At 42.8% G+C, this 144,179-nt stretch overlaps 2 protein-coding genes and 5 pseudogenes across 2 annotated transcripts; 3 read left to right on the top strand and 4 right to left on the bottom strand.

The window, feature by feature from the left end:
* Positions 1-406: 406 nt before the first annotated feature.
* Positions 407-1,464, bottom strand: LOC124096812 (ribonuclease P protein subunit p14-like; annotated as a pseudogene).
* LOC124096811 (hydroxyacyl-thioester dehydratase type 2, mitochondrial-like) lies at positions 408-930 on the bottom strand (annotated as a pseudogene).
* A 22,926-nt stretch (positions 1,465-24,390) lies between the features above and the next one.
* LOC124096802 (eukaryotic translation initiation factor 2A-like) lies at positions 24,391-25,620 on the top strand (annotated as a pseudogene).
* Positions 25,621-53,669: 28,049 nt separating this feature from the next.
* On the top strand, positions 53,670-86,562 carry LOC124096818 (eukaryotic translation initiation factor 2A-like; annotated as a pseudogene).
* A 31,909-nt stretch (positions 86,563-118,471) lies between these two features.
* LOC124096801 (small ribosomal subunit protein uS7m-like) lies at positions 118,472-124,296 on the top strand (annotated as a pseudogene).
* Positions 124,297-124,770: 474 nt separating this feature from the next.
* On the bottom strand, positions 124,771-126,682 carry CUNH6orf15 (chromosome unknown C6orf15 homolog). Its single transcript, XM_046450804.2, has 2 exons — positions 126,062-126,682; positions 124,771-125,828 (listed from the first exon to the last, which is right to left on the bottom strand). Exons 1-2 carry the CDS (start codon positions 126,144-126,146, stop codon positions 124,921-124,923), a joined length of 993 nt encoding a protein of 330 aa, XP_046306760.2. The 5' UTR covers positions 126,147-126,682; the 3' UTR covers positions 124,771-124,920.
* Positions 126,683-129,371: 2,689 nt separating this feature from the next.
* Cdsn (corneodesmosin) lies at positions 129,372-134,340 on the bottom strand. The gene is made up of 2 exons (XM_046450801.2): positions 134,191-134,340; positions 129,372-131,718 (listed from the first exon to the last, which is right to left on the bottom strand). Exons 1-2 carry the CDS (start codon positions 134,273-134,275, stop codon positions 130,235-130,237), a joined length of 1,569 nt encoding a protein of 522 aa, XP_046306757.1. The 5' UTR covers positions 134,276-134,340; the 3' UTR covers positions 129,372-130,234.
* Positions 134,341-144,179: the final 9,839 nt, after the last annotated feature.

Here is a 144,179-nt window from a genome sequence, read left to right as displayed (position 1 = left end):
CAAGTTCAAAGCCAGCCTCAGAAACTTAGTGAGGCCCTATGCAATTTAGCAAGATCCTGTTTCAAAAAATAAAAAAATAAAAAGGGACAGGGATGTGGCTCAATGGTTAAGCACCCCTGGGTTCAATCCCCAGTACCAGAAAAACAAACCAAACACCAAAACAACAACAACAACAAAAAAATTCTTAACAGATGATGAAGTCATGCATCTACTCAGCTCTGGGTGAAGCCTGAGTTCAAAATGGAAAGTGGACACTTGCTCACTCCTCTACCTGCTCCCCTTCTCTCACATAGCTTCTGAGTCTCTCAGCCTTTCCTTGGTGATGAATAGCAAGTATCCCGTTTCCCCAGATGCTCTTTAATAACAATAACACTGGTGTTTGAACTTGTAACTTTAAACACCTATAATTAGGATTTGGGAGCTTCTGGAACCATAACCTTGACCTAGCCTTCCATAACAGTCATTTTACTTTCTATTACACAACATGATACAGCAATAAAAGCAACAAACCACTTCAGCTTTTTTACTTCTGCAGAATCTGAAGCCACTTCTCTAATATATAAAGGAACAGGAAAGTTAATTTCCTGGGAGAGAAATACACAGCTTGGTCCTGGCATTTTAGTACCCAAGAGAGCTGAGATAAGTCCATTGATCAAAACTCCATGTAAAATTGTCCTTCCAAACTTGATGTGTTTAGCAAAATCTTCATTTAAATGCAAAGGACTGACATCTCCCATTAATTCTGAGAAGGCAGCCGCGTCCCCTCTGTGTGAAGGCCCTGCTGAGTTCAGCCCGGTCCCCAACTCTCATGTGCACATGCTGCAGGAGCTATCTGCTCCACAGTGGTTGACTCAGGCAGAATCGCCTTTGAAGTCCACCCCACCAAAGGCAATAGTTGGATATTACTGGGAACATCTTCAGCATCCTCATATTTCATCCATGGGAGCTTCTAGCCTGCTTCTGTTTTCAAACTATGCAGCCACCGAAAAGTACTTTTGAGAACAGAGGGAAGTTTTTGAAATTGAAGACAATTCAATCCAATACTAGTTCCCTACTATTACCAGATAATGCGAGGAGAAATGGAGAAACCTGAATCACTCTGAAAGCACAGGTTTTGCCCTTGTAAGATCCTAACAGGGCTAAAGAACTCCACAATTTGACTAGACCACTGCTACATATTTTCAGGATGGCTGACAAGGTCTTCTCTTCACAGGTCAGGACATCCAGAGGTAAGGCAGCACCAACCTCCCCATACAGGTCCTTTAGGGTAGAAATAAGCAGCTGTTTGAACTGTGCACATTCAGAACAACTCCATGATCTTGAAATTTCAGGCAGACTTTCATGTATTGATACTCAGAGGGATTTTTGTAAACTATTCTTTCATATGTGGTAGCTAGTGCTGGCATCTTTTTCAGTGCTGATCACATCCACTGTCCATTGGACTATCTTTCCGCCTCCTCTGACTCCAGTCGGCTGCAAGGATTTGCCAAGGTTTGGTGATCCCATGCAGAAGCCAGGACCTAGGACTGGAAACTCCTGGTGTGTTTACTTTGGTTGCTCCCTAACCCCAGATGAGAGGTGGGTCCTTAATAATATCTTTGAGAAAACAAAACAAAACAAAACAAAAAGTCAAAGGCAGGAGAAGATACTGCAATACATCCATATGACAAAGAAATTATATTCTGAATATAGGAGGACTATAGATAATAAGAAAAGACTATGCAATTTAAAAATGGGTACAAGATTTGACAGAAGGATATCAAAATGGTCAGTGAACATCTGAAAAGGGACTCAATATCATTGCTTATCAGAGAAATGGAAATTCAAACCCTAAGGAAATATCACTACACACCCAGGACAATGCCTAGAATTTTAATGATTGACAATAGCAAGTACTGACGAGGATGGTGAACAACTACAACTCTTATGCATTGTTACTGGGAGGGTAAATTGATTTGCTCAATGTTTGGCAACACTAAAATTAAACACACATATACTCTGTGACTCTGCAATTCCATTCTGAGTGCATATATACCTTATATAGCAGAAATAGTAGAAATGAATACCTACATCCACCAAAAGACATGTATGATAGCAGCTTTATTTATAAGAGCATCATGTTGGAAATTTCCCAAAGTCTTAAACTTAGAATAAGTAAGTAAATTATGACACAGCCCTAAAATGGCATACTACCTAATAGTGAAAAAATAATGAACTATTGAATCATGCAAAAACATTAACAAATTTCACAGATATAATGTTGAATAAACAAAGTCAAAGCAGCAGAGCACATATTGTACAATTCCATTCACATGCAGTTTAAGAACATGTAAGTTAATCTACTGTGATAAAGGACAGAAGAGTAGCTGTCTTTGGGGAAAACACTGACTGGGAGAAAGCACAAGGGAGGATAAGAGTGTTCTATACTTTATCTGGGCAATGATTACATGGATATATACATGTGTAAAACTTCACTGAAATGTGCATGTGAGATTTGTGGATTATGTTGTGTGGAAGTTCTACTTGTTTTAAAAATGAAAAGGGAAATCTCTGTGACCTTTTTTCCCCCCCGTCATTATAATTTCCTTGGTCAGAAGATGTGGTCAGGGATACATGCTGATAAATGAAGCATTAAATACTTCCAGCGACAGCAGTGCCAGTGGAAGCTTTGTGGACAGGGAAGGCACATACCTATTTTAATGAGGACAAATCACTACTCCCTTCAGGTTGGAAGAGATTCAATGTCGTCAACCTGACACCTCTCTGGAATGGTGCCATACAGCAGGGTCAACACAGATTTCTGCTGTTAGCTAGCTAGGCACTTGGCGGTGGAAGTTTGTTTTTGGACCACCTTATTGAGTCCTATATAACCTTAGTCCCTGCCATGGAGCCTGCTTTATTTATTTTTTCTAGATGAACACATTTTACTCATTATTATATATTTTGCTTCTACTGTGTGCAGGGAAGGCAAAGAAAAAGTAAAAGCTGAAAATAAACACTAGGAATTCTGTAAGGGTCAAACTTTTGTAGGTCAAATTCTACAAAGGTCACAACCTGGAAGATCATTTGCCTGGCACAGTGCATTTTTTTTCTTTCTCATTGTTTTATTTATTTTTTATGTAAATTTTTTATTTATATATGATGGCAGAATGCATTACAATTCTATAGCACAATTTTTCATATCTCTGGTTGTATACATAGTATATTCAAACCAATTCATGTCTGCATACCTGTACTTTGGATAGTAATGATCATCACATTCCACCATCATTAATTACCCCATGCCCCCTCCCCTCCCCTCCAACCCCTCTTCCCTATCTAGAGTTCATCTATTCCTCTCATGATCCTGCTCCCTATCCCACTGTGAATCAGCCCCAGGGGCCTGCTTTATCTATGAGCCCACTGAGAAAGCACTGGAGTAGCTGGAGAAAGAGGTTGGTTGCCATCCACAGAATGGGTCACCTTGTCAAACCAACCATTAAAACCATCTCTGCTTCTCCCCATCTGTGCCCTTCCCACATTCCACTATCTCAGACTTCCATATCATCAATTCACTAATCATAGTCTTTCCAATCCTAGCCACTGCTCACTGATCAGGGTAAACTGTAATTCTGATTTTTTTTTTTTTTTTTTTTTTTTTTTTTGCCCAAGCAAAGTCAGTAAGCAGATGCACTGTTCAATGCTGTGGTCACTGGGAGGATTTCCCTCCCTGCTGTCCTTCAAGGCCACCCTGAGAGGGCAGCATCATGTTAATGTATCCTACAGACCATCCACAAACCAGAAGAAACTCAATCTTTCCTTTCCTAGTCATCTGGACAAAGGAAACTCTCCATGTGACTCTGCTTATGGAGGGAGAGGTTGAAAATGTAGCTGAGATAGATGTCATCAGAGTTTGGGTGGCCTAGATGGGCAGGTGGTGCACACCTGTAATCTTAGTGGATCAGGAAGCTGAGGCAAGAGGATGGAGTGTTCAAAGCCAGCCTCAACAACTTAGCAAGGTCATAGGCAACTCAGGGAGACCCTGTCTCTAAGTGAAATATAAAAAGGCCTGGGGTTATGGCTTAGTGGTTAAGTGGCCCTGAGTCCAATCCCCAGTAATGAGAGAGAGAGAGAGAGAGAGAGAGAGAGAGAGAGAGAGAGAGAGAGACTGATTGATTTTGTGTGCCTCTCAGCTCTTTTATTTATGTCTTGAGGACACACTTGAACACAAATTTATATATTCCACTTCCATTCAATGAGGTAGGTACTGTTAAATATGTCCAATTTTATACTTTGGTGTTACAGAAAACATCAAGTTCATAAAGGGCAATTTATGTTTCCTGAACTCTTAATTGATGAGAATGGAGTATCAAGTCAGATGCTTATCAAAGGACAAGTCTCAATTGAACTTTCTGGAAGACAAAATAAAGAATATGGAAGAAGAATGCCTTTGCTCTAAAGCTCTAAGGGTTTGTGTTTCTATATGGCTACATAGATTCCATGAAGACTCCTGATTTGTCACATTTTAAACTACATTGTTTCTTTTCAAAAGTAAATTGCAAATGGACTTACTTTTCTTGGGTTCCCACTTAAAGTATGGAATACTCAAAGTTGGGGCCTGGAGATGAATTTGGGCTAAGACTCCATGTGTTTTCTAAATTTCATAAGCCCCACTCTGACTTGTAGATCATGGTGGTGGTTTAGGTCCTCTGATGTTAACATGAATCCAGCCAGTGTCTGAGAATGCCTGAAAGGATTGGGCATTTCTCTTTCCCATTGCATTGTCACCTTCATAAATGGCCAAGATCCCTTTTGAAAGGTAGGAGGAAGATTCATGGCACATACAACGTTGTAACATTGGATCTTTCTGCCTTCCCTCTATTTCTAGGCTTATGAATAAGTGCAGGCCTGGGAGTTAGGTGAGACACTGAGACTTTCCAGTGGGGTAACTCATATTAGCTCTCTGTTTAAACAGTCAGATGGTTTCACTTATCCAAAATAAGTCAGATTTTAGTAGGCTGATTCTGTATGTCATTTTTAGTAACACCAATCAGGGTTAAAATCTCTGATTACAGTTCTGGTCATACTGCCTATGATTCACCAGGCCTACCAACATCAGGAAGCCTATTTCAAAGGTCAGATCTCCTACTACTGTATCTGGTAAAGAGCTGCTGCAGAACTTTATAAACATATTAACGTTCTCTTTTCTAATGCCTTGATGAAGAAAATATCAATTGAGTCTTCTGGAAGAAAAAAAATCAAGGAGAGAGTTGTGCATGTTAAATCAATCTCAACATAAATCTCTCCCTGAATCTTGGAATTTTTCCTTCTAATTATACCAATGCAATACTGAGATCATAACTTCATTTAATGTAGGCCACCTGTGAGTCCATATTTCCATCATCCAAGAAAACTGTTAGGGTGACTCCCAACTACTTGACCTAATGTATTGAATCTATAATGTGTAATAAATTCACCCAAGTAATCACTTTTATTTTGTTGCATAACAACTTAGTACAAATGGCAACTGAGAACAACACCCATTTACTAGCTCACCATTCTGTGAGTCAGAAGTCTGGTCAATGCATGACTGGGTATTTTGCTTAAGGTCTCACAATGCTGTGATAAGTTGTTGGCTGCCTGCATCCTCATTTGGAGCTTTTTTAAGGTCATGTGGTTGTAGCAAACTTCAGTTTTTGAGGTTGCAGAATTGAGGTCCCTGCTTCTTTGCTAAATATAAGCAATCACTTTAATACAGGCACAGTGATAGGGATAACTTGAGTCACTTGTGCCACCTTTTGGTATGGAATGCAGTATCCCATTTTATACTAGTGTGAAGTCACACTTGCCCTTAAACCTGAATTGGTCAGATGGCCAATCCCAGATTTCTATTTTTGAAGGTCACTTTTCTGAAATTTCATACAAATACTGTAATAGTCTGACTTCCCTTATGAAAACAGAAACTACTTGAGATGTTTCAAATATAAACAGATTTAGTCTAAGAAATAGGTACTTATAAAACTACTTTAAAATCTGAAGGGTTGAAAATCAGGGTGACAGCAAATAGCTTTCAGGTTTATTGCCACAGAGAACAGAAAGCTGCTGTCACTGAGGCAGGGACATATAGGCAAATGCTGCCATCTCCACAGGTCTTCCACAGTCCCCACCCCCACCCTGGTGTGTAAGGGTCAAGAAAATGCAGAGACCACTGAAAACTCCTCACCTGAGTATCCCAGGCATGCATCCAGCCATTGCTACTGAAGAACAGAGTCTCATGAGCGTTCTTCTCATGATAATGTAAAATGTGCCTGGAACCTGATGACAAGAAAGTCTAGAAATTGTGGTTCTGGGTCTAGAGGTTCCTGCCATACAGGGCAGAGCACTGAAGAATGTCAAAAAGTACCAAGTGCCAATAACAGCTGAAGCCACACACCCCACTGTGCGGGCTGCAAAGGAACTGGAGGTGACAGAGTAAAACTAGAAAGAGAAAACAGGTTTCTTGCTGAGACATCCAACAGTGACCTGAATAATGATGTGCTAAAATTAAATGACAGGGTAGAGGGAATGTGAAATTCCTGCAATTCCTAAAAGAACTTCTTTCTCCCTTACGTTGAAAAAAGAAAAATTCCAAAGTTAATTAAAAACTTATATTGTGTCTCTGTATTTTTTCTACTTATATGCAAGTGTTTGGATCCTAAAATTTCTAATACTGGGGTACATTAATCTCTCATTCTAAACAATACAAAAGTCTAAGGCTTCAGCCCCTGCATCCTTTCTCCTCATGGTTATCAGAACTGACTCTCAGAATAGGCATCCAGTTGAGATCTCATCCATGTCAGCTGTGCTCAGGAACCTGCTCCTCACTTGTTGGTTCTAATAGTATGTCCCTTCTGGTAAATATGAAGCCTTGCTTTGTTTCAGATTTAATCTTGCTGAGCCTTTGTAGATTCTGCAGAAACTCTAGAATGTCTGAGAAGAAGAGCTTAGGTGTGTCTTAGTCAGCTTTTTCAATGCAGTGACTGAAGGATCTCACTAGAGCAAGTTTAGGGGAGGAAAAGTTTATTTGAAGGCTCACAGTTTCAGAGGTCTTAGTCCATAGAAGGCCAGCTCCATTCCTTGGGGCTGGAGGTGAGGCAGAACTTCATGGCTGAAGAGTGTGGCAGGTGGAGGCAGCTCACATGAGATCAGAATGCAGAGAGAGGTCTCCACTTGCCAGATACAAATATATACCCCAAAGCCACGCCCCAATGAACTTTGTCCAGCCACACCCCACCTGCCTCCAGTTACCACTCAGTTAATCCCACGAGGAATTAATTCACTAATAGGTTAAGGCTGCAACTGATCATTTCTCCTCCAAAACTTGCATTGTCTTATGTGTGAGCATTTGGGGGATACCTCACATCCAAACCATAACAGTATGTGCAACTTGGTTAAAGGGGCTTGCTGGAACCATTCTGGAAACAATGCTTTCAACTGATATCTTTTTATAGTGATATAAATATAGGGTGGCCTAGGAGGCAGACTGCCAGGGTTGAGTCCTGAATCTGCCACTTATCATCTTCAGGAGTCTCTGTGCTCCCGTTTCCTCACTTAGAAAATGAGAATAATTTTGATACTTAAATAATGAAGTAGCTCTGAACATTAAATGACATTATCTATAAAGCACTTTGAATAACGTTTGTACCCAGAACACTCAATGAAAACTATTAGCAATCATTAGATTGTTTATTCATGGATGCCTTATGAAGGAGGTAAGAAAATAGGAAGGTTTTGTAGAAGCTGATTTTGTATCTTACTATTTTAAATTAAACTTCATGTTATTCAGTGTAGCTTTCAGGGAGCAGATGGAGATTGTGGGGAGGATAAGGCAAACACCTTATAGCCTAAAGAACTATTGTTAGAAGCACCAGATAGGTTTAGAAAGAACCTGAGCAGAGAATTAACTCAGGGTGATCTCAAGCTCCTTAGAGAAACACTCCATCCAGCATGGTGCTCCAGCTAAGCAAAATGGCACTGCCCAAGTATAGATTAGAAATGGGAAAGTTAGCAGCTGGGAGGAACAGAGGACAAACTTGAAGGACTCTAACCTCCCATTGTGGGTGAAGAAAGCTCCCAAGAAATCCCAACAAGTCAAGGAGGTGCTGAGAGAACCAGTGGGCCTGGTCTGAGTGAGGATAAAGAGGCAGCAGAGTTTAGGATCCAATGATGGAAGCCACAGTGGGTATCCTGATCATCAGCACCTCCCAAAGACCAGCTGACTCCTTTAGCTGAACCAACATAGGGTGCCCATGAGGGACACTCAGGACAGGATGTTAAGGCATGAGAGACTGTCTCATCAGGGCATGAAAGTCAGTCCAGGAGAAACCATCAAGGTCCAGAGGCAGCCTGTGGGACCAGGGTTCCTTCTCTATCATCCATACAGAAAAATGAACTGCATCGTCAGTAGGAGGCCATCTTTGGAATGAGAGAGAGAAGGGAGAGAGCCCTTGTAACTTCAAACAGGTAGAATATTTACCTAAAGAGGGGTGTTTTAACACAGAAATAAAATAACTTTAATTGTCAAGCTGAGGTCCTTCTCCCACGTCTTTCTTGCCATACCCTTTGGAATGGGCTACAAAGTAAAGTGACATAAAATATATCAAATAATGCTACATGTTTTCTCACATATGTAGATTGAAATATGTGAAATGCATGCAGGGTTTGAACTTTGGATTAGGACGTTTGCTTACTGCTTAAAAAAATCTCTTCCAAGAGTATGTCTAGGGAGACTGTAGTACCCTCAGCTATAGGATGGAAAAATTCACCCAGTACCCTCCTTGTAGTGGTGTGTTGATAAATTTTAACCAAATTCTTTTGGGGAAGAGACCCAATATGTAGCATTTTCTGATTTCTGTGACAAAATATTCTTAGCATGGCCCTTTTCAAGCTACTAACTTGATGTGACTGAAAAGAGATTTTTGAAGCAATGCACACTAGCAAACTAATATATAGTAACATATACCAAAGAGAAGAAAAGTGGTAAGTTTTGATTGTTTATTACTTAGTTTTTAATATAATTTAATTACAAGTTTATGTCATTTGATTTTATTTTTTAGAGCCTTTTAAGGTTCACAATAACATTGTGTGAACAATGTTGGCAGTGTATCAAAAAGAAATCAAGAGGAAATTAGAGTATGTTGTGAGACAAAATGAAAACAAAACCACAGCCTATTAAAACTTGTAGGATGCAGTATTAAGAGGAAAGTTTATAGCATTCTGCTTTTAGATTTAACCCATAGTTCTTCTCTTTTCCCAATGTTTTTTTTTTTGTTGTTGTTGTTCTTTTTTTTTTTTTTTTGTACCAAGGATTGAATCCAGGGGCACTTAACCCCTGAGCCACATAACCAGCCCTTTTCAAATTTTGTTTTAAAATTTACTTTGAGACAGGGTATCACTAAATTGAACTCATGATCCTCTTGCCTCAGCAAGTCACTGGGTTTACATGCATGTGCCACTGTGTTGGGCTTGTTCTGATTTTTTTAACTTTATATTTTCCTTTATAGAGAGGTACCTTAAACAATATGTGGAAGATAGCAGGGTGTAAATGATGAAAGTCACATTCCAACCATAAAACTTTCTTTACTTTTAATCTCTAAATTTCCTCCATTTGGAGGACATCACACAGATCACAGGCACTAGTTTCCCCCTAACCATGCTGTCATCTCTTAAGACCACGAGGTGATAGCAATGTGATGATAGTTAATATTGATTAAGCATTTATTTTGTGCCAGGCTCTGTGTGTGCATTTTATACATGCTGTTTCATTGTATCTCCTCAACAATACCCTGTGGGAAAAAGGATACTATCTCCATTTCACATGCAAGGACCCTGGGCGCACAAAGAAGTTAAATACCTTACTCAAGGGAACACAGCAAATTTAGAGCTCTGTCTCTTACCTGAAAGACTAAACAATAGATATTAAATGTGTGGGTCATCTATAGTTATTATTTCTGGCCCCACAAACATCTGGGATATTTACTTTAGTCTTGCTTTGCATATTACCTGAAATGTATTGGCATAGGGTAGTAAAAGCGGATACAAAGGCATATTAAATTCATTTTTCAACTTTGCTTCTTTTGTTGTTTCGTTTCTCAGAGTGAGAAATAAAGAATAACACAGTAAGAACATGAAGATAGACACAGAGAAACATAGAGAAAGAAAGGAGATTACAAAAAGAGATTTTGAAAAAACAAATTTAAAAGTGAAAATCTATGACTTTAATCAACCAGGAAGTTGTGAAATAGGAGAAAAGAACTAATCTCTCAAAACATCAGCATTTTTGTTATTTAGGGGGATATTCTTTTGCCCCTGAGAAACAGTGGGTCTTAATATACCCAGGATCCAGTCCTGGGTCCATTGTCCTGTAGCATCAATAGTGATCAGGACCATGAAGGGGCCCTTTGCCTTGGCTGTGAAGGAAGCTATAATACAGGTGCATCATCCTTGAAGAAAAGGAGGAGGGTAAGACATCATGTCTCAGCACCCCTTCAAGTTTCCAGGAAGCTGGTCAAGTCAAAGGAAGGAGCAGACCTGTGCCAGGATGTATATACAGTGGCATCCTGAAGGACACTGACTTTTTCTCCTGTGGGCCAGAAACTAGGACCAAGTCCATGTGTTCTGCAGAAAGCTGCCTTCTTGTATGCATGCCAGGAGAGTTGCTCCTTGGGATTCTGGTCATATGAGGAACAAAGCAAGCTAATGCTGTGTTGTCACTGCTTCTGTGGTCTAACTTATACAATCCCTCTCTGTACAGTGACTGTGAAGCTGAGGGCACCACAGAAAGGATTTGTGTCCTTGGCCAAACTGGCCACCACCAGACAAAGTGCTGTGAAGGAGAGGAGGTGTTCTTTTATGGTGTAGTCAAGGGGCAAAGGAGGTTTTACTTGGTGAAGTACCAGGAGGTTCAGAGGTGATCCTGTCTGGCCTTTGCCACTGGACTCTCTGGTGAAATGTCCTACCTAGTCCTATGCCACTAGGCTTTTCCCATTAGGTTTTACCAATACACCTTCTGTCTCACCCCCATCTTTGGGTGTCTTCCTTGGTTTCACAGCACCTATTCTACTGCCTTAGTCAAATGGGCATGGACAATACAGTGGGCCATGGATTAAGCCACTGTGATGAATGAGAAAATGGAATGAGTCATCAGTGTGTCCATTGAGAAGGCCATGGTTACAGAATGAATGGACATGGGTACCATTGAGGAAGCCATGGGAGAGGCCATTTCAGTGATGACCATAGGAAGGCCTCAGAGATCAGAGAAGAAGCCAAGCCATAGCCATGAGATAATGAAAGACATTCTCTACAGGGAATCATGGGGGAGGAGAATATCATGGAGAAGACAAAGAGCAATGAGGGGAGTGAATCAAGATGGGACACCAAAATATTCCAAGGGAATGACCACAGGTCACGGCTAAGGTCAAGGACAGAACCAAGGAAAGCCTCTCAAGGTTTGACCATTAAAACTGGGTCAAGCAGAGAGTTTTGAAAGACCAAATCCTCATTGGGCCTGGAAATGACCTCAAATACATAATTCCCAGGGCTGTCTCCCTAGATCAGGATCAAGGAGGTAGTGAGCCCTTCATGGGGCTGGGGTGGGCCAGTGACTGCACTCAAGGCAGTGTCATTCCCATCTCCCTGACTCCTAGTCATTCAGGTGCCCTTCAGGGTTTAACTCTTTGAAAGTCTTTTCCTTCCTCCATGTCTCCTGATGTGTGTGACTACCTTGGTACATTTTCTGCTCTTACAACAGAATACCACAGATGAGGTAATTGATGAGAACAGAAATTTATTTTTTACATTCTGGAGGCACTAGCACCAGGTTTCTGGTGATGACCTTCTTACTGCTTCCTCCCAAGAAAAGAAAAAACGATATGTCCTTACCTTCCAGAAGAAAACCCCACTCCAACAAGCCCTTTTTGTAATAGCACACATCCATTCATGATGGCAGAGCCCTCAGGACCCAAATACCTCTCTTTAGACCCATTTCCCAACACTGTTGCATTGGGGATTAAGTTTCCAGTACATGAATTCTGGAGGATACTCTCAGATATGGCAGTGACTGAGGAGAAACTTACTAAACACTAATGAAAGTCTATTAAGATAGGTATCCAGCTGGGCATGGTGGCACATCCCTGTAATCCCATCTGCTCAGGAGGCTGAGGCAGAAGGATCACAGGTTCAAAACCAGCCTCAGCAACTTAACAAGACCCTGTCCCAAACTAAAATATAAAAAAGGACTGGAGATATGGCTCAATGGTTAAGTGTCCCTAGGTTTAATCCCCAGCACAAGAAAAAAAAAAGATATATTTGGTATTCAGATAAAATCCTTTTATTTTTTAAAACTCTTGAGGCTGTATTGTTATTGTTCATCATTCCAAATGATTTCTGTCTGCCAACCATTGTGCTGGACGGTTTGTTTTGTATATTTTTTGGGGGTTTGTTTGTTTTGATACTGAGGATTGAACCCAGGGGCACTTAACTACTGAACCACATCTCCAGCCCCTTTTTGTATTTTATTTAGAGAAAGGGTCTCACTGAGTTACTTAGGTCCTCACTAAATTATTGAGGCTGGCTTTGAACTTACCATTCTCCTGCCTCAGCTCTTGAGCTGCTGGGATGACCCGGTGTGTCACCATGCCTGCCTTGGAAGCTTTTATATAAACCATTACTCAGGCTCCACAACAATCCTATTAAGTGCAGACTATAATCCCCACTAAGTAAATAGCTAAGATATGAGCAAGCAGAAACAGGTTCTTTAATTCCTGGTGATTCTAGAGAGAAAAATGCATGTAATTTTACTTAGAAATGTTATTTGGATTTTTACTCTTAGAGCAGGAACTGAGGTCCCTGCATCAACTGATTATTGGCCACAACCCTCACCCATTCCCCACATAGAACTTCCCATCAGAGACACTTGGCTGATTGACTCCCAAGCTCTTTCCCAGGGCATTGCAGAATCTGGACTCCTGCTCCCTCTCCACCCAATACCTTATTTTCTACCTTGGCCCATTTACTTCCCACTTCTAGAACTTGTTTGTTCATGGTTCTTTCATATCTTAAAATGCCAGCTCCAAAAGACCACAAATTTCTGTGTCTCGTTCACTGGAGTATAACGACCAGTGCATAGTAAGCACTCAAAATGTTTGTGTGATGAATAACTTCAGGCCTCATATACCCTGAGTATTCATTCACCAAACATCTGAATGATCTGAAATGGTTCCTTTGCCAAGAGACCTAGCCATTCTGGAGAAGATGGAAACAGCTTGTTTTGATCTTACACATTATAGAATTCAAACTCCCATAAGTCTTTTTTTTTTTTTTCAGTACTGAGGATTGAATCTAAGGGTACTCTATCACTGAGCTACATACCTAGCTCTTTTTATTTTTTTATATAATATGGTCTTGCTTAGTTGCTTCAGGCCTCACTAAGTTACTGAGACTGGCCTCAAACTTACAACCCTTCTGCCTCAGTCTCCCAATTCACTGGGATTACAGGCATGTACCACCTTGCCCAGCACCATCTTTGTTCAGCCATGCTGTTTCTGTTGCCCTCATCCAGAGTCAACCAAGAGATATGGGAAGTACTCAGTTCAGGTGAGAGATTATCAGTGCCCCAAGGGCTGCCTCAAGATCAAGTACCCTCCTTGACGGTTCAGCGTGTCTGGCATATAACACTGATGAGAGGAACCAAGTGAAGCTTCTCCCATGGAAAAGTTCCTATGAATTCTTTTAAAAATGAAAGAAAGTCTGGGGATGTAGCTCAGTGACAGAGCCCATGCCACGCTAGCATGTGTGAGACCCTGGGTTCAATCCTCAGTATCTTAAAAGAAAAATTAATTAATTAATTAAAAATAAAAATGAAAGAAGAGCACCTTTACCAAGGAGGGACGACAGAAAGGACATTCTTCTGGAGTCATCATTATGCTTGTTAGGTCCTGTCCTGGGTGTCTTGGGGAAGGTTTAATGTCTGCTCTGTTGTGCAAAAGCTCCTGCCATGGCTAACTTCATGCTGCTAGTGTGGACCATTAAATGAGGAGTTGGAAAGAGATGGCAATGCAGCTTAATATACATCCCCACCAGACAGCTGCAACTGATGTGCATGCCTTCGTGGGTGTACAGAATGTGGTAAAACTAAAAAGAGGTGATAAGTTGGAGGCATTTTTACATTGCTTTTTAAAGTATCATTTAGTTTTTTTAAGTAATCTCATTTTAATTTTTAGTGATGGCTGTTTTATGAAAATTCCTGAAAATGTAAAAGTAGGCTCTTTCAAATTGGTATGACCAGTACCACATCACTACTGGTCCTGTCCCATCAATAGCCATAGTCACCAGTTCCCATGCCTAAGAGAACCCAGAGTCTATTTCCTGACCCCTGGGTCTCTAGTCCCCCTCATGTAAGAAGTGCTTTTGGTGCCTACTGCATACTCAGCACTATCCAGAGGCACTGTTCCTAGTTCCCACTCACATGGAACCTCACTCTAAGTGTCCTGCTTCCTAAGTCCCATTCATTGAGACCTCCTTCTCACAACCCTGCTTCCCCAGTATCCCAAACACTTGGAATTCTTGTGCAGGAAACAAGGTGTTTTTACCTCCCTCTCTGCCTCAGAGGGTGGGTCCCCATCATTTGACAGCCTTGATCCCCTTAAACTGTCCAACTTCCTGCTCCTCCCAAGGACTCATCTACTGGGACTGAGCCTTTCTCCATCTTCATGTACTTCCTTTCCTGTGTCCCTTCCTCTCTGAACTCAGGTGTCCTATCACTGCTCACAGCTACAGGAATAACAGGCTCCATGTCCAGCCCTTGCCCAGCCCAGATGATGCTATAAAGGCCTTCTTTGAAAGAGGAAGAGAGAGAGGTGACACTCTGTGGAGGGAGCCTAAGGAAGCAAACATCCAGCCTTCCCATCCTGTGGCCCCAGGTCCCCCCTCCTGGTGCTTCTGTTGAGGTTGAGGACCCATTCTGTGGAGATTCGAAGGGCATCCCAGCCCTTAGATCTCCACCTTGAGACTCTGCTCTCAAGACCCTCATTTGTCTTCTTTCCCTTCTAGGCCTTGATCACATCTGGACTCAGCACCCTCCCTTCCAGCCCTACGTAGTTATACTGTCTCAAGATGAAGAGAAAAGCATTTTTCCTTCCCTGCTGGTTGTTTCACCTTCTTCTACTTTTAGTCAATGGTGAGTGATTTTGTTACCAACTTTTGGGATGCACATCTATCCTTTTAGCTTTCCTTTGAGAAGAAGTCAGAATTGTTATTTTTGCTTTGCTTTCTCCCATTCAACACAGCATCTGTCCTCTGTTTTGTTCCCAGCAACAACTCTTCTGCCCAGAAATCTAACCAATTCTCTCTATAATAAATCAATCCTAAATATAAATGCATTAAAGTTGGGAGGGATCTTAAAGTTAGTGCCTGACCACCCATAGTATACGGGAACCCTGTTCCAGCGTCCTTGGCCTCCAGTTACACATTTTATAAGCCATGTTGTTCCATACTCACATGGCTTTAATTCCTTCTAGAATTTGTACAATTAGGGTTTTAATTTATTTTTTTATGCTTCTGAACTACAGAACCAATAAATTTCTTCTGCATTCACCAGCTTTTCATCTCAACTTCTCACTTTGTTTCTCTCTTGACCCTTACCTTTACCCTAAACCTAACTGGAAGCAATTAACACAAGGTTTTGGGGAACCTAAATTTGCATTCCTTATGTTATCCCAGACAATAGCAAAAAAGGAACACATACAGAGGGTGAGGGGCTGAATACCAATATTCTAGAAGATAGGGTCATTGGTGATGTGAGGGGATATGGATATCTGGGAAGCCAAGCTCTCGGTTGTTACTGAGATGGAAAAATCAGAAGAGGGTACAAAATAGTATACATGAGGTAGAGAGGGAGTCCAGGTCTCACCTTGACTCTGACTAACCAATCAAGGAAGCTGAACCCCTTCCATGAATCCCAGATCTTATTACTTCAAGTTATACCTGGTTGGTTTTTGCTAGACCATATGCTAAGTGCATATGGGATTCATTAAACTGGTGGCTCCCAAACTTTATTGTGTATGAGAATTACTGGATAGTTTTTTCTTTAAAGTGCATTACTATTTCCCCCCCCAAATTGATTTTCCTCCCTAGAAGAAAACAATGCCATTTGGAGAGTAGCTTAATTGGCACATATGACCCCTTCAACTTTCTCTCTTATGTTCTGAATCTAGATGGTATCATGGATAGGTAAAGAAGTAATAACACAATTTCCCTGTGACCCAGGTCACTGCCTCCCCACACCTGGGATATGGAATAACATATGGATTAAGGGATGGCTCAGGGGTCAGATTCCTTGGTATAAATCCATGTATCACTACCTACTAAAGGCTTCCTAGAACCAGTTGCTTCCTTTCTCTAACCCTCAATTTCCCCATCTGTAAAATGTGGGTAATAATAATTCCTATCTTGTGGAGGTATTGTGAAGATTTGAGGCACTAATTCATATGGGGGTGGCATTTAACCAACACTTAATCAATGGCAGCTATTAGTACTATTGTTATGAGGATTAATACTAGTAGTTGCAGGACCAAACTAAATTTCCAATGGAACTAACCAGCATTCTTTCTTAATCAGCTGTAGCCACCAATGGTAACACGACAATAGCCACAGAAAGCACTGCAAGCATCCTCCCCAGGTCATCCACAGCCACCTCCTCTGCACCAACCACAACCACCTCCTCTGGAACAACCACAACCATCTCCTCTGTGTCACCTACAACCATCTCCTCTGGACAAAACACAACCATCTCCTCTGGATCAACTATACCTGGGATGAATACATCATCATCATCATCATCATCATCATCCAGCTCCAGTGGGACTAACACAATGACAACAACCTCCAATGTCACCAGTGTGAGCACTGCCTCTCCAGGGACCACGGGAAGCCTGAACAGACACTTGAGTCCCTGGGCAGTTGCTCTAATTGCACTGGCTTCTGTTGTATTGGCTGTGATTCTCTTCGTTGGGCTCACCATCTCTCTTGTGAGTGTCTGAAGTGTGAGAACCCCTTTTCCTGAGGAGGAAGTGCAAGAGAGAGAGGGAAGGAAGTGGGGCAGAGAGAGCAGAGTCACTGTAGGGCTTATGGGGAATGAGAAATCAGGAGAGAGTTGTATATAAACTGCAGCTTAGAACTAGAAGATGGAGGATAAGAAAAGCCAGGAGATACTGAGAGAACACTGAAGAGGGGAAGAAGGGGCCAAAAGAGGGACATGGAGGGGGCTGGGCAGGGTGTGGGGGATGGTGGGATTGGAGAGGCAGGAAGAGAAGTCTCATGACTTTGAAGCACTTCCTTTTGTTTTCCAGAAAAGCTCACCATGCATAAGAAATCTCTTCAGCACAGACCTCTACCACCCCCATGGCCCCCACCTTGGTTCGCGCCCTTAAGGCTATCACGGGGCCCAAAACATGCCAAGTGCAACTGGAGCTGGTTGTAGAGACCAGTGTCCTCCTGAAACCATGGAGCTTACTAGGAGACACGTGTCCCTGAGTGTCCCTAATGACAGAAGCATCACCATCCTGAGGGGGAGGGAGGCAGCTGACCAGGAAGACCAAGGCCCAAGCTCTCCTCCTGGCTCTGTTTCAGCCCCCAACAGCCTCCTTTCTCTGGTTTCCCCAGACTGCAAAAGGGAGGCTAGAGCTTTGAACGGATTTTTAAATAAATTCATCTAATATTTGTGGGAGCCAGACTCTGTGGGTGTTTATACATCACGACGGACAGGTTCCCACACCTGTGAGGCCCCCTTTCCCTGTGTACTCCCAGTTTTCAGATGCCTTGAGTGAAGTCCAGAGATCTCCTAGGTCCTGTTTTCTTCCCCACTCCTTCCCATTTCCCAGGAAGGACAGGGACAGGCAGGTGCTGGGCTTTATGAATGTGGAATTTGTGTCTCATAGTGGGAAACAGTATCTGTGTGCTCTTAGAATGTGCAGAGGGGGAAAGTGACCCTGCACTCTGCAAGGCAGAGAAGGAATTGTCATGGGGCTGCCCAGGTAGGGCCACATTTCCTCTCATCACTCTGCAGAGGTTTTCATGGGAGGCCATGTGTGTGTGCCACCCTCCCTCCCAGAGCAGATGATCTGGGCCAGGAGAACCACTCCCAAATTCTGCAAGGGCAGGCCCAACTGGCCCTGCCAGGCTCCAGGTTCTCAGAAGCCCCTGCCAACCAGGCCTCAGGCAGGGGCACAGCACTTATCCCTCCATGTGCCAGCACTATGCTTTTGCTGAAGGCTCAGCCGGGTTGGCTTCTTGGGCAATTGGCTGGTCATACACATGCATCTGCCCCCTTCTTGCTGCAAATCAACCATTTGCTTGTTTTATCAATTTAATCCTGCCAGTGTCTTCCATCTGGGAGGTTCTCAGGCTGGGTCTTTACCAGAATAAAGCTGATTTTTCAGGTACATTTGACCACAGTGTTAACAAGACAGTTTTTAAGAGCTGCATAGTGAGAGTATCACTGGGGTGAAATTCCATTGGTAGGAAATTCAAGAATAGGCAAAACTAACCTATGGCTATGAGACCAGATCTGGTCTCCTTAGAGAATGGGAATTTCTAGGAAGGAGGAACTTCCTGGGTGATAGAAGTGTTTTATGGTTGGCTAGATAGTTCACAGGAAAGAAATCGGTCAAAATTCATTTAAGTGAATGCTTAAGATCTGTGCATTTCACTATATATTTTATGTCAATAAAAATTAAAATCATGTAATAGGTTGTTACTGTTTTTTTTTTTTTTTATAGTACTAGGGATTCAACCCAGGGATGCTCTGCCACTGAGCTATACCCCCAGCCCTTTTAAATTTTTATTTTGAGATAGGATCTCACTGAGTGCCCAGGCTAGCCTCAAACTTGAGATCCTCCTGCCTTAGCCTCCCAAGTAGCTGGGATTACAGGCATGCTCCTCCAACCCTGGCTATATTTTATATATATATATATATATATATATATATATATATATATACGCATTACAATTCACATTGCATATATAGAGCACATTTTTTCACATCTCAGGTTGTATATAAAGTATATTCATATCAATTTGTGTCTTCATATATGTACTTTGGATAATGATGTTCATCACATTCCACCATCATTTCTAACACTCTGCCTCCTCCTTTCCCCTCCAACCCCTGTGCCTATCTAGAGTTCATCTATTCCTCCCATGCTCCCTCTCCCTACCCCACTATGAATCACATTCCTTATATCAGAGAAAACATTCAGCATTTGGTTTTTTGGTATGGGCTAATTTCACTTAGCACTATCTTCTCCAGTGCCACCCATTTACCTGCAAATGCCATGATTTTATTCTCTTTTATTGCTGAGTAATATTCCATTGTGTATATATGCCACATTTTTTAATAAATTCATCTACTGAAGGGCATCTAGGTTGGTTCTACAGTATAGCTATTGTGAATTGTGCTGCTATAAACACTGATGTGGCCGTGTCCCTGGAGTATGCTGTTTTTAAGTCCTTTGGGTATAGACTGAGGGGAGGGAGAGCTGGGTCAAATGGTGGTTCCATTCACAATTTTCCAAGTAATCTCCATACAGCTTAGGCTCTTATTTTTTAAAAATATTTTTAGTTGTAGCCAGGCACAATGGTGCATGCCTGTAATCACAGCAGTGTGAAAAGAAAGAAGAAGAAAGAAGGAGGATAGGAGGGGACCGAGAATTGGGGGTAAGAGAAATAGAGGAAATAAAAACATTTTTGATGGTCCACTCATGTCAGAAATTATATTTTTTTTGTGTTAATCACTGCCCACTCTGAAATCCTACAAAAGATTGTTTTTCAAACCAGAATCGATGAGTTTTATGTGCATGAATTCTCTGCACTGGAGAGGTGGCTTGTAGAAGTTCTCAAAAAGTGAACTCTCAGGCTGGGGTTAACAGGGAAGGGCTGCTCCTCTTTAGCCATCTTGACCTAAGGAGCAAGTGTGTGCTAGAATTTTAACAAGTGGTTAGTTGTGAGATTAGTTAACTCATGCAGGTCATTACAGCCTGGTTAATTCCTGTGGATCATTTATGCCATTGTATGTTGACCTCTGCCCCAAAGGCCACAGCTGTGGATCCACTTGTGAGTAAAGTGGACAGTGATGCATTATACAAATTCACATTTAATCCTAACCAAAATGACACCTTGAAATTAGAGCATTTTGAAGGAGGGTTAACAAGAGAAAAATGGGAGTGAAAGCTGCCACACTACTTGATTCACACATGAGTCACACTTAATACTTGTCATAGGGGCTGGAGGTGTGGCTCAGTGATACAGCACCTGCTGAGGATGTGTAAGGTCCAGGGTGCAAGTCCTAGCAAATAAAACCAAACAACAAAATAAAACAAAAACCTTTTCAGCAGACGGGGATCCTTCTGTGGATTTCTGATCACGTGGAACATGAAGAGACATCACCCAGCCTTGAAGACTTCCCACCACTGGCACAGAGCAGACCTGAGCATCTGCAACTTCTTTATCTCTTGTAGAGACTAAAAACAAGAGATAGCTCAAAAAGCCCGGGGAATAGGAAGTAACAGGAACACCTGTGTTCTCGAACTTTCTAAATTTTTAAGGTTTAGACTTTTAATCCAGATAGTTTTTTTTTTTTTTTTATGTTTATGGAAGTGTTTTTTTTTTAATTTTTTATTGTTGGCTGTTCAAAACATTACATAGTTCTTGATATATCATATTTCACAATTTGATTCAAGTGGGTTATGAGCTCCCATTTTTACCCCATATACAGATTGCAGAATCACATCAGTTACACATCCATTGATTTACATATTGCCATACTAGTGTCTGTTGTATTCTGCTGCCTTTCCTATCCTCTACTATCCCCCCTCCCCTCCCCTCCCCTCCCCTCTTCTCTCTCTGCCCCCTCTACTGACATTCGTTTGTCCCCCTTATATTATTTTTCCCCTTCCCCTCACTTCCTCTTGTATGTACTTTTGTATAACCCTGAGGGTCTCCTTCCATTTCCATGCATTTTCCCTTCTCTCTCCCTTTCCCTCCCACCTCTCATCCCTGTTTAATGTTAATCTTCTTCTCATGCTCTTCGACCCTACTCTGTTCTTAGTTACTCTCCTTATATCAAAGAAGACATTTGGCATTTGTTTTTTAGGGATTGGCTAGCTTCACTTAGCATAATCTGCTCTAATGCCATCCATTTCCCTGTAAATTCTATGATTTTGTCATTTTTTAATGCAGAGTGATACTCCATTGTGTATAAATGCCACATTTTTTTCCAGATAGTTTTTTGAAAGATGAGAACTATCACTAGTTCCATCCCTTCTCCTAATTCCATCAATCAAAATAATTTTTCCCCAAATGACTTCAATGTTTGTGGATATCATAAATCTCCAGTAGTAAGTGTCACTGTCTGAAGAAGATACTGAGGCAGGCAAGAGTCATAGAGCTGAAGGCATGGGCTGGACAAATCTTCATAAATCACAAACCATTAGGCAAAGAGAGGAATGATGTTAAAGCTAAACTACTTTCTTTCTTCCCAGAATGAGTGTTTGCTATATCCGTTAAAACCATCTACCAAGGTTATGCATGGTCCCCATGCCACTGACTGAGGTTCACAATCAGGAGGACCCATACCTGGCTGGGTGTGGTGGCATACACCTGTAATTCCAGCTGCTTGGGAGGTTGAGGCAGGAAGATTGTGAGTTCAAAGACAGCCTCAGCAAAAAGTAAGGCCCTAAGCAACTCAGTGAGACCCTGTCTCTAAATTAAATACAAATGAGGGATGGGGATGTGACTCAGTGGTCAAGTGCCCCTGAATTCAATCCCAGCATCCCCCTCCAAAAAAAGAGGATCCATACCTGTAATCCCAGTGACTATGGAGGCTGAGGCAGGAGGATCACAATTTCAAAGCCAGCCTCTGCAACTTAGTGAGGTCCTCAGCAACTTAGAGAGACCTTGTATCAAAATAAAAAATAAGAAGTTCTATAGATATGGCTCAATGATTAAGCACCCCCTGTTCAAACCCGAGTAGCAAAAGAAAAACAAAAACAGACCTTTCTTAGATTCTGCAGGATCAAGAAGCATGCTATATGTCCTCAGGTTCCAGGGTTGGTGGTCTCAGCCCTGTGACCACCAGATGAGGAAGAAATCTGGCCTTGGGAATAAGCATGTCAGCAACACTTGGAAGGACACTTGACCTTTCTGACAATCTCCCAGTTCTGTCTGGCCATCAATTGTTATTTCCTTGGGAAATTTTCCTATATCTATCTACCAAGTTTGGTCATGAAAATCATTTGGGTAGAAAGATACAACTCAGATATAAGAGACATTCACTGTCTGATAATATTCATAAAGTAACTGTTCCTGTCTGAGTCACATCTCTATACTAATTCAATTAACAGAACTGTTAAGTGCCTAGCACAAGCCACATACTCTATGATTTCATTCTGTCTCTCTCAGTCTCTCCTTAAGCTGAAGATGCACCTCTTTGGTCTCTAAGCCCAAGCCCTCCCAACACTCAGACCAAAGAATCCATAGGATATAGCTGGAGAGTCACTCAACAAGTATGCATTGAGCATGTACTCTGGATAGGCTGCCATAGCAAGTAGCTGAGTCTCATCTCAGTCACAATGTAAAATGAGGAACACAAAATCCAGGACTGACCTCTGACTGCGAGAAAATCTCTGCCTCTGTGAGGCACCAAGAAGTGACTTCCTTCACTGGGGAGTCCTATAAATGATGCTTAAGATGGTAACAGCTTAGACAAGTTCAGGACCTTGAATATAACAGCTCCATGGGAAGTATAGGACAAAAAGCAAATAAGCAAAGACATTTTTAATGTAAGTTTACTAATGTCTTCCAAGTAATAATTAAGGTAAATTCTTGACTTTCCTTCTGAACTCACTTTAAAACTTTCCCACTCATTTGTATATATAATCATTAGAAAAATATGAAGCTATTTGAAGCAGTTGAATCACACTCAAAACTCAGGTTCAATCATTTTAATAGTCATCTTCAGAATAAGAAAATAAATGAGGGACTTTGAATAATTATAATCATTAATATGAAGTACTAGCATAATTGTAAATATCTTGATACTTTTATCTTGATACTTTTACATTCAAAACATAAATCTTTATTTCTGCTCTTTTACCACTACTTTTAGACACTTCCTTCCTCACTCCAATCCCTGTAAAATACCCAAAGCAAAGGAATTAGGAAAGTCTTAGTGAGATGTAATAGAATACAGTTCAATAAAAGTTTAAGTGCTTGAGTGGGCTTGAGGCCTTTGCATGTTTCTCAGTTTTAAGGCTGCTTATTCCAACAGTTTTCTGTTCACAAATTTGATTCTCAAATTTGAAGTTAAAATGAAACAAATTAGCTTAAATTTTCTATATTTTGGGAAATATGAATTCCATTTAATTTCAGTTGTAAGATTACCACTATTAGCCACACCGTGAGGAATGTGATAGATGTCACAAGCTTAAGAGTTGTGGCTTTGAGTGGCTGGGTTCAACACCAAGCAGAGGGCATATTACAATACAGTGCAATTCCTCATCTTCATGTGTTGTTATAAGGTTTAGATGCAGAATTATCCCTTGAGCAAGCAAAGATATTTGATGTAGCCAGGTGTGTTGGTGTGCATCTATAGTCCAGCTACCCAGAAAGCTGAGGCACAAAGATCACTTGAGCCCACAAGTTGATGCAAGTGGATCATTGTTTGCTTACTCTGCCACTGTTAACAGTATTGCCTGTGGGAGTCCATCACGCTACATGACAAGCATTTTCCTTCCCTGATTGGTTGAGTCTCTGTCAGTCACTTCCCTTGATCTGGCCACATCAAAGTGGCCCTAGACAGCTGCCCGATCCCGGAAGTCATAAAATGTGGCAAAATGTGTCTTCATGTGTAGACGTGCCTCCTGCAGCCCCATGGATTGAGCTATTCTCATCTGTTCCTTTGTGATATTACCCCCTTGCCTCGTTGGGATAGAATATTCCATGGAAATGCCCTTTGTATGTCCCCTTCTCTTGCTCTGTCTTTGGGCGTGGCGTTCCTAGATGTCAGTCAACCTGCTGACAGCAGACATCATGAGGCTAGACTCAGCCCCCTGAAACCTGACCCCTTGTCTCATTTGAAGGCATCTCCTCAATAAAAGGGGTTAGCAAGTGCTCTCTCTCTCTCTCTCTCTGTCTCTGGACTCTTAAGGTCAGAGGGGCCATTACAGGACCCCCAAAGTCTTGTATGGTTATTTTTCATGGCCCAGTTCCCCTGGATTAACCCTGAGTGTTTTTGTTGACAGGAATGCAACAATTACCATACTGTTAACCAATGTGACTGTGGAATTATAGTATGGAGCTCTTTTTCCCCCCAAGGACAATATGGCACCTTCTACTCTGCTGTTGGCGTCTGCATCAGGACAGTATGGACCACCCTGTTTTACAGATAGCACAGGGTTTCAAGGGGAATCTAGGAAAAATTGCAAACTCTATACCTTTAGTAAGGATGGGACCTTGTTTCCCTGGGTCAAAAAAGGAAAAATAAATTGTCTCAATGTCACTAAAAAGGGACAATTATACTCCTTCAACCTTCCAAAGGCAATTTACTTTTAATTCTCACCCAAAACCACTGTCCTGGAAGCAAAGCAGCCTTATACTACTTTCTAAAGATGGTGCAGCTAGAATTACCAAACTAAACTTCTTGGTGTGAAAACTGGGATACACTTGAAATAACTTATTTGAGAAAAAAAAAACAGTGAAGTTTACTTCTTCAAAAGAAAACTTTAAACACAAGTGCAAATAAATTACATTATCAAAAAAATTAATAATTTTGTTTCATCACATGGACCCCAACCACATAAATCACCTATGTTCCAGGAAGTAAAGCTACACCTTCGTTTGTTGGATTATGCCAACACTGTAACTCTGCTGGATTCCACACAGCTCTAAAGCTGTATTCCTTTGAAAGTTTAAAGTTTTTAAAAAAGTTTCCTTAAAGCTGATCATTTTACCATGCTATGGAATAAAAAAGCTACTTTTGTGTTGGTAATAGGTAGTATAGATGTTGACAAGAGAAGGCGCTTCCTACATGGAGAACCAATCCAATGCTACACAGCAACCAAGGAAGAAAGTGAGGTAGTACAATGACTAAAACTAACCCCATACAGGATGTAGGTTGGAATTCTAGTTCTACTGAGATTTTTGCTGTTCATGGTTTTAGGCCTGCCAAAGCAACACTTTTCAACTTGAAATGTGACCCTGGGTTTGAGTTTGGAACCAGTCCTTACAATGAAGCCTACTGCAGCCCTCGTGGACATGTCTTGTACTAGTATGATTTGGAAACCTGAGGGAACAAATGGAAATGTGGAATATTAAAAACTATAATTTTATTTCTAAACTAGTGGTTTCTAATTCAATATGTTCTGTTTGGTGCCCAGATGGGGAACGTACAGCTGCATTTGGTCTCAGGTACATGTTAATAATTGGTACAAGATATGACATTACACTGACTCTATCTTGCACAAGTGTGATGTACCATCAAATGCAAACTCATGGTAGGTTTCGTGGCAGCCAGTTTTGATTGGAAAATTTCCAGCAAAAACAGTAGAATAAATCTAACATAATTTTCCTATGTACACATAGGAAAATACCTAAGTGAATCCCGACCATTGTGTCCACCCACAAGAATAGGATTCTAATTAGAATACTATATATTCCATGTTTGTATAATTGTATCAAAATGGATTCTATTGTATAACTAAGAGGAACCAATTTAAAAATGAAAATAGGAACCAGAAAGATGTAGTCATCAAAAAAAAAAAAAGGTACAGGATCCAATTGCATGACATCTATTAAGTTTCTATTTGTTTTGGTATTGGGTAATGAACTCAAGGGCACTCTACCACTGAGCCACATCTCCAGCCCTATTTTGTATTTTATTTATAGATAGTGTCTCACTGTCTCATTGAGTTGCTTAGTGCCTTACCTTTGCTGAGGCTGGTTTTGAACTTGCAAACCTCCCAAGCTGCTGGGATTACAGGCATGCACCACTGTGTCTGGCTTTTTAATAAATTTCTGATACCCATGAGTAGTCTGCTATTTCTTGTTTGATTTGTGGTAATTACTCTCTGATCTCCCATTGCATCTCTGCTTTCAGAACTTGATATTTCTTTGAACACATATTTTTCTCAAACTAGTCTTACATTTATATTTTTTTTTCTTTTCTTATAATTTGTTAGTAAGCTCACATGTAAAGAATAAAGCAGAGAATAAATAACTGGCAAGCTGAGGCCAAGTCATATTGGTCCACAAGAGACCCCTATGGACCACTGAATCTCTTTCCAACTTGATTTAATGACTTCACATTGGTAGCTTGACATATATTCTGGTAGAAGTATTTATATCATGGAAGTTAACAAACATTACAAAACAGAATTTTCCCCTTTGAATAGCCAGTTGTTAAATGATGACCAAGACACCACTGGTCAAAATGACAAATTAAAAACATATTATACAGCCGGGTGTGATGGTACATTCCTATAATCTGGCAGCTCAGGAGGCCAAAGCAGGAGGACCAGGAGTTCAAGTCAGTCTCAGCAATGGTGAGGCACTAAGCAACTCAGTGAGATCCTGCCCCTAAATAAAATACAAAATAGGAGTGGGGATGTGGCTAATGGTTGAGCACTACATCCCTGGTACCCCAAAAAACAAAAAACATATTATATCAACAAAGGGTTGGCATATGGTAGTCAATTTATGGGAATTCCCAGCCACCCTCCCTATTTAAGTTCCAAAATAAATCCCCACTATCTAGAAATGACTTCCTACATGACTTTATAATTTTACATGCCACATCAAATAGTAATGAGAACTAACAATAATTAGTTGTTTGTGTGAGGCTTGGGGCCGTTTTTGAAATGCACTGTCATTTAATCAGCTCTACAATTCGGATCTGGAGCTCCATTAGCTGCCTCAGCACAGGTACTGAGTGACAGATCTGGGACCCTAGTCGAGGCTGATTGGGTTCTGGATTTCATGCGCATGATCTGAAGATGGTATAGGGACAGTTTTCTGAAGGCCTGTCTCAGATTCTTAGCTGACAAAGTGAAAGACTGTCTTTCAGGTGGGTCTCTGTGCCTTTCACACAGGGATGTGGTTTACCTTTGTCTTGAAAGTCCAACACGTAACCTGACCATGCTGCCGAGCCAGGGCCTGAGTCTTCACATAAAGAGGGTATATTAATATAGTGTCAGGGAGATTGATTTCTCAGAGAGAATAAGAGTGAAATAACAAAAAAAGTCAGAGAGCACAGTAAGGATGATGGTAAGAAAAGACATAGTTTTGAAAAATAAAAATCTCACATTGGCGAAACAGGCTTGTATATTATAAGAGACGGTACTTAATTTTTTAATATATTTTTTTCTTTCAGAGCAACTTTTCCTCCCCTCTGAGAAACAGAGGTACTTATTACCTCTATGACCACAACCTTGGCCTTAGTCTGGACCTGGATTTAGGCCTGGACTCTGGAATATTCCACAGCCTGGGAAATGAACTGAACCCTGGAAGAAGACTTGGGATTGGACCTGCAGGAGCACATGGCGTTGGACACAGGATGGGCAATGGAGATGGCATGGAATGAACCACAGTGGGAGTCATGGCTATGGAGGAGGCCACAGCAATAGCCCTGAACACAAAGGAAGCCATGGAGGAAACCATGGAGTGGGTCATAGAAGGAATCACCCAGGAGGCCATGACAGTACAAGATGGCTGTGGCCATAGATTGGATAATGGAAAATATTGGGACACGGGGAGAAAGCTTGAGGTAGGAGGGAGTCCTGGAGAAAAAATTCTAGATTGAATTCTAACTTTGCTGTGTTCCCTTGAGTACGTTACTTAACCTCTTTGTGCCTCTAGTGTCCTAGTATGTGAAATGGAGATAGTGACACTTTCCCCACAGGGTTGTTGTTGAGGAGATACAATGGACTAGCATGTGTGAAATGCACACACAGGGCCTGGCACAAAGTAAGTGCTTAATTAATATTAACTATCATCCTTATAAATTTTATCTACCACCCCATCTCCAAGAGACAAAAGCACACCATGAATATATTAAATTATATAAACTAGCTGGTGCTAATTTATTTCCTAAGTACAGGAGATGTCAATTATGAGAACTTGGTAACACTTTATGAAATGTGTCTTATGATAGTACTTGCCTCTCTCACCCCACCTTATTTGTGGTTTTCTGGGTTTTTTTAATATTTTAGTTTTCAGTGGACACAACATCTTTATTTTATTTTTATGTGGTACTGAGGATCGAACCCAGCGCCCCACGAATGCCAGGTGAGCACACTACCGCTTGAGCCACATCCCCAGCCTGGTTTTCTGTTTTTAAGTGGCCCCATCACTGTGTTCAGTGTCTGGGTTGCAGAACTGTCTGCTTTGTGCTCCCTTGGCCCTGACCAGAATAAATTCTTTGTCTTTACTTCAAAAAGACCCAGAGTTTTATTTGGGATTTTGGAATAGTGCCTTAACAATACTTTTAAGAAAACAAAAAGAAAAGTCAAAAACAGGAAAAGATACTGCAATAAGTCCATATGACAAAGAACTTGTATACCAAATACAGGAGGACTACAGATAATAAGAAAAGAGAATGCAATTTAAAAAAGGGCACAAGATTTGACAGAAGGATATCAAAATGGTCAGTGAACATCTGAAAAGGGACTCAATATCATTGCTTATCAGAGAAATGGAAATTCAAACCCTAAGGAAATATCACTACACTACCAGGACAATGACTAGAATTTAAATGACTGTCAATAGCAAGTACTGATGAGGATGGTGAACAACTACAACTTTCATGCATTGTTATTGGGAGTGCAAATTGATTTGCTCAATGTTTGGCAACACTAAAATTAAACACACATATATTCTATGACTCTGCAATTCCATTCTGAGTGCATATATACCTTATATAGCAGAAATAGTAGAAATGAATACCTATATCCACCAAAAGACATGTATGATAGCAGCTTTATTTATAAGATCATCATGTTAGAAATTGCCCAAAGTCTTAAACTTAGAATCAGTAAGTAAATTATGACACAGCCCTAAAATGGCATACTACCTAATAGTGAAAAAATAATGAACTACTGAATTATGCAACAACATTAACAAGTTTCACGGATATAACGTTGAGTAAAAGAAGTCAAAGCAGCAGAGCACATATTGTACAATTCCATTCACATGCAGTTAAGAACATGTGAAGTTAATCTACTGTGATAAAGGACAGTGGTTGTCTTTGGAGAAAACACTGGGAGAAAGCACAAGGGAGGATAAGAGTGTTCTATACTTTATCTGGGCAATGATTACATGGATATACACATGTGTAAAACTTCACTGAAATGTGCACATGAGATTTGTGGATTTTGTTGTGTGGATGTATTACCGCTTTTGAAAATGAAAAGGGAATTCTCTGTGACTTTTTTTCCCCCCTGTCATTATGATTTCCATGGTCAGAAGATGAGGCCAGGGATATGTGATAATAAATGAAGCATTAAATACTTCCAATGACAGTGGTACCAGTGGAAGGTTTGTGGGCAGGGAAGGCAAATATCTATTTTTAATTTTTTTAAGATGTTGATGGATTTTTATTTTATTCATATATTTATATGTGGTTCTGAGAATCCAACCCAGTGCCTCACACGTGCTAGGCAAGTGCTATACCACTGAGCCACAACCCAGTCCCAGCAAATATCTATTTTAATGAGGATAAATCACAATTACCTTCAGGTTGGAAAAGATTCAATGTTGTCAAGCTGACACCAGGTCTCTCTGGAGAATGTGCCATACATCAGGATCAAAACTGATTTCTGCTGTTTGCAGGTTAGGCAATGTGGCAGAGGAAGTTTGTTTCCAGACCACCTTATTGAGTAACATATGACCTGCATCCCTGCCATGGAGCCTGCTTTATCTATGAGACAACTGAGAAAGCACTGGAGTAAAAGGAGACAGAGGTTGGTCGATATCCACAGAATGGGTCACCTTGTCAAACCAACCATTAAAACCTCCTCTGCTTCTCCCCATCTGTGCCCTTCCTACATTCCTCTATCTCAGACTTTCTTATCATCAATTCATTAATCATAGTTTTTCCAATCCTAGATTATACAGACAAATGATCAGCGTAAACTGTGATTCTGATTATTTTTTTGCCGAAACAAAGTCAGTAAGCAGATGCAGTGTTCAATGCTGTGCTCACTGGGAGGATTTCCCTCCCTGCTGTCCTTCAAGGCCACCCTGAGAGGGCAGCAGCATGCTAGTGTATCCTACAGATCATCCACAAACCAGATGAAACTCAATCTTTCCTTTCCTAGTCATCTGGACATAGGAAACTCTCCATGTGACTGCTTAAGGAGGAAGATGTCGGAAATGTAGCTGAAATAGATGTCATCAGAGTTTGGGTGGCCTAGATGGGCAGGTGGTGCACACCTGTAATCTCAGTGGCTCAGGAAGCTGAGGCAAGAGGATGGAGTATTCAAAGCCAGCCTCAACAAATTAGCGAGGTCTTAGGCAACTCAGGGAGACCCTGTCTCTATGTGAAATATACAAAGGCCTGGGGTTATGGCTCAGTGGTTAAGTGTTCCTGAGTTCAATCCTCATTAATGAGAAAGAGAGAGAGAGAGAGAGAGAGAGAGAGAGAGAGAGAGAGAGAGAGAGAGAGAGAGAATGTGTGTGTGTTTGGGTGGCCTCCTCATGTCTTGAGGACTTACTTGAACACAAATTTTTTATATATTCCACTTCCATTCAATGAGGTAGGTACTATTAAATATGCTCAATTTTATAGTTTGGTGTTGCAGAAAACATCAAGTTCTTAAAGGGCAATTTACATTTCCTGAACTCTTACCTCTGAGAATGGAGTATCAAGTCAGATGCTTATCAAAGGATAAGTATCAACTATACTTTCTGGAAGACAAAGGATATGGAAGAAGAATGCCTTTGCTCCAAAGTTCTAGGCTTTATGTTTCTATTAGGGCTACATGTAGCCTCCTGATTTGTCACATTTTAAACTACTTTGTATGTTTTCAAAAGTAAATTGCAAATGGACTTAATTTTCTTGGGTTCCCACTTAAAGTATGGAGTACTCAAAGTTGGGGCCTGGAGATGAACTTGGGCTAAGACTCCATGTGTTTTCTAAATTTCATAAGCCCCACTCTGACTTGTAGATCATGGAGATGGTTTAGATCCTCTGATGTTAACATGAATCCAGCCAGTGTCTGATAATGCCTGAAAGGATTGGGCATTTCTCTTTCCCATTGCATTGTCACCTTCATAAATGGCCAAGATCCCTTTTGAAAGGTAGGAGGAAGATTCATGGCACATACAATGTTGTAACATTGGATCTTTCTGCCTTCCCTCTATTTCTAGGCTTATGAATAAGTGCAGGCCTGGGAGTTAGGTGAGACACTGAGACTTTCCAGTGGGGTAACTCATATTAGCTCTCTGTTTAAACAGTCAGATGGTTTCACTTATCCAAAATAAGTGAGGTTTTAGTATTGTAATTATGCATGTCATTTTTAGTAACACCAATCAGGGTCAAAGATCCCTGATTAAAGTTCTGACCATACTGCCTATGACTCACCATGCCCACTGAAATCAGGAAGGCTATTTAAAGATCTCCCACCACTGTGTCTGGTAAAGAGCTGCTGTAGAACTTTATAAACATATTAGCGCTCTCTTTTCTAATGCCTTGATGAAGAAAGTACCAATTGAATCTTCTGGAAGACAAAATCAAGGAGTAAGTTGTGCATGTTAAATCTATCCCAACATAAATCTCACCCTAAATCTTGGAACTTTTCCTTCTAATTATACCAATGAAATACTGAGATCATAACTTCATTTAATGTAGGCCACCTGTGAGATCATATTTCAATCACCAAAGAAACCTGTTAGTGTGACTCTCAGCTACTTGACCTAATGTATTGAATCTAAAATGTGGGATAAATTCACCCAAGTGAATCACTTTTATTTTGTTGCATAACAACTTAGTACAAATGGCAGCTGAGAATAGCACCCATTTACTAGCTCACCATTCTGTGAGTCAGAAGTCTGGACAATGCGTGACTGGGTCTTTTGCTCAAAGTGTCTCACAATGCTGTGATAAGTTGTTGGCTGACTGCATCCTCATATGGAGCTTTTGTAAGGTCATGTGGTTGTAGCAAACTTCAGTTTTTGAGGTTGCAGAATTGAGGTCCCTGCTTCTTTTCTAAATATAAGCAATTACTTTATTACAGGCACAGCGATAGGTGATAACTTGAGTCACTTGTGCCACCTTTTAGTATGGAATGCAGTATCCCATTTTATACTAGTGTGAAGTCACACTTGCCCTCAAACCTGAATTGGTCAGATGGCCAATTCCAGATTTCTATTTTTGAAGGTCACTTTTCTGAAATCTCATTACACAAATACTGTTAATAGTCTGACTTCCGTTATGAAAACAGAAACTACTTGAGATGTTTCAAATATAAACAGATTTAGTCTAAGAAATAGGTACTTATAAAACTGCTTTAAAATCTGAAAGGTTGAAAATCAGGGTGACAGCAAATAGCTTTCAGCCTTATTGCCACAGAGAACAGAAAGCTGCTGTCACTGAGGCAGGGACATATAGGCAAATGCTGCCATCTCCACAGGTCTTCCACAGTCCCTCCCCCCCACCCTGATGTGTAAGGGTCAAGAAAATACAGAGACTACTGTAAACTCCTCACCTGAGTATCCTAGGCATGCATCCAGCCATTGCTACTGAAGAACAGAGTCTCATGAGCATTGCTCTCATGAGAATGGAAAATGTGCCTGGAACTTGATAACAAGAAAGCCTAGAAACTATGGTTCCCAGTCTGGAGGTCCCTGCCATACAGGGCAGAGCATTGAAGAATGTCAAAAGGTACCAAATGCCAATAACAGCTGCAAGCACAAACCCACAATGTGGAAAGGGCTGCAAAGGAACTGGAGGTGACAGAGTAAAACTAGAAAGAGAAAACAGGTTTCTTGCTGAGACATCTAACAGTGACTTGAATAATGATGTGCTAAAATTAAATGACAGGGTAGAGGGAATGTGAAATTCCTGCAATTCCTAAAAGAACTTTTCCCTCTATACATTGAAAAAAGAAAAATTCTAAAATTAATTACAAACTTACATTGTATCTCTGTAATTTTCTACTTATATGCAAGGCTTTGGATCCTATAATTACTAGTACTGAGGTACATTACTCTCTCATTTGTAAACAATACAAAAGTCTAAGGTCTCAGCCCATGCATCCTTTTCCCTTTGTGGTTGTCAAAACTGAGTCTCAGAATAGGCATCTAGTTAAGATCTCTTCCACGGCAGCTGTGCTCAGGGAACCTGCTCCTAACTTATTGGTTCTAATGGTATGTCCCTTATGGTAAATACGAAGCCCTGCATTGTTTCAGATTTAATTTTGCTGAGCCATTGTAGCATCTGCAAAAGCTCTAGAATGTCTGAGAAGAAGAGTTTAGATGTTTTTAGTCAGCTTTATCAATTACGTGACTAAAGGATCTGATCAGAACAAGTTTAGGGGAGGAAAAGTTTATTTGAAGGCTCACAGTTTCAGAGGTCTTAGTCCCTAGAAGGCCAGCTCCATTCCTTGAGGTGAGGCAGAACTTCATGGCTGAAGAGTGTGGCAGGTGGAGGCAGCTCACACATGATCAGGAAGAGAGAGAGAGAGAGAGAGAGAGAGAGAGAGAGAGAGAGAGAGAGAGAGAGGTCTCCACTTGCCAGTTACAAATATATACCCAAAGCCACGCCCCCAAGGAACTACTTTGTCTAGCCACACCCCACCTGCCTCCAGTTTCCACTCCTATAAGGGATTAAATCACTAATTAGGTTAAGGCTGTAACTGGATCATTTGTCCTCCAAACCTTGCATTGTCTTACATGTGAGCTTTTGGGGGACACCTCACATCCAAACCATAACAGTATGTGCAACTTGGTTAAAGGGGCTTGCTGGAACCATTCTGGAAGCAATGTTTTTAACTGATATCTTTTATTTTTCCTTTAGTTTTTAGTTGTATGTTGACACAATATCTTTTCTTCTTCTTCTTCTTCTTCTTTTTTTTTTTTTTTTTTAATGTGGTGCTGAGGATCAAACCCAGTGCCTCACACATGCTAGGCAAGTGCTCTACCTCTGAGCCACAACCCCAGCCCTCAACTGATATCTTTTTACAGTGATTAAGAGTGTGGCCTAGGAGCCAGATTGCCTGGGTTTGAGTCCTGAATCTGCCACTTATCATCTTCAGGAATCTCTGTGCTTCCATTTCCTCACTTACAAAATGAAGATGATTTTGATGCCTAAATCATGGAGTAGCTCTGAACATTAAACGACATTATCTGTAAAGCACTTTGAATGTGATCAGCAAGCAGAAAGAGAGAGAGGTCTTCACTTGCCAGATACAAATATATACCCCAAAGCCACGCCCCCCAGGAATTCTGTGTTTGCACACAGAACACTCAATGAAAATCATTAGCTATCATTAGATTGTTTATTCATGAATTCCTTATAAAGGAGGTAAGAAAATAAGGAGGTTTTGTAGAAGCTGATTTTCTATAGCAATCATACTATTTTAAATTAGGTTTCAAATTATTCAGTGTAGATTCCAGGGAGCAAATGGAGATTGTGGGGGAGGATTAGGCAAGCACCTTATAGCCTAAAGAACTATTGTTGGAAGCACCAGAAAGGTTAGAAAGAACCTGAGCAGAGAACTAACTCAGAGTGATCTCAAGCTCCTTAGAGAAATACTCCATTCAGCATGGTGCTCCAGCTAAGCAAAATGGCACTGCCCAAGCTGTAGATTACAAACGGGAAAGTTAGTGGCTGGGAGGGACAGAGGACAGACTTGAAGGACTCCAACCTCCCATTGTGGGTGAAGAAAGCTCCCAGGAAGTCCTAACAAGTCAAGGAGGTGCTGAGAGAACCAGTAGGCCTGGTATGAATAAGGATAAAGAAGCAGCAGAGTTTAGGATCCAATGCTGGAGGCCACAGTGGGTATCCTGATCATCAGCTTCTCCCAAAGACCAGCTGACTTCTTCAGCTGAACCAACTCACAGTGTTCATGAAGGACAGTCAGGATAGGCTATTAAGGCATTCGAGTCTGTCCCATCAGGGCATGAAAGTCAGTCCAGGAGAAACCATCAAGGGCCAGAGGCAGCCTGTGGGACCAGGGTACCTTCTCTACTATCCACACAGAAAAATGAACTCCATCGTCAGCAGGAGGCCATGTTTGGAATGAGAGAGAGAAGGGAGAGAGCCCTTGTAACTTCAAACAGGTAGAATATTTACCTAAAGAGGGGTATTTTAACACAGAAATAAAATAACTTTAATTGTCAAGCTGAGGTCCTTCTCCCACATCTTTCTTGCCATACCCTTCTATGCCTAAGAATGGAACTCCAAAGTAAAGTGACATAAATTATATCAAATAATGCTCCAAGTTTTCCCACACATGTAGATTGAAATATGTGAAGTGCATGCAGGGTTTGAACCTTGGATTAGGACCTTTGCTTACTGCTCAAAAAAATCTCTTCCAAGAGTATGTCTAGGGAGACTGTAGTATCCTACAGGATGGAAAAATTCACCCAGTATCCTCTTCCTAGTGGTGTGTTGATAAATGTTTAACCAACTTCTTTGGGAGAAAAGTCCCAATATGTAGCATTTTCTGATTTCTGTGACAAAATATTCTTAGCATTGCCTATTTCAAGCTATCAACTTGATGTGACTGAAAAGGAATTTTTGAAGTAATCCACACTAGCAAACTAATATAAGTAACATATAATAAAAGGAAGAAAAGTGATAAGTTTTGATCATTTATTACTCAGTTTTTAATACAAGTTTCTGACATTTGATTTTATTTTTTAGAGCCTTTTAAGGTTCACAACAACATTGTGTGAACAATGTTGGCAGTGTGTCAAAAAGAAATCAAGAGGAAATTAGATTATATTGTGAGACAAATGAAAACAAAACTATAGCATACTGAAACTTGTGGGGAGCAGTATTAAGAGGAAAGTTTATAGCATTCTGCTTTTAGATTTCACCCATACTTCTCCTTTTCCAATGTATTTTCTTTTGTTCTTCTTGGCTTTTTTTTTTTATTTGTACCAGGGATTGAACCCAGGGGCACTTAACCCCTGAACCACATAACCAGCCCTTTTAAATTATGTTTTAAGATTTATTTTGAGACAGGGTCTCACTAAGTTGAACTCATGATCCTCCTGCCTCAGCAAGTCATGGGATTACAAGCCTGTGCCATTGTGTTGGGCTTGTTCTGATTTTTTTAGCTTTATATTTTCCTTTATACAGAGGAGCCGTAAACAATGTCTGGAGGATAGCAGGATAAAAATGATAAAAGTCACAGTCCAACCATAAAACTTTCTTTACTTTTAATTTCTAAATTGCCTCCATTTGGGGGCATCACACAGATCACAGGCATTATTTTCCCCCCTAAATATGTTGTCATCTCTTAAGACCAATAGGTGATACCAATGTCATAATAGTTATATTAATTAAGCATTTATTTTGTGCCAGACCCTGTGTGTGCATTTTACACATGCTATTTCATTGTATCTCCTTAACAACTACCCTGTGGGAAAAATATGACTATTTCCTTTCACATACAAGGAGGCTCAAAGAGGTGAAGTACCTTACTCAAGAGAACACAGCAAAATTAGAGCTCAATCTAATTTTTTTTTTTAATTCAGAATCCTGTCTCTTACCTGCAAGACTGTAGAATATATTTTAAATCTGTGAGTCATCTATAGTTATTATTACAGGTCCCACAAATATTTGGGATATTTAATTTAGTCTTGCTTTACAATTTTACCTGAAATATATTGGCACAGGATAGTAAAGGAGAATACAAAGGCACATCAAGTTCATTTTTGCAAATTTTTGCTTCTTTTGTTGTTTAATTTCTCAGAGTGAGAAATATGGAATAACGTAATAAGAACAAGAAGAGAGACACAGAGAAATTCAGAGAAAGAAATGAGATTACAAAAAAGCTTTTGACTGCTACATCGATGTTCATAGCAGCACAATTCACAATAGCTAGACTGTGGAACCAACCTAGACGCCCTTCAATGGATGAATGGATAAAAAAAATGTGGCATTTATACACAATGGAGTATTACTCTGCATTAAAAAATGACAAAATCATAGAATTTACAGGGAAATGGATGGCATTAGAGCAGATTATGCTAAGTGAAGCTAGCCAATCCCTAAAAAACAAATGCCAAATGTCTTCTTTGATATAAGGAGAGTAACTAAGAACAGAGTAGGGTCGAAGAGCATGAGAAGAAGATTAACATTAAACAGGGATGAGAGGTGGGAGGGAAAGGGAGAGAGAAGGGAAAATGCATGGAAATGGAAGGAGACCCTCAGGGTTATACAAAAGTACATACAAGAGGAAGTGAGGGGAAGGGGAAAAATAATATAAGGGGGACAAACGAATGTCAGTAGAGGGAGCAGAGAGAGAAGAGGGGAGGGGAGGGGAGGGGAGGGGAGGGGGGATAGTAGAGGATAGGAAAGGCAGCAGAATACAACAGACACTAGTATGGCAATATGTAAATCAATGGATGTGTAACTGATGTGATTCTGCAATCTGTATATGGGGTAAAAATGGGAGCTCATAACCCACTTGAATCAAATTGTGAAATATGATATATCAAGAACTATGTAATGTTTTCAACAGCCAACAATAAAAAATTAAAAAAAAAAAAAGCTTTTGAAAAAACAAATTTAAAAGTGAAAAATTTATGACTTTAATCAACCAGGAATTGTGAAATGGGAGAGAATTAATCTCAAAACATCAGCATTTTTGTTATTTAGGGGGATATTCTTTTGCCCCTGAGAAACAATGGGCCTTAGTATACCCAGGACCCAGTCCTGGGTCCATTGTCCTGTAGCATCAATAGTGAACAGGACCATGAAGGGCCCTTCGCCTTGGCTGTGAAGGAAGCTATAATACAGGTGCATCATCCTTGAAGAAAAGGAGGAGGGTAAGACACCATGTCCCAGAACACCCCTTCAAGTTTCCAGGAAGCTGGTCAAGTCAAAGGAACAGAGAGCAGGCCTGTACCAGGATGTATAGACAGTGGCCTCCTGAAGGACACTGAGTTTCTCTCCTGTGGGCCAGAAACTAGGACCAAGTCCGTGTGTTCTGCAGAAAGCTGCCTTCTTGTATGCATGCCAGGAGAGCTGCTCCTTGGGATTCTGGTAATAGGAGGAACAAAGCCAGCTAATGCTGTGTTGTCACTGCTTCTGTAGCCTAATTTATACAATCCCTCTCTGTACAGTGACTGTGTGGAGGGCACCACAGAAAGGATTTGTGTCCTTGGCCAAGCTGGCCACCACCAGACAAAGTGCTGTGAAGGAGAGGAGGTATTCTTTTATGGTGTAGTCAAGGGGCAAAGGAGGTTTTACTTGGTGAAGTACCAAGAGGGACAGAGGTGATCCTGTCTGTCCTTTGCCACTGGACTCTCTGGTGAAATGTCCTACCTAGTCCTTTGGGTCTAGACTTTTCCCATAAGGTTTTACCAATACACCTTCTGTCTCACCCCATCTTTGGGTGTCTTCCTTGGTTTCACAGCACCTATTCCACTGCCCTAGTCAAATGGTAATAGACAATACAGTGGGCCATGAATTAAGCCACTGTCATTATTAGGACAATGAAATGAGTCATTAATGTGCCCATTGAGAAGGTCATAGTGAAAGAATGGACATGGGTACCACTGAGGAAGCCATAGAAGAGGCCATTTTGGTGATGACCATAAGGAAGGCCTCAGAGATCACTGAAGAAGCCAAGCCATAGCCATGAGATAATGGAAGACATTCTCTACAGGGAATCATGGGGGAGGAGAATATCATGGAGAAGGCAAAGAGCAATGAGGGGAGTGAGTCAAGATGGGACACCAAAATATTCCCAGGGAATGACCACAGGTCACGGCTAAGGTCAAGGACACAACCAAGGAAAGCCTCTCAAGGTTTGACCATTAAAACTGGGTCAAGCAGAAAGTTTTTATTTTTATTTTATTTTATTTTTGTGGTGCTGGGGATTGAATACAGGGCCTTGTGTGTGTGAGGCAAGCACTCTACCAAGTGAGCTATATCCCCAGCCCCCAAGAAGAGAGTTTTGAAAGACCAAATCCTCACTGGGCCTGGAAATGACCTCAAATAAACACATTCCCAGGGCTATCTCAGGGAAGTGTCATTCCCTTCTCCCTGACCCTGAGTCATTCAGGTGCCCTTCAGGGTTTAACTCTTTGGAAAGCCTTTTTCCTTCCTCCATGTCTCCTGATGTGTGTGTGGCTATCTTGGTACATTTTCTGCTCTTACAACAGAATACCACAGATGAGGTAATTGATAAGAACAGAAATTCAATTTTTTATAGTTCTGGAGGCACTAGCACCAGGTTTCTGGTGATGGCCTTCTTACTGCTTCCTTCCAAGAAAGGAACAAATGTTATGTCCTTACCTGCCAGAAGAAAACCCCATTCCGACAAGCCCTTTTTATAATATCACACGATTCATGGTGGCAGAGCCCTCAGGACCTAAATACCTCTCTTTAGGCCCATCTCCCAACAGTGTTCCATTGGAGAATAAGTTTCCAGTATATGAATTCTGGAGGATACTCTCAGACATGGCAGTGACTAAGGAGATACTTACTAAACACTGAGAAATAAAAGTTTATTAAGATATATATGGTATCCAGCTGTGCATTATGGCTCATCCCTATAATCCCAGAAGCTCAGGAGGCTGAGGCAAAAGGATCACAATTTCAAAAACAGCCTCAGCAAATTAACAAGACTCTATTCCCCCAAAAAAATATAAAAAGGGGCTGAGAATGTGGCTCAGGGGTTAAATGCCCCAAGTTTAATCTCCTAGAAAAGAAATATATACATACAAAAAAAAATATATATATATATATATATATATATATATATATATAGTATCCAGATAAAATTCTTTTCTTTTTTAAAACTCTGAGTCTGCATTGCTATATTTTTTCATTCCAAATGATTTTGTCTGCCAATCATTGTGCTGGAGGGTTTGTTTTGTGTTTTTTTGTGTGTTTGTTTGTTTCGATACTGGGGATGAATCCAAGGGCACATAACTACTGAGCCACATCCCCACCCCTTTTTTGTATTTTATTTAGAGACAGAGTCTCACCAAGTTACTTAGGACCTCATTAAATTGCTGAGGCTGACTTTGAATTTGTAATCCTCCTGCCTCAGCCTCCTGAGCTGTTGGGATTACCAGGTGTGCAAAACCACTCCCGGCTTAGACACTTTTATACACACCATCACTCAGTCTCCATAATAATCCTACAAAGTGCAGACCATAATCCCCACTAAGTAAATGGCTAACACATGAACAAGCAGGAACAGGTTCTTTAATTCCTGGAGTTCTAGAGAGACAAATGCTTGACATTTTACTTAGAAATGTTATTTGGATTTTTACTCTTAGAGCAGGGGCTGAGGTCCCTACATCAACTGATCATTGGCCACAACCCTCACCCATTCCCCACATAGAACTTCCCATCAGAGACACTTGGCTGATTGACTCCCCAGCTCTTTCTCAGGGTATTGTAGAATCTGAACTCCTGCTCCCTCTCCACCCAATATCTTATTTTCCACCTTGGCCCATTTTCTTCCCTCTTCTAGAATGGTTCTTTCATATCTTAAAATGCCAGCTCCAAAAGAACACAAATTTCTGTGTCTTGTTCACTGGAGTACAATGTCCAGTGCATAGTAAGCACTCAAAATGTTTGTGTGATGAATAACTTCAGGCCTCATATGCCCTGAGTTCTCATTCACCAAACATCTGAATGATCTGAAACGCCAAGAGACCTAGCCATTCTGGAGAAGATGGAATGGCTTGTTTTGATCTTATATTGCTATATTGCTATATTTTTTCATTCCAAGTGATCTTTGTCTGCCAATAAGACTTTTTTTTTCACTACTGAGGATTGAACCTAAGGGTGCTCTATCACTGAGCTATATACCTAGCCCTTTCTACTTTTTGAGACATGGTCTTGCTAAGTTGCTTTAGGCCTCACTAAGTTACTGAGACTGGCCTCAAACTTACAACCCTCCTGCCTCAGTTTCCCGATTCACTGGGATTACAGGCATGTGCCACCTTGCCCAGCACCATCTTTGTTCAGCCATGCTGTTTCTGTTGGCCTCATTTAGAGTCAACCAAGAGATATGGGAAGTACTCAGTTCAGGTGGCAGATTGTCAGTGCCCCAAGGGCTGCCTCAAGATTAAGATCCCTCCATGATGGTTCAGCGTGTCTGGGATCCCTAACACTGATGAGAGGAACCAACTGAAGCTTCTCCCATGGAAAAGTTCCTATGAATTCTATTAAAAATGAAAGAAGGGCTGGGATACACCTCACTGAAAGAGCCCATGCCTAGCTAGCATGTGTGAGACCCTGGGTTGAGTCCCCAGTACCTCAAAAGAATAATTAATTAATTAAAAATAAAAATGAACAAAGAGTAACTCTACCAAGGAGGGGGGACAGCAAGGACATACTTCTCCAGGAGTCATTATGTTTGTTAGGTCCTGTCCTGTGTGTCCTGAGGAAGGTTTAATGTGTGATCTGTTGTACAAAAGCTCCTGCCATGGCTAACTTTATGCTGCTAGTGTGGACCATGAAATGTAGAGTTGGGAAGAGATGGCAACACAGCTTAATATACCATTCCCACCAGATAGCTGCAACTGATGTGCATGCCTTCGTAGGTGTACAGAATGTGGTAAAACTAACAAGAAGTGATAAGTTGGAGACATTTTTACATTGCTTTTAAAAATATCATTTAGTTTTTTATAAGTAATCTCATTTTAATTTTTAGTGATGGCTGTGTTATGAAAATTCTTGAAAATGTAAAAGTAGGCTCTTTCAAATGAGTATGTACCAATACCACTTCACTATTGGACCTGTCTCCTCAAGAGCCACAGACCCCAGTTCCCATGCCTGAGAGACCCCAGAGTCTATTTCCTGACCCTTGAGTCTCTAGTCCCCCCTCATGTAAGAAGAACTTTTGGTGCCTACTACATACTCAGCACTATCCAGAGGCACTGTTCCTAGTTCCCACTCACATGGAACCTCACTCTAAGTGTCCTGCTTCCTAAGTCCCATTCATTGAGACCTCCTTCTCACAACCCTGCTTCCCCAGCTATCCCAAACACTTGGAATTCTTGTGCAGGAAACAAGGTGTTTTTACCTCCCTCTCTGCCTCAGAGGGTGGGTCCCCATCATTTGACAGCCTTGATCCCCTTGAACTGTCCAACTTCCTGCTCCTCCCAAGGACTCATCTACTGGGACTGAGCCTTTCTCCATCTTCATGTACTTCCTGTCCCTTCCTCTCTGAACTCAGGTGTCCTATCACTGCTCACAGCTGCAAGAATAACAGGCTCCATGGCCAGCCCTTGCCCAGCCCAGATGATGCTATAAAGGCCTTCTTTGAAAGAGGAAGAGAGAGAGGTGACACTCTGTGGAGGGAGCCTAAGGAAGCAAACATCCAGCCTTCCCATCCTGTGGCCCCAGGTCCCCCCTCCTGGTGCTTCTGTTGAGGTTGAGGACCCATTCTGTGGAGATCCGAAGGGCATCCCAGCCCTTAGATCTCCACCTTGAGACTCTGCTCTCAAGACCCTCATTTGTCTTCTTTCCCTTCTAGGCCTTGATCACATCTGGACTCAGCACCCTCCCTTCCAGCCCTACGTAGTTATACTGTCTCAAGATGAAGAGAAAAGCATTTTTCCTTCCCTGCTGGTTGTTTCACCTTCTTCTACTTTTAGTCAATGATGAGTGATTTTGTTGAAAAGAATGTAATGTTGGGGTATAAGTAGTGTTTGGGGAAAATGTTACCAACTTCTGGGATGCACATCTATCCTTTTATGCTCTCCTTTGAGAAGAAGTCAGAATTGTTATTTTTGCTTTGCTTTGTCCCATTCAACACAGCATCTGTCCTCCGTTCTGTTTCCTTCAGCAACTCTTCTGCCCAGAAATTTAATCAATTCTCTTTATAATAAATCAATCCCAAATATAAATGCATTAGAGTTGGGAGGGATCTTAAAGTTAGTACCTGAGCACCCAAAGTAGACAGGAACCCTGTTCCAGCATCTCTGGCCTCCAGTTACACATTTTAGAAGCCATGTTGTTCTATACTCACATGGCTTTAATTCCTTTTAGAATATGTACAATTATGGCTTTAGCTTATTTGTTTTATGCTTCTGAAGAACAGGACAAGTAAATTTTTTCCCATGGGTCAGCTTTTCATCTCAACTTCTCACTTTGTTTCTCTCTTGATCCTTAACTTTCCCCTAAACCTAATCGGAAACAATAAACACAAGGTTTTGGAATCCTGAATTTGCATTCCTTATGTTATTCCAGACAATACCAAAGAAGGAACACATGCAGAGAGTGAGGGGTTGAATACCAATATTCGAGAAAATAGGGACACTAGTGATGTGAGGGTTATAGATATCTGGGAAGCCAAGCTCTCTGTTGTTACTCATATGGAGAAATCAGAAGAGGGTAAAAAATAGTGTACATGGGGTAGAGAGGGAGTCCAGGTCTCACCTTGACTCCAACTGACCAATCAAGGAAGCTGAACCCCTTCCATGAATCCCAGATCTTATTACTTCAAGTTATACCTGGTTGGTTTTTGCTAGACCATATGCTAAGTGCATATGGGATCCATTAAACTGGTGGCTCCCAAACTTTATTTTGTATGAGAATTACTGGATAGTTTTTTTTTTAAAGGGCATTACTATTTCCCCCACAAATTGATTTTCCTCCCAAGAAGAAAACAATGCCATTTGAATAGTAGCTTAATTGGCACACATGGCCCCTTCAACTTTCTCTCTTATGTTCTGTATCTGGATGGTATCATGGATAGGTGAAGAAGGAATAACAGTTTCCCTGTGACCCAGGTCACTGCCTCCCCACACCTAGGATATGGAATAACATATGTATTAAGAGATGGCTCATGGGTCAGATTGCTTTGGTATAAATCTATGTATCACTATGTACTAAAGTCTTCCTGGAACCAGTTGCTTCCTTTCTCTAACCCTCATTTCCCCATCAATAAAATGTGGGTAATAGTAATTCTGATCTCATGGAGGTATTGTGAAGATTTAAGTCACTAATTCATATGCGGGTGGCATTTAACCAATACTTAATAAATGGCAGCTATTACAAACCCCAGTTTGTAGTAATAGGAGTAATACTAATAGTATGAGGAGTAATACTAACAGTTGCAGGACCAAACTAAATTTCCAATGGAACTTACCAGCATTCTTTCTTAATCAGCTATAGCCACCAATGGTGTCACGACAACAAAAACAGAAAGCACCACAAACACCCTCCCCAGGTCATCCACAGCCACCTCCTCTGCACCAACCACAACCATCTCCTCTGGGTCACCCACAGTTACCTCCTCTGGGTCATCCACAGTTCCCCCCCTATGGGTCACCCACAGGGACCTCCTCTGGACAAAACACAACCATCTCCTCTGGGTCACCCACAACCACCTTCTCTGGGTCACCCACAGCCACCTCCTCTGGGTCATCCATAGTCCCCTCCTCTGGGTCACCCACAACCACCTCCTCTGGACAAAACACAACTATCTCCTCTCAGTCACCTACAACCACCTCCTCTGGACAAAACACAACCATCTCCTCTGAGTCACCCACAACCACTTTCTCTAGGTCATCCACGGCCCCCTCCTCTGGGTCACCCACAACCACCTCTTTTGCACCAACCACAATCATCTCCTCTGGGTCAGCCACAGCCACCTCCTCTGGACAAAATACAACCATCTCCTCTGGGTCACCCACAGGTACCTCCTCTGGACAAAAAACAACCATCTCCTCTGGGTCACCCACAACCACCTTCTCTGGGTCACCCACAGCCACCTCCTCTGGGTCATCCACAGTCCCCTCCTCTGGGTCACCCACAGCAACCTCCTCTGGACAAAACACAACCATCTCCCCTGGGTCACCCACAACCACCTCCTCTGGGCAAAACACAACCATCTCCTCTGGGTCACCCACAACCACCTCCTCTGGGCAAAACATAACCATCTCCTCTGGGTCAGCCACAGACACCTCCTCTGGACAAAACACAACCATCTCCTCTGGGTCACCCACAACCACCTCCTCTCAGCAACCTCCTCTGGGTCACCCACAGCTGCCTCCTTTGCACCAACCACAACTATCTCCTCTGGATCACCCACAGTCACCTCATATGGAAAAAATACAATCATCTCCTCTGAGTCACCCACAGCCACCTCCTCTGGACAAAACACAACCATCTCCTCTGGGTCACCCACAACCACCTCCTCTGGGTCATCCACAGTTCCCCCCTCTGTGTCACCCATAGGAACCTCCTCTGGACAAAACACAACCATGTACTCTGGATCAACTATACCTGGTATGAATACTACATCATCATCATCATCATCATCATCATCATCACCATCCAGCTCCAGTGGGACTAACACAGTGGTGACAACCTCCAATGTCACCAGTGTGAGCACTGCCTCTCCAGGGACTGCAGGAAACGTGATCAGACACTTGAGTCCCTGGGAAGTTGCCCTAATCGCACTGACTTCCGTTGCAATGGCTGTGATTCTCTCCATTGGAGTCGCCATCTCTCTTGTGAGTGTCTGAAGTGTGAGAACCCCTTTTCCTAAAGAGGAAGTGCAAGAGAGAGAGGGAAGGAAGTGGGGCAGAGAGAGCAGAGTCACTGTAGGGCTGATGGGGAATGAGAAATCAAGAGACAGTTGTATATAAACCTCAGCTTAGAACTAGAAGATGGAGGATAAGAAAAGCCAGGAGATACTGAGAGAACACTGAAGAGGGGAAGAAGGGGCCAAAAGAGGGACACGGAGGGGGCTGGGCAGGGTGTGGGGGATGGTGGGATTGGAGAGGCAGGAAGAGAAGTCTCATGACTTTGAAGCACTTCCTTTTGTTTTCCAGAAAAGCTCACCATGCATAAGAAATCTCTTCAGCACAGACCTCTACCACCCCCATGGCCCCCACCTTGGTTCACGCCCTTAAGGCTATCACGGGGCCCAAAACATGCCAAGTGCAACTGGAGCTGGTTGCAGAGACCAGTGTCCCCCTGAAACCATGGAGCTTACTAGGAGACACGTGTCCCTGAATGTCCTTAATGACAGAAGCATCACCATCCTGAGGGGGAGGGAGGCAGCTGACCAGGAAGACCAAGGCCCAAGCTCTCCTCCTGGCTCTGTTTCAGCCCCCAACAGCCTCCTTTCTCTGGTTTCCCCACACTGCAAAAGGGAGGCTAGAGCTTTGAACGGATTTTTAAATAAATTCATCTAATATTTGTGGGAGCCAGACTCTGTGGGTGTTTATACATCACGACAGACAAGTTCTCACACCTGAGAGACCCCCTTTCCCTGTGTACTCCCAGTTCTCAGATCCCTTGAGTGAAGTCCAAAGACCTCACTAGGTCCTGTTTTCTTCCCCACTCCTTCCCATTTCCCAGGAAGGACAGGGACAGGCAGGTGCTGGGCTTTATGAATTTGGAATTGGTGTCTCACAGTGGGAAACAGTATCTGTGTGTGCTTAGAATGTGCAGAGAGGGAAAGTGACCCTGCACTCTGCAAGGCAGAGAAGGAATTGTCATGGGGCTGCCCAGGTAGGGCCGCATTTCCTCTCATCACTCTGCAGAGGCTTTCACAGGAGGCCATGTGTGTGTGCCACCTTCCCCTCCCAGAGAAGATGTCCTGGGCCAGGAGAACCACTCCCAATTTCTGCCAGGGCAGGCCCGACTGGCCCTGCCAGGCTCCAGGTTCTCAGAAGCACCTGCCAACCAGGCCTCAGGCAGGGGCACAGCACTTATCCCTCCATGTGCCAGCACTATGCTTTTGCTGAAGGCTCAGCCGGATTGGCTTCTTGGGCAATTGGCTGGTCAAACACATGCCTCTGCCCCCTTCTTGCTGCAAATCAACCATTTGCTTGTTTTATCAATTTAATCCTGCCAGTGTCTTCCATCTGGGAGGTTCTCAGGCTAGGTCTTTGCCAGAATAAAGCTGATTTTTCAAGTACATTTGACCACAGTGTTAACATGACAGTTTTCAACAGCTGCATAGTGAGAAATTCCATTAGTAGGAAATTCAAGAATAGGGAAAACTAACATATGCCTATTAGATCAGACCTGGTCTCCTAAGAGGATGGGGATTTCTAGGAAGAGGGGACTTCCTGGATGTTAGAAGTGTTTTATAGTTGCTAGATAGTTACACAGGAAAGAAATTGGCCAAAATTCTAAATGAATTAATGTAAATAGTGAATGCTTAAGATCTGCACATTTCACTATATATTTTATGTCAATAAAAATTAAAATAATGTAACAGGTTGCTATTGGTTTTGTTTTTTTTTACAGTACCAGGGATTGAACCCAGGGTGCTCTGCCACTGAGGTATACCCCCAGCCCTTTTAGATTTTTATTTTGAGATAGGATCTCACTGAGTGTCTAGGTTGGCCTCAAACTTGAGATCCTCCTGCCTTAGCCTCTCAAGTAGCTGGGATTACAGGCATGCTCCTCCAACTCTGACTATAAAATAGGTATGTATATATATATATATATATATATATATATATATATATATATATATAGAGAGAGAGAGAGAGAGAGAGAGAGAGAGAGATACATTTTTTTGACAGTAGAATGCATTACAATTCATATTACACATATAGAGCACATTTTTTCACATCTCTGGTTGTATATGAAGTATATTCACACCAATATGTGTCTTCCTACATGTACTTTGGATAATGATGTTCATCACATTCCATCATCATTTCTAACCCCCTGTCCCCTCCTTTCTCCTCCCACCCCTGTGCCCTATCTAGAGTTCATCTATTCCTCCCATACTACCTCTCCCTACCCACTATGAATCACATTCCTTATATTAGAGAAAACATTTGGCATTTGGTTTTTTGGGATTGGCTTATTTCACTTAGCACTATCTTCTACAATGCCACCCATTTACCTGCAAATGCCATGATTTTATTCTCTTTTATTACTGAATGATATTCCATTATGTATATATGCCATATTTTTTTAATCCATTCATCTACTGAAGGGCAGCTAGGTTGGTTCTACAGTATACCTATTGTGAATTATGCTGCTATAAACATTGATGTGGCTGTGTCCCTGCAGTATGCTGTTCTTAAGTCCTTTGGGTATAGACCAAGGAGAGGGATAGCTGGGTCAAATTGTGGTTCCATTCCTAGTTTTCCAAGGAATCTCCATACTGCTTAGGCTTTTATTTTTTAAAAAATATTTTTATGGTAGCCGGGCACAATGGTACATGCTTGTAATCCCAGCAGTGTGAAAAGAAAGGAGGATAGAAGGGGACAGAGAATTGGGGTTAAGACAAATAGAGGAAATAAAAACATTTTTGATGGTCCACTCATGTCAGAAATTATCTTTTTGGTGTTAATCACTGCCCACTCTGAAATCCTACAAAAGATTGTTTTTCAAATCAGAACTGGATACGTTTCATGTGAATGAATGCTATGCACTGGAGAGGTGGCTTGTAGAAGTTCTCAAAAAGTGAACTCTCGGGCTGGGGTTAACAGGGAAGGGCTACTCCTCTTTAGCCATCTTGACCTAAGAAGCAAGTGTGTGCTGGAATTTTAACAAGTGGTTACTTGTGAGATTAATTAACTCATGCAGGCCATTAAAGCCTGGTTAATTCCTGTGGATCATTTATGCCATTGTATGTTGACCTCTGCCCCAAAGGCCACAGCTGTGGATCCACTTGTGAGTAAAGTGGACAGTGATGCATTATGTAGTTGAGTGTTCATGTTTAATCCTACCAAAATGACACCTTGAAACTGGAGCCTTCTGAAGGAGGGTTAACAAGAGGAAAATGGGGGTGAAAGCTGCCACAGTACTTGATTCACACATGAGTCACACTTAATACTTGTCATAGCGGCTGGAGGTGTGGCTCAGTGATACAGCATCTGCTTAGGATGTGCAATGTCCAGGGTGCAAGTCCTATCACCCAAATAAAACCAAACAACAAAAATAAAACAAAAACCTTTTCAGCAGAGGGGGATCCTTCTGTGGATTTCTAATCACGTGGAGCATGAAGAGACATCACCCAGCCTTGAAGGATGAAGGATGAAGGTTGAAGGATGCCTTCCTCCGCAAAAACCAGACTTCCCACCACTGGCACAGAGCACTCCTGAGCATCTGCAACTTCTTTATTTCTTGTAGAGACTAAAAACAAGAGCCCAAAAGCCCAAGGAATAGGAAGTAAGAGGAACACCTGTGTTCCTGAACTTTCTAAATTTTTAAGTTTTAGAATTTTTACCCAGGGAGTTTTTTTGAAAGATGAGAATTATCACTAGTTCCATCCCTTTCCCTAATCCCATCAATCAAAATAATTTTTTCCTAAATGACTTTAATGTTTGTGGATATCATAAATCTTCCGGGGTAAGTGTCACTTTCTGAAGAAGATACTGAGGCAGGCAGGAGTCACAGAGCTGAAGGCATGGGCTGGACAAATCTTCATAAATCACAAACCATTAGGCAAAGAGAGGAACAATCTTAAAACTAAACTATTTTCTTTCTTCCCAGAATGAGTGTTCGCTATATCCATTAAAACCATCTACCAAGGTTATGCATGGTCCCCATGCCACTGACTGAGTTTCACAATAAGGAGAACCCATACCTGGCTGGGTGTGGTGGAATACACCTATAATTCCAGCTGCTTGGGTGGCTGAGGCAGGAGGATCATGAGTTCAAAGACAGCCTCAGCAAAAAGCATGGCACTCAGCAACTCAGTGAGACCCTGTCTCTAAATTAAATACAAATGAGGGATGGGGATGTGGCTCAGTGGTCAAGTGCCCCTGAATTCAATCCCAGCATCCCCCTCCAAAAAAAGAGAAACCACACCTATAATCCCAGTGACTATGGAGGCTGAGGCAGAAGGATTGCAAGTTCAAAGCCAACCTCCACAATTTAGTGAGGTCCTCAGCAACTTAGAGAGACCCTGTATCAAAATAAAAAATAAGAAGTTCTATAGATATGGCTCAGTGATTAAGCACCCCTGTTCAAACCCCAGTAGCAAAAGTAAAACAAAAACAGACCTCTCTTAGATTCTGCAGGACCAAGAAGCATGCTGTATATCCTCAGGTTCCAGGGTTGGTGGTCTCAGCCCTGTGACCACCACATGAGGAAGAAATATGGTCTTGGGAATAAGCATGTTAGGGACACTTGGAAGGACACTTGATCTTTCTGAGAATCTCTCAATTCTGTCTGACCATCAATTGTTACTTCCTTGGGAAATTTTCCTATATCTATCTACCAAGTTTGGTCATGAAAACCGTTTAGTGTGGAAACATACAACTCAGATATAAGAGACAGTCACTGTCTGATAATATACATAAAATAACTGTTCCTGTCTGAGTCACATCTCTATACTAATTCATTTAACAGAATAGATAAGTGCCTAGCACAAGCCAGACACTCTATGCTTTTCAGTCTGTCTCTCTCAGTCTCTCCTTAAGCTGAAGATGCACCTCTTTGGTCTCTAAGTCCAAGCCCTCCAAACACTCAGACCAAAGAATCACATCTACAGGATATGGCCAGCAGGTCACTCCACAAGTATGCATTGAGCATGTACTGTGGACAGACTGCCATAGCAAGTCGCTGTCTCATCTCAGTCACAATGTGAAATGAGAAACACAAAATCCGGGACTGATCTCTGACTGCGAGAACACATCTGCCTTTGTGAGGCACCAAGAAGCTATTTCCTTCAATGGGGAGTCCTATAAATGATGCTTAAGATGGTAATAACAGCTTAGATAAGGTCAGGGACCTTGAATATAACCACACCATGGTAAGTATAGGACAAAAAGCAAATAAGCCAAGACATTTTTAATGTAAGTTTACTAATGCCTTCCAAATAATAATTAAGGTAAATTCTTGACTTTCCCTCTGAACTCACTTTAATACTTTCCCACTCATTTGTATCTATAATCATTAGAAAAATATGAAGCTATATATATAATTTGAAGCAGTTGAATCACATTCAAATTCAGATTCAATCATTCTAATAGTCATCTTCAGTGTAAGGAAATAAATGAAGGACTTTGAATAACTATAATCATTAATATGAAGTACTAGCATAATTGTAAATATCTTGATACTTTTATCTTGATACTTTTACATTCAAAACATAAATCTTTATTTCTGCTCTTTCACCACTACTTTTAGACATTTCCTTCCCCGCTCCAATTCCTGTAAAATACCCAAAGCAAAGGAATTAGGAAAGGCTTAGTGAGATGTAATAGAATTCAGTTCAATAAAAGTTTAAGTGCTTGAGTGTGCTTGAGGCCTTTGCATGTTTCTCAGTTTTCATGCTGCTTATTCCAACAATTTTCTGTTCACAAATTTGATTCTCAAATTTGAAGTTAAAATGAAACAAATTAGCTTAAATTTTCTATGTTTTGGGAAATATGAATTCCATTTAAATTTTGTTGTAGGATTACCACTATTAGCCACACTGTGAAGAATGTGATAGATGCCACACACTTAAAGTGGTGGCAGTGAGCTGCTGGGTTCAATGCCATGCAGAGGACATATTACAATGCAGTGCAATTCCTCATCTCCATGTGGTGTTATAAGGTTTAAATGCAGAATTATCCCTTGAGTAAGCAAAGATATTTGATGTAGCCAGGTGTGCTGGTGTGCATCTATAGTCCAGCTACTCAGAAAGCTGAGACACAAAGATCACTTCAGCCACAAGTTGATGAGAGTGGATCATTGTTTGGCACCCCTATCTCCACAGAAAAGACTACCTGGGCTTCTCCATAAATCTTCACCCAGACTGATTTTAGGACTGTCAGCAAAAAAGTCTCTGCAAAAGAGTTCAATGTAGATAAACTTCCTATTTTCGTGTCTCCCTGTTTACTTGGCCACTTGCCAAGAAGATTCCAGCACTCCAGGTGCTGGACACCCCCTTACTAGTTTTTCACAAACATATCCAGTATAGTACTTTGAAGAAATGTGCAAACAAGGCCTCTGGCCTTGAGCTGGGGCTTCACAGAGATGTCTATATTTTTAAGATAAGTTACGATTGGGCTCCATGGTAAGAGCTGGCAGCGGGAGGAAAGAAAGGGGAGAAGAAGCTCTGCCCTTCTCATGTGTTGTCCTTGAAGGGTTAACTTGCCCAGAAGAGTGAAAGAAAAAGCTGCTTTTACATGAACTTCTGCAGACTGTGAAATTCTGAGCCCCTCCCCTTACATGCTGGGTATAAAATTCTGAAACTCCCTGAACTCGGGATTCAGGTGATTGATTGATTACAGCAAAAGCTGTACCCTCTGAACCTGGCAGCAGCCAAATAAAACTGTTTCCTGCTGTCTTCAGTGCCTTGCCTCTTTTTACCTTACAACACTTACTCTGTCAATGTTAACAGTATTACCTGTGGGAGGCTGTTGCACTATGTGACCAGCATTTTCCTTCCCTGATGGTTGAGGCTCGGTCAGTCACTTCCCATGATCTGGCCACATCAAAGTGGCCCTAGATGGCTGCCCCAATCCCGGAAGTCATAACATGTCACAAAATGTATCTTCATGAATAGGTGTGCCTTCCTGCAGCCCCATGGATTGAGTTACACTCACCTGTTCCTTTGTGATATTACCCCTTTGCCCTGTTTAGGATAGAATGTTCCATGGAAACGCCCTTTGTGTTGATAGACCCAACCTGATTTTCTCTTAAAATTGGGAGCCATCTCACCACAAAGCCATGAAAAGATAATTTCGGCTTTACTATAAATCATTGCAAATTCTGAACCTGCTTGGAATGCCTGCCCGTGCCTTGATCTCACCCATGCCTGGCTCTCTGACCAGATAACAGCCCTCTCTGAGGCTCTAATGACCTTCATAAATTCTGATGTCAGGGCCAGCAAAAATGTAAACTACCATTAGTGTTATGCTCGTCAGAGTTTTGCTATCTGTAACCCCCCTTTGTGTAACTTTCTGGGCTATAAAGCTAGGCTGCAGGAAAGCTGCATCTGCTGTCTTGTTCCCTCAGTTTTGGGTGGGAGAGGCAGCCTGGCCGGTCGAAATAATAAGCTTGCTTTAATTTGATTTTAATTGGAGTCAGTGTTCTTGCATCCTGGTCAAACAGTGTGTCCCCTTCTCTTACTGTGCCCTTGGGTGTGGCCTACCTAGATGTCAGTCAACCTGCTGACAACAGACATCATGAAGCTAGACTCAGCCCCTTAAAAACTGACCCCTTGCCTCATTTGAATGGCTTCTTCTCAATAAAAGGGGTCAGCACATACTTTCGCTCTCTCTCTCTCTATCTCTCTCTCTCTCTCTCTCTCTCTCTCTCTCTCTCTCTCGCTCTCTTTCTATGGACTCTTAAGGTCTCAGGAACCATTGCAGGACCCCCAAAGAAAAAGGTATCTCTATCTCTTGTGTGGTTCTTTTGCATGGCCCAGTTCCTCTGGAGTGACCCTGAGTGTTTTTGTCGCCAGGAATGCGACAATTACCACACTGCTAAGCAATGCGACTGTGGAATTATGGCATGGAGCTCTTTTTCCCCCAAGGACAATATGGCACCTTCTACTCTGCTGTTGGCAGTGTGGATCAGGACAGTATGTAGGCAATGGACCACCCTGTTTTACAGATAGCACAGGGTTTCAAGGGGAATCTAGGAAAAATCACAAACTCTATACCTTTAGTAAGGATGGGACCTTGTTTCCCTGGGACAAAAAGGAAAAGTAAATAGTCTCACTGTCATTAAAAATGAACCACTGTACTCCTTCAAGCTTTCAAAGGCAGTTTTCTTTTAATTCTCACCCCAAACCACTGTCCTGGAAGCACAGCAGCCTTATACTACTTTTTAAAGATGGGGCAGCTAGAATTACCAAACTAAACTTCATGGTGTGAAAACTAGGATATATTTCAAATAATTTATTGGAGAAAAAAAAAAACAGTGAAGTTTACTTCTTCAAAAGCAACAATTTAAACACAAGTGCAAATAAATTACATTTGCAAAAAATTAATAATTTTGTTTCATCACATGGACCCCAACCACATAAGTCACCTATGTTCCAGGAAGAAAAGTTACATCTTCATTTGTTAGATTACACCCAACATCCAAGTTTGCTGGATTCCACACAGCTCTAAAGCTGTGTTCCTTTGAAAGTTTAAAGTTCTTTTAAAAGTTTCCTCAAAGCTGATCATTTTACCATGCTATGGAATAAAAAAAGCTACTTTTGTGTTGGTAATAGTTGTATAGATGTTGACAAGAGAAGGCGCTTCCTACCATGGAGAACCAATCCAATGCTACACTGCTGTAGCAAGGAAGAAAGTGAGGTAGTACAATGACTAAAATTAACCCCATACAGGATGTAGGTTGGAATTCTAGTTCTATTGAGATTTTTGCTGTTCATGGTTTTAGGCCTGCCAAAGCAACACTTTTCAACTTGAAATGTGACCCTGGGTTTGAGTTTGGCCCTTACAATGAAGCCTACTGCAGCCCTCATGGACATGTAATAATACTAGTTGTATTTGGAAACCTGAGGGAACAAATGGAAACGTGGAATATTAAAAACTATACATTTATTTCTAAACTAGTGGTTTCTGATTCTATATGTTTTGTTTGGTGCCCAGATGGGGAGTGGATTTTAACAGCTGTATTTGCTCCCACTTACATGTTAATGATTGGTACAAGATATGGCATTACATTGGCTCTATCTTGTACAAGGGTGATATATCATCAAATGCAATATCATGGCAGGCTTCTTAGAAGCCAGTATGGACTGGAATATTTCCAGCAAAAACAGTAGAATAAATCTAACATAATTTTCCTATGTACACGTAGGAAAATACCATTGTGTGCACCCTCAAGAATGGGGTTCTTATTAGAATAAGATATATTTCATGCTTGTATAATTGTATCAAAATGGATTCTACTGTTGTGTAGAACTAACAGGAACAAATTAAAAAATGAAAATAGGGACCACAAAGATGTAGTCATCCAAAAAAAAAAAAAAAAAGGTACAGGATCCAACTGCATAACATCTACCAAGTTTCTGTTTGTATTGGTACTAGGGATTGAACTCAGGGGCACTGGACCACTGAGCTACATCCCCAGACCTATTTTGTATTTTATTTAGAGACAGGGTCTCACGGTCTCACTGAGTTGCTTAGTGCCTCACCTTTGCTGAGGCTGGCTTTGAACTCATAATCCTTCTGTCTCAAGCCTCCCAAACTGCTGGGATTACAAGCATGCACCACTGCTCCTGGCTTTTTAATAAATTTCTGGTATCCATGAGTTCTCTGCTATTTCTTGTTGGATTTGTGGTAGTTACTCTCTGATCTCCCACTGTATTTCTGCTTTCAGAAATTGATATTTCTTTGAACACATATTTTTCTCAAACTGCTCTTACATTTATAATTTTTTTCTCTTATAGTTTGTGAGTAAGCTCACACGTAAAGAATAAAGCAGAGAATAAATAACTGGCAAGCTGAAGCCAAGTCATATTGGTCCATAAGAGACCCCTATGGACCACTGAATCTCTTTCCAACTTGAGTTTAATGACTTCACATTGATAGCTTGACATATTCTCTGGTGGAAGTATTTATATCATTGAAATTAACAAACCTTACAAAACAGAATTTTCCCCTTTGAATAGCCAATTGTTAAATGATGATCAAGACACCACTGATCAAAATGACAAATTAAGAACATATTATACAGCCTGGTGTGGTGGTGCGTGCCTAAAATCCCAGCAGCTCAGGAGGCCAAAGCAGTAGGACCACAAGTTCAAGTCAGCCTCAGCAATGGTGAGGCGCTAAGCAACTCAGTGAGATCCTGCCTCTAAATAAAATACAAAATAGGAGTGGGGATGTGGCTTAATGGTTGAGTGCCCATGAGTTCAATTCCTGGTACCCCCCAAAAACAAAAAACATACTACACCAACAAAGGGTTGGCATATGGTAGTCAATTTATGGGAATTCCCAGCCACCTTCCCTATTTAAGTACCAAAATAAATCCCCACCATATAGAAGTGACTTTATAATTTTACATAACTTTATAACTTTATATGCGAGGTCAAATGGTAATGAGAACTAACTTCAATTAGTTGTTTGTGTGAGGCTTGGGGCCGTTTTTGAAATGCACTGTCATTTGATCAGCTCTACAATTCGGATCTGGAGCTCCATTAGCTGCCTCAGCACAGGCGCTGAGTGACAGATCTGGGACCCTATCCAGGCTGATTTGGTTCTGGATTTCATGCCTGAGATCTCAAGATGGTATAGGGACAGTTTTCTGAAGGCCTGTCTCAGCCTCTTAGCTGACAAAGTGAAAGACTGTCTTTCAGGTGGGTCTCTGTGCCTTTCACACAGGGATGTGGTTTACCTTTGTCTTGAAAGTCCAACACGTAACCTGACCATGCTGCTGAGCCAGGGCCTGAGTCTTCACATAAAGAGGGTATATTAATATAGTGTCAGGGAGATTGATTTCTCAGAGAGAATAAGAGTGAAATAACAAAAAGAGAAAGAGAGCACAGTAAGGATGATGGTAAGAAAAGACATAGTTTTGAAAAATAAAAATCTCACATTGACAAAACAGGCTTGTATATTATAAGAGATGGTACTTAAGTTTTTAATATTTTTTTTTCTTTCAAAGGGACTTTTCCTTCCCCCTGAGAAGCAGAGGTACTTATTACCCCCATGATCACAACTTTGGCCTTAGTCTTGACCTGGACTTAGGCATGGGCTCTGGAATGTTCCACAGCCTGGAAAATGAATTGAACCCTGGAAGAAGACTTGGGATTGGACCTGCAGGAGCACATGGCATTGGACACAGCATGGGTGATGGAGATGGTCATGGAATGAACCACAGTGGGAGTCATGGCTATGGAGGAGGCCACAGCAAAAGCCATGAACACAGAGGAAGCCATGGTGGAAACCATGGAGTGGGTCATAGAGGGAGTCACCCCGAAGGCCATGACAGTACAAGATGGCTGTGGCCATAGATTGGATAATGGAAAATATTGGGGGTGGGTGGGGGAAGAAAGATTGGTGTAGGAGGGAGTCTTGGAGAAAAAATTCTAGATTGAGATCTAATTTTGCTGTGTTCCCTTGAGTATGTTACTTAACCTCTTTGTGCCCCTAGGTCCTAGTATGTGAGATGGAGATAGTGACACTTTCCCCACAGGGTTGTTGTTGAGGAAATACAATGAACTAGCATGTGTGAAATGCACACATCGGGCCTGGCACAAAATAAGTGCTTAATTAATATTAACTATCATCATTATAAATTTTAGCTACCACCCCATCTCCAAGAAACAAAAGCACACTATGAATATATTAAACTATGGAGTTGGTGCTAGTTTATTTCCAGAGTAGGTACAGGAGGTGACAATTATAAGAACTTGGTAACACTTTATGAAATATGTCTTATGATTTTACTTGCCTCTCCCACCCCCCTTACTTGTTGTTTTCTATTTTCAAGTGGCCCCATCACTGTGTTCAGTGTCTTGGTTGCAGAACTGTATGCTTTGTGCTCCCTTGGTCCTGGCCAGAATAAATCATTTGTATTTACTTCAAAAAGACCCAGAGTTTTATTTGGGATTTTGGAATACTGCCTTAACAATACCTTTAAGAAAACAAAAAGAAAAGTCAAAAACAGGAAAAGATACTGCAATAAGTCCATATGACAAAGGACTGGTATACCAAATACAGGAGGACTACAGATAATAAGAAAAGAGAGTGCAATTTAAAAATGGGCACAAGATTTGACAGAAGGATATCAAAATGGTCAGTGAACATCTGAAAAGGGACTCAATATAATTGCTTATCAGAGAAATGGAAATTTAAACCCTAAGAACATATCTCTACACACACAGGACAATGACTAGAATTTCAATGACTGACAATAGCAAGTACTGACAAGGATGGTGAACAACTGCAACTCCCATGCATTGTTATTGGGAGTGCAAATTGATACACTCAATGTTTAGCAACACTAAAATTCAACACACACATACTCTATGACCCTGCAATTCCATTCTGAGTATATATATCCAAGAGAAATGAATACTTATACCCACCAAAATACATGTATGACAGAGGCTTTATTTATAAGAACATCATACTGGAAATTGCCTAAAGTCTTAATATTACAATGAGTAAGTGAGTTATGACACAGCCCTACAACAGCATGCTACCTAATAGTGAAAAAATAATAAACTATTGAATCATGCAACAACATTAACAAATTTCACAGATATAACGTTGACTAAAAGAAGTCAAAGCAGCAGAGCACATATTGTACAATTCCATTCACATGCAGTTTAAGAACATGTGAAGTTAATCTACTGTAATAAAGGACAGAATAGTAGCTGTCTTTGGGGAAAACACTGACTGAGAGAAAGCACAAGGGAGGATAAGAGTGTTCTGTACTTTATCTGGGCAATGATTACATGGATACAGACATGTGTAAAACTTCACTGAAATGTGCACATGAGATTTGTGGATTTTATTGTGTGGATGTACTACCTCTTTTGAAAATGAAAATGGAATTCTCTATGACTTTTTCCCCCCCCTGTCATTATGATTTCCTTGGTCAGAATATGAGGTCAGGGATACATGATAATAAATGAAGCATTAAATACTTCCAATGAGAATGGTGCCAGTGGAAGTTTTGTAGGCAGGGAAGACAAACATCTATTCTATTTTTAATTTGTTTTTAGATGTTAATGGATTTTTATTTTATTCATATATTTGTATGTGGTTCTGAGAATCGAACCCAGTGCCTCACACATGCTAGGCAAGTACTCTACCATTAAGCCACAAACCCAGTCCCGGCAAATATCTATTTTTTTTTTTTTTGAGAGAGAGAGAGAAGAGAGAGAGAGAGAGAGAATTTTTTAATATTTATTTTTCAGTTTTCGGTGGATACAACATCTTTATTTTATTTTTATGTGGTGCTAAGGATGGAACCCAGCGCCCCGTGCATGCCAGGCGAGTGCGTTACTGCTTGAGCTGCACCCCCAGCCTCGCAAATATCTATTTTAATGAGGATAAATCACTACCACCTTCAGGTTGGAACAGATTCATGTTGTCAAGCTCACACCAGGTCTCTCTGGAGAATGGTGACATACAGCAGGGTCAGCTCTGATTTTTGCTGTTAGCAGGCTAAACACTTGGCAGTGGCATAATTGTTTCTGGACCACCTTATTGAGTCATATATGACCTCCATCCATGCCATGGAGCCTGCTATATCTACGAGCCCACTGACAAAGCACTGGAGTAGCTGGAGAAAGAGGTTGGTTGACATCCACAGAATGGGTCACCTTGTCAAACCAACCATTAAAACCCTCTCTGCTTCTCCCCATCTGTGCCCTTCCCACATTCCTCTCAAGACTTTCTTATCATCAATTCATTAATTATAATCTTTCCAATCCTAGATTATATAGCCAAACTGTTAGCCACTGCCCACTGATCAGGGTAAACTGTAATTCTGATCTTTTTTTTTTTTCCCAAGTAAAATCAGTAAGCAGATGCACTGTTCAATGCTGTGCTCACTGGGAGGATTTCCCTCCCAGTGAGCACAGCTATCCTTCAAGGCCACCCTGAGAGGGCAGCAGCACGCTAGTGTATCCTGCAGAACCATCCACAAACCAGAAGAAACCCAATCTTCCCTTTCCTAGTCATCTGGACATATGAAACTCTCCATGTGACTGTGCTTATGGAAGGAGAGGTTGGAAATGTAGCTGAAATAGATGTCATCAGAGTTTGGGTGGCCTAGATGGGCAGGTGGTGCACACCTGTAATCTCAGTGGCTCAGGAAGCTGAGGCAGGAGGATGGAGTGTTCAAAGCCAGCCTCAACAACTTAGCAAGGTCCTAGGCAACTCAGGGAGACCCTGTCTCTATGTGAAATATACAAAGGCCTGGGGTTATGGCCTAGTGGTTAAGTGGCCCTGAGTCCAATCCCCAGTAACGAGAAAGAGAGGGAGGGAAGGAGGGAGGGAGAGAGAGAGAAATTCTGAGAGAGAGAGAGAGAGAGAGAGAGAGAGAGAGAGAGAGAGAGAGAAGGTTTGGTTGGCCTCCTCAGGTCTATTATTTATGTCTTGAGGACATACTTGAACACAAATTTATATATGCCACTTCCATTCAATGACGTAGGTACTGTTAAATATGCCCAATTTTATACTTTGGTGTTGCAGAAAACATCAAGTTCATAAAGGGTAATTTATGTTTCTGAACTCTTAAATGCAGAGAATGGAGTATCAAGTCAGATGTTTATCAAAGGATAAGTTTCGCTTGAACCTTCTGGAAGACAAAGGATATGGAAGAAGTTTGCCTTTGGTCTAAAGTTCTAAGGTTTGTGTTTCTATTAGGGCTACATAGATTCCATACAGCCTCCTGATTTGTTACATTTTAAACTACTTTGTATCTTTTCAAAAGTAAATTGCAAATGGGCTTATTTTTCTTGGGTTCCCACCTAAAAGTATGGAATACTCAAAGTTGGGGTCTTCTGATGTTAACATCTTCTGATGTTAGGTCTTCTGATGTTAACATCAATCCTGCCAGTGTCTGATAATGCCTGAAAGGATTGGGCATTTCTCTTTCCCATTGCATTGTCACCTTCATAAACGACCAAGATCCCTTTTGAAAGGTAGGAGGAAGATCCATGGCACAATGTTGTAACATTGGATCTTTCTGCCTTCCCTCTATTTCTAGGCTTATGAATAAGTGCAGGCCTGGGAGTTAGGTGAGACACTGAGACTTTCCACTGGGGTAACTCATATAAGCTGTCTGTTTAATCAGCCAGATATTTTCACTTATCCAAAATAAGTGAGATTTTAGTAGGCTGATTATGTATGTCATTTTTAGTAACACCAATTAGGGTCAAAGATCCCTGATTACAGTTCTGACCATACTGTCTATGACTCACTATGCCCACCAACATCAGGAAGCCTGTTTCAAAGGTCAGATCTCCCACCACTGTATCTGGCAAAGAGCTGCTGCAGAACTTTATAAACATGTTAGCGCTCTCTTTTCTAATGCCTTGATGAAGAAAGTATCAGTTGAATCTTCTGGAAGACAAAATGAAGGAGTAAAAACCTATCCCAACATAAATTTCTCCCTAAATCTTGGAACTTTTCCTTCTAATTATACCAATGCAATACTGAGATCATAACTTCATTTAATGTAGGCCACCTGGAATCTATATTTCCATCAACCAAGAAAATTGTTAGGGTGATTCCCAGCTACTTGATCTAATATATTGAATCTATAATGTGTGATGAATTCACCCAAGTAATCACTTTTATTTTATTGCATAACAGCTTAGTACAAATGGCAGCTTAGAACAACACCCATTTACTAGCTTAACTGTGGGTGGCCATCCTCACACATGATTTGAGTTACCTCCTTGGCTGGGTGAGAGGTGCTTAGACACAGCTGTGTCAGAGCTTTCCCCACCCTTCTCCAGTTCTGAGGGCTTTTCCGTGCAGAGGCATGTCTGACCACTGCCCCAAAGAGCCAATCGTTGCCCCTGACCTTGGGATGCTGTCCCCTTAAACTTCATTGGATGGGATTTTCCCCAGAATTTTTTGTTCCTCAATAAAAGTCCACTCCCTGGCGTGTTCTCTCTCTCTCTCTCTCTCTCTCTCTCTCTCTCTCTCTCTCTCTCTCTCTCTCTCTCTCTCTCTCTCTCGCTACTGTAAACCTCGCTACTGCATTAGGTAGCTGGAGGCTGGAGCTAGGAGAAGCCATCCTGGTTTAAAAGGTAATTAGAGTCTTGTCTCTTTAATTTAATACTCCCTAGCGTTTTGCTCACAGTTCAAACCTTCTTTCATGAAGCCAGTGCGGGTCGCAAGCTAGACTCACCATTCTGTGAGTCAGAAGTCTGGACAATGCATGACTGGGCCTTTTGCTCAAGGTCTCACAATGCTGTGATAAGTTGTTGTCTGACTGCATCCTCATATGGAGATTTTCTAAGGTCGTATAATTTAGCAAACTTCAGTTTTTGAGGTTGTAGAATTGAGGTCCCTGCTTCTTTGCTAAATATAAGCAATCACTTTATGACAGGCATATCCATAGGTGATAACTTGAGTCACTTTTGCCACCTTTTGGTATGGAAAGCAGTATCCCATTTTATACAAGCGTCAAGTCACACTTGCCCTCAAACTTGAATTGGTCAGATGGCCATTCCCAGATTTCTATTTTTGGAGGTCACGTTTCTGAAATCTCATTACACAAATACTGTAAAAATCTGACTTCTCTTATGAAAACAAAACTACTTGGGATGTCTCAAATATAAACAGATTTAGTCTAAGAAATAAGTGCTTATAAAAATACTTTAAAATATGAAGAGTTGAAAATCAGGGTGACAGCAAATAGCTTTCAGGTTTATTGCCACAGAGAACAGAAAGCTGCTGTCACTGAGGCAGGGACATATAGGCAAATGCTGCCATCTCCACAGGTCTTCCACATCCCTCTCCACCCACCCTGGTGTCTAAGGGTCAAGAAAATGCAGAAACACTGAAAACTCCTCACCTGAGTATCCCAGGCATGCATCCAGCCATTGCTACTGCAGAACGGAGTCTCATGAGCGTTCCTCTGGTGAGAATGTAAAATGTGCCTGGAACCTGATGACAAGAAAGTCGATAAACTGTAGTTCCCGGTATGGAGGTCCCTGCCACACAGGGGAGAACATTGAAGAATGTCAAAAGGTACCAGTGCCAATAACTGCTACAGCCACACACCCCACTGTATGGGAAGGGCTGCAAAGGAACTGGTGGTGACAGAGTAACACTAGAAAGAGAAAATAGATTTCTTGCTGAGACATCTAACAGTGACCTGAATAATGATGTGCTAAAATTAAATGACAGGGTAGAGGGAATGTGAAATTCCTGCAATTCCTAAAAGAACTTTTCCCTCTATACATTGAAAAAAGAAAAATTCTAAAATTAATTACACATTTACATTGTAGCTCTGTAATTTTTCTACTTATATGCAAGTGTTTGGATCCTTTATAATTTCTAATACTGGGGTACATTAATCTCTCATTCTGTAAACAATACAAAAGTCTGAGGCCTCAGCCCCTGCATCCTTGTTCGTTTGTGGTTGTCTGAACTTGACTCTCAGAATAGGCATCCAGTTAAGATCTCTTCCACGGCAGCTGTGCTCAGGGAACCCGCTCCTCACTTGTTGGTTCTAATGGTATGTCCCTTCTGGTAAATATGAAGCCCTGCATTGTTTCAGATTTAATTTTGCTGAGCCATTGTTGCATCTGCAGAAGCTCTAGAATTTCTGAGAAGAAGAGCTTAGATGTGTTTTAGTCAGCTTTATCAATTACGTGACTAAAGGATCTGACCAGAACAAGTTTAGGGGAGGAAAAAGTTTATTTGAAGGCTCACAGTTTCAGAGGTCTTAGTCCATAGAAGGCCAGCTCCATTCCTTGGGGCTGGAGGTGAGGCATAACTTCATGGCTGAAGAGGTGACAGGTGGAGGCAGCTCACATGTGATCAGCAAGCAGAGAGAGGTCTCCACTTGCCAGATACAAATATATACCCAAAGCCACGCCCCCAAGGAACTACTTTGTCTAGCCACACCCCACCTGCCTCCAGTTACCACTCAATTAATCCCATGAGGGATTAAATCACTAATTAGGTTAAGGCTGTAACTGGATCATTTTTCCTCCAAACCTTGCTGTGGGAGACCAACCTTGCACGTGACTGAGTCATACTCCCCGGCTAGGTGCTGAGGCTCAGAAATGTGGGACGGCTTTCCCCACCCTTCTTGGGTTCAAGGGATGGTGTGCATGGGTGTGTCTTACTACATCCTCATGGGTGGAGATATGCTCACCTCTTCCTTTGTTATATTACCCCTTGCCCTGTTTGGGATAGAATGTTCCATGGAAACACCTTTTGTGTGTCCCCTTCTCTTACTGCGCCCTTGGACATGTCCTACCTAGATGTCAGTCAACCTGCTGACAGCAGACATTATGAAGCTAGACTCAGCCCCCTGAAACCTGATCCCTTGCCTCATTTGAATGGCTTCAAATAAAAGGGGTTAGCACGTGTGGGCCCTCTCTCTCTCTCTTTCTGCAGACCCTTGTGGTCAGAAGAGACATCACAGCAACCCCAAAGAAAAAGGTATTTATTTCTGTCTCTTGTGTGGTTATTTCACGCAGCCCAATTAGCCCAGTTTCCCTGGAGTGACCTCTGAGTGTTTTAGTAATGAACAAAACCCCTGTGGAGAAAGCCCTGCCAATTCCTATGACTCGATGCCTCAGCACCCAGCCAGGGAGTGTGACTCAGTCATGTGCAAGGTTTATCTCCCATACCTTGCATTCTCTTACATGTGAGCTTTTGGGGGACACCTTAAAACCAAACCATAACAGTATGTGCAACTTGGTTAAAGGGGCTTGCTGGAACCATTCTGGAAGCAATGTTTTCAACTGATATCTTTTGTTTTTGTTTTTGTTTTTAGTTGTAGGTTGAAACAATACCTTCATTATTATTTTTTTAAAGAGAGAGAGAAAGAGAGAGAATTTTTTCAATATTTATTTTTTAGTTTTCGGTTGACACAACATCTTTATCTTATTTGTATGTGGTGCTCAGGATCCAACCCAGCACGCTACGCATGCCAGGCGAGCGCACATAATAATAAAAATATAATAATAATAATAATAATAATAATAATAATAATAATAATAATAATATTTTTTAATGTGGTGCTGAGGATCAAACCCAGTGCCTCACACATGCTAGGCAAGTGCTCTACCTCTGAGCCACAACCCCAGCCCTCAGCTGATAACTTTTTATAGTGATTAAGAGTGTGGCCTAGGAGCCAGACTGCCTGGGTTTGAGTCCTGAATCTGCCACTTATCATCTTTAGGAGTCTCTGTGCTTCCATTACCTCACTTACAAAATTAGGATGATTTTGACGCCTAAATCACAGAGTAGCTCTGAATGTTAAATGACATTATTTGTCAAGCACTATGAATAATGTTTGCATACAGAACACTCAATGAAAACTATTAGCAATCATTAGATTGTTTATTCCTGGATGCCTTATAAAGGAGGTAAGAAAATAGGGAGGTTTTGTAGAAGCTGACTTTGTATAGCAATCATAATATTTTAAATTAGGTTTCAACTTATTCAGTGTAGATCCAGGGAGCAGATGGAGACTGTGGGAGAGGAGAAGGCAAACACCTTATAGCCTAAAGAACTATTGTTGGAAGCACCAGAAAAGTTTAGAAAGAACCTGGCAGAGAATTAACTCAGGGTGATCTCAAGCTCCTTAGAGAAACACTCCATCCAGCATGGTGCTCCAGCTAAGAAAAATGGCACTGCCCAAGCTGTAGATTACAAACGGGAAAGTTAGTGGCTGGGAGGGACAGAGGACAGACTTGAAGGACTCCAACCTCCCATTGTGGGTGAAGAAAGCTCCCAAGAAGTCCCAACAAGTCAAGGAGGTGCTGAGAGAACCAGTGGGCCTGCTCTGAGTGAGGATAAAGAGGCAGCAGAGTTTAGGATCCAATGCTGGAGGCCACAGTGGGTATCCTGATCATCAGCTTCTCCCAAAGACCAGCTGACTCCTTTAGCTGAACCAACATAGGGTGCCCATGAGGGACAGTCAGGACAGGATGTTAAGGCATGAGAGACTGTCTCATCAGGGCATGAAAGTCAGTCCAGGAGAAACCATCAAGGTCCAGAGGCAGCCTGTGGGACCAGGGTTCCTTCTCTATCATCCATACAGAAAAATGAACTGCATCGTCAGTAGGAGGCCATCTTTGGAATGAGAGAGAGAAGGGAGAGAGCCCTTGTAACTTCAAACAGGTAGAGTATTTACCTAAAGAGGGGTATTTTAACACAGGAAAAAAATAACTTTAATTGTCAAGCTGAGGTCCTTCTCCCACATCTTTCTTTTGTCATATCCTTCTATGCCTAAGAATGGGGCTCCAAAGTAAAGTGACATAAATTATATTAAATAATGCTCCAAGTTTTCTCACACATGTAGATTGAAACATGTGAAATGCATGCAGGTTTGAACCTTGGATTAGGACCTTTGCTTATTCTTCCAGGTGTCTAGGGAGACAAGTACCCTCAGCTTTAGGATGGAAAAATTCACCCAGTATCCTCCTCCTAGTGGTGTGTTGATAAATGTTTAACCAACTTCTTGTGGGGAAAAGTCCCAATATGTAGCATTTTCTGATTTCTGTGACAAAATATTCTTAACATGGCCCATTTCAAGCTACCAACTTGATGTGACTGAAAAGGGATTATTGAAGTAATCCACACTGGCAAACTAATATATAGTAACATATACTAAAAAGAAGAAAAGTGCTAAGTTTGGATTGTTTATTACTTTGTTTTTAATATAATTAAATGACAAGTTTATGTCATTTGATTTTAGTTTTTAGAGCTTTTTAAGTTTCACAACAACATTGTGTGAACAATGTTGGCAGTGTGTCAAAAAGGAAATCAAGATGAAATTAGAGTATGTTGTGAGACAAATGAAAACAAAATCACAGCATACTAAAACTTGTGGGGTGCAGTATTAAGAGGAAAGTTTATAGCATTCTGCTTTTAGATTTCACCCATACTTCTCCTTTTCCAATGTATTTTCTTTTGTTCTTATTGGCTTTTTTTTTTTTTTTTTTTTTTGGTACCAGGGAGAGAACCCAGGGGCACTTAATCCCTGAGCCACATAACCAGCCCTTTTCAAATTTTGTTTTAAAATTTATTTTGAGACAGTCACTAAGTTGAATTCATGATCCTCCTGCCTCAGCGAGTCACTAGGATTACAAGCGTGTGCCACTGTGTTGGGCTTGTTCTGATTTTTTTAACTTTATATTTTCCTTTATACATAGGTGCCTTAAACAATATGTGGAAGATAGCAGGGTGTAAATGATGAAAGTCACAGTCCAACCATGAAACTTTCTTTACTTTTAATCTCTAAATTTCCTCCATTTGGAGGGCATCACACAGATCACAGGCACTATTTCGTCTAACCATGCTGTCATCTCTTAGGAGCAATAGGCGATAGCAATGTCATAAGTTAATATTGATTAAGCATTTATTTTGTGCCTGGCTCTGTGTGTGCATTTTACACATGCTATTTCATTGTATCTCCTCAACAACTATCCTGTGGGGAAAATGTCACTATCTCCATTTCACATGCAAGGACCTTGGAGGCACAAAGAGATTAAGTATCTTACTCAAGGGAACACAGCAACATTAGAACTCAATCTAATTTTTCTTTTCTTTTTTTTAATAAATTCAGGAATCCAAGCTGTTAATGCAAGACTATACAATATATTTTAAATCTGTGGGTCATCTAGAGTTATTATTACTGGTCCCACAAACATCTGGAATATTTACTTTAGTCTTGCTTTGCAATTTTACTTGAAATGTATTGGCACAGGATAGTAAAGGAGAATACATAGGCACATCAAGTTCATTTTTTAAAATTTTTGCATCTTTTGTTGTTTCATTTCTCAGAGTGAGAAGTAAAGAATAACACAATAAGAGCATGAGGAAAGACACAGAGAAACACAGAGAAAGAAAGGAGATAACAAAAAAGCTTTTGGAAAAAAACACATTTTAAAGTGAAAAATCTATGACTTTAATCAAATAGGAAGTTGTGAAATGGGAGAAAAGAACTAATTTCTAAAAACTTCAGCATTTTTGTTATTTAGGGGGATAGTGTTTTGCCCCTGAAAAACAGTGGGCCTTAGTATACCCAGGACCCAGATCTGGGTCCATTGTCCTGTAGCATCAGTGGTGAACAGGACCAGGAAGGGGCCCTTTGCCTTGGCTGTGAAGGAAGATATAATACAGGTGTATCATCCTGGAAGAAAAGGAGGAGGGTAAGACACCACATCTCAGAATAAGTTTCCAGGAAGCTGGTCAAGTCCAAGGAACAGAGAGCAGGCCTGTACCGGGGTGTATAGACAGTGGCATCCTGAAGGACACTGACTTTTTCTCCTGTGGGCCAGAAACTAGGACCAAGTCCGTGTGTTCTGCAGAAAGCTGCCTTCTTGTATGCATGCCAGGAGAGCTGCTCCTTGGGATTCTGGTCATATGAGGAACAAAGCAAGCTAATGCTGTGTTGTCTTCTGTAGCCTAACTTATACAATCCCTCTCTGTACAGTGACTGTGTGGAGGGCACCACAGAAAGGATTTGTGTCCTTGGCCAAGCTGGCCACCACCAGACAAAGTGCTGTGAAGGAGAGGAGGTGTTCTTTTATGGTGTAGTCATGAGGCAAAGGAGGTTTTACTTGGTGAAGTACCAAGAGGGACAGAGGTGTTCCTGTCTGGCCTTTGCCACTGGACTCTCTGGTGAAATGTCCTACTTAGTCTTTGGGTCTAGACTTTTCCCATAAGGTTTTACCAATACACCTTCTGTCTCACCCCATCTTTGGGTGTCTTCCTTGGTTTCACAGCAACCTATTCCACTGCCCTAGTCAAATGGGCATGGACTAAGCCACTGTGATGAATGGAAAAATGGAATGAGTCATCAGTGTGTCCATTGAGAAGGCCATGGTGAAAGAATGAATGGACATGGGTACCATTGAGGAAGCCATGGGAGAGGCCATTTCAGTGATGACCATAAGGAAGGCCTCAGAGATCAGAGAAGAAGCCAAGCCATAGCCATGAGATAATGAAAGTCATTCTGTACAGGAAATTATGGGGGAGGAGAATATCATGGAGAAGACAAAGAGCAATGAGGGGAGTGAGTCAAGATAGGACACCAAAACATTCCCAGGTAATACCCAGAGATCATGGATAAGGTCAAGGACAGAATCAAGGGAAGCCTCTCAAGAGTTTGACCACTAAAACTGGGTCAAGCAAAGAGTTTTGAAAGACCAAATCCTCATTGGGCCTGGAAATGATCTCAAATAAATACATTCCCAGGGCTGTCTCCCTAGATCAGGATCAAGGAGGTGGCGAGCCCTTCATGGGGGCTGGGGCGGACCAGTGATTTCACTCAAGGCAGTGTCATTCCCTTCTCCCTGACCCCAAGTCATTCAGGTGCCCTTCAGGGTTTAACTCTTTGGAAAGTCTTCTTCCTTCCTCCATGTCTTCTGATGTGTGTGACTATCTTGGTACATTTTCTGCTCTTATAACAGAATACCACAGATGAGGTAATTGATGAGAACAGAAATTTATTTTTACATTCTGGAGGCACTAGCACCAGGTTTCTGGTGATGACCTTCTTACTGCTTCCTCCCAAGAAAAGAAAAAACGATATGTCCTTACCTTCCAGAAGAAAACCCCACTCCAACAAGCCCTTTTTATAATAGCACGTATCCATTCATGATGGCAGAGCCCGTAGGACCTAAGTACCTCCCTTTAGGCCCATCTCCCAACACTGTTCCATTGGGGATTAAGTTTTCATTATATGAATTTTGGAGGATACTCTCAGACATCGCAGTGACTAAGGAGAAACTTACTAAACACTAATAAATAAAAGTTTATAAAGATATATATGGTATCTAGCTGGGCATGGCAGCATATCCCTGTAATCCCAGTGGCTCAGGAGGCTGAGGCAGAATGATCACAAGTCCAAAACCAACCTCAGCAACTTAATAAGACCTTGTCCCAAACTAAAATATAAAAAAAGGGCTAGGGATATGACTCAGTGGTTAAGTGCACCTAGGTTTAATCCCCAGTACAAATATATATATATATATATATATATATATATATATATATATATATATATATATATATATATATATATTCATCCAGATAAAGTCTTTAAAAAAAAAAAAAACTCTTGAGTCTGTATTGTTATTGTTCATCAATCCAAATGATTTCTGTCTGCCAACCATTTTGCTGAAAGGTTTCTTTTGTGTCTTTTTGTGTGTTTGTTTGTTTTGATACTGAGAATTGAACCCAGGGGCACTTAACCACTGAGCCACATTCACAGCCCTTTTTTGTATTTTATTTAGAAACAGAGTCTCACTGAGTTACTTAGAACCTCAGTAAGTTGCTGAGGCTGGCTTTCAACTCATGATCCTCCTGCCTCAGCCTCCTGAGCTGCTGGGATGACCGGATGTGTGTCACCATGCCTGGCTTGGAAGCTTTTATATACACCATCACTCAATATCCACAATAATCCTACAAACTGCAGACTATAATCCCCACTAAGTAAATAGCTAACATATGAGCAAGCAGGAACAAGTTCTTTAACACCTAGTGATTCTAGAGAGAAAAATACATGTTGTTTTACTTAGAAATGTTATTTGGATTTTTACTATTAGAGCAGGGGCTGAAGTCCCTGCATCAACTGATAATTGGCCACAAGCCTCACCCATTCCCCACATAGAACTTCTATCAGAGACACATGGCTGATTAACTCCCAAGCACTTTCCCAGGGTATTGCAGAATCTGGACACCTGCTACCTCTGCACCCAATACCTTATTTTCTACCTTGGCCCATTTTCTTCCCACTTCTAGAACTTGTTTGTTCATGGTTCTTTCATATCTTAAAATGCCAGCTCCAAAAGACCACAAATTTCTGTGTCTCGTTCACTGGAGTACAACGTCCAGTGCATAGTAAGCACTCAAAATGTTTGTGTGATGAATAACTTCAGGCCTCATATGCCCTGAATATTCATTCATCAAACATCTGAATGATCTAAAATGGTTCCTTTGCCAAGAGACCTAGCTATTCTGGAGAAGATGGAAACAACTTGTTTTGATCTTACATATTATAGAATTTAAACTCCCATAAGTCGTTTTTTTTTTTTTTCAGTACTGAGAATTGAAGGTGCTCTACCACTGAGCTACATACCTAGCCCTTTCTACTTTTTGAGACATGGTCTTGCTAAGTTGCTTCAGGCCTCACTAAGTTACTGAGACTGGCCTCAAACTTACAACCTTCCTGCCTCAGTCTCCCGATTCACTGGGATTACAGGCATGTGCCACCTTGCCCAGCACCATCTTTGTTCAGCCATGCTGTTTCTGTTGGCCTCATTTAGAGTCAACCAAGAGATATGGGAAGTACTCAGTTCAGGTGGCAGATTGTCAATGCCCCAAGGGCTGCCTCAAGATCAAGTACCCTCCTTGACGGTTCAGCGTGTCTGGCATATAACACTGATGAGAGGAACCAAGTGAAGCTTCTCCCATGGAAAAGTTCCTATGAATTCTTTTAAAAATGAAAGAAAGTCTGGGGATGTAGCTCAGTGACAGAGCCCATGCCACGCTAGCATGTGTGAGACCCTGGGTTCAATCCTCAGTATCTTAAAAGAAAAATTAATTAATTAATTAAAAATAAAAATTAAAGAAGAGCACCTTTACCAAGGAGGGACGACAGAAAGGACATTCTTCTGGAGTCATCATTATGCTTGTTAGGTCCTGTCCTGGGTGTCTTGGGGAAGGTTTAATGTCTGCTCTGTTGTGCAAAAGCTCCTGCCATGGCTAACTTCATGCTGCTAGTGTGGACCATTAAATGAGGAGTTGGGAAGAGATGGCAACACAGCTTAATATACCATTCCCACCAGACAGCTGCAATTGATGTGCATGCCTTCGTGGGTGTACAGAATGTGGTAAAACTAAAAAGAGGTGATAAGTTGGAAGCATTTTTACATTGCTTTTTAAAATAACATTTAGTATTTTATAAGTAATCTCATGTAAATTTTTAGTGATGGCTATGTGATGAAAAATCCTGAAAATGTGAAAGTAGGCTCTTTCAAATGGGTATGACCAGTACCACTTCACTATTGGTCCTGTCTCCTCAATAGCCACAAACCCCGGTTCCCATGCCTGAGAGACCCCAGAGTCTATTTCCTGACCCTTGAGTCTCTAGTCCCCCCTCATGTAAGAAGAACTTTTGGTGCCTACTACATACTCAGCACTATCCAGAGGCACTGTTCCTAGTTCCCACTCACATGGAACCTCACTCTAAGTGTCCTGCTTCCTAAGTCCCATTCATTGAGACCTCCTTCTCACAACCCTGCTTCCCCAGCTATCCCAAACACTTGGAATTCTTGTGCAGGAAACAAGGTGTTTTTACCTCCCTCTCTGCCTCAGAGGGTGGGTCCCCATCATTTGACAGCCTTGATCCCCTTGAACTGTCCAACTTCCCGCTCCTCCCAAGGACTCATCTACTGGGACTGAGCCTTTCTCCATCTTCATGTACTTCCTTTCCTGTGTCCCTTCTTCTCTGAACTCAGGTGTCCTATCACTGCTCACAGCTACAGGAATAACAGGCTCCATGTCCAGCCCTTGCCCAGCCCAGATGATGCTATAAAGGCCTTCTTTGAAAGAGGAAGAGAGAGAGGTGACACTCTGTGGAGGGAGCCTAAGGAAGCAAACATCCAGCCTTCCCATCCTGTGGCCCCAGGTCCCCCCTCCTGGTGCTTCTCTTGAGGTTGAGGACCCATTCTGTGGTGATCCAAAGGGAACTGCAGCCCTTAGATCTCCACCTTGAACTCTGCTCTCAAGACCCTCATTTGTCTTCTTTAGGCCTTGATCACATCTGGACTCAGCACCCTCCCTTCCAGCCCTACATAGTTATACTGCCTCAAGATGAAGAGAAAAGCATTTTTCCTTCCCTGCTGGTTGTTTCACCTTCTACTTTTAGTCAATGGTGAGTGATTTTGTTGAAAAGAAGGTAATGTTGGGGTGTAAGTAGTGTTTGGGGAAAATGTTACCACCTTTTGGGATGCAAATCTATCCTTTTAGCTCTCCTTTGAGAAGAAGTCAGAATTGTTATTTTTGCTTTGCTTTGTCCCATTCAACAGAGCATCTGTCTTCCGTTCTGTTCCCAGTAACAATTCTGCCCAGAAACCTAACCAATTCTCTTTATAATAAATCAATCCCAAATATAAATGCATTAAAGTTGGAAGGGATCTTAAAGTTAGTGCCTGAGCACCCATAGTAGACAGGAACCCTGTTCAGCATCTCTGGCCTCCAGTTACACATTGTATAAGCCATGTTGTTCCTTCTTAATTCCTTCTAGAATCTATACAATTAGAGCTTTAACTTATTTGTTTTATTCTTCTAAAGAACAGAACAAAAAATTTTCTCCTCAATGGGGCAGCTTTTCATCTCAGCTTCTCACTTTGTTTCTCTCTTGACCCTTACCTTTCCCCTAAACCTAATCAGAAACAATTAACACAAGGTTTTGAGGATCCTAAATTTGCATTCCTTATGTTATCCCAGACAATACCAAAGAAGGAACACATGCAGAGGGTGAGGGACTGAACACCAATATTTTGGAAGACAGGGTCATGGTGATTTGAGGGGGTATAGATATCTGGGAAGACAAGCTCTCGGTTATTACTCAGATGGAGAAATCAGAAGAGGTATAAAATAGTGTACATGAGGTAGAGAGGGAGTCCAGGTCTCATCTTGACTCTGACTGACCAATCAAGGATGCTGAACCCCTTCCTTGAATCCCAGATCTTATTACTTCAAGTTATACCTGGTTGGATTTTGCTAGACCATATGCTAAGAGCATCTGGGATCCTTTAAACTGGTGGCTCCCAAACTTTATTGTGTATGAGAATTATCGAATATTAAAAAAAAAAAGTGCATTACTATTTCCTGCAAAAATTGATTTTCCTCCCTAGAAGAAAACAATGCCATTTGGAGAGTAGCTTAATTGGCACATGTGGCCCCTTCAACTTTCTCTCTTATGTTCTGTATCTGGACGGTATCATGGATAGGTGAAGAAGGAATAACACAGTCTCTCTGTGACGCCAGGCCACTGCCTCTCCACACCTGGGATATGGAATAACATATGGATTAAGGGATGGCTCAGGGGTCAGACTGCCTTGATATAAATCCATGTATCACTGCCTACTAAAAACTTCCTGGAACCAGTTGCTTCCTTTCTATAAGCCTCAATTTCCCCATCTGTAAAGTGTGGATAATAATAAGTCCTATCTCCTGGAGGTATTGTGAAGATTTGAGGCACTAATTCATATGGGGGTGGCATTTAATGAACACTTAATAAAAGGCAATTATTACTACTATTGTTATGAGGAGTAATACTAGTAGTTGCAGGACCAAACTAAATTTCCAATGGAACTAACCAGCATTCTTTCTTAATCAGCTGTAGCCACCAATGGTAACACGACAATAGCCACAGAAAGCACTGCAAGCACCCTCCCTGGGTCGTCCACAGCCACCTCCTCTGGAACAACCTCAACTACCTCCTCTGGGTCACCCACATCCCCCTCCTCTGGGTCACCCACAGCCACCTCCTCTGGACAAAACACAGCCCCCTCCTCTGGGTCACCCACAGCCCCCTCCTCTGGGTCATCCACAGCCCCCTCCTCTGGGTCACCTACAACCACCTCCTCTGGATCAAACACAACCATCTCCTCTGGGTCAACTCTCCCTAGGATGAATACATCCTCCTCATCATCATCCAGCTCCAGTGGGACTAACACAGTGGTGACAACCTCCAATGTCACCACTGTGAGCACTGCCTCTCCAGGGACCGTGGGAAGCATGATCAGAAACTTGAGTCCCTGGGAAGTTGCCCTAATTGCACTGGCTTCCGTTGCAATGGCTGTGATTCTCTCCATTGGAGTCGCCATCTCTCTTGTGAGTGTCTGAAGTGTGAGAACCCCTTTTCCTGAGGAGGAAGTGCAGGACAGAGAGGAGGAAAGTGGGGCAGAGAGAGCAGAGTCACTGTAGGGCTGATGGGGAATGAGAAATCTGGAGAGAGTTGTATATAAACCTCAGCTTAGAACAGAAGATGGAAGATAAGAAAAGCCAGGAGATACTGAGAGAACACTGAAGAGGGGAAGAAGGGGCCAAAAAAGGCACTTGGAGGGGGCTGGGCAGGGTGTGGGGGATGGTGGGATTGGAGAGACAGGAAGAGAAGTCTCATGACTTTGAAGCACTTCCTTTTGTTTTCCAGAAAAGCTCACCATGCATAAGAAATCTCTTCAGCACAGACCTCTACCACCCCCATGGCCCCCACCTTGGTACACGCCCTCAAGGCTATCACGGGGCCCAAAACATGCCAAGTGCGACTGGAGCTGGTTGCAGAGACCAGTATCCCCCTGAAACCATGGAGCTTACTGAGAGACACAGTGTCCCTGAATGTCCTTAATGACAGAAGCATCACCATCCAGAGGGGGAGGGAGGCAGCTGACCAGGAAGACCAAGGCCCAAGCTCTCCTCCTGGCTCTGTTTCAGCCCCCAACAGCCTCCTTTCTCTGGTTTCCCCAGACTGCAAAAGGGAGGCTAGAGCTGTGAACAGATTATTAAATAAATTCATCTGATATTTGTGGGAGCCAGACTCTGTGGGTGTTTATACATCACGACAGACAGGTTCCCTCACATGAGAGACCCCGTTTCCCTGTGTACTCCCAGTTCTCAGGTGCCTTGAGTGAACTCCAGAGACCTCACATAGGTCGTCTTTTCTTCCCCACTCCTTCCCATTTCCCAGAGGCCTGTGGGATGATGGAGGAGCAAAACCAGGAAGGACAGGGGAAGGCAGGTGCTGGGCTTTATGAATGTGGAATTTGTGTCTCACAGTGAGATAGTCTCTGTGTGCTCTTAGAATGTGCAGAGGGGGAAAGTGACCCTGCACTCTGCAAGGCAGAGAAGGAATTGTCATGGGGCTACTACAGCAGGACCATATTTCTTCTCAGCACTCTGCAGAGGCTTTCAGAGGACTGTGTGGACCCTTTCCTCCCTGAGCAGATGTCCTGGGTCAGGAGAACCACTCCCAATTTCAGCAAGGGCAGGCCCGACTGGCCCTGACAGGCTCTAGGTTCTCAGAAGCCCCTGCCAACCAGGCCTCAGGCAGAGAAACAGTGCTTATCCTATCATGTGCCAGCACTATGCTTTTGCTAAAGGCTCAGCCATGTTGTCTTCTTGGACAATTGGCTGGTCATACACATGCCTCTGCCCCCTTCTTGCTGCAAATCAACCATTTGCTTGTTTTATCAATTTAATCCTGCCAGTGTCTTCCATCTGGGAGGTTCTCAGGCTGGGTTTTTACCAGAATAAAGCTGATTCTCCAGGTACATTTTACCACAGAGTTAATAGGACAGTTTTTAACAGATGCATAGTGAGAGTATCACTGGGGTGAAATTCCATTGGTAGGAAATTTAAGAATAGGCAAAACTAACCTATGCCTATAAGATCAGACCTGGTCTCCTAAGAGGATGAGAATTTCTAGGAAGGGTGGACTTCCTGGATGATAGAAGTGTTTTATAGTTGGCTAGATAGTTACACAGAAAGAAATCGGTCAAAATTCATTTAAGTGAATGCTTAAGGTCTTTGCGTTTCACTATTTATTTTATGTTAAAATTAAAATCATGTAACAGGTTGTTATTGTTTTTGTTTGTTTTATAGTACCAGGGATTGAACCCAGGGGTGCTCTGCCACTGAGCTAAACCCCCAGCCCTTTTAAATTTTTATTTTGAGATAGGGTCTCACTGAGTTGCCCAGGCTGGCCTCAAACTTGAGATATTCCTGCCTTAGCCTCCCAAGTAACTGGGATTACAGACATGCTCCTCCAACCCTGGCTATACAATAGACTTTTTTAAATTTTTATTTTATTTTATATATATATATATATATATATATATACATATATTATTTATTTTTATATGACAGCGGAACGCATTACAATTCATATCACACATATAGAGCACATTTTTTCACATCTCTGGTTGTATATAAAGTACATTCATACCAATTCACATCTTCATACATGTACTTTGGATAATGATATTCATCACATTCCACCAATATTTCTAACCCCCTGCCCCGTCCCTTCCCCTCCACCCCTCTGCCCTATCTAGAGTTCATCTATTCTTCCCATGCTCCCCCTTCCTTCCCCACTATGAATCACATTCCTTATATCAGAGAAAACATTTGGCATTTGTTTTGGGGGGGTATTGGCTAAATTCACCTAGCATTATCTTCTCCAATGTCATCCATTTATCTGCAAATGCCATGATTTTATTCTCTTTTATTGCTGAGTCATATTCCATTGTGTATATATGCCACATTTTTTTTTATCCATTCTTCTACTGAAAGGCATCTAGGTTGGTTCTACAGTTTAACTATTGTGAATTGTGCTGCTATAAACATTGATGTGGTTGTGTCCCTGTAGTAAGCTGTTTTTAAGTCCTTTGGGTATAGACCGAGGAGAAGGATAGCTGAATCAAATGGTGGTTCCCAGTTTTCCAAGGAATCTCCATACTGCTTTTTATTTTTAAAAAAATATTTTTAGTTGTAGCCAGGTGCAATGGTGCATGCCTGTAATCTCAGCAGCTCCAGAGGATAAGGCAAGAGGATTGCAAGTTCAAAGCCAGCCTCAGCAACTTAGTGAGGTCAATGAGACCCTGTCTCTAATAAAATACAAAAAAGGGCTGCAGATGTGGCTCAATGGTTGAGTACCTCTGACTTCAATCTCTGGTACCTCTCCCCTGCCCCCGCAAAATATTTTTAGATGTAGATGGACACAATACCTTTAATTTATTTAGTTATTTTTATATGGTCCTGAGGATGGAATACAGCGCATCACACATGCTAGGCAAGCGCTCTATCACTGAGGCACCGCCCCAGCCCACAAAAGGTTTTTCAAAAAAATATCCTTGAAGGCAGTAACTAGTCTATCAGTTATCTCCTCTTCATCTTTAACAGACCCCAATCCTTTACCTAAAATAATGATCTTCTTCCTTGCTCATTTCTTCATTTGTTCATGCACCATATTTACAGAGCATATAAGAAGGTCCCCAGGAGTTGGGGAGACAAGGGTGAACCTGCTGGCCATGGCTGGGTGAAAGAGACCTATTTGTAGACAGATAAGCTGTGGGTCAATGATGAAGTCCAATCAACTAAATTGTCCCAGGAAGAAATGTATAACTTGGCCCAGGGAGTCAGGGCTGGCTCACATAGATATTAACATGTGGATTATGAAGACTTAGTAGCATTTACAAAGAGGAAAAGCCAACAGTTTGTGTAAGCCTGGGCCTGGCATGGTCAGTGAATGGTCAGAAAACTTGTGGGACTACATAGCACCACAGAGAGGCTAGGGTTAACTACAAGGCTTGTGACACCACACCAAGGAGGCTACAGTCCATCCTATCATACCAGGAAGCCAACACAGCCTTGTAAGTTGTAATGGGACAAGATCCAAGCAAGAACACTCCAATTACCAGAGTTGAAAAGGGTAAAGTGGAGCTTGCTGTAGCATGCCTGTAACCCCAACTACATGAGAGGCTAATGCAGGAGGTTCCCAAGTTCTTAGTTTCAGCAATTAGCAAGATTCTGTCAAAAAATAAAAATTAAAAAGGTTTGGGGACTGGGGTTGTGGCTCTGCTGTAGAGCAATTGCCTAGCACGTTGCAAGGCCCTGGGTTCGATTCTGAGCAACACATAAAAGTAAGTAAGTAAATAAATAAATAAATAAAAGTATTCTGTCCAACTACAACTAAAGAGTAAAAAAAAAAAAAAAAAAATTAAAGTCTGGGGATGTAGCTCAATGGTAGAGTGCCCCTAGGCTCAATCCTCAGAACCAGTTCTAAAGGTGAGGTTGGGTGTTTAGGGCCCCCTCATAGACATTCCTCCTTTTCTGTTAAGAATCAAGGTGCTTATACCCTGGGACATCTAACTCCCCTCCTTGCCAGGCACTGGTCCCCCAAGCAGCCTGGCTGCCCCCTTGGTCACCCTGACCTTACCAACCCTCTCTGACCAAGAGGAACCAAGGCCCTCTCTGACCACTGACACATCCAGCCTGTGGAGAACAGTTTTGATCTAGAGGTGTTAGCAAGTAATATCACTCACAGTGACAAGCTTGATCCCATTGCTGCTCAATTCTAGACTCAGGCAAAGGTCTTACCTGCCCTGAGGCATCTCTCTCCTCCTAGCCCTGCCTCTCTCCTGGATTGGACCCTTCCTCCCTTGGGAGATGCAGAGTCATAGAGTAGGTTGCTCCTCCCTGCAGAAAGGAAAACCCAGGAGCCCTGGATGCCATCAGCAGCCACACCTAGAAATCCCACAGCCACTGTGGGCTGAGGAGGGAAAGACGAAAAATCCAGTTGAGAGAAGGAGGGAGGACAAGGTGCCCTGGCTTCCAGCCTGTGCAGATTTCCTGAGATGAAGAGAAGAAAATGCTCCATCCCGCTGCTGCTGCTGCTGCAAGGTGAGGGACTAATTTGGGGAAGAATGACACAAATGTTCCCCAGGGCTAGAGAGATGGAGTCAGGATCCCTCAGGATCCCTAGTGAAAGAACCTCTGGGGTCTCAGGCAGGGTGGGTCCTGAGCACAGGTAGCAAGGAGGCAAGGCAAGCTCAGAAGGTGCCAGACCAGACCCTGCTCTTGTTGTGGGCTGATCACTCAGAAAACACTCTCAGTCTGAATATTGTCCAAATTAGAGAGGTTTTTTTTTTTTTTTTTTTAAGCCAGCTGGTGACTGCTCCCCTACAGGACACAAATTGTCTCTGCCAGTAACAGCACTGGGTCCAAGTTATGTGGAATTTATAAGGGGAAAAACCACATCCTCGAAAATGTAGGTACAGGCAAGCAGCAGGATACAAGGGCTGAGAAAGCAATCAGCAGAGCAAAAACAGACAACCACATCCTGGGTTCGAGCACATTTGTAGGCACATGAAGTACAGAAAAACAATTTTTACATCTTAGAAACAGCTTAACATTGTTTATTTTATGACACTTATCATAATCCTATTATCCTACTTATTATTATTTTATAAACTATAATTTATAATCTATATTGATTAAGCTCACACCATACCACTATCTGCCCCAAATCTCCATCCCAGGGAAACAGGAGCCAGAGTCCTGCTCACTCTCTGCCTCACGTCGGTTTTTTTGATTATTTACACTTCAGGGTAGTATACTTCAACTATCCTTGAAAAACGAAAGCTCTGAGTCCCATTAGAAGACTCTTGAGAATCCACAGCAAGTCGGTTGGAAGGGTTTGAGGCAAAGGGACCCAAAACTTCAAAATTTATGCCAGCATAAGCTGCACTCATTCCTGAGATTAAATTCTCCCAGGCCTGAAGCCTGCTAGTGGGGGGGTGTGTTGTGATGCAGGGGATGCATCTTTTCTTATACCCAACTTATACCCAACTCAGTGGTGCCCTCAGCCCCAACCAGCCCATACCCATAACTGCCTCTGACTCCTCTCCTGACCCTGCCCCAAAACACCTGGAATCTTACCCATTTCCATCTTGCCACTTTAGTACCAGATCTGACCCACGAACCATCTTATTCTAAATTATGTACCAAACCATGGCCTTAATGTAATCTCTAATATGAATCACAGTTCCTACCTTGCTTGTTAACCAGAACACCAGGGGCAACTGGACCAGAGGAGACACGTACATGCAGTCAGAATTTCTTAATTGCTAAAACACTGACTGGGCGATAGTGAGGTTAGAGTCAGGGTTACTGTTCTGTGGAAAGAGACCAGACGCAGCAAGGACAGAATCAAAGACTGGGTGAGCAGAGGCTCCAAGGATATGACTTAGCTCTGGATAATCCATATCATAGTGCAAGAAGATTCCTTGTGAAATACGTTTTATGAGAATTAAATCCAAAGTATCAGATGTTTCTTAACTCACATAAATGCAATCACATTAACTGAGCAGATATGTCATTTGGGTGGGTAGAAAGTTATGACAAAGGGTAAGAACAGATAAGACAAGCCATTGAGAGTACAAATTAGATGAGATTATTTTTGAGTAGGAACAAGCCAGAGGATTTTCACCAGGGACCCTGAGATCAGTCATAAAGACTCAAAGACAAGAGAAAATTATACCACAGATGATCCAAGGACAACTGAAGTCTATGTCACTGCAGACCTGTGTCCACAGTCACCAAGGAACTCTGTGTTGTACCTGGCTTCATGGTGGATCCAGGAAAGGGAGGACATCCTGGGAAGGAGGGTATGTAAGGAGAAGGTGGGCACAGGGATGGAGGTAAAAGGTGAAAGAAATAGTCAGGTATGAGGAGGTCAGCAGAGAGAGAGAGACAGAGAGAGAGAGATGGAGAGAAAGGAAAGAAACAACTAGCAGAAAAGATGAGGAAGGAAGAGAGGAAGTTGTGAGAGGTTGGCAGAAGGAGGGAAGATGGATGAAAGAGAAGAGAGTGCAGTCAGTGATGAAGCAAACAGAAAGAGAAACAGAGTACAGTGAGAGCTAGAGCAAGGACACACCACTACGTGAAGGTAGATGTAAAAAGCTGTAAGTTATCAGAAGACAGAGGCTGGGTATGGTGGCACACGCCTGCAATGCCATCGAGTCACAGGCTGCAGTAGGAGGGATTGCAAGGTCAAGACCACTCTGATCAAACTTAGTGAGACCCTGTCTCCAAATATGTGGGGTGTAGGGCAAACTGGGTGTGTCACTCAAGCGTAAAGCACCCCTGGCTTTATTCCCTAGTGTGAAAAGAAAGAAGGAGAATATGAGGGGACAGAGAATTGGGGGTAAGAGGAAATAAAAACATTTTGATGGTCCACTCATGTCAGAAATTATATTTTTTGTGTTATCACTGCCTACTCTGAAATCCTGCAAAAGATTGTTTTTCAAATCAGAACTGGATAAGTTTAATGTGCATGAATGCTCTGCACCAGAGAGGTGGCTTGTAGAAGTTCTCAAAAAGTGAACTCTCGGGCTGGGGTTAACAGGGAAGGGCTACTCCTCTTTAGCCATCTTAATCTAAGGAGCAAGTGCATGCTGGAGTTTTAACAAGTGGTTAGTTGTGAGATTAATTAACTCATGAAGGTCATTAAAGCCTAGTTAATTCCTGTGGATCATTTATGCCATTGTATGCTGACCTCTGCCCCAAAGGCCACAGCTGTGGATCCCCTTGTGGGTAAAGTGGACAGTGATGCATTATACACTTGCGTGTTCACGTTTAATCCTACCAAAATGACACTTTGAAACTAGAGCCTTCTGAAAGAGGGCTAACAAGAGGAAAATGGGGGTGAAAGCTGCCACAGTACTTGATTCACACATGAGTCACACTTAAGACTTGTCAAAGGGGCTGGAGGTGTGGCTCAGTGATACAGCATCTGCTTAGGATGTGCAAGGTCCAGGGTGCAAGTCCTAGCACCCAAATAAAACCAAACAACAAAAATAAAAACAAAAATCTTTTCAGCAGAGGGAAAGCCTTCAGTGGATTTCTGATCACGTGGAGCATGAAGAGAAATCACCGAGCCTTGAAGGATGAAGGATGAAGGTTGAAGGATGCCTTCCTCCCCAAAACCAGACTTCCCACCACTGGCACAGAGCAGAGCTGAGCATCTGCATCTTCTTTATCTCTTGTAGAGACTAAAAACAAGAGATAGCTCAAAAAGCCCAAGGAATAGGAAGTAAGAGGAACACCTGTGTTCCAGAACTTTCTAAATTTTTAAGTTTTAGACTTTTTATCTAGGGAGTTTTTTGAAAGATGAGAATTATCACTAGTTCCATCCCTTCCCCTAATCCCATCAATCAAAATAATTTTCCCCCAAATGACTTCAATGTTTGTGTATATCACACATCTCCAGTGGTAAGTGTCACAGTCTGATGAAGAAACTGAGGCAGGCAGTAGTCATAGAGCTGAAGGCATGGGCTGGACAAATCTCCATAAACCACAAACCAGTAGGCAAAGAGAGGAATGATCTTAAAGCTAACTACTTTCTTTCTTCCTAGAATAAGTGTTTGCTACATCCATTAAAACCATCTAACAAGGTTATGCATGGTCCCCATGCCACAGACTGAGGTACACTATCAAGAGGACCCATAACTGGCTGGATGTGGTGGCATACACCTGTAATTCCAGTAGCTTGGGAGGCTAAGGCAGGAGGATCGTGAGTTCAAAGACAGCCTCAGGAAAAAGTGAGGCAATAAACAATTCAGTGAGACCCTGTCTCTAAATAAAATACAAAATAGGGCTGGGAATGTGGCTCAGTGGTCAAGTGCCCCTGAGTTCAATTCCAATAACCCCCCTCAAAAAAAAAGAGGAACCACACCTGTAATTCCAGAGACTTTGGAGGCTGAGGAAGGAGGATTGCAAGATAGTAAGATCCTCAGCAACTTAGAGAGACCCGTATCAAAATTAAAAATAAGAAGTTCTGGGGCTGGGGATGTGGCTCAAGCGTAGCACACTTGCCTGGCGTGCGTGCGGCCCGGGTTTGATCCTCAGCACCACATACAAAGATGTGTCCGCCGAAAACTAAAAAATGAATATTAAAAAATTCTCTCTCTCTCTCTCAAAAAAAGAAAGAAGTTCTGTGGATATGCCTCAATGGTTAAGCACACCCTGTTCAAATCCAAGTAGCAAAACAAAACAAATACAGACCTCTCTTAGCTTCTGAAGAAGGACCAAGAAGCATAGTGTGTCCTCAGGTTCCAGGGTCAATGATCTCAGCCCTGTGACCACCAGATGAGGAAGAAATCTAGCTTTGGGAATAAGCATTTTAGTGACACTTGGAAGGACACTTGACCTTTCTGAGAATCTCCCAGTTCTGTCTGGCCATTTTTATTTCCTTGGGAAATTTTCCTATATCCATCTACAAAGTTTGGTCATGAAAGCCATCTAAGGTAGAAACATACAACTCAGATATAAGAGACATTCACTGTCTGATAATATACATAAAGTAACTGTTCCTATCTGAGTCACATGTCTGTATTAATTCATTTAACAGAATAGATAAGTGCCTAGCACAAGCCAGACACTCTATGCTTTTCAGTCTGTCTCTCTCAGTCTCTCCGTAAGCTGAAGATGTACCTCTTTGGTCTCAAAGCCCAAGCCCTCCCAACCCTCAGACCAAAGAATCACATATACAGGATATAGCCAGCAGGTCACTGAACAAGTATGCATTGAGCATGTACTGTGGACAGACTGTCATAGCAAGTAGCTGAGTCTCATCTCAGTCACAATGTGAAATGAGGAACACAAAATCCAGGACTGACCTCTAACTGTGAGAACACCTCTGTCTCTGTGAGGCACCAAGAAGTGATTTCCTTCATTGGGGAGTCCTGTAAATGATGCTTAAGATGGTAAGAGCTTAGACAAGGTCAGGTGCCGCAGTCCGGCTGCAGCAGAATAATCGGGGGGGGGGGGGACGAATAACTTGTGTACGTTGATACAGCAGGAGTGGAAGCCGTTTATTGCAGGACAGGAGCAGTATTTATACATTCCACACAGCTTATCTAATTAGCATAAACTAGATACATCAGTCAACCAATAAGGAATCTCCACACTTAATGGCTCGCTTTTGTTACTTCTCAAACCACTCCCTCTGGCATTTTGCCAGGCACCATCCAGACTTGTTTATGAACTCTAACATTCCTCTGGCAAGATGCCAGGTGTTATTTTGACTTGTTTACAGACTCTAACAGTCAGGACCTTGACTATAACAGTTCCATGGGAAGTATAGGACAAAAAGCAAATAAGCAAAGATTTTTGATGTAGCCAGGTGTGGTGGTGTGCATCTATAGTCCAGCTACTCAGAAAGCTGAGGCACAAAGATCACTTGAGCCCACAAGTTGATGAGAGTTGATCATTGTTTGCTTACTCTGCCACTCCTAACAGAATTACCACACTGCTAAGCAATGCGACTGTGGAATTATGGTATGGAGCTCTTTTTCCCCCAAGGACAATATGGCACCTGCTACTCTGCTGTTGGCAGTGTAGATCAGGACAGTATGTAGGCAATGGACCACCCTGTTTTATAGACAGCACAGTGTTTCAAGGGGAATCTAGGAAAAATTGTAAACTCTATACATTTAGTAAGGATGGGATCTTGTTTCTCTGGGTCAAAAAAGGAAAAGTAAATAGTCTCAATGTCACTAAAAATGAACTACTGTACTCCTTCAACCTTCCAAAGGCAGTTTGCTTTTAATTCTCACCCAAAACCACTGTCCTGGAAGTATAGCAGCCTTATACTATTTTCTAAAGATGGTGCAGCTGGAATTACCAAACTAAACTTAATGGTGTGAAAACTGGGATACATTTGAAATAATTTATTTGAGGGAAAAAACAGTGAAGTTTACGTCTTTAAAAGCAACAATTTAAACACAGGTGCAAATAAATTACATTTGCAAAAATTAATAATTTTGTTTCATCCCTTGTATGCCAACCACATAAGTCACCTATGTTCCAGGAAGTAAAGCTACACCTTTGTTTGTTGGATTACACCAACACTCCAACTCTGCTGGATTCCACACAGCTCTAAAGCTGTATTCCTTTGAAAGTTTAAAGTTCTTTTAAAAGTTTCCTCAAAGCTGATCATTTTACCATGCTATGGAATAAAAAAGCTACTTTTGTGTTGGTAATAGGTAGTATAGATGTTGACAAGAGAAGGCGCTTCCTACATGGAGAACCAATCCAATGCTACACAGCAACCAAGGAAGAAAGTGAGGTAGTACAATGACTAAAACTAACCCCATACAGGATGTAGGTTGGAATTCTAGTTCTACTGAGATTTTTGCTGTTCATGGTTTTAGGCCTGCCAAAGCAACACTTTTCAACTTGAAATGTGACCCTGGGTTTGAGTTTGGAATCCATCCTTACAATGAAGCCTACTGCAGCCCTCGTGGACATGTATTAGTACTAGTTGGATTTGGAAACCTGAGGGAACAAATGGAAACATGGAATATTAAAAACTATATATTTTTTTCTAAACTAGTGGTTTCTGATTCTATATGTTTTGTTTGGTGCCCAGATGGGGAGTGTATTTTAACAACTGCATTTGGTCCCAGGTACATGTTAATGATTGGTACAAGATAAAGCATTACTCTGGCTCTAAATGTGATGTACCATCAAATGCAAAATCATGGCAGGTCTCTTGGCAGCCAGTTTTGGATGGAATATTTTCAGCAAAACCAATAATTTACCAAGCAGTTCCAAGTGAAGTACCCAGTGAGGACCTTTAGGAACCAAAACGTTGCAACAGCTTATAGACCCCCAGCTTTAGGAAATAAACCAATTACTGATTCCAAATTGCATGAAGAGAACCATTTCAGAATATGAAACCAGAAGCAGAAAATAAAAGCCATTACCCCAAACAGCCATTAAAAATCAAAGGAAGCATGATTTAAGAAAGCTACCAAGCGAAAAGCAAGAAGTGACAAGAGGTCAGATTTGACAGTTACTCTTGCCCTCAGAGCATAACATGAAACATCACTCCTCTGTCAACTTCTGGTGACCCTAAAGTAGACACACAAAAAGAAAGAACTTAAAGAAGAAAGTGAAAGCAATCGAAGAACTGAAGGAAAAAGCAGTAGCTGGAAACTAGAAAAAAAGTCTAATTGGAGAAATTTCAAAAAGAAGGTAAGGCACAGGGGAATGAGATGATCCAATTATGTGGATGTATGAATATGGCATAATGAATCTCACTATAATGTATAATTATAATGCACCAACAAAAAAGAAAAAGAATCATAACACACCAATAAAAGAAACAAATAAAAGAAAATTTAAAAAGAGACAACCCTTCTCCAGGAGCTGGAAGATTTGGAATTGGGGATTTAAAGATTTACAGAAAGCAAATTGATTACCAGAATTTAGTACAAACACATCTGCTAAACACATTGGTGCTCATGGAATATCCATGTACCACATTTAATGTTGGTCTATAATTTTAACCATTTACCTAGTCTGTATATGTGTGAAGTCATGTAATAATGTCTATTAAATTAACTTTTACAACCTGCATCCTATATCATGTCAGCATAAAGAAAAGAGATACATGAATTTTTCAGCTAAGTTTGAGAGCTGAGAGGCAGTGTTTTATAGTAGAGGATTCTATTTAATTTGTAAATGAATAAAGTCATTTTAAATTTTTTTTAAAAAATCTGGCATTGAATCAGAAACACAGAATAAATCAAAATATTAGAATCCAGTTTGATTTCCAAAATTTATACATTACTTATTATCATCCAGACATCAATACTACAAGTTGGGTAAGAGTCAAACTGCCTCACAGGTAGGATTCAAAACAGACAAGTACACTCATAATTTTTATATAATATTACAAGTGATATGATTGACATACAGATACATTGAAGTATCAAGAAACTGAAAAACTCAGTTTCACCACCAGCCAGCTGGGCATCCTGGGAGCAAGTCCCTTAACTTCTCAGAGCCTCTTTTCCAACCTTTAAAATGAAAGAACCGAATTGATTAAATAAATATTAAAGTGACATTTCTCAAAATTGTTAATAAGTCCTTTTAAAGGGAAAGATACATTTTGAGAACTCCAGTGTTGGCTTAAATTATTTTCTTATATTACCAGACTATATTAAAACCAAGAAATGAAATATAAACTGCTGTGCTTATAGTGTTACTATTCTGATGAAGTCAGAAATAACAGCAGCAATTTAATTTGATAAATGACAGTCCTTGCTCCCAACATTAATGTGTATGGATTACTACAGCATATTCACCCGAGTCTCCTCAGCAGCATGATGTCTTCCTTCTTTCTTGGATTTGCTCTTTATGAATTCTCTCAAGACCTTCAGCTGTGAGACTACCTGGTCTTCACCTAATACAGTGCACCATATAACTTTTTAAAAATACGTGTATATAGTACATTAACATTACTATTATCTGAAGTTACCACCACTGGGTAATAGCACACCAGACTTCTTTCTCCAAATATTTAGTACCTGTTAATCAACCTTTTCCCATCTCTTCTTCCTGCCATCACCATTTAAATTTTAAGACAGTCCTTGTTCTACTTTTGTTAGTCTGTGACAGTTGTAAAGACTAATCATCCCTCTTCGCTTTATGTGGATTAGATGTTAGTCATCAGGAAGAACTAGGAAAGGCTTACATTATGGAAATTTCAGATTATCATCTAAAGGAAAACATGTGACAGAAATGCTAGTTGCTATTAAACATCCCCTTTCCTTTCCTTTCATGCTTGAAAAGCTGAGTTTTGTGTGGGACAGCCATGTACGCACCTAAAATTTCCCAGTCTCCCTTGCACCCAGTGTGCTGAGGAGGTGCTATTCTGGCCAGTCATCTCTGGACATAAAAGTGCCCAGGAGAGTACTCACTAGGAGAGAGTGGAGCAAAGGAAAGACATCAGCTGGATCCCCAATGGTGTTACTGAGCCCTCAGCTGCTCCTTCTGGATTGTGTTTTGTGTGTGTGTGTGTGTGTTTTTTTTGTGTGTGTTTTAATTTGGTTTTGGGGTTTTTTCCTCAGGGAGTTTTGCTATGAAGCTTAGGCTGGCCTCTAGCTCCTGGGCTCAAGTGATTCTCCTACCTCCTAGGAGATACCTCCTAGCTGGTCCAGGACTGCAAGCCCACACCACTACACACAAGATGAGTATTGAGTCACAATCATGTTCAACCCCCTGCACTGGAGGTTGAATACCGCTCTATGGTGGTTTTATTTTTTTTTTTAGTTATAGGTGGGCACAATGTTTAATTTATTTAATTTTTATGTGGTGCTGAGGATTGAACCCAGTGCTTCACACATGCTAAGCAAGCACACCACCATTGAACCACAACCCCAGTCCCACTCTGTGATATTTTTATTGTAGTGAAAATAAAAATACCACAGAGAATATGTGGGCTTCAGAGAATACATCCATAGTCCCTTGGGAAAAGACTATTATTATAGTCCCCTCTAGTGCTAAGAGTTTAAGAATGTGTGACTTACACACCGTGGGAATAGAAAAAGAACAACATAAGTTTCTCCCTTGCCCCCATAGGTGGAAAGGCAGAGTTTGGGGACTCAAGATACAACAAGAATATCTGTTTATCACAGGGGAGAAAAGGGTTTCTTTATTAATATACAGTCAGAAAAAGTCAGGTGTGTCTCTATAAAATCCTTCCCCTACAGTTTGGACTGGGGCTCAAGACTGCTTTGGCAAGCAGAAAGAATTCCAGAGCCTGCTTTGGCTCTCAAGGAGGCAGAACTTCTGCTGTCTCAGCACATACTTGGTTTGTGCAGTAGACAAAGAAATTGCCAGAGCTGTGAATTCTTACTGAGGAAGTCTGTGTAGTTGAGTCTCTGAGTGTTGAAGGCAGCTTTGAGCACTTGTAGAAACCATGAGATCTTTGTAATCAGCATAGCATGTAAATCTCTTAGTCCAGAAATTCTAGCTTGCAAGGAATATCAAGAATTGTTGTTCTCTTTCAATAGAGTTGAATTTGCTCCTGTCAGGTTTGAGGAAAAATCAATTGGAGTTCTTTTTGTTGCTCTGAAGAGTCATACATGAGACAGAGGTACATAGGACACCTTTAACGTCAATAGCAACTAGCCTGTCCTAATTACCCCTCCAAGACCCCATGTCCCTTTGCGTCAGCTCCACCACAGGCATGGTGTGTTTGGTGAGTCAGTGTCCCTTAACTTACCACGTCACCTTCTTCTCTAAAACATGACTACCTCTGCAGAGTGCTGCTGGGAAGGAGGGTATAGCTTCTGCAGTTCAGGCCCCAGAGAGATTCTGGGCCTCGCTGGACGGTATTGAAGGTAGAAAAGACAGGAGGATACTGCAGAAACATCCAGAAGGAAAAGAAAAAGAAAGAGAGCTCAAAAATAAGGAGCAAATCTCCCTAACCCCTTTTGGGACCTTGTACTACAAGATTTGGTAACTGGCTCCCAAACCATAGCACACTCATACCCATGGACACTCACGATTTACTACATGTTTCTGTGCATACCATCTCTTTAGTGATTGTGTCCATCATATGAGTTCAGTAGCATTTGGCTAATCCGCCTTTTCTCTTTACAAAGTCCAGTGTTTAAAGGACTACTTTAAACTATTATACTAATATAAGGTATAATTAAAGAGCAGTACCAAATCCAAGTGGACCCAATTGGCAAATACCATCACCACACTGTCCAGACTGAGGAAACCAGGCAAGTACGCCCTGAATAGAATTGTGCCTGAACTGGATTTGTGCCTGTTTGGGTGTGTCACCTCGAACAAAAATGTCTGAAAATGCACACTCTGGTCCAGTCCCCTATCTTTACCAACAAGACAATGTTTTGTGATGCTTTCCAGCAATAGTGATTCAACACCCTCCCTTACTTTTTACCATTGAGTAGGTACTTTTCCTGCAATTTTTCTAAAAGACGATCCCTCCTTCCAGTCTCTAGCACCATATTTATTTCCTTTATAGACCTGATCACAAACTTTGTAAAGGTTTATTCATATGTCAATTTATCTGCTCACTGTCTATCCTTCAACTGGAACATCAGTTTCTTGAGAACAGAGATTTTGAGAGCAATATATAAAACCAGGTGGGTATTCAATTATCACATGCTTTCAATATCCTAACAGGCAACTTTCCTCCACAGTAATCTAATTTAAAATGGAGCTGTGACTTACCATCCAGGGCATGTCATGGTGTAGTTGGCAGCACTTTTTCTTCCTTAGTGAGACATAAGTAGTGGTTCACTTTACACCCAATGTCATCCTAGATTTGATGAAATACATGTTCTGAAATGAATGAATGCATGCTTTCTTTTGATGCTAACTCTTATGTTTTGATCTTGCTTGGAATCACAATGAAATTAAGATTCCTTTAGAGCTGGGGATGTAGTTCTGTGGTAGGGCCCTTGGGTTTGATTTCCAGTACCATGCACAAACACAAATGCCGGGTTTCTGTTCTCGTGACTAAAAGGCTCAGGGGTCACTCTAGTTAAACTGGGCTAACTGGGCTGCGCAAAATAACCACACAAGAGACACAAATACCTTTTTCTTTGGGGTCACTGTGACGGCTTCTCTGACCTTAAGGGTCCGCAGAAAGAGAGAGAGAGCACACGCTGACCCCTTTTATTGAGGAGAAGCTATTCAAATGAGGCAAGGGGTCAGGTTTCAGGGGGCTGAGTCTATCTTCATGATGTCCACTGTCAGTACGTTGATGACACCTGGGTAGGCCACACCCAAGAGCACAGTAAGAGAAGGGGACACACACAAGGCACATCCATGGAAAATTCTATCCTAAACAGGGCAAGGGATTATATTACAAAGGAACAGGTGAGCATAGCTTCACCCATGGGGCTGTAGCAAGACACACCCATGCACAAGACACCGACCCTCAAACCCAAGAAGGGTGGGGAAAGCTCTGCCACATTTCTGTGACTGAGCGCCTCAGCACCCAGCCAGGGAGAGTGACTCAGTCATGTGTAAGATTGATCTCCCACACACAAACAGCTTTAAGTGAGTGTTTAATCTGTGCTGGGAATTCATTTAGGAACATAGTCTTTTCCCTGGAGGACAAGAAAATGAACAATTACAGTGCAATGTGCTAAGTGCTATAATAGAGGAATGTGTTGGGATGGAGTCCAGAGAGGTAGCTTGCTTAGCCTATGCAGATGCAGAAAAGCTCCCCAAGGAATGGGGTAATTAACCCAAGGCTTATGGCAAATTTATGGGGTACTTTGAGCTACTTTTACATTCCTGGTCTCTTCACATTAACTCTGTGAGATAGGAAAATCTTAAAAATGCAAAGACTGAGGGGTTGGGGTTGTGGCTTAGCGGTGGAGTGTTTGCCTAGCAAGTGTAAGGCCCTGGGTTCGAGCCTCAGCACTACATATAAATATATAAATAAAATAAAGATAGTGTGTCCAACTAAACTAAAAAATAAATATTTAAAAAAGAAATGCAAAGACTGAGGCTCAGAGAAGTTGAATTGTCCCCAAGTCACATAGCGAAGTGGGCTGGGATGAGAGAGAGAGTTTAAATCATGGCTTCAGTCTCCAGGGTCATTCACGTTTTGCCTCATTTGAGTTGAATCCCAAGTGATGAATAATTGCTCAGCACCCTCTTCACAAAATTGTTCACAGGTGTGAAAAGCTTTATCCATCTATATCTTCTAAGGCTTGTAAAGACAGGCACTGTGATCTTTCCTTTTCACCTGTTTTGGATTTTGAGCCAAGCAAGAAAAACCAGACACAGTCCTTGTTCTTGGGGAGCTCCTGGTCTAGAAATAAGTTTCAGACACAGAAAAAAAAATCCTGGCATCTAAGATAGACAGTGGGAAGTAGCTGGACAATTTTGACACTCCGTGGCATTTATTTGCTTTTGCTAGTGAGTTCTGCTTTGAAAGTATTTCCAACATCTTAGGCCCGACTCTCAAAGAATTTGAAGACTAGACACAATCAGAAATTCTATTTTTAGCTCAGGACCACAATCAGGGTTCAGAGGCAGGGTGATGTTGAGGTTAAGTAATTTTTTCCACCTTGGGGAGTTATTCAGCCTCTCTATTCTCTACCTGAAGAGAGTTGGCACGTGATGATTCATTAAATTAGCTGTCAGTTCTTTCCTGAGGACACAAAGATGGCTCTGATGACATAGTGGAGACATATGAACGGCTGCCTGACAGAAGCTAATGCAAGCTTGTGAAATGCCTCAATATTCCACACCTTCTTTGGAAATCATTAAGGAATTCATTGAGCTTTCAGCAGTGATATTTACAACCAGCAATGTAACCAAATGGGAAAACAAGTAACTGAGCTACAAATGCACTGTGGAGCAGAGAAGTTTTCTCTTACTGTTAGGTGCAGGACAGGCTGAACTATGTTGTCTGCAGGGCAGGCTGAAGGAATGTTAGCTGCAGGATGACCCACTGCACTCAAACCCTGCTCTGTCTGGTCCTTTATCACCTGTTGCGTCAAGTCTGAACCCTCAACCCCACTCAAGGCTGAACACTCGACCCTCACGGGTCTGGTGCAACAGAAACCTACATTTGACCCCTGCCCCATCTGCCTGAAGGCAGAAGATGACACCCTTAGCAACTGTCGTATGATCCAATCACTGTACGCCAACAAGGCAGCTTGAAGACCCAGAGACCCCATTAGATTTAGGCTATAAAAACTCCCTCCTGGCAGGCCCCTCTTTCTTGTTCTTGCTCTCTCTTTCTTCTCTTTCACTCTCCCTCTCACTTTCTTCTCTCCTCTCTCTCTCTCTCTCTCTCTGCTCTCCCCCTTCTATTCCGTTTCCCCCCTCTCTTTCTCTCTCTTTTTCTCCTCTTTTGCACTGCTGCAATAAAGATCTCTTGTTTGCTCCAACTGTTGTGGTCACTTTCCTTTCACTTACACTGAGACTATAACAGACCCATTCTTTTTGGTTGTGATTAGTATTCACCTCTTGTATTCAGCTGCTCGAAGCTGATATCCTACTTGTGAGTGGAGTTGAAGTCTAATGCAGGATGGATGAATCACAGACGCTGCAAACATTTTAAAAAGCAGAACTCACTAGCAAAGTCAAAAACCATGAATGTCACAACTGATGAAAACTGGCCATTAGAAAAGTCTGGATACAGTAAAATTGTTAAATTGGCATGAAGATTTGATGAGAATGTATGTTCAGGATTCAGAAATAGATACTGGAGGAAAAAAATGCAATGATAGTCAAAGCAACTATGGAAACTGTATCCATGGCAACAAATGGCCTGGTCAGAAGGGAGGCTCAGGGACTGTCTGTATCCTCCTGATGAAATGTGCTCATGAGCTCCCTGGTGGCCATGACTGGGTATGGGCCGGGACTAGTGACTCTTTGAGTGACTCTTGGAAATTGATCTTGGGAGTGCCTCAGGGAAAGCTGGCTTGCCCAGCAGTTCATTGTCACACCCCAGCTCGCTCCTTGCTTTGAGCTTGCTGGCTTGAGGCACAACATAGATCCACAAACACCTGCCATTTCTCACTGGCTCTAAAGACTATTCTCTGGAAAACATACCATCATTTTATGCACCACTAAGAAACAAAAATACAGTCAATTAAACTAGGGCATTCGATTGATTTTAAGATCCATCCCTTTTTGAGAGATGTTAAATGTAAAACTAATTATGTTTTAAAATCTACAACATATGACAAGTGATTTTTGGCGAGTTGCTTATTTCTGGAACTCTGTTTCCTTACCCATAAACTAAATGGCTACACCACCCATCCATTCATTTTGTGCACATTTGTTTAGTGCTAATTCCTAAATAAGTGCTGACTTCAGCACTGAGGGTATTCTAAGGAGTTGGTCTAAATTTATGGGGCTTTTATTCTAGTGAATTCTAGTGACTGCGGAATTCCTGATGATCTTTGCCATACTAAAATCCTGAGTCAATAATTCTATGACCCCTAGTGAGTTGTAGAAGAAAAACAGGCACCAGATAAAATATCAGAAAACCCGGGTTCTTATCTAATTCTGCTCTTTAATAGAGTGTTTAATCTCTTTCAGTCTTAGTTTGCTTAGTTTATCTGTTTAAGTAGATATTATTCATTTATTGCCTGTCTTGACTGGTTAAATCAAGAAATGGCATATTTTTCTCCTAGCTCAGTCCTTCTAAGAATATGCAATGATGGTCAAGAGAGCAAAGTAGGGGGTGACACAGTGTCCATGGCAACCCATGGTCTTTCTTTCCTGCCCTCAAATCAACAAAGTTCCAGAATTTTTCTTGTTACCTTCAGATGTTAAGAGCTCTCTCTCTCTCTCTCCCCCACCCCTCTCTCTTTCTCATACCAGAGATTGAACCCAAGGACATTTTACACTGCGCTAGATCCCCAGCTCCTTTTATTTTTATTTTCAGACAGGTTCTCTCTAAATTGCTGAGGATCTCACTAACGTTAAGACTGGCCTGGAACTTGTATTCTTCCTGCCTCAGTCTTCCCAGTCTCTGGAATTACAGGCGTGCACTAAGGCAGTATCATTTTATGTATATAAACATCTAATTCAGAATAATACCAATTTTTTTTCTATTTTCCAGTATAGGGCTTCTTGTTCCCTAATGGACAGCAGTGCTGTAAGGAGGGAGGATAGGGTCTAACAATGGCCTGCAAACCTAATTGTAGAAGACAGGCTGCATATCTGCCCTGAGGTGGGAGGTAGAGGAGAGGAAGCTGAGCTTTTGTCCCTGAGCTTTTCAGGACAAAGGCTGTGAGCTGGGCTAGAAAACAAGTCTTGTGGGGCTCAGTTAATCCTGTCTGCTATGGCCACCTACAGGTGTGAATAGGCCTAGGCAACTAGAGGCTGAAGTAACAGGCATTCCTAAGGGAAGAAGGAGGAAGAAAGGAGAACCTCCTTTGCAGCAGGGGACTGCAGTTGTGTGGTCTTCGACAATGGTCTTGGGGAATGAGGGTCTCAGAAGAATTCATGGGAGCACACAAGCAAGAAGAACCAGCTTTAAGACCTGCCAGTTCCAGAGAATGCAAAGCCCTTTGCATCCCCTGCCATCACAAAACAAAAACAAACAAACAAATTAAAAGCTTCCTTGCTGGGCACAGTGAAGGACTTCTGTAATCCCAGCTACTGACCACAAGTTCATGGCCAAACAAAAGAAAAAGCAGAGAGGTCGGTACTGTTGCCCCCAAACCCAAATTGGGCTGGAGTGTGGCTTTGTAGTAGAACATATTCACAGCATGCACAAGGTCCTGGGTTCAATCCGCAGCACTGCAAAAGAAACCAGACTGGGGGGGTGGGGGGGTGGGGGAGCACACAAGTTCGCAGCCTAGGCAACTTGGCAAGATTCTATCTCAAGATAAAATAAAAAGGGCTGGGGATGCAGGTCAGTGGTCGAGTGCTTGCCTAGCATATACCAGGCCCTATCCCCAGTAATATAAAAATAAAAACCCTCTTGCAACTAGACCAGGCAAGAAAAAATTCTCCTGCTACTCCCCACCCCTAGCCCTGGAACTCTCCAGTTCTTCCCTTTCTGCTCCCTTGGAGGGCTAGAAACCACCATCGACTAGATGGGAAAAGGGGAAAAGAAGCACAAGGTAAAGAGGAGGAACTGTGCATTTTGTCACACATTTTTTAATATCCTGTCACTTTTTACTTAATGTAAGTTGGTATAGCTGCTTTATTTATGTTAGGTTCCCAAGAATGGATGAAATTCCCATAAACTCAATCTATCTGACTTTCATTTCCGACATAGGTTTGGAAATAGTTCCTAAGTCCTGCTCTCAAGTTGCAATTAAATTTTTACTTTAAAGTGATCTCAACCACTTAATATACAAATATTTAAACAAACATATAAAATGACATTAACTATAACACTATACTGTGGTAAAGAATTTATGACAAATATACAAGAAACTGATTTTTGGAATTGAAGTAGAATAGAAGAAATAAAAATTCTTTTAAAAGTAGACAAGAAACACAAAGGAAGGATAAAGAAATAAAATTTTATTTCATTGTTTAAATTTCTTTATTAATTTTAGTACTGGGGCTTGAAGCCAGGGACACTTTAACACTGATCTACGGGCTGGGGATGTGGCTCAAGCAGTAGCGTGCTCGCCTGGAATGTGTGCAGCCTGGGTTCGATCCTCAGCACCATATACAAACAGAGATGTTGTGTCCGCCGAAAACTAAAAGATAAATAAATATTAAAAATTCTCTCTCTCTTAAAAAAACAAAACAACAACAAAAAAAAAACACTGAGCTACATCCCAGTTTTTGTTTTTGTTTTCCCTAAACTGCTGAGACTGGCCTTGAACTTACAATCTTCCTGCCACAGCCTCCCAACTCACTAAGATTATAGGCGTGTGCCACAGCACACTGAGGAAATAAAATTTAAATTAAAAAATTCCGCATATCTTGCCGAGCCCATTAGGTCCTTGCAGATTATATTTTCTGTTGCTGATTGAGATTTGTTACCTTTTCTTAGGAACTCAGTTGGGCAGGCAACAGGTCTGCACTGCCCCATGTAAACAAAGACTCTCAGGCTGTGGGGCATGTGAACAGGAGATCGCCCACTCTCTGCACAGGGATGCTCTGCAGGAGCGCTATAGAAACACGTAAGCCAGGCGTAACACCATTTTGGGATCTAGGCAACTCATGAACCAGCAATGAACTGAGTCACTAGCTGTATCACAAAACGTTTCTATAAGAAGACAGACCCATTCCTAAACTCATGTTCAAATAAATAGGCTCATTTGCATTCCTTGCTATTGATGATCTTAAAAGGCCTGTTTTTTATAGTACCACCAAAAACTATATTTGTTTTTTATATTGCTGTCAAAAACAAGAACTAAACAACAAACATTGGGGTGGATCTGATAGCCATCTTAAGATCTATAGCATGCCTATAATCCCAGAGGCTTCCAGGCTGAAATAGGAGTATCAGAGTTCAAAACCAGCCTCAGCAATGGTGAGGTGCTAAGAAACTCAGTGAGACCCTGTCTCTAAATAAAATACAAAATAGGGCTGGGGATGTGGCTCAGTGATTGAATGCCCCAAAATTCAATCCCTGGTACCCCCCCGACCCCCACAAAAAAAAGAGAACTATAAAAACTGTTTTTTTTCTCAATATGTTTCTCCTGTTTATTTTATTTATTTATTTTTTTAATATTTATTTTTTAGTTTTTGGCGGACACAACACCTTTGTTTGTATGTGGTGCTGAGGATTGAACCCAGGCCACACGCATGCCAGGCGAGAGCGCTACCACTTGAGCCACATCCCCAGCCCCTGTTTCTCCTGTTTTTTAAAAAAAAAATAGTATCCATTATTCTTATTTGATTTCAAAGCAATGACAACTAGTCACCAGACCTCAGAAGTCTTCTGAGGATTGCAACCAATTTCTCAGGAAACCCTGAAAAATGTATATATTCAATTTTCTATCAACTGAGTTGAAATATACCAAATTAATTGTAGAATCTGCCTAAAACAATTGTTTTAATTTCCATAATAATTAATGTAGTTTACCCTATTTAGTTATCCAAATCATGCATCTCTTAAAATCCTTTCTGGTTAAAGTTGTTACATTTGATCTTAGCCAAAAGGCTGAGAAGCAATCTGGTTAAAGAAAGCAAATGAAAGAGAAGACAAAAAGAAAAAGAAAAGGAGACAGACCTCAATGGATCAGCAATGCTTTATAGAGCAGCAGAGGGGCACATTTTCAAGAGGGTTACATGGCGAAAGGCTACAACAAAGGTCTGAATTTTATAGTGTTTAGAGGGCCAGGTCTTGGGAGGAGTTGGTCAGTTACTTTTGGTGGGCTTCCTTTCCATGGGCAGGGGGATTTTGGCAGATAATGGAGTTTGAGACAGGTCAGGTTCCTGAGCTCGCCTTTTTCCTGAGGGTTTTGTAAGTCTCCATTTCCTTCTGTTAAAGTTAACAAAAGTGTATCACCAGTCTACTCTGTTCTGCAGTATTGTCATACATCTAGTTCATGTAAAAGCATGTTTGAATTGTTCAGAGAATAGTTATTAGGATATATATACATTTTTTTGGTTGGTTTGTTTTTGTGTGTGTGGTACTGGGGATGGAACCCATGAATGATTTACTACTGAGACGTATCCTCAGCCCTTTTTTGAAACAGAGTCTCATTAAGTTGCTTAGAGCCTCACTAATTTGCTGAGGCTGGCTTTGAATTTGCAATCTTCCTGCCTTGACCTTCCGAGTAGAAGGGATTACAATAAGCATGTACCATTTCACTCAGCCAGAGAGTAGTTTTAAAGGGAAATTAGATACTTTTAAAAAGTAATATCTCAATTTTTATGAAGCTGTGGTAAACAAGCACTCACATACAGTACAGTGGGTGCCATCTTTTTGGAAATATCCTGATAATAAGTAACAAGAGCTTTTATGTACAGGAATGTTCATGGTAGTGTCTCTTATAAACATGAAGTGGTTCACAAGTCCAACAAAAGGGTATATCCTATGGTGCTATATTAGACAGAAACTTTAAATTATTTTATGAAGAATTTTTAAGGATAAACTATTATTTATGACATGAAATTAAATAAAGGTACATGCCCAATTTTTTAAAAATCAAGACTTACCAATATTTATTTTTCTCCCCCCACTTTTTTATTAATGTACTATAATTATACACAACAGTGGGATTTGTTATGCTGTATCTGTACATGCACAGAACATAATTTCATCAATCTCATTTCCCAGTACCTTCCCTTTCCTTCCCCTCCTCCCTCCCCCATCTATACTATAGACAGTATAATTTGGTAGATTTCATTCCCCCACCCTTGTACTACCACATGCCCTTCCCTCCTCCCTTCCTCTTTCCTATACTCTATTGGTCTTCCTGCTATCTTCCTGATACCCCCCACGCCTGCGCACCCCAACCCTAGCTTCTGCATATGAGAGAAAATATTCAACCCTTGACTTTTTTGAGTCTGGCTTATTTTACTTAATATGATGTTCTTCAATTCCTTCCATTTTCCCACAGATTTTTTCTTTCTTTATGACTGAGTAAAACTCCATGGTGTGTGTGTTGTGTTTGTGTGTGTGTGTGTGTGTGTGTGTGTGTGTGAGAGAGAGAGAGAGAGAGAGAGACAGAGAGAGAGAGATCATCTTTATCCATAGTAATGTTTATTTTATGTTATTGGGGCTAGTAATGATTTTTAATTTTTAATATTACATGTGTTATCCTTTAAGTTTCCAAATCCAAAGTGTGTGTGTGTGTGTGTGTGTAATCTTTTTTTAACAGAAGGAGAAACATATTGAGCAAAAAAGTATTTTATAGTTATTAAGATTGCTATCAGGTCCACCCCAGTGTTTGTTCTGCACTTGTATTTGGCAGCAATATAAAAACAGACAGCTTTTTCTGGTAATATAAAGAAATACAGTTTTTTTTTTAACATCAATAGCAAGGAATGCAAATTAGCCTCTTTATTTGAACTTGGATTTGCTTCAGATGATTAGTCAGAGGCCAACAAAAATAAAATACAACTGTAAAGTCCCTCTTGTTCCTAAAAGGTCTATCATAGGACGACAGGCAGGTCAGAGTGCGTGGCCACTGGAAAGGAACTTGTTGGCAATGCACTGAGGCAGACTCTGAAGCAGAGGCCTGGGTGCCACCTGGGGAGAGGGCAAGCCAGAGAAAATGGAGGGGAAGAACAAGGAAGCCTTCATAGCATCTGCTGCACATGATGCCATCAGCCCAGGCTGGGTATCCAGAATGCACCATGTGCACGGTGCACAGGAAGAACTCCAGTGGGTCTTCTAGCCTTTGTGTGGCTGGTTGAACGCAGCCCTCTCTGCCCCCACCAGAAATCCCACACAAACACATAAAGGGCTTGAAAAAGTGAAGAACCTACAAAGGACAAAAACAAATAAATACAGAATGAATAAATGAATGAATGAATGAATAAAAGGAAACTCTATAACCTAAATAAGTAGATAGATAAGTGAATGGAGCAGGATCTGGACAGCAAATGGACAACTGTTTAGCAGATAAAAGCAACTTGAAGTGAAGTCTCCTGTGGGAGAATCCTAACAGCAGGTTGATTTCACACAGTTGGACCCCAGTAAGGAATGGAGACACTGTAATATTGTGCCCAATAAAGCCAGTGACTCAAAGCCAGTGTCTTGGGTGAGAGAATAAAGAGCTTTGTCAATAGTAAGTGGGCTTAGGGCTGGGGATGTGGCTCAAGCGGTAGCGCGCTCGCCTGGCATGCGTGTGGCCTGTGTTCGATCCTCAGCACCACGTACAAACAAACATGTTGTGTCCGCTGAAAACTAAAAAAATAAATATTAAATTCTCTCTCTCTCTCTCTCTCTCTCTCTCTCTCTCTCTTTAAAAAAAAATAATAATAAGTGGGCTTGGATGATGGTGGGTCCAGCACCTTTAGCAACCATCTTGGGGGACTCTTGCTCCTGTGGCCTGAACTGGATGCTGTCCCAGCCACTCCATTTGAAGAGAGACTAGGCCAAGTCTAGGTCAAGTCGACCCTGCAACCCTGCATGGAACCTTTACACGTGGTTCCAGTCACCCATTGGACACTTGCAGGCCCACGGATGAGCCCCTGGATGGCAGATAATTTCACTGGGCCAAAACCTGTCCACAGTAGGCAAGCAGCAAACACTCCTTCAGAGCCAGGAGCCGCGGCCTGCCTGTAACCCCAGCAGCTCGGGAAGCTGAGACAGGAGCATCATGAATTCAAAGCCAGCCTTAGCAACTTAGTTGGTCCCTAAGCAACCTAGCGAGCTCCTATCTTAAAATAAAAAATTAATAGGGCCGGGGGTGGGGTTCAGTGGTTGAGCTCCTGGGTTCAAACCCTGATATAAACAAACAAACAAAAACCCTCCTCTGGGGTGAAGGGGAGGCACGGGAGGGGGTCGGGAAGCCAGAGCTCAGGCACTGCATGCAAGACCTAGGACACACAGTGTCCGTGTCAGGTCCAGTTCACTGACAGGACGCAAGCGGAACCCGCTGATGTCCCCATCCGTGACCAGAAACAACAGCAGCGGCAGCAAGAATCGCAAACCGCCGCCCTTGGTACCAGCTAGAGAAATTCTTTTCTCCACCAACGTCCCTCTAGTGCCCTCTACCGACAAAACTTTGTACTGTGCTCACTAGAAGGGGTACCGCTTCCAGCTCCATTAACACGGAGCAATTAACAGGGTGAATTTATGGTGGAGAGGCAATCAATTTATTGCCTTTGTGATGAAAGACAATGACAAGAAAGATCGGAATGGCAAACACAGGAATTAAGAAACTGACGAAATGGAAACAATGCATATAATAAACCCACTGCAATTAATGTTTCATAAAAATAAGGGAAAGAGTTTTCTGCCTGGAAAAACTACAAGAGGACTTAAAAATGAATACTTAAGAAAATTTTAAAAATCGTGTATTGAAAAATATAATTTCAAGGGCAAAAAGCTCCATGGAAGGGTTAGAATTTAAAGTTGAAGAAGCAAGAGATAAATGTTGGTGGTATAGAAAATATATAAAAATAAGGTAGTTAATCTGGATGAATAATAGTATTTCTAGAAAGAACAAAAGAAATTATTGAGGAAAATTATGCAAGAAAATCTCCCAAATGTTCAAGACATAAAATTCCACATTGAGATGAACCTCAAGTATCTAGAAAAATGTCTGGTAAAAGGAATAAAGTCCAAGGCAGATTATTATGAATTTTAAAAATACTAGGTCAGCTGGGTATCATAGTGCACACCTGCAATCACAGGGACTCTAGAGGGAAGGGCAGAAGGATTGCAAGTTTGAGGCCAGGCTTGGCAATTTAGCAAGACCCTGTTTCAAAATTAAAAATAAAAAGGGCTGGAGATGTAGCTCAATGGTAGAATGCACCTGGGTTCAATCCCCAGTACCACAAAATAAATAAATGATAAAAAATAAAAATACTGCCACACACAAAGAGGAAAATCCAAAAATTGAGCCCCCCCCCCAAAAAAAAAGTGGGGGACAAGTCACATACAAAGGATAAGGACTCAAAAGTTTGTATTTTTTGAGTGTGTTTGGGGACTGTTGTTTTTTTTGTTGTTGTTGTTTGTTTGTTTGTTTGTTTGTACTAGGGATTGAACCCAGGGGTGCCTTACCCCTGAGCTACATCCCAACACTTCTTATTTTGAGACAGGGTCTTGCTAAGTACTTAGGGCCTCACTAAGTTGCTAAGGCTATCCTCAAACTTCCAATTTGAAGGCTCAGTCCCCAGCTTGTGGCAGTGGAACCTTCGAAGCTGGGACTTAATGGAAGGAAGTTGGGTCATTGGAGGCATGCCCCTGAAGGAGATATTGGGATCCTGGCTCCTCTTCTTCCTCTCTTTGTTTACTGGCCATCACAAAATGAACAGACCTCTTCCACCCAACATGTATTCCTGCCATGATGTACTACTGTATTGCCACAGGCCAAAAAAAAAAAAACAGGGCCAAGTAACCACAGACTAAAACTTCTGAAATTGTGAGCCAAAATAAATCTTTCCTCCTTTTAAGTTGATTATCTCCTGTATTTTGTCAACCTGACAGAAAACTGATTAATGCAGATGGTGTAGGGCTTTTTGACATCATCACTGGAAGCTAGAAGATAGTGAAGGAATGCTTTCAAAAGTTAGAAGGGCTAGAAATGAAATTCAATGGTAGAGTGCTTGCGGAGCATGTGTGAGGCCCTGGGTTCAATTCCCAGTACCACCGAAAAGAAAAAAAAAAGGTCAAAATTTAATTTTGATGTAAAATCTGCAACTTGGAATTCTATCTTTAGTTAAAACCATTTTATGTAATGGTTTCACGAAGGATAAGTGTAATGATAATATAGACATTTCAGAAAAATCTCAGACATTTCTCTTCCTTTCTCCTTTCTTGAGGAGGTTAGTAGAGTGTGTGTTCCATCAAAATAAAGAGTTAGGTCAAGAGAAATAGATATGGGATCCTCCCAAGTGGGAGGCGAATGAAAGCCCCACTATGACACTGAAGGGAACCCAAGGAGGCAGCTCTGCAGAGCAAGAGATCAACAGGTTCAGACTGAAACAGGAGTTTGGAGCCCAAACCTCAGGGACTAAGGGAATTCCTCACCTGGCTTCAGAAAGATGTCTCCAAGAAAAAGATGAGATTGATTAATTATCATGCATTTTAATGGAGAGAAAAACTATGCCTCTGAGGATAATTTGGTGGCAAATTATTGATAAATTCATAGACAAGCAATCAAAGGAAAACCTAGCAGATGTGTGTTGTTCTGGACATTATTCTGTAAGACTTACCATCAGCCCTTCTAAAGATTTCAGGAGCCCCTAATAACCTTTATAAAATTCCTTCCTGTTTAATAAACCTAGAATAATCTCTATTTCAGGTACTTAACACTAACTTAGAGATACAAATTGTTAAGAAATAGGAAAATAAAGAGCAAACGATGGCTGGGGCTCCAGCTCAGGAGTAGAGTGCTAGCTTTATGCATGCATGAGGCCTTAGCTTTTTGCTGAAGGTCTAGAATTTGTGGACTCTTAATATTACATGCATATATAAATTTGGTTAAAAATTTAAAATAGTCAAAACTTCATTTAGGAGGTAATATACATTTAAGCACTAAGACACATATTGAGTTTTAAAAACAAAAACAGCTGTTTACAGTGGCACATGCCTATGATCCCAGCAACTCAGAGGCTCAGGTAGGAGGATTGCAAGTTTCAGGCCAGCTTCAGTCAGCAACTTAGGGAGATCCTGTCTCAAATTAAAAAGGGTTAAGAATGTAGCTCAGTGGCTAAGCACCCCTGCATTCAATCTCAGCACCAGGAAAACAAAACAAAAAACTCCATATCCATGAGACTGGCTCTCTAACAGTGGCATCAGGATTTTCCTACATCCTGGAAGATTTATAAAAACATGATAGGGACCCACTTATAAATTTGAAAACCTGTGTTTTCTACCAATGCGTTGCAGATTTTCTTTACTTACCTCTTTATTCTTGTATCCCGGGACTGAGCACAGTGCAGCCCACAAAGCACCTCACATTTCAGACAATCACAGCAGATTGGGGCCCTACATTCTCCATCATCCCATCTCTCCTCCTGCTTGATTTTTCCTACTCTTACAGAAACTCAAGGCTTCATGGGCCCTCTGTCAATGAAACTGCTATGATCACAAATGAGCCTGTTCCCTTGAGCCAGCAAGATCCAGTATATGGTCAGTATACTAGCCTCAATCCTGGCCAGAGCCCAACAGGAAGGCATCTGCTCTTGAGGATAGAGACTCTAATGACTTGATTCTAATTCCCAGAGGTCTGTGCATATGTCCTCCTCAATTTCATTTTTTAGACTCTGCTAGATATTAGTCAAGTATTCAGAGATAACGAGGATTCTAAATCCCAAAGCCTTCATCAGCCAGCTGCAGTGGCCCTGCTGGGGTCCTGAGGGAGACATGTGTGGCAGACACTCCAGGCGAAGTCATTCCTAATGACTGGTGCCCTGGGAGTTACTTGGAGCCTTGTAATGGTCCAGATAGTGGCAGTTCAAAACTGATAGGACAGCTCCATAGTAAAAATTCTGTAACCCAGGCTGCTTCCAGCTTTCCACTCTGGTTATCCATAGGACACAGCACTTATTCTCATGATCCAGAGGGCAGGAAGTGTGACTCCTTGGAAGAGCACTTACCTAGTATCAGGAAGCCCTGGGTTCAATCCCCAGCCCCAGCACAGGATGCTACAGCGCCATCTGGGGGTAAGACATATGCCAGCCTGGACTGCCAAACAGGTGCTCTGATTTGTCCTGCGATTTCTTTGCAGAAATGCAGTAGACTTCATTCTAAAACCTGCTTTGGGCACACTCCCAGGCCTTGCTAACATCTCCTGGTCTCACTCTAAAGAAGGAAGTGAGTCCTACTGCACCCTGAGATCCTCCCTGTAATATCCTCCTATGAAAGGTAACGGGTGGAATTAGAGTGGAAATAGACAACACAAGCCAAGCACAGTGGTGAACACTTGTAATCCCAGCTACATGGGAGGCTGAGGCAAGAGGATCTCAAGTTCAGGGCCAGAATCACCAATTTAGTGAGATCTCATCTCAAAATAAAAAATAAAAAGGACTAGTGTTGTAACTCAGTAGTAGAGTGCACCTGAGTTCAGTCCTCAGTACTGCAAAAAAGAAAGAAAGAAAAAATAGACAAGACAAAGACAGACATAAGTGTATTCAAAAGTCAAGTTATGTTCTAGTTTTGTCTTCCATAAGGAATGTGTGTGTGTGTGTGCACGTGTGTGCATGCAGTACATTCGACATGCTCAGCAATGTCAGGAGACAGGACTTAAGGATATTTTCTTGAAATAATCCAAAAACCTCCCTCCTTTTCCTACCAAAATACAATCTGTTTCCACAACTTTCCTAATGTATTACTAGGCTATTATTGAGCCTGGATTTTCCATCTATAACTCTTTAAGAGGGATGAGATAGAACATAAAGTGAGAAAATAACATTGTTCCAAAATTGGCAAATGTTAATTGTTGAAGCTGCATGGTAGGTATAAGTTCATCAGACTACTTTCTTTATTTTCATATGTTTGAAATTTTCCACAATAAAATTTATAGTGTACCAGAAGGTCACAGGTGCTAATAATAAAGATAAAATTTCTGTTGCCCTTAGTGGGAGAGAATATGGAGAGTGGAGAATGCGTAAAACTTTAGACTTTCTAAATGATTCAGTTCCGGTGCTTTGATTCAGGGAGTTAAAGGTGGAGGGAATGAGGGCTGGCTCTTTAAAGGATGCTACAGCGCCATCTGGGGGTAAGAACACCCAAAAACCCTTAGGTAGGAAGATGCTATATAAAGCTACTGTGACCAGCTGATATCATTATGCCAGTTCTTTCAGTGATCTAATAAGTCAATAAAATAGAAAATGATTCAAAAAATAAAATTTGGAAGTTAAATTAATTAAAAGTACACTAAACAAAAATGTTTATGGTTAGTACAACAAGCTATCATTCTGCCATTAAATGAAATAATGTTCTGATATGTTATGACACAGATGAACCTTGTTAAAGTTATGCTAAATGAAATAAGCCAGACACCAAAAGAAAGCTTTTGCAGGATTTCACTTAAAATAAAGAAAATTGTATAATGAATCTCTATGTAAATATTCAAAGTAGGGAATCCAGAGGCAGAAAGTAGATTAATGGCATGAGGGACTGGGGGTAGGGGAAGTGGAGTGTCATCATTTAATGGGTACAGAGTTTCTGTTTGGAGTAGTAGACAATTTTGGAAATAGTGATGATGGTTTCACAACTTGTAAAATGTTATTAATGCCACATAATTATACATGCAAGATGGTTAAAATGGCAAATTTTGTCAGGTGTAGTGATGCATGCCTGTAAACCCAGTACTTGGGAGGCTAAGGCAGGAGAATTGCAAGTTCAAGACCAGCCTGGACAATTTAGTGAGATCTTGTCCCAAAATAAAATGTAGAAAGGGTTGAGGGTGTAGTTCCATGGGAGAGCACTTCTAGAATGTGTGATGCCATCAAAACCCAGTACTGGGGGGACAAAAAAAGAAGAGGAAAAGAAAGGTAAATTTTATATTATACTGCATATATATATTGAAAGGATAAAGAAATTGAAATGTAAAGGATAAGGTTTGTTTCAAGACCTGTAAAGTTTTTAAGTTCTGTTAAGTTGCATTTGGAACCTGAAATTCATGTGGCAGTTAAAACAACTCCTGGAGAGACCAGTAAATGTATGTTGAAATCTCCCCTGACTATCTGGTTGTTCTGTAAAAACAACCCACCCTCCCAGAAAGAAACTGTGCAGTCCAGCACGTATACACCTCAGGGCTTAAACCAATCAGTTTAAATATATACCCATCTTAGTACTGACCAATCACCCCCACCCGACCTGTTCCCGCCAGTGAATGTGCTAATCATGTTTTAGAGTTGTTATTTGATTTTCCCACGGTATGTAATGATTTGCTAAAGGATGCTATGATGTATGTAAAGTCCCTGCCCCCTCCAAAGAATGTATATAAGCTCTGCTCAAGTTGTTCCCGGGGCTCTTTGCTCTTTGCTCCTCCGAAGTGAGCTCTGAGCCCCAGCATGCTGGACCCCCAATAAACCCTTTGCTGTTGCATGAGACAGTCTCTTGGTGGTCTTTTCCTCCGACGTTCGCCCGACCTTTACAATATATATATATATATATATATATATATATATATATATATATATGACCACAACATGTCTTTTTTCTTTTTAATTTTTATTACAACATATTTTAATGAACTTGGCTACTAAACAGTTAAAAAGAAAGTTAAAATAAGGGAAAAGCATATCAAATACAATATAAAACTTACTGCCCTTAAAAGTACAAGAACAAAATGGACACAGTGAAATATTGAAACTAGTAGGTGGAAATAATAAAGTAATCTAAGAAATCCAAAATAATACAAATGAATAAAGACTAGGAGGAGGGGAGAAAGTATTTTATATTTGAAGTTAAAATTGGCCCCAATTTTAAAACTGTGGACCCATATGGAGAAATAAACATGAGATCCTTCAGCAGGGGTTCCCTGAAAAGTCACCTCAACAGCCACCTCTTACCCTGCCTAAGAGCATCTCACCTACAGGGTCACAGCCCTCTAAGAAGGTGTCAGAGAAAAAAAATAAAGTTCTCAGGGCTGGACTTTTTGGCGATTGCTTATAATCCCAGCAACTTGGAAGGTCAAAGCAGGAAGATTGCAAATTGGAGACCAGCCTGGGCAGTTTAGAGAGACCATATCTCAAAATAAAAGGTGGAAATGTAGATCTGTGATAGAACCCCCCTGGGTTCAATCCCTAGTACCAAAAAATAAATACATAATAAAGGCCCCAGGACCCTGGGCCAGATCAACTACAACACCCCAAGTGCTGAGAGTAGACAGAAAGGAAAGGAGAGTAAGAAGAATGAGAGGAGGAAGAAGCCAAGGAAAGAGAAGTAGCAAAGGAGTGGTAAAGAGAATGAGGAAAAGCAGGAGAAATGCTGACAAGACAAGAAGGAGCCACTCATACAGTGAATCCCGGTTGTGCAGCTCCTTGGATGGTTCCCAGGCTCTCAAAAGTCTTATCTAGAGATGAAAAAGAAAAAAGCTCAGAATCAGCAGCGGTTGCTGTAGCTGCTTCTTGGGTTTGGGAGGAGAAAGCTCATTTGGAGAGGAAGTTTGGAGGCAGTGAGACCTCAGGAGGTCTGAATGGGGGAGAAAAGGAAGCAATAGATGCTGTTTTGTGCTTATCCTACTGATAATCTTCACAGTGCTCAGTGTTGTCACTGTGGTTGGCCTGTCCCAGCCCTCCAGATCTCCAGTCCCCTACAGGGCTCTGGTGGAGCCTCCCCATCCCCCGCTGAGTGAGCAAAGGAGCCCAGATGCCTGTGCCTGCAGGAGGGGCCAGCCAGCTGGGTGCATCTCTCCAGGCAGGTGTTATTATCTTAACCGAGAAATCAGATGAGGTCCTGACTCTGCACAGGTGGAAGATAAGTTATTTGTTTCTCTTCTGCCTGAAGGAGAAAGCTGAATGGCCCTTTCACTGGGAGGGAGGTCCTGAGGAAGCCCTTAAGGGGAGGTGGACCTCATCTCATGTTGTTGTTGACATCTCCTGCAGAAAGGAATTTAAGGACAGATCATAGTGATACACAAGTCAACTTTATTAAAAGAAAGGAAGAAGCACACACTAACAGAATGGAATGTGAGTGGGCATTAGAGAGAAACTCGATGGCTTGATCTTGGCATAGATGTGTAAAACCTATATATATTTTTTTGTTTTGTAGTACTGGAGACTGAACCCAGGGGTGTTCTACCACTGAGCTACATCCCCAACCCGTTTTATTTTTTGAGACAGGTTCTTGCTAAGTTGCACAGATTGACCTCAAACTTGGGACCCTCAGCCTCTTGAGTCACAGACCTGATGCCACTGCATCCTAGCTAAAATCTATAGTTTTATAGACATGATCTAAGTTGGTATTTTTGATCTTCCTTTCTGTTAGTCACTTGACATGTTAATCATTACCTATTAGGGTTTTTGTTTGTTTTGTTGTTGAAAATCTGTTAACTTCTCTATCTGGATTTCATCCCCTGCTTTTTAAACAGAACTATATTTGTTTAACATTGAGAGTTATTGTGGGTTTTTTTTTTTGTTTGTTTTTTGTTTTTTGTTTTTTTTGAAGTCTGGCTGGTGTATGCATAGAGTAATCAGATCCTAAAAATAGAGATTTCAGATAAATCCTGTTGACCAAAGCATTTTTTGGCTTGTTTTTCTTTAAGTCAGGTCAGGAAAGAGTTATTTATGAGATCGCTAGATAAGATCTGATGATTGATTTAATAGAGCTGTTTGTGAGTATAGGAGGTGGAACTGACATTTAAATCCGGAGTTAAAATCATGGCCTCTAGTTAAAATCATGGCCTCTCTTGATTTGTCCCATATGTCTCCTTTCTACCTATCCTCTGTCTTCTCTCCTACCTCACCTTCCAGGGGTTTTCCGTTTGCAGTCTCTCTTTTGTTTGTTCAGGTGGAAGATGTCACTGCTGGAAAAGATCTGGCACTCAAATCTCAGAACACCGGAAGAAATTGGGGTTTTCATTAGAAAGACAGTAGGGGGTGGATTTAGGCATCATTGTGAGCCAGAGTCATAGAAAGCCATGACCACAGGAGACCTGAAGCTGAACTGGACCTGGAAAGGAGGGACCAGGTGAAGGAGGTGGCCCATGGCTGCTGTTTAGAACTCTGGGGCTCTCATCCCTCCAGCCGCAGCGCCAATGTCCGTGGTGATGCCCACGCGCCGCGCTGCGGTCTCCCGCGTGCCAAGGTCGCCCAGTCTGCCCCCTAGTGGAGGACCGCGGGGCGGCGCGAGGGTGGGCTCCCCTTTCCCTTCCTCACTGGAGCCTGGCAAGGATAATTAATGACTTTGGCCTTGACAATGCCAGGAATGGCAATAATTGTAGTAGCTGTGCTAAATGATTTGCTTGAGTCATCTTACTTAATCCCCACAAAGAGGGAGGTGTTATTATTTTATTTTACAAATGAAGAAACTGAGTCTCTGAGCGTTTCTTTGACCTGCTGCAGGTCAACAGCTTTAAGTGGATCCACCCAATAAACTGCTCATATTCCGAGTCCTGCTGAGTTGGTGTTTAGTTCCTTTCCTTTCCTCTCCCCTGGAAAGCATTTGCTTCGTATAAAAGGGGACAAGGGAGTTAGCTGTAGGGTATATTGCTCAGACAGTTCCCTTTGAGGGGCAGGGGGTGCTGGAGCTGGAATCCAGGGCCTCAGGTATGCTAGGCAAGCACTGGAATACTGAGCTACACCCCCAGCCCAAAACAGCTCCCTTCTGAACAATCCAGAAAAGAAACAGACTCAAGATTATTGCTGGATCCCCAGTTTTAGAACCAGTTGGTTCCTAAGGTAGAATACTCTTATTGGCTCACCAGGTTGTCTACCTCCTGGTGACAAGATACCTGGAAGGAAAGGCTGACTGCTGATCCAGATGTTGTCTGGTGACCAAGAAGTTAAAGTCAGAAGAAGTAGACATTTTGGGAACATTTCATTTAAGGCTAGTAAAACTCACTTGCAATAGAACATTGTATTTATTTATACCAGCCTTGTTTTAAACAATATAAAATAGCCTAAACACAATGCAAGGGGGGGGGGGGAACTAAGGCAAATGAAAAGTTAGAAAAATCAGATAAAAATCAGTGAAAGTATGAACATCATGCTGGGAGGGGATCACAAATTTGTCACTGAACTCTCTAGCAGCCAATTCAAAGAGGGAAATGCAACCATCACATGGCTCCCAACATACACAAGGCAAAAAGAGACCAGTCACAGAGGAAGCACAGCTATTCCTTCTTCTGAGATTAGAAAGCAGTTTTCATCTAATACCTTTGGATTAGAAGTGGTGTAGTAACACGACAACATCTCAACCATATTCTAACATAAATACAAGTTTCATAGAATTCATTTGTTGCTTCTATGTCTCTGTGACAGTTGTTGGCACTGGGGTCAGTTAGAATCAGGCAAAGAGAACAATGTGATCTGACACTGTGTGCCCCTGCTGTTGTTCAGGCTTCATCCAGGCAGGGATTCTAGCATAATCATGAAATAGGGGACACATATAGTGTTCCCTCAAAGTAACATAAGAAGTCCCTCCCTGTACCCATCTTTTGATATGCAGAGCATTACCGTGAGTTCAGCACTTGACCTTGTAGCCAATGTGGGCTGCTGATTAAAAGTAGGTTCCAATAGAATACTATACTCAAATGTGCCTATCTCTCCTTCAGGAGCAATGACTAAGCGGCTCACAGTTCTTGTCCTGTGGGCTCTCCTTTCTTAGATTCCATAAAAACCAGCCTCTTCTGTACCCACATTCTTTCTTCAGAACAGGCCCAGTGCCATAGATTAGATTTTTATTTTCTTATAATCTGTTCATGCATGCTTCCTGGGATTATCCTTTGATTGGATTTATTTGCTTCCCAATTTCCTTGGCACCCTTAGCAATTCCTTCCCCAGATGGTACCTCTCATTCACAGTGTACAGATTCCCTGCAATTTTCATTTATAGCGATTAGCTTCCATCTAATCTCCCAGGAAACACTTGCTAGCTGTGTGACTAGGCAAGTTACTCAACATTTCTGAGCCCTGTTTTCCATCATTTATAAAGTTGAGCATTCCTGCCTAGGAAGGTTGCTTGCCATTAAATAGTAACAGCAGCAAAAGTTTATTGAGTTCTTATGATGACAGACAATAAACTAAGCGTTTAACATGCAAATATTTGGTGGAGTCATCTCCATAACTCTATCACATGGGAACTCTGACTAGGCCCATTTTACAGATAAGAAAACTAAGGCTTAGAGTGCTTAGTGCCTGGCCCATTAGGCACAGTAGTTGTAATAATAATAATAATAATAATAATAATAACTATTATTATTATTATTATTACTATTTTGGTACCAGGGATTGAACCCAGGCACACTTAGCCACCGAGCCATATCCCCAGCCCTAACTATAATTATTTAATGTCATGAGAAAGACACCAGGAGCATGCAGGGGTCGTTAGGGCTGGGGAAACACTTGAACAATGAATTATCTGCAGATGGATGGACTTGTTTGGTTGTTTTGTTTCCATTGAAACCTAGCACTGGATATGGTCCTTGAAAAAGTACAAAGTGAAAAAGATGAAAAGTTTTACCACCAAAGAGTAACCACTGAATAGCATCTTGACCTTCCTGCCTCTCCCTCCTGTACTAGGGACCCAGCAGAGCTTTACCACTGATCTACATCCCTAACCCTTTCTAAAACCTTTTTACTTTAAGACAGAGTCTTGCTAAGTTGCCCAGACTGACCTGGAACTTGTGATCCTCCTAAATACCTAGGATTACAGGCTTGCCCTGTAGCACCTGGCAAGAATATACTTTTAAAAAGAGATCAACTTAGAGTATATACTGTTTTATTTTTCTGGGTAACATTTTCCCCACTAATTTGTACTGGAAGGATTACTTTGTATATGATTGTTTCAGCCTTTCTGGTAGTTTAAAACATGAACCTTTAGTTCTCATCTAATTAGTGATTAATTTTTTAAACAAAGCTATTTAGTTACATTTTTATTGAACATAAAAAATGGGTTGTATCTTTAGTCTTTCCCCTGAACCAAACACACTTTCACTTTTTTCCTTCTTCTATTTTGCTTTAGAGCATACCCTCCTAGGATTCCCCAGGTTTGGGAAAATCCAGAACTGGAATCTGGTGAATGAATGGACCATTTAATATTAGAGAAAGTGAAGGTGGGTGATAATAGGTGCAAGATACAGAATGGCCCAGGGTTCAAGGCCCAAGTTCAAGTGTGGGCAGGGACCTTGGAACATTGATGCATTCATTCATTGGTTCTGCAAACATTCCCTGAGTCCCAGCAGTAATGTCTGCCTAGACTGAGGATGAGAAGTAAAGGGAGCCAGCTGCTTAGAATGGCAAGCTCCAGACTCTGCCAACAGTCAATACCTGAGCAGGGGAGTGGTGTGACAGCTGACTTAAAGGATGGGCTTGAGGTCACAGAGCCTGTGGGTATGAGGTCAATTAGGAGATTGCACTAACCACCCAGGCAGGAGGGCCAGGAGGATCCCCACGTGAGAACAAAGGGCATAAACAGGAAACAAATTTAACAATCAAACAAAAGCACCTCCTTAACAATTAAACAAAAGCATCTCCCTCTTGCATATATCTCTGCCAGGCCCTGCAGAAACATCTGAGGAGTCATTTCCTCTCCTGGTGACTTGCCTGACTGCAGACAGTCCTGATGAGCTGAAGGCCTCCACTCACTATCAGTGCACTAAACCACCCATTACCCATCTACTGAAGCTCCGAGATCACCCGAATCTATTTCTTAGCTCACCCACACTTACTCTGCCCCCTCCAATCCCTTCACCACCAGGAGAATCTTCTCCCTTCCCCTCCCTTCCCCTCCTCTCCCCTTCCCTTCCCTCTTTTCTTTCTTTCTGTTTTTCTTTTCTATAGTACTAGGGATTGAACCCAGGGATGCTTTGCCACTGAGCTACATCCCCAGCCCTTTTTATTTTTAATTTTGAACCATGGTCTGGCTAAATTGCCCTGCTGGCCTCGAACTTGCAATCCTTCTGCCTCAGACCCTGAGAGCCACTGGGATTACAGGTGCGCACCACCACATCTGGCTCAGAAAACCATTTTACAAGGCAAACATGATCCTATTACTTTCCTGCTTGAAACTTGGAATTCTCGTGGTTCTTCAGATAAGGCTCAATGTCCAAATCCCTGAGAGGGCCCATGGGCCCTGCAGGATCTGGCCAGTCCCTCCCCTTGGGCTGCTATTAGGCTCCCTTCAGTTATTTAAATGTTCCAGATTCTGTCCCTCGGAGGTCTTACATGTTTCTTACCACTGTCCCCCACCCCCTCCTATACCCAAAGCTTTCTCCCTCAATATTCTTTATATAAACATGGGGCCTCAGTAGTCCAATGCATCTCATTCCCTCTGGCCACAGAGCCTAGAGATAAGAAGTACACTATATAAATGAATGAATAATATGACCTGCTTTCAAGAAAATATCTTAAAGCCGCTGGACAAGGTGGTGCATGCCTGTAGTCTGAGGCAGGAGGATTGCAAATTCCAGGCCAGTTTGGGCAATTTAGCAAGACCCTGTCTCATAAAAAGAACTGGTGGTATAGCTCCGTGGTAGAACACCCCTGGATTCAATCCCCAGTGCCACAAAAACAAAGAAAGAAAATTCTTAAAGCCATTTGCTCTTAGTTGCAGATGACTAGAAACTACTTAGGTGATCCCTAGAGATATGTCAGTCCAAGATGATGTTCACTGAAGAATGTGTATCAGTTTGCTAAGGATGCTGTAACATAGTACCATCACCTAAGTGGTTTAAGCAACAGAAATGTATTGTCTTGTAGTTCTGGAGTCTGCAATTTGAATTCAAGGGATCAATAGGGTTGGTTCCTTCTGAGGACCATGATATAATATGTTCCAGACTTCTGTCTTGGCTTCTCATGGCTTCAGGCCTTCTGACTTGTAGATAGTGTCACCCTGTGTCTTTATATCAGCTTCCCTCTCTGTGTATTCCTGGTGTCCAGATTACATCAGTCATATTGGGTTAGGACTCACCCTAATGACTATATTTTAATTTAAGTACTTTTTTGAATATCCTATTTCCAAATAAAAGTTACATTCTGAGGTATTGGGGATAAAGATTTCAATATATCATTTTTGGGGGGATGCAGCAGGACACATCTTAAATGACTGTAACTTACATGGGCCCTAGCTAGGTAAGAATAACAGATGGGAAATCACTAAGCACTTCATGGTGACACTTATGCTCTAATAAAAGTAGGATGTGATAATATCTTTTAAGTTAGCCAACAATGTCAATTGCCTAACTTAGGTGTAGGTATCATGCCCAGGGTCTCACACATACTACTTGCATGCTCTACCACTGAGCTATGTCCCCAGCCCCAAAGAGAAAGTGTTTTTACCACCAACTCTCATGTGGACCCCCAGCACCCAGCCTTTGTTTTCAGATACTATTCTCCACCTAAAGGAATGAGAGCCCCTTAGAATGCAGGGCCTAGACAGTAGCTGAGACAGTGTATCAGGGAAGGGAAGAACTAGGATCTGACATTTCCAGAAAGCAGTGACATCTTCAAGAATGCCAAGGATGGTACCACATGCCTTTAGTCCCAGCTGCTCAGATGGAAAGTTCAAGGCCAACCTTGGCAATTTAGCAAGACTGTCTCAAAATAAAGAGACTCTGAGTGTGTAGCTCAATGGTAGAGCATCCCTGGGTTCCATCCTAACACTGAAAAAGGAAGGAAGGAAGGATTAAGAAATAAATAAATAAAGAGTGAGTCAAGGAAAGTGTTAAAAAGGAGCCAACTTAAAGGAGCTCCCATTGTTTAGGAGATGACCGAGCATAAGAAGGTGCTGAGGGAGAGAAATGACAATTATGGTTGGTTGAAGTAAATTGAGACTATGGAAGGCCCTGAGATCATTATGATTCTCAAAAAATTCAAGTTTATATAAAGGGCACAAAAGATGGCTGTAACAGGAAATAATAGTTGTTTTTTTTCATTGATTTGAATAAAAAGGGAACTGTTCATTTTGATTGTTCTATTAATTATGTGTCCATTCAGAAGGCAGAGGTAGGTGCTTATTTTCATCTATGTAAGCTGAAAGGAAACTCACAGGGAATGGTGAGAAAGCCAAGCAGCCCCACTATATGCATAAACTTTAGCAGCAATAAGCCCATCTGGCGCTGGGTGTGGTGGCGCAGGCCTGCAATCCCAGCAGCTGGAGAGGCTGAGGCAGCCTCAGCAATTTAGTGAGGCCCTGAGCAGTTTAGTGAGGCCCTGTCTCAAAATAAAATATAAAAAAGAGTGGGGATGTGGCTCAATGGTTTAGTGCCCCTGCGTTCAATCCCTGGTGCAGAAATAAAAATAAAAAATCTGGCAAGAGGCAATGTAGGAAGCAAGAACGCAAGAGAAGGCAGTATCAGTATAAGCACCAAAAAATCCCTAAAGAGGAGAGCTAACCACATCAACTCAATTCCTCATTCCCCTCAAAATTAAATATCTAGACTGCTTTTATGGTTTGGATATGATGTGTCTCCCCAAAATTCCTGTCTTAATATTCAGAGGAGAAATTATTAGATCATGACAGCTGTAACCTAATTATTCCATCCTAGTTTGAATGGACTGAGTGGTAACTGTAGGCAGGTAGAGCATGGTGGGAGGAGGTGGGTCCCTGGGGGTGCACTTTGGGGATTAAATCTTGTCCCCCGGTTCCTCCTTCTTTCCTATTCCTGGTTGCCATGAGCAGGGAGCAGCATTCCTCCATCAAGCGTTTCTGCATGATCTGGCCTCACCTCGGGCTCAGAGCAATGGAGCCAGCCAAACTTTTCCTCCCCTAAATTGTTCCTGTCAGGTATTTTGGTCAAAGTGATGTAAACGTGACTAATACAACTAACTTAATAATCATAAAAGGAATTATATGCTGAATGTTCACACCTGTAATACCAGCAATTTGGGAGATTGAGGTAGAAGGATTGGAAGTTCAAAGCCAGCCTTAGCAACTTAGCAAGGCCTTAAACAGCTTAGTGAGACCCTCTCTCAAAATAAAAATAAAAAGGGTTGAAAAATGGCTCAGTGGTTAAGTGATTTTGGGTTCAATCTCTGGTACCACAATAATAATAATAATAATAATAATAATAATAATAATAATAATTACAAAAAGGAATGCACAAAATTTAATAATGCTATAGATCACATCAACATATCATAATGCAAGGAAAATGGATTATGTAATGTAAACCAACACATATTTTATTTTATTTATTTTTTTATTAGTTGTTCAAGACAATACAATGATCTTGACATATCATACATTTGATTCAAATAGGGTATGAATTCTCATTTTTCCACGTGTACAGATTGCAGGATCACATTGGTTATACATCCATGCCAACACATATTTTAAAGCTATTTTATATTAGCAGGAGAAAATAGATTACAAATTAGGCACAGTGGTGCATGCCTATAATCCCAGCAGCTCAGGAGGCTGAGGCAGGAGGGTTATACATTCAAGGCCAGCCTCAGCAATTTAGTGAGGCTCTGAGCAACAAAGGGGCGGAGGTGGATGGAGATGGGGATCAGTGGTTAAACACCCCTGGGTTCAATCCCTAGTACCAAAAAAAAAAAAAAAAAAAAAGCAAATAGGTTGCAAAATTCTAATATTATGAAAGATGAGCACCTTTAAAGAGTTTCATTCCCCGAGGGGATACAATTTTGCACGCATTAGGCTATTATAAAAAGATAATAACAAGTGTTAACAAGAAAGTAGAAAAATTGCAACCCACATACACAGCTGGCTGAGTGGTAATTCACTCCTGGGTTCAATCCCCAGGATTGAAAAAGGGTTGGGGGGGTGGGCATGGGGGCAGTGAACATGGAGTTGCCATATGACTCAGCAATTCCACCCCTATGTAAATATGTCAGAAAAACAACAATACACGTCTACCCAAGAACTTGTACACAGATATTCATAAAAACATTATTCACAATAGCCCACAAATAGAAACAGCCTAAAATAGCCATCAGTTGATGATTGGAAAATAAGACGTGATCTATCTATATAATGGAATAAAAAGGAAAAATGTTTTAATTAATTAATTAATTAATTAATTATTGTGGTGCTGGGGGTTTAACCTAGGGCCTCATGCTAGCCAAGCACTCTATTACTAAGTTACACCCAGCCCCCTTAAAAAGGCATTTGACAATAAAAAAAGAGATGAAGTATTGCTATATGCTGCAACATAGGTGAACCTGGAAAACTGTGCTAAGTGAAAGAAGCAATCATGAAAGACCACACATACATTAGGCCATTTACATGAAAAGTCCCAAATAGACAAGTTCATAGAGACAGAAAGCAGATTAGTAGTTACCTAGGGTTTGGGGTAGGTGGAGCTGAAGAGGAAGGGGGAGGAAGAAGAGGGGGAAATGGGGAGTGAATGCTGTTACATGAGGCTTCCTTTGGGTTGATGAAAATGTTCTAAAATTGATTATGATGATGGTTGCACAAGTCTGTGAATATGTTAAAAAACACTGATTTATGCTCTTTACATGGGACCTGATGGTCCTATTCTCCTCCCAACATCCTGGACTGCATGTCTAGGGCAACACCCTGTTACACAATAGATACTCCTGAGGACTTGTAGGAATGTGGGCTAGCAAAGGTATCTCAGGGGTCTTTGCACAAGTCCCTTGAGAGCAAAGGGAGAATGTTGACCTACAAAGGAGAGGGAAGCACACTGAAAACACCCTCCAGGTTGACTAGTAAGAGAAACAGAGGTAAGTGCCCGGTCTAGGGAGAGAGACAAAAGCAGGTGGCCTTTGAGTGACATGAAAGATGAGTGAAGGCTGAGCACAGTGGCACATGTCTGTAATCCCAGTGGCTTGGGAGGCTGAGGCAGGAGGCTCATGAATTCAAAGCCAGCCTCAGCAGCTTAGTGAGGCCTTAAGCAACTTAGTGAAACCCTGTCTCTAAATAAAAATAAAAAGGGCTAGAGATGTGACTCAGTGATTAAGTGCCCCCAAGTTCAATCCCTAGTACCAGAATAAAAAAGGGGGATGAAATGTGAGCCAGCATGGTGGTGCATGTCTATAATCCCAGCAACTCAGGAGGCCGAGGCAGGAAGATCATAAGTCCAAGGCCAACCTCAGCAACTTAGCAAGACCTTGTCTCAAAAAAAAAAAAAAAAAAAAAATTTAAAGGATCAGGGATGTAGCTCCTCTGGGTTCAATCCCCAGTAACCAAAACAGGAAATGGATTTGTTGAAGGAAGGACTTCAAGTGGCAATTAAGCTGTGGGAGCTATAGAATCTTATTTTCACCTGCTCTGTGCAGTTTTCCCACCCATTCCTGCAGTGTTCAAATAGTGCCTTAGCCTACCTCAACCCCTTACTGACTGTGTGACTTTGGGTAAGTTACCTAAGCCTCAGTTATCCTACCTGTAAAATGGAAATGAGAGTAAGTACATCCTAAAGTTTAGGAAAAAAAAAAAAAGAATTATTTTTTTATTTTTTTTGCACTGGGAATTAAATCCAGGGCACTTTGCCACTGAATTACATCCCCAATCCTTTCTATTTTATTTTATTTATTTTTTATTTTAAGACAGGGTCTTGCTAAATTGTTTAGGGCCTTGCTAAATTGCTAAGGCTGACCTTGAATTTGTAATCCTTCTACTGTCTTCCAAATTGCTGGGATTGCAGGCTAATGTTGTTAAGATTGAAATAATCTTGCAACACATCTAGTTCATGGTAAATGTAGGATGATGGGAGCTATTATTATTACCACCCAGAGTGTCACATCTGACAGGCAAGCCATGCCACAAGGGGTTGCGCCAGACTGTGACAGATGATAGGAGGGTGAGTGCTTCCTTTGGGCTCTTTCTTTTGGGCCTCCGAATGACACATCTTATGCCCAGATCAGTGGGGTGAAATGCAGATTTATGACCCTATGGATCATAAATCCATACTTACCCTGTCACCTACAAGGAAGGTAATAAGGAGGGGAGCTGGGTGTGGCCCTGAATTTGCAGTGTGCTGTCTGGAAGCTCTTAGTGTTAACCCAGGTGAGATGGAGCTGCCATGGTCCTGAGTTCCTGGATCCCATAATTGACAAAAAACACAACTACAACCCTGTGGCTGAGCTCACTGAGAAGTATGACCAGGAGCTCAAGAAGACTCAACTCACCAAAGCTGTCCCAGTGAGGAAACAAGCTCCGTATTTGCAGGCTCAGTGATCAGTACTGTTTGCAGACCCAGTAACTAGTAAGTTCACCAATGTGATGATGAAAACAGAAAATGAAGTACATGACACAGACCCTAGAAGCTATAAGAAGGAAGCTTCTAGAGAAGCACCATGCTGCTGTGCAGAGGAACAGGCAACCATCAAATTCAACCCCTCCATAATCTTCCTCTGAAAAGCTCTGAGCCTGTGATGGGGTTGGTACCCATCCTCAAAGGCCACATTTCCACCAGGTCCCTGTGTCCCTAAATGACTTACATTGCTACTCCCTGCTATGTAGTGGATGATAACTGAGGACTGAGAAAATAACCACCAGAAGATGCGGAGGCCAGAGGAAATTGTCACACAAACTCCTAGAGGCTTTCGGCAACCAGGGACCTGGAATCAAGAGGAAACGCGGCATGCACAAGATGGCGGAGGCCAACTGCTCCCTGGCCCACTACCATGGGTTGCAGGAGAGTAGAAGTTCCAGGAGGAGCTCAGGGGCCTCTGCCATAGGAAGCCACATGAACCACTGTCACATTGAAAAATCCCTTAGGGTTAAGGGCATAGTTCCTTTTTAAGGGCAGGCAGACCTCACAAAAGTGATGAGCAGCATGTTTATTGCCCATTAATCTTTCTTTCTGTGGGGCTAGAACTGGCTGTTCCTGCCACATCTCCTTATAAAGAGATGACATATCAACAGGAATTTACTCCAAGAAACTTAGTACCCAGTCTTTTCTTCCCTCAGCTTGGTGTGGGCCTTTAGGTAATATGAAAAGAAACAGTTTTAGTATCAGAAAAAAAATTATTAGAAAAATCTCACCATAACTGGGCACAGTGTTGCACTCTTATAATCCCCAGCTACTGAGGAGGCTGAGGCAGAAGGATCCCAAATTCACGGCCAGACTCAGAAACTTAATGAGGCCCTCAGCAATTTAAGAAGACTCTGTCTCAAAATAAAAAATTAAAAGGATTGGGGGTGTATCTCAATGGTAAAGGGCCTCTGGGCTCAATCTCAAGTACCCAAGAAAAGAAAAGAAATGAAAAAAAGAAGGAAAATTCTCACCCTGAACTGTTGTAGCATGTGATACAGAACTACATTCATTACATCTGTCTGGAGGGAAAAAAAAAATCTGAATGGCCAAAGGTGGTTTGTTTAAGGAATAAAATATTTAAATGAGAAGGAAGCTTCTTGATCTTGGACTCCTTCTCCTGAGTGTGATTCCCTGTGGGGAGTATCACACTGACCCCTCCCAAACTCAACCACAGAGTTAATTGCAGCCATGTCACTATCCCACTGTGGCCTAAGAACTATCCTACATGGTATTGCCAGGGCAGCCTCACTGAGACAATGTGCAGCATTATCATCAATCCCCCTTGCTTGCTCAGAGATTTTCAGTCTCTAATGCACTTTGTCACCATCTTTTTTTTTTTTAGTTGTAGGCAGACACAATATCTTTTATTTTATTTATGTGGTGCTGAGGATCGAACCCAGGATGTCACACATGTGAGACGAGTGCTCTACTACTGAGCCTCAGCCCCAGCCCAACTCTGTCACCATCTTAATTAAACTTCATAACAACCCTGTGAAGTAGGCTGTACATCTCCCTTCATCCCATTTCACAGATGAGAAAACTAAGGTCTACAGAGGTAAAAGATTCTCCTAAACTGGCATGGCAAGAAAGGTTGTAAAGCAGGAGGGGAAATGTGATCTTCCAGCTTCTGGACAAGGGCTCTTTCTCCTATAGCTTCCTTCCTCTTGGATAGGAGAAATGATTCTTGCTGTTTCAGCCACCATTTCCACCAATAACCACAATAAAAATGTAATAATCAGCTGAGCATGAAGGCACATGCCTGTAATAGTGGCTTGGGAGGCTGAGGCAAGAGGATAGCAAGTTGGAAGCCAGCCTGGGCAATTTAGTCTCTGTCTCAAAAGACTCGGAATGTAGCCCAGTGGTAAAGTGCCCCTAGGTTCAATGCCCAATACCAAAATAAAAAATTAAAATTAAGATCAGTACACCAGCAGCAGTCTCCATTGCAACATTGGCATCTTTATTACATGGCAAATTACCAACCCCCTCCCTTTAAGCAACAACTAACCTTAAGCCAAAGACCACTCTGATGGAACTGGCCAGAGCTACCCAAGACCCTCCTCTGTTGCAGACCCAGCTTTCCTAAGCCATCAGTGCCGAACTTCACCCCCTCAGCTCAGTGTTGCCTGCATGCAAGCCCTTCCCACCTTTCTGGGCCTCAGTATCTCCCCTACACGTGGGGCCCTGCAGGACCTGGAGGAGTTCTTAGGAGGACTAGCTGGAAGGGTGTGTGTAAAAACACTTTGTCCAGAATCTAGCACAGATAATAAAAGTTAATTGGTATTTCTGTTAATTGCATATTGTACTTGAACATTCCCTGGACAGATAATAAGAAAAATTAGCTTGAAGTCACTGCCTGTGTCACTTGTAAAATTTCTCTCTTAGTTTCTCCATCACTAAAAATAATCCTATAATACCTTCATCATGAATAGAAGGTTAAATGGTGAAATGTGCAGAGTATGGTATGAGTTGAGAAAGGTTTACATGAGATACAAGAGGAAATATCAGTGAGGCTGTGGGAAGGCCACAGCAGGAGTGCAGATCAGGCTCTGTGTGCAGTCATGTGGCTCAGGAAGCCAGTAGAAGAAGAAAGAAAATGACAGAGGCTTAGTGCATTAGCTTTCTGTTACTATAACAAATACTTGAAATAACTTATAAAGAGAAAAGGTTTCTTTTGGCTGTCAATTTAGATTCCAGTCCATGATCAGCTGACCCTGTTTTTTTTTTTTTTTTTTTTTTGTATGTGTGTGTGGCCTGTGGCAAGGCATCACATCATGGCGGGAGCACTTGGCAGAGCAAAACCACCCACTTCATGGTAAGCCAGGAGCAAAGAAAATGAGGAAGGGACCAGGATCCCACAGTCCCCTTTGAGGGCACACCTCCAATGACCTAAATACTTCCCACTTTAGGCACCAACCCCTAAAGTTTCCACCACTTCCAAATAGTGCCACCCTGGGGACCAAGTTTTTAACGTATGAGCTTTTAAAGGACATTCCAGGTCCAAACTAGAGCACTTGTAGAGAGATGGGGAGGAGGTTCACCCTCTCCTTCAGTGTTGCTGAGCACCTGCCCTGGTCCAGACACTGTTCCTGGTGCCAGGCATGCAGCAGTGAAAAATAGACAAAGTCCCTGTCCACTGGTGCTTACACTAATGAGTCTGGGGAACAAAGTAGGGGATTTCTGATACAGAATGTAAAAGTGCAAATAGGAGTGATTATAGTAAAGGGGCAACCAAAAAGAGGGACAGGAAAAAATGTGCCTGAGAGAATGATCTTGGGCCTGATAACAGCTCTTCATCCTTGCCCTAGAACCAGGAGAAAATGAGACAGTCCAAGTAGGGGAAGTAATTGGGCAAGGAGGTGGAGGTGATGGAGAAGAGGTTGATGAAGGAAAAGGTGGGCTGATGGGGGAGGGTCCCTAAAAGGAATTCCCAATGCACCTTCTCACTCAGGCAGGTGGCTCTCTAGGGCTCTGGCGTTGGTCCTCCTGTTGCCTGTTCTCCCACATACTGTCTAGTCTCCTGGACCTGGGGTGCTCCCGGGCTGTATGGAGCACACATACCTGCACACTGAGAGCGGGGTAGACAGCGTGGGGAAAAGAGAATCTAGAGACCCAGTCAGCTCGGTGCCCCTCCTGCTAAATTCTTTCTGCACTTTTGTAGATTAACTCTCCACTATCCTCACACCAACTCCTGTTCAAGGATGCTGAGCTCCTGGGAAAACCAGAGGGAGGCTGGAGAAATATCAGCGTGACCACAGAAACTATGTCATCCCGTGGGAACAAAAGTATCAGATGTTCCTGTAGGCAGGATTGTTGGCTCCAAGTTTCTCTCCCTTTCCGCTCCCTTTTCTCTTTTTCTTTATCACGGGCTACTATGCACTCAACAAATGTTCAAAGTCTGTGGTGTGGTTCTCCGGGGCACAATGCACTAAGTGATGCATATAAGGGAGGAGATCCATGTATCTCCACTTCCAAGAAGTGTGACTTTCTGGGGAATAAAAGATAAGCATAGACAGGTGACCTCTGGTTCTCGTGTCCCTGTGAATAGAAGGGTATTATCCCACCTGGCCCTGGTGCTCACTTCCTGGTCCTTCTCCCTCCCTCCTATAGCAGGTGTCCTCTCATTGAGTCCTGCTACCTCTCCTCCCCTTTTCAGACTCCAGCTGTGGTGTTCCAAGAGAAGCCAGGAGGATGAAGAACTCTTGGAGGACACTGAGTATTGACAAATAAATATTCCCCTAGCTGGTGCCTGGATATTGATTAATATCTCCCCATGGCTCCCAGGACACCAATTAATATTCCCCCAACTGCTACTTGGGAATTGATTATGGATACCCCAGATTCTAGGAGGCTGTGCTATGGTCCTTGTTCCCCATCCAGTCCCAGGACCTCCCCCTCCCCAGAACACACCAGGATTCAGAGTCCCCCAGGGGAGGCCAAGCAGAAGCCTATGGATGAGACGCCAGAGAGACCATTCTGAAACCAGCCCTCCCACCCAGACAAGGTGAGACCATGAGGCTCCACCCACATACACCTGGGCTTTGATATTTCACAAAGATGGGGATGACAAGAGAGGGTCAGTTCACAGGGAACCTTAGAGAAACATGGGGATGGCTAGAAAACTGGGATGGACCAAATGCACTTCAGTTTATACCCAGAAACAAAGACACCGACAAATAGCAAATTCAAGAGTTGCTTATATTTTATTGGAGATTAGCGTAGAGCAGTAAGGGAGGAGGTAAAAATGGGGATAATGTTGGAAAGTGCTGATGGAACCTGATTCAACTTGTATCATGAGGGGCTGGAGCTCCACTCCCTCCTCTGACTCGGGGTTCCTCTCACCATCTCTACTCCCACTGCTCATCAGGGTTCTGAGGATTAGGGAAACCAGCTGGGGTGTTCCAAGAGAGGCCAGGAGGATGAAGAACTCCTGGAGGAAACCGATTATTGATACCTGGGCGCAAATGAATATTCCCCCAGCTGGTACCTGGATACCGATTAATATTCCCCCAGATGCTTCCAGGATACTGATTAATATTCCCCCAGATGCTTCCAGGATACCGATTAATATTCCCCCAGATTCTACCTGGGAATTGATTATGGATACCCCAGGTTCCAGGAGGGCGTGCTATGGGCCTTGTTCCCCATCCAGTCCCAGGACCTCCGCCTCCCCAGGACACACCAGGATTCAGGGTCCCCCAGGGGAGGCCAGGAAGAAGCCTATGGATGAGAGACCAGAAAGGGTGCTGGGAAAGAGCTTGTCTCTGGGCTCCCAGCAGGTTAGAACGTGGCAGCTGTCCTGACTTTGAGTCCTGCTGGAGAAGTGAAGTCTCAGATGAGGGCTCTTCCTGGTGAGCAGAGGATGCCACAGACAAAGGACGGCCACCCAGTGGGACAGCACCAGCACTGGAAAGGTAAGGCAGTCCTTCAGGTGGCATCTCTCCCAGCTGGTCCTCATTTGCAGCATCCATCACCTGCCAAGGATCCTCAGAGGGCCAGAACCCCAGAGGAGGCCCCCAGGATGGAGGCCACCTCCGCACCCCAGATCCTCCTGCAGGTTGGGAGCCATCTGGTGGAGGAATATTGGGCTTGAGAGGAACTCCCTCTAAGTCATTAGACTCAGAGTTTGGTTTCGGCTGAGGATGTCCGTAGTTGGTGGGACCAGTGAAGGAAGGTTGTCCCAGCAGAGGCAAGTTTGTCCCCAAGTGTGGAGAAACTTTCTCCTCCATGGCACCGATGCTCCGGGCAAAGAAGCCTGAGGGAAGGGAAGACAAGCAGTCAATGGACTCATTTTGGTACCAAACATCCTCCTTTTCCTGATTCTCTTCACTAAAAGTCCCTTCACTTCCCCAACACCAATTCTTATCTCTTCAGGGACCCAAATCTGTACCCTCTGTGTATATCCTGCTGCCTTTACCCTCCCTGTTATTCCAGCTCTGGAGGGGCCCATGTCCCCTCCTGCCCAAGGACCAGGCATGGACTTCATACCTGGGAGATGCAGACAGACCAGGAGCAGGCCCAGAGGAACCCGACTCCCTGCCACACGGGCCAGCATCCTGCTCGTCTCCAGCATCTCCTTCAGTCCAAGACAGCACCTTTATCCTGTTAGTGGGGTGAGGGACAGAAGAAACAGGCTGGGCCAGTGGTTTTAGAGACAATAGATCTCACGGTCCACCCTCATTCTTGATTCAGTCTGTGGCAACAGGTGTCACTTGAATGTCCCAGAGAAAGCTGGGTGTTTCTATGCCTGGCTCCTTTCCTTAAACTCCCTGCCTCTTCTTGATCCAGGTGTTCTGGCCCACAGCTCATTCTTGGTTGCCAGATCTGCCTTTCCCTAGTCCCTACATCAGGCCCACTAGGACCTTCACCCTTAGGGGTCCCAACATCCTCATTGCTTCCATCAGTAATAGAAAAACTTGGTTCTTCTCTCTCTTTGTGATCCAGATCATTCTCACCCAGCACTCTCCTTCATGCATGCCCATATCTCCATCTTGAACCCCACCTACAGGGGATTCTGGGGCACGGAGTGGCCCCGCATCTGAGGAACTGCTTCTACACATATCTCCTTCCCTATATCTAGGGAAATATAACTAGTTCCCATCCATGAGATGATAGTGTATTAATTTCCTGTTGCTGCTGTAACAAAGTACCACAAACTTAGTGTTACAGTTTTGGAAGTCAAATGTATTATGTTACAGTTTTGGAAGTCAAAAGTCCAAAATGAGTCTCAATCAAAGTGTGGTAGTATGCATCTGTAATACTAGCAAATGGGAAGTCTGAGACAGGAAATTAGAGGCCAGCCTGGGCAAATTAGTGAGGCCCTATGCAACTTAGTTTCAAAATGAAAGGGCTGGATGGAAATATAGCTCAATGATAAAGCCCCTCTGGTTTCAATCCCCAGTTAAAAAAAAAAAGTCTCCAGGTTAAAAATCAAGGTGTCATCAGGATTTTAGAGAACAATCTAATCTGTTAACTCTCCTTTTCCAGTTTCTAGGACTACCTGCATTCCTTGGCTGGTGATTCCAAACATGGTCTATCTTTCCCAAACACCAGGTTCTTCTTACACTGTATCAAGTGTCTTCCTTTTGCCTCCCATATGCACTTTTTAAAACCTGTGATTATGTTGGATCCACCCAAATAATCCAGGATAATCCCCTTAAATCAAGGTAGAATGACTAACAACCTTAACTCCATCCACAACCTTATTTTTCTTTGCCATGTAATATGACATATTCATGGGTTCCAATGATGAGAACATGGACATCTTTGGTGGTATTGGGGGTGTTGGGCATATGGTCAGATATGTTCATAAAATGTATGAAATACTGAGAGAGAGCAGCTGTTTCCAAGGAATAATAGAGCTGGACATTTAAATGCTATTGTCAAATGGCCATGACTTGCAGCAGAGTGGTGGGAGAATAGGGTCTGTTAACTCTTTGTCTATTTTTAAATATTGGTATGTTTTACATATGGTTTGGCTGTGTCCCCCACAGATTTGTATACTGAAGCATGGTCCCTAGTGTGGCAGTATTGAGAAGTGGTAAACTTTTTAGAGGCGAGGCCTAATGGAAAGCAATTAGGTCATTGGAATGATCAATGTTGGACTCTTGGAGTGAATTAGTTCCCACTAATTCACTAATGGGTGTTTTAAAAAAAAAGAGTGAGCCAGACCATGGAATTTTCTGGCATCCTGTCTTGCCATGTGATCTCTCCCTCTCACATGCAATTCTGACATGTTGGGACATAGTCAAGGGGTGGGGGTGGGGGTCCTCACCAGAGCCTAGCAGTTGCTAGTTCCATGCTCTTGAACCTAGTTAAATGAACCTCTATTCACTGTACATTACTTAGAGTCAAGTATTTTGTTATGGCACAGAAAGTTGGCTGTGAAATACAAATATTTTAAAAATGTTTAAATAAAAAGTTAAGGGCTGGTCTATAGCTCAGTGGCAGAAATACACTGAGCCCTGGATTCAATCATCAGGAACACACACACACACACACACACACACAAATGCCTTTGTTCTCTTCATTTCTTCTGGGAACCCAACCCCCGCACACATACACACACATTAGATAGGCTCCTGGTTGCTTGAGGAAAAATGTGAGCTGTTACACAATTTTATTGATCTGGTCTCATCCTCTGACCCTGTGGGCTAGGTACTGGAAGAGTGACAGAACTCTGTAGTACAGGGAGCACAGTACCCCTTTTTGGAAACATCCAGCAATTTTACAAAACTTTTAACCTGGTCCACTTCAGAAACTAGAGTCGCCGTATCACAGGGCCTATCTCCCCTACTTTTCCCATCTAGAGAACTTCTGAGAGCTTTTTTTCCTGCCATTGACTGAAGTTTGGGGACCAGGTGCTGAACCAAGGGTGACTCTACAGTAATGACAGAAATAGGACTGTTTGGAGCCCTACTTTGTCTCCAATCAACCCTGAAATTTGGTTCAGCTGCCCTAGGTCATTTCTAGTCAATGTAACATATTGCTGCTGGTTCTGAACTTGGAACTTCAGCAGTTCTAAATTCAGTACAAGCCTACTCCACTTTGAAAGGAGGGGAAAGGTTAGATCCTAGGATGGGGTGGATTTCTTTGCAGCAAAGAAAGGGCTCTGAGAAGTGGCCAATGAGGCCTTTCTATCAGGACACATAGTGCCCCCTGCCCTCCTTGGAATGTAAGAGCATCCTCAACCTCAGCTTCTCCTCTGCCATCTAAGGATGTAGATTACATGACCCTGTCCATACTCTCTACTTTTTCTTCTCTTTTCCATGAAGGCCACCTTCCCTTCTGCACTTGAGCACTCTAACCTCTTAACCGACCACAGCTCTCACTCTGGATCCACAGCAGAAGCAGCAAGTGTATGGAAGCAGAGAGGACACTGTTGGCTCTGGTCTGCATGGTCTGCATCTTGTTAAGTGAGTCAACATGCTTGGCTGCACTTCCTGCCAGCCTCCCATCTTGTCTCACTCTCTCCGCCCCCAGCTCCCAGAACAACCAGGCTCTTATTCATTCACAAAGAATCTGGTCTGAGTTGTTGTATCTAAGCCTTCCCAGAGTTCCAGGTGTTCCAGAAACCCAGGAAGTCATCAACGCTGGGGACTCCCAGAGAGGATGGCGTCTAGAAGGTGAGGCACACTAATGGTAGAGGAGACAGAACTTGGGTGGAGAGGGGAAGGAAATAATGAGGATTTTATATAAGGGAGAAAAGGACTCCAGTGTGAATGGGGAGTAGAGAGAGACTGGATCTCCTGGAGCCAAGAGAGAGGGGGAAAGTGGATGGAAGGGTCTGGGAAACCAGGCAACTTCTGCTTTCAGTTCAACAAATATTTATTGTTTTCCTTCTTTGTGGGAGTAGCTGTAAGGCATGAAAGAAATACTGGGCCAACTTATGAATGGAAACAGGGACATGGAGACCTCTAGAGGCACAGGAGGTTCACCACCCATGTCCTAGGAGGAGACCCAGGACTCTAAGAAGGCAAAAATTCTGCATCGAGTTCACACAGTTTATTGAGCCATGTCCAGGATCCAGAGAAAGCAGGGAGATGGCTCCATTCTCAGCAGGTGCCCTGGTGTCTCACACAGGGCAGCATCTCAGCATTGAGAGAAGCGACAGCCAGGGAGAGGGCTGGCTTTTTGATGCAAGGGTGTGTTGGAAACAGCATCCAGTGGTATAGAGGTTTGGTTGAGCAGATGGTGAAGACAGGTCAGTGAAACATGGTCATTATCTTCGGGTAACAATTTGGACTTTGCTTTATCTGGCAAAGGAAGGAATGACTTGTCCAGGCATCAGAGATCAGGGGTTTCCTAGTCAAGAACCTGAGTAGGTGGGTTTTGTTAATGGACTATCTCAAAGAAATACCCAAGGAAAATTTAAGGGGTGGTGTTCTGGTAGAAATGGCACTGCAGTAGAATGGGATCTAAGATATCGGAGAGAATGGGGAAAGGGATTTGGAGTCTACCATTTGGGCTAGTGAGTGATAGGAGGAGAAGAAAGAAGAGGTAATAAGGGAGAGTTTGCAACACTGGAATACTGGAGGAGGCAGAGCAGCTCTTTTAGAGAGGATATGAGCTAACCCCATGTCTGGGCCCCTGGATGTCTCCCAGCTGGGAGATGGTATGTGTATATGTGTGTGCCCGTGCATGCATGTACAAAAAGCTGACTTATGGACTGTCAAGTGACTCTCCCTGGGGTAGGAAAACTTCAGGGTCAGCTAGCTGGGGCCCTAGAGGCTTCACTTGGGTCAGGATGTCCCGGATAGAGCGGCAAGGGATCCTTCCAGGGCTGCTGAGGCCACAGGGCTTGGCACCAGCAGAGGGATCAGGCTGAGGAGAGCCATCGGGACCCCCACTCAATGTCGAGGAGGAAACAGAAATGCAAGGTTGACCAGAAGAGCTGGACTTGATGCTGCAGGGCTGAAGGATGATTTTGCCACTGGATAGGGAGCTGGAGCTGGAGCTGGAGCTGGAGCTGCCTCCTAAGGAGCCAGTGCCTGGTGGGGAGCAGGGACCCTGGGAGACACCACTGCAGGGGTGGTAGGATGAACCGGAATTGCTGGATATGCTAGAACTGATATGCACTCCAGAACCAGAAGGGGAGCAGGGTCCCTTAGGTCCTGTGAAGCCGACTCCACAGGGCTGGACCCCACCAGAGCCCACAGGCTGGAATGCAATGGCTGAGGAAGCTCCTGACTGGTGTATGTTGGAACTAGATGAGCTGTGGCTGGGGATGATGGGATTGCTGGAAAAGTATTTTCCCTCTGAGATGGGGGGCCCAGCTGCAAAGGACGGGGACCCTGGAGACCCCTTGACAGGGTTATCTTTGGTGAAGTAGCCCACAGGGTAGATTTTACCCTTGCTATAGGTCATGCCTGGGACCAGATAGCTGTCAGAGGAGCCACCTACCACCTCATAGCCACCATAGGATTGCTGTACAGATGTGATGGGGGGGCAGGGCTTGCCTGGGAGGCCACCATTGCTACAGGGGCTACCTTGAATCACTCCAGGGCCACCAGAGCCATGCTGCTCCACCACCACTACTACGGGCCTCTGCCCCCCTGACACAGAGTGGGAACTGGAGATGTAGGGGCCAGAATGTGAGACAATGGGTCCCCCACTGCAGGGAGAGTCAGGGACATCTGAGCTACAGGGACGCAGGTTGGAGCTGCTGCTTTGACTACTGCTGCTGGACATCTGAGAGGTTTGGGAAAAGGAAGAGCTTCCTCCAGACATATGAGACTTATCATTGACCGGTAGAGCAGAGCCATCCCCTGTTCCTTTGGGATATCCTGATCCTGGTTTAAATAATGCAGATCCTGCAGAACCACCCTGGTAGAAACTGGATCCACTGGAGCCACCACTGGAGATACTATAACCACTGGAGCCACCACTGGAACCACCCCTGGAGCCACCACTGAAGCCACCACTGGAACCACCACTGGAGATACTAGAACTGCTGGATCCACCACTGGAGCCACCACTGGAGCCACTGGAACTGGAAATGGAGTTGCTGAAGCTGCTGGAGCCACTTTGGCTACTGAAGCTGCTGGAGCCACCCTTTCCAGTGAGACATGGGTTGTTCGGAGAAGTGATTCGTGTGGGGTCCTTACAGGGGTCTGAAAGGGTCCCGATGCTCTTAGCCAAAGTTCCTGGGGAGGAAAGTAGCCGTCAGTAAGGGCCAGAGAGGAGCCTGGCTTTCTCTCTTACCTTTTAGACCAATCCCAAGTCCTCCTCCATGCTGATTTCTCCAGAGTGGAGCCTATGAGATTTTTTTTTTTTTGAGGGTGGGGATACTGGGGATTGAACTCGGGGGCACTCGACCACTGAGCCACATCCCCAGCCCTATTTTGTATTTTATTTAGAGACAGGGTCTCACTGAATTGCTTAGTGCCTTGCTAAATTGCTGAGGCTGGCTTTGAACTCGTGCTCCTCCTGCCTCAGCCTCCCACGAGGCTGGGATGACAGGTGAGCCCTATGAGATTTTGACAGCAGAAGAAAAGGGAGGGAGAAGTGGTTGTTGTCTCTAAAGGATATCAGGGTGGCAGAATAAGGGCAGTTTCATTGTTCTGGGAGCGTGGTGTTGGGTGGGGAAGAGGTTCAACATTTACTAGAGAAGTAGCCAGCCTCCAAAGGGGGAGGCATTGGAGGAGTAAGCAGCAGAGAGTGAAGAATGTGAACAGACAGGTCCAGGAACAACTAGGTCAAAAAGAAGACAGTGGCGAGGCTGAAACTCTGAGAGGTAGGGAAATCTGGAGGAGAAAAATCCCGGGCCAGACCCTGGGACCAAACAGAAAGAAAAGATAGAAGGCGAAACAATAGAAGAGAAAATACAAAAAAAAAAAAAAAAAAAAAAAAGATAATGGGAAAAGAGACACCCAGTGGCAGAGGGACCAACACAAAGAAGAGGGTAACACTTGGTCACCAGCTCCCTCCTAGAGAACAGGCTGAGGGGAGGATGGAAATCCTGATTCCTGTCTCAGTGCTGACCATGCCAGTGAAGCTGGGTGGGGGCCCGGATGTGGGGGCACTCACCTGTTGCTTCAGAACCTGCTGGTACCAGTGTGACAGGACACCGTGCCCTAAGCCACCCCTGCTCTCACTGGCCCAGCCTAGGGACACCAGCATGAAACCCTCCTTGGAGGCACGTGACCATTATCAGCTTTCCCTGCTCCCCACCCAGCCTTCGCACATGTGCACCTGCTGTCCCCACCCAGCCCTGTATCTGACTCCTGCTGCCTTTATTTGCCTCAGCTGTGGAATCACTTCTTCTTTAACCATTCCTCTGCTCCTAACCCCCAGGCTCAGCTTACCCCAGTTTGTCTTCACCGCTCTCTATTACCTAAATGTCTTCTGCCCACCTTTGTCCTTTTGGGTCCTAGATGGCATGGACAGAGCCCACACTAGCAGATCACTAAACTTCTCTGAGTTTCACACACACAGGAGGCCAAATCTGTCCTGCTTTCCTTACAGCATTACTATGAGACTGAGTGAGATCACCTACTTTCAAAAACAGAAAGCCTTAGACATTATGATTCATTATTTATTGCTACTCATCATTGAGCTCTCCACCAACAACCAGACCTCTAGTCTGCAGCATCCCTAGTCTCTCCTCAAAAAGAAATCCTCTGCGTGAACCTCCATGCACCAGCTCTGCCACTGCCCCTCACTCCACGTGAAATCATCTAGCACTCCCGCCTCCTCCATTGCTCCCCCAGACGATGTGCACCCTGCTCTCCACCTGCCCACCCAACCAAGGGGGGAAGGTCACAGAAAAGCCTCAAGGGCCATAAACACCTGGTGGTCAACAGTACAGGCCCAAAAACTACCCAGCCTGGGGTTTGAATCCTGGCTGAACTGCTTCTAACCATGATCCTGAGCCAGTTTCCTAACCTCTGGGAGCCTTGTAAAAAGAGAACCATAAATATTCTCTTATTGTTTTTATTATAATCAAAAATGCTACTATATTTGAAGTGCTAGAACAATGTCTGACACATTAAAAATAATTCCAAAACAGAACTTTGGGGCACATATCTGTGATCCCAGCAGCTTGGGGATCCCAAGTTCAAAGCCAGCTCATCAGTTTAGTGAGGCCCTGAGCAATTTAGCAAGACCCTGTCTCAAAATAAAAAATAAAAAGGGCTGGGGATGTGGCTCAGTCATTAAGCACCCCTGGGTTCAATCTGCAGTACGGAAAAACAGAAACGAAAACCTCCAAAAATGGTAGCAATTCTTTTTACTACAAAATATCCAATCTTCACCTACTAGTGTTCCATAATGACAACCACAACATTGATACAGCCCTCTAGAGCTTCCAAAACACCTGTCACACACATTAGCTAATTTGAGACACAAGGGAAAATTAGTACTAGGTGTTATTTTAAACCCCACCTTAGAGTGTCAGAAACCAAGGCAAGTTTAAGAAACTTGCCTGAGGTAACAAAGTAATGAGGAGCAGCCCCTAGACTCAAAGGTCAGATTCCAAAGCCCCTGCCTTTCTCCCTCGCTGGATTCTCTCCTAGACCCTCCTCAGGCACTGAATTCCCCCAGCCTTCCCTGCCCCTGGGTCTGTGTTCCTTCTCTCCCACCCTACCCTCCCACCCCCAGGGCCCCCAGCCTCCTACCTGGCAGGAGGAGACCAGCCAGCAACAATGCCATCATCCCTTGCCCTCCCACACGCCCCATCTTGGGTGCCCGAGAGGAGCCCATCTCGGACGGCGTGGCCTTCTGACTGACAGCAACTCGTGGACACCCAGGGCCTTTATGTTAGGGCTGGACATTCTCTGGGCAGGAGTCACTATGGGGAGGGGAGGAGGGGCGGAAGGGGTGGGTGCCCGGGGGCAGTTGGTGTGGCCCGAGGAGCTGAAGTAATCAGCCAGAGCATCTGCCTACTCAGCAACAGCGGTGGCTACAGTGTGGGGGACCCATGGCCACTGGGCCCCAGATCCTGCAGCCCGACCGGCCTGCCCTGGATCCTCATTGCTTAACCTGGAACCAGGTGCTCTGCCCTATGGCCACCCACTCTGGTGCTGCCACTCTCACCCTGGGACCCAGTCTCCAGTTCCTTCACTCGCTGCCTCCCAGGGTTGGCCTGCCCAACTGCCATCCTCCCATCTTCCCTCCCCTCGAAGATGTGGGCATTTCAGCTTTCCCTTTGGTGCCTGGGAAGTACCCCACCCCTGCTCCAGCCCCCACCTCACCCTGCTGCATGGTTCTGGCCCCACTGGGTTCCCATCCACAGCCCTAGGTCTGCCCATTTCCTTGGGCTCCTGTTACTCAGCTTCTACTTCCCTTCTTCAGATATGAAGATCTGCCCCCACACCTCTGTCTTTTGCTGCTGCTGTTGCTCAAGCGCCTGCTTGCCACTTACCCATTATGTGTCTATCAGTGAGTGAACCTTTTCCCTCTCAGAAATTGAACATCCACATTCTGAAAGCCAGCTCATTGGCATCTCCCTTCTGGGGGGTCCCAAGGACAGTATGAGGGGCACTGGGTGTCAGAACTCAGCCTGGGAAGAGGCCTGGGCTGGGGACCCCTGTCATAGCTGGGCCTCAGTTACTCACAAGCCACTCATAGCCTCTCCCCCAAGGTGGTGACCTAGACTTCTCAGGGTGAGCAAGAGGCTAATAAGGCTAATTGGAAAGGTGGTGGCCTGGCAGCCCATTAGCTGGCTCTCTGGCCTGAATGAGTGAACAGGAAGCAGTAGCTAGACATGTCTTAGTGGGATAAAGGAGGCCCAGGTAGTCTCCTGAGTTCCTGAAAGACAGAAGGCAAAGAGCCCTGGGATCTGCTGGGAGGTGGTGGTTTCTCCTCCACTGCATCTCCCTCCCTCCTGCTCTGGTCCTGGCCCCACCCTGACCAATTTCTCACCGGTGTTGCCGAGAGTAGAGAGTAGGGGAGTATCAGTATCAAAGGGAGGTGCCCAGGAGGCTGTCCTCCTACCCAGTCTCCTCAAACAGCCACCAGCCCCGTGAAGTCCTCCTCCCCTCACCTGAACCCATTTCTAGAACTTCTTGTCTCCTCACAAAGGTAGCTCTGTCCTTGGAGCCCTTTGGTTGGTCTATCCTGTTCTCTCTGCCTCCTGACCTGCCTTGGATTTGTGGCCAGCATGGTGATGGAGATGTCCTGTATCTGTGCTGTCTGATGCTATAGCCACTAGGCACGTGGGACTACTGAACTCTTGGAATTCACTGAGGAATTTCACTTAACTCTAATTAATGCCTGCCTTGGAAGGTTTTTGTAAAGATCATATAGGAAATTATCAGAAAGAATGATACAAGGGCACAGTCCCCCTGGCATGGGTACTCAGGAAATGGAGCCCCACTGCTGCTCCTGCCTGCATCCTCCCTTTGGGGGAAAACAAATAGTAGAAGGGTTTACCCACAGCCCAGGCTCTCTCTAGCCCATCCCCCACTGGGAGACTCTCCTCTGCTCCCTTCCCACCTTGGGTAGAAAACCTGAGGCCCGGGCTGTTTAAAATGATGTTGCTCTCTCAGGACATCAGCGCCCCTCCCTAGACTCTCAGGCCCCATCTAGGATCTAGGGAAGGGGAAAGGGTGTGGAGCAGGGACAGGAGTGGCAGGGAGAAGAGGGGAAAGGAGCCTTATGGCGGAGAGCAGCTGGGCTGTCCCCAAGTGGGTGGAGAGAATGCAGGGACTCTGGGTTGTTCTTTTCCAGCACATGCCTCCCCTGAGCAGCCAGAGTCTTGTTTTCTTCTTCACATTCCTCCTGGCTGCTGTCAGCCTTTGGCCAGGACAGTCGGGCTGGAGGAGGCTGTCTCTCTCGGCCTCCAGGCAAGTCTCCAACCACCCACATGGGCATTCCTCCGTGGGCTGCTCCCCTCCTGTTCTATTTCCACTCTTCCTCTCATCCTGCCACCCTGGGCTGCCCAGGTCCCCAACTGTCCTTCCTACCTCTGGGCCCTGAAGCTCCAGTCAGCCCTCCCTGAAGTCCCATCAGCTCCCCTGTGCAGTGGTCCCTGTCCCCCATCCATGGTTTCACTTTTCAGTTGCTTTTGGTGGGTAAATATAAAATTCCAGAAATAAACAAGTCATAAGTTTTAAATAACTTTCATCATAAAATATAGTTATAATTGTTCTATTTTATTGTTGTTAATCTTCCTGTGCTTAATGTATAAATTAATCTTTATCATAGATACGTATAGACAGGAAAAATCATAGTATAGTACACATAGGGTCAGGTAGTAGCCACTGTTTCAGTCGTCACTGGGGGTCTTGGACTGTGTCCCTTGCAGTTAGGGGGTGTAGCTCTATTTTATTCTGCTGTGTTCTTTGTCCTCACCATTAGCCTTTCTCTCAGCTCAGGCAGGGAAACCCTGAAGTTAACGGGCTAAGGAAGGAAGGGAAGGGACATTGGTTGAGTGCCCACATAGGGCAGGGTCATCCTATGGGGAGCTGGTCAGTCTGGGGATGTCCATAGTAGTACAAGCAGTTCAGCTGGATTCCACAGTGAGACTGTACTGACTCCAGCAGAAGGACCAGAGCAGAGGGAGGACTGGGTGAGAAAACGTGGGTGGAATGAGCAACCCCCTCCCCCAGAAGGAAAATCAAGTTCAAAGTGGTGCCTTCTGCAGACAAGAGATGGGAGTCCCTGCCTTGCATCTGTGAGGAAGAAGGTGGCTATCCACTCCAGTCTCCTCTCTGCCAGGAACTGGCTCACCACACCTGTGCTTTGGAAGTTCAGTGAAGAGGAAGATGGATTATTCCTTGCCCTGAAGGAGCTGCAGACCAGCTGTCGACATGCAGCACAGAGAGAAGCCTTGAGTGGAAAAGGCAGGTCCTTGGCTTTGAGTAGGTGGCAGATTTTTCCTGGGCCTTGAGGAGTGATGAGAAGAGCAGGAAGCTCAGACCTAGGGCCTGGTGGTGGGTCTGTCCTTGGGGTGTACTGAGAACAAGTGGATGACCGGGCACATGCACAGGAACAGTAGGGTGGACGGATAACCAGCCTGTTAGCACCAGGATTCCTAGTGACCTTTAACACCAGGCAAAAGAAACTTGGATTTTATAGGAAATGGAGTAAATATAGAGGACACAGGGAACCAAAGGCTTTTGAATAGACTTGTATGGTCAAAGAGGAAGCCAGGGGAGGAGAGCCCCATTGACTGACTGCCCAACCTGGTACTGGATCTTTATTGTCACGTTGAATCTTCACTATGGTCCCTTGGGGTAAACGCTTCTCTCCCTTTTTCCCAAAGGAGGAAACTGAGTTTAAACAATATGTCTGAGCCAGCTGCTAAAAAGCAAAAAAAAAAGTCTGGAAAAGACTCCAACCCAAGTCTGCGGGGCCTCTAAGCCCACTGAGATCCTTCCACTCTGCACCCCAGCGCTGTGCCTCACACTATGGCAGTGCTTCACAGACAGGCTTCAGAGCTTCCTCACACCCTGTAAGCATGTGTGTGAAATTCCTCATGCATCTCTTTTTCCAGAGAGAAGGTTCCTGCTTCTCTCCAAGTCTCAGAAGTTAAGGACCTTTAAGCCAGGGAGTAAGGGGCACACGAGGTCCCTCACACGCAGCTTTCCACCCTTCCATTTCACCAGTGGGTCTAAATGTCAGGGCAGAAGTTCTAGAACAAGGATTCCATGGAGGGAAACTTTGTAGACCTGGGAGAGGCTGGGGAAAAGGAAATGGAGTAGACAAAGATGAGGGAAAGCTTGAAAACAGATATAATTTGTGACAGTAGAGGTGGACAGAGGACACCCAGAGTCCCTCGGAAGCCCAGGACCCAGGCTCCTCCCTGCCTCTGCTCCTCTCGGCTCAGGCAGAAGGCCTTTCCCCCTCCTCCCCTCTCTTTCTCCATCACCCTTGTCACCTGGTGGACTCATCTCCAGTCACAACACCCACCTCTCCCTCGAGTGGGAGCTGACACTCTTGGCCCACTCCCGCTGGGAATGTCCTCTGAGTTGTTTTTCCTGTAGTAGGGACGGGTGGCCCTGAGTCATCTACACGCTTCACTTGGCTACTCTCGTGACCAAAAGGGCAGAGAAGGAGAGGACTCATCTGCATGTGGAGTTCCTGCTGGTCTGTGCAGGATGGGGCAGACCCCACCTGTGCTGCCCCATGTGACCAGGGGAACCGCTCCCCTCAGTCCTGTCTCTTAATTCTCTGCCTCCCTCTGGGGAGCACCCCACTGCCCTCTGTAGGAGTGGACCATGGTAGATGGGCAAGGGTGAACCAGTTCGCGCTCTCCCTGGCCCTGACTCCTACATCCTCTTTTCAAATAGATTCCACGGCATGTAATTTAGACTTCAAAATGTGGCAGAAATCATTTCTCTTCACCCGGAGGGTTTCAGGACAGTGAGCACAGCACTCTTGTGTTTCTTGAACTCCCTGATCTTAGCTGTGAAAGGTATACTTGATGATTTTTTGGAATGAAAGAATGAATAAATGTGTCCAGGCTAACTTCCCTCTTTCCACCTTACTCAGGAAAAAGTTTCCCTCCTTTCTGGCTTCCTTGTCCTCTCCCCTTCCAAACACATTCACCATGTGCAAAGACCCCAAAGGTTCTGGGGTGGGGGTGGGATACACTATGGCAGTGGCGAGGCCTCCAGGAGAGCCCTGTGTGGGAAGCAGGGAGACTGATATGTGTACCTGGCTCTAAAACAGAGCCATTCACCAACTCCCTGTGTTCTCTCTGTCTGTCCAGCCCTCATTCCTCATGAGTGACTAACTCCCCTGAACCACTCTTCTCTCTACAGGATTTTTTTTTTTTTTTAAGACGCAACAAACTTCCATTAACAAATAGCAGCATTCACATGGCTGTGATGAGGAAGTGCAGGGATTTTCCCTTGGACAAGGCATTCATCTTGTGCTGGGGGTGGGGTAGGACAGTGCTGGGTATTTTAACAATTCCCTAGGGGGTTCTGCTAGGGGTCCCCACCCAGATAACATGTTGCCCCTGGCTAAGAATCACTGCTCAGGGGAGCAGCCTAACCCCTCAATCCTTCTCCCTCAGAATATCCAGTGGTATGGCTCTTCTCTGCTCAATCCTTCCTTCCTTTTTCCCTGCCTGTCTCCCTCTCTGTCCCTCTTACCTCCAGAACTGCCCTCCTGAGTTTGGCCTAGTCAGCCTCCCTTTTCCATACCCCACCCCTGTTCCCATCCTCTTGGCAGGACCCAGGGCCCATGGGAGTGAGGACTGGGATCAGAGTCAGGTGCATCTTCAGGCTTAACTCCTGAAAGAGGAGGAATTGACAAGTGAGGATCCTGCCCATCAGGCTATCTGCACCCCCATCTTTTTAAAAAATATTTTGTAGTTGTAAATAGATCTTTTATTTTATTTATTTATTTATATGTGGTGCTGAGGATCGAACCCAGGGCCTCACACATGCCAGGCAAGTGTTCTACCACTGAACCAAAACCCCAGCCCCTGCACCCTCCATCTTATCCCTTCACCCCTCCTTCCCCAAAGCAGCAGGGAGTCAGCTGAGGGTCAGTCATGCTCCCCGAGCTCAAGACTTCATGGCCCTGTTTAAGTGACATCTAATTTGGCCACCACCCCTCTCATCCTGTGAGGAGATGCAGATAGAGGCTGTGATTAGCTCTCAGAGTAACAAAATATTTTTCCCTTCTCTGTTCTGTGGAGCCAGCATCAGGGAAACCAGTGCTCCTTGTCTGCTCATCGTGTGCATCTATTAAATAGTCCTTCTTTCCACTTACTAATGCTTTTTATTGTTATTGGTCACCCGGAATTACAGATCCAGTTCCCTTCCCCATGGAGGAGAAACTTGCAGGAGAAGAGGCCCTGGGCACAGCCTGACTGTGGTCTCATGGTCTAGGGAGAGGTTGGGGGACTTGTACCAGGAGAGGGACTTTTAGGCTGGGTGTGGCCCTCAGAGCCCCAGGGACAGGACCTCTGTGGTGTCTTCTAACCTGTCTGAGCACCTCTGGCCAAGGGTTCCTCATGAACAGCTTCTCCAATTGGCTTCTCCCATTCCCAGTTCCCCTGGTACATGATACACCACTCAGCACACAGAGGTGACCGGTAAGCATGGACTCCTATTGGAGTGGCTGATCCCAGGACTACACCATCTGCACCAGAGAACAGCTCTGATTCCTGGACAAAGTGAGACATTTAGTTCATTATCAATATTTTAGTGCACAGGATTTATCTAGAGTCTCTCAATGACCCTAGAAGATAGGAGTTATTATCTGTCCTTTGGACAAATAAGTTAAGGGAATTAAGCATGATGCCTACTACCAGTAGTTGGGGGTTTTGCATCCTGATGCTGCATTCTACATACTATACCAAGCTGTTTCTTTGCCTCTTCTCCCCAGATATTCCCATAAGCCTGGTTTGCTTAGTTATTTCACTCAGTTCTTGTTATCTGTCATTTCCTTAGGTAGATCCTCCGTGACTTTTTCATTTTTTTAACTTTTTTTTTATACTGACAATTGAATCCAGGAGTGTTTTACCACTAAGCTATACCACTGGTCCTTTTTATTTTATTTTATTTTGAGACAGGGCTCCCTAATTTGTTGAGAGCCTCCCTAAAGTACTGAGGTTGGCCTTGAACTTGCCATCCCCCAGTCTCAGTCTTTCGACTCACTGGGATTATAGGTATGCACCACTGCTCCCTGTCCTCCATGATTTTTCTACTTTAAAGTGTGTCCCAGCCCCACACACAAAGCATCATTCTCCTTCCTCTGCCTTACTGTGCTTTATAGTATTTATCACTACACAACCTCGTATTACAGATACCCTGTATGCCTATTGAGCCTTCACTTCCCCCACTGGGAGGTAAGTCCTGTGAGCATAGTATCCCCATTCCTTTGCCTCATAGCTGTTTCCACACCCCTAAAGCACCTGCTTTTGAAGGAACTCAATAAATAATATATGAAGACTGGGGATATAGCTCAGTTGGTAGAGTGCTTGCCTTGCAAGGCCCTGAGTTTGATCCCCAATACCACAAATAAATAATATATGAGAGAAAGAATCAGTAGTGATTGTTGGACCACTGGCCAAGCAATCTGAGGGCTGCATTTTACTGGGGGCTCCTGAGCCTCCCTCACCTCACCTTAGGTGTCTGGCTGGCTTTGAGGGGTCACTTGGTGACTAAGAGGATTCTTGTGTGTGCTGACAATGGCCAGGAGTGCATGATATTAATAAGACCAACGGGCAAGGAGGGAGAGCCAAGAGAAACACCTGAGAGGAGCCTCTAGGCTGCCCTCTGGTGGCAGACTGAGAAACACCCACGCAAAGAAACCAGGGTTCTCAGCATTGCGCAAGTTTAGAAATAATTAAAGGAATTCCCTAGAATTACATCCCAAGACCACACGGATAATATATGACAGAGTAAGGACAAGAGCCTGCATCACAGTCTGATGCTGTCACCACACAGAGATTAGGCTACAAAAAGGAAAACTGGGGCAATTGTTGACTACCTTTGAGGATTTCAGGCTGAATTTGTTTTAATTCAACAAGTTTTTAGAACTAATGCCAGGCACCTGGAGGGCACTTAATTAAAAATTAGAAGCCATGGGGCAGGGAATGTAGCTCAGTGGTAGAGTAGTTGCTTAGTATGCACAAAGCCCTGGGTTCCATCCCCAATGCAACACACACACACACACACACACACACACACACACACGAAAGAGAGAGAGAGAGAGAGAGAGAGAGAGAGAGAGAGAGAAAGAGAGAGAGAGAGAGAGGAATCAGGAGCCAGCTATGGTAATGCACACCTGCCATCTGAGTCTTAGCTACTTGGGAAGCTAAGGAGAGAGGATCACTTGATCCTGTGAGTTCAGGAGCATTCTGGGAAACATAGCAAGACCCCATCTCAATATAATAAAATAAAATAAGAGGAGGTGAGACTGGGAGTGTGACTCAGTGCTTAAGGGCCTGGGTTTCATCCCCAGCATCCTGGAGAAAAAAAAAGAGAGAAAGAAAATAATGTACATCAAGAGAGCTTAAATTTATACCAAAACAAATCTTTTTTGGTCAAATGAATTCCAAACATAAAACTGGCAGAGGACTGGGGACTTCTCTCCTGGGCTCTTGCCTCAGATGTGCCCTCTTTTATCCCATCTTATTGCCATGATAGACATGCTTGTTTCCTCCCTAGACCCAGAGCTCCTTGAGGGCAGGGAGGACTGAAACTGCCTCCTGGGATTGTCACTGTGACCCAGCATCCCACACAGCAGAAGCTCAATAAATGCTGGATGTATGGACAAATGAGGAAACAAATGGGTGGTTTGGAGTTTCCCTGTCTGGAGATCTTCAAAGCAGGGCAGACAACCATCTCCTCTGTCTAGTCCAAAGACATGATTCTCCTGCCCAAAGGCTGAGGGCTGTGCCCGATGCTTTCTCGGGGTAACTTGGCTTCTGTAATTAGACTATACCAGGACACTAGTTCTAGATTCTTTTCTTTCACTGGCAAGCATTTATTGACTATCTGCCGTGTTCAAAGTACTATGCTATTGTTCTGTAGATCTGTGATCCTATTCTATTATTTAATTCCATGACTCCTTGTTGACATAAGATGTGACACTGTCCCCACTGCATTCACTCCCAGGTGAGGTCAGCCAAGGCAGACAAAGAGCAATTGGCATTGTCTAACCTGATGGATAAGGTGACACAATGGGTCTCCCTGTGTTAATACTCCATACCATCCAGTCTCAGTCTCCCCAGCTAATAAACATGGCATGTTTGAGTGCCAATACCCACTGCTATTAATAGGTATTAAAATCCCCAATGACCTCATGCTTCCTCCTTCTCTCTCCCTTTCAACCCACCTGTGGTATCAAATTGAGAATTGATTTGAAGCCAGGCAGTCTGACTTTGGCATCTGTAATATGTTAGTACTTAGTGAAGTTTCTTATTTTTCTATTATCTTTTATTTTTTGATTTTTTGATGGTAGGAGGTGATGATTTAACAGAAGGGCACTTTAGCCAGGCACTGTGGTGCATGCCTGTAATCCCATCGGTTCGGGAGCCTGAGACAGGAGGATTATAAGTTCAAAGCAGCCTCAGCAACTTAGCAAGGCTCTAAGCAACTCATGGAGACTGTCTCTAAATCAAATACAAAAAGCATTGGGGTTGTGGCTCAGTGGTTAACTGTCCCTGGGTTCAATCCTTGGTACCAAAAAGAAAAGAGGACACTTTACCACAGAGCTTCATTCCTAATCCTATTTGTTGTTATTGTTGTGTTTGTTTGTTTTTGTTTTGTTTTATTTATTTGTGTGTTTTTTTGGTTTTTTTGAGACAGGGTCTCAATAAATTACTGAGACTGACCTCAAACATGCCATCATCCTGCCTCAGCCTCCTGAGTTCCTGGGGTTACAGGGTTGTATCACTGTGCCTGTCTAGCATAGTTTCCTAATCTGTGAAATAAGGCTAAGAATTTGTTTTATTGAACATCTTCTGGACCAGAGACTAGGAGGAAAGTAAGGGATACAAAAACTGCTCCCAGTCCCTGTTCTCTGGGAGTTCATACTTTACAAGGAGAGAAAGAAATGGAAACCAACATAATGTTGAAGAATTAAATAAAATAGTAGGATGTTGCTAGGGATGGTGGCCCACACCTATAATCCTAGTAATTTGGAAGGCTGGGGAAGGAGGATCTCAAGTTCCAGGCCAGCCTGGGAAACTAAGTGA

The sequence above is a fragment of the Marmota monax genome, unplaced genomic scaffold (genome assembly GCF_021218885.2).
Source record: "Marmota monax isolate L192 unplaced genomic scaffold, Marmota_monax_Labrador192_F-V1.1 WCK01_AAM20220418_F8-fsc00474, whole genome shotgun sequence".
NCBI lineage: Eukaryota > Metazoa > Chordata > Mammalia > Rodentia > Sciuridae > Marmota > Marmota monax.
The sequence above is the reverse complement of the archived record's forward strand: the minus strand, read 5'-3'. Positions and strand labels throughout refer to the sequence as shown.

Bases quoted from the DNA above. Each gene is read 5' to 3' on its own strand.
- CUNH6orf15 (XM_046450804.2), bottom strand. From the start codon at position 126,146: ATGCTGGAGACGAGCAGGATGCTGGCCCGTGTGGCAGGGAGTCGGGTT. The intron at 125,829-126,061 runs GTATGAAGTCCA...CCCTTCCCTCAG, and splicing joins GGTCTGTCTGCATCTCCCAG to GCTTCTTTGCCCGGAGCATC.
- Cdsn (XM_046450801.2), bottom strand. From the start codon at position 134,275: ATGGGCTCCTCTCGGGCACCCAAGATGGGGCGTGTGGGAGGGCAAGGG. The intron at 131,719-134,190 runs GTAGGAGGCTGG...TTTCCTCCCCAG, and splicing joins GGCTGGTCTCCTCCTGCCAG to GAACTTTGGCTAAGAGCATC.